Source organism: Nymphaea colorata, chromosome 12 (genome assembly GCF_008831285.2).
Source record: "Nymphaea colorata isolate Beijing-Zhang1983 chromosome 12, ASM883128v2, whole genome shotgun sequence".
NCBI classification, from domain to species: Eukaryota; Viridiplantae; Streptophyta; class Magnoliopsida; order Nymphaeales; family Nymphaeaceae; genus Nymphaea; species Nymphaea colorata.
In genome coordinates this window covers 16992122-17130992 of record NC_045149.1, presented here as the reverse complement: position 1 = coordinate 17130992, position 138871 = coordinate 16992122, and the positions used below count along the sequence as shown (strand labels likewise).

Below are 138871 nucleotides of genomic sequence, written 5' to 3'. Positions count from 1 at the left end.
CTGGTTTTCCGCTGTCATCCAATCATTTCCCATGTGTGGTAAGTCGTTCTGCTTGCTCACTGAGAAAGTATGCCCATGCTAGATAAAGTCTGATGTCCTTTTATTGATAAGACTGACATGAACATCTTTTTGGCTTCTAACAACAAATTTTGGCTTGATGGGTTGTGTAGAAGAATATTGAAAGGCCATGCTGTTTGTCATTCCAGTTTCTATAATCTGTGGGCAGTCAGTGGTAGAAGTTTCATTTTCCGAATCAATCCCAGTCTCAACATTGTTATTATGCTTTCTTCCATGAAAATGCCTCTTAGTTGAAGGCAGTGTGTTTCTATCCTTTGTATAGCATTTTTTTTTTTATCTTATTTTCATCAACTAAGCCGTGTGGTTTTTTGTCACAAGCTGACAACTTCAGTTCGTGCTGCAAGGCAAAAGCCTTATATCCTTATATCGTCAGTCTTAAAACAATCAAAAGAGGCACACTTACAAGTAAACAAACATAAAACATAAGTAACACTTACAAGTGAACAAGCATAAGCAAATGGTACCAATAAGCAAAAGAAAAGACTGTACAGACTTAGACGCAGAAAAACACCTTTCCTTTAACGGTTGACTCTAAAAGTACTCCCATGAATTAAGCACTCACCAGTAATTAGAAATGTTCAAATGCTCGACTCAACTATTAGAGCGATAGAGAGGCGTGGGATCCACAATAAATATTGCCAAGAACCGACGACATTGAATATGACAATGGACTACTTTCAAGTTGCAGAGCGGGGTCCCATTCCAAGTCAGCCTTGTATGGCTGCAGGGCTGAGACGTGATCTTGGGTGAGCAATGGGGACCAGAGAGTGTGTGGTTGATGATGTATATGACGGGCAGTCGGTGATATTGAGTGTGAAGTCGAGTTCCTCCACAGACGTCACGAGACTTTGCTAGTAAGAAATTTTGGATTACTAGCTAGAGCAATGTGGGCCCTTTAGTTTAATCCCTCTTTTGCTTCTTTCATCATTTCGACAGCATTTCTATTCATAATATTTGGATTGATACTAGCTAGAACGATGGAGGTCTTTAGTTCAGACTCTTTTCCCTTTTTTGCTTCTTTCACAATTCCAATATATAGCATTTTCACGTTGGTAATTTAGTAGACGATGTAAAAATCATACAAAAGCAAGCAACGGCATGAATCTCTCTCTCTCTCTCTCTCTCTCTCCTCTTGCTTTTGTTCTCGTTGGTTTTGTTATTGTTCTGTTCGCTAATTTTTCTCTTATGCCCCTCTTCTTTTTTTCTTCTTTTGTCTTTGTTTCTTGGTGACACCTTGCCAACCTAACTTGTTTTTGTCGGCTATCTCGCTCTCTCTTCGCTAGATACACAAGTGAAGACATAATGTTGAAGAGTAAATGTTTTTTCTTTGAAGAGAAGAGTCCAAAACTTCAAACGTTCTTTTATATAGACATCCACACGCTACCCAACCCACTTTTGGTGTTGGGCTACTTGGATCATAGAGTGTCTTGTTGCTCTCACGATCCAGAAGCAAACTAAGGTTTTAAAATTACAAAATTCACCTTCTTTGGGAGATACAACTACATTCATAAGTTGCGGTGTGGTATCTTCTTCTTCTCCCTTATGCATGGAAGCATTCCTCCAACTCTGTTGCGTTGTCAACCTTAAGGCCTGAGTTAGCCATCCTCTGATCTTTGTAGACATACCATTTTGCACAGATCAAGTAGAAAGCGAAATTCAGGACACAAAGAACAGCTAACAACCAGTAGAAATTATAGAGCTTCCCCATGTTCAGATTGTCAGTTATCCATCCTCCTGATCCATTGCTTGTGGTCATCTTGTCAACAATGGTGACAAGAGCACTGCTCACAAAGAACCCAAGAGACAGGGTGCTTAGGAACATCCCTGTGCTTATGGTCTTCATCCCCTTGGGGCACTCCCTCAGGAAGAAGTCAAGCTGTCCAATGTACGTGAAGGCCTCCCCTGATCCCACAAAGAAAAACTGGGGGACAAGCCAGAACACACTCATGGGCACAACTCCATTAGGGTTCTTGCTTGAGTGCGCCAACCTGAGCCTCTTTATCTCTGTGAGGGCTGCAAAGACCATGGCTAGGAGAGAGAAGATCAGTCCCACTGAAATCCTCTGCAGTGTGGTTATACCTTCTCGTCTGCCGGTGAATTTCCGAGCGATCGGGACAATTATACGGTCGTAAACCGGCACCGACAAGAGTATACTTCCGACGAAGAAGACGGTGAGTGATGCAGCAGGGATCTGAAAGGATTTCCCTATGTGCCTGTTCATGGTTGTGGCTTGCTGCACCGAGAATGTTGTCATTTGGGCATAGACGGTCCAAAACATTATGGTTGTAGCCCATATTGGCATCATGCTGACCACCATCTTCACTTCCTCAACTTGGGTAACTGAAGATAAGTGCCAGATGTTGATCTTCTCCGCTTCTATGTCTTGATCACCTCTAACAATGGCTGCCTTGTCAAGGAATCTGCAGGAATACAGATAAAAAAGAACAGAAGTGATTAAACACCCTATGTCCATATGATTACCAATTGCAAATTCATGCAAACCTCCAAAATATCTGTCAGATTCTCTTGGAATGACCAATGCCATGTTAAATAGTATATATATACATTGGGGTCACCAAAGTTTAGGCAAGTTTTATTATTATTTTAATTATGATTAAAGTTCAGTTAACTGGAATACCTGAATACACATAAAAAGTAGAGTGGTGTCATTGAGAATCTTTTTTGGGTAGAAACGATCACTTGTGGTTTTCAAATTCGGTGACGAAATACATCATGCTACCCCAAAAATGTGTTTAACCTTTTTCTCTATTGATATGCTTTTTGTAATTATTTTGGTCCTTTCAAACTTTTGATGACGAAGCAAATACCAACTTCTGCCTAGATTCCTTTCTTTTGGGTAAATTTTGAAAATGACAAACCCTTTCTTATTTTTCCCCTTTAGGTACGTGGGCCTGAATTTTCACTACTACAAGTAGGGAAAACTATGAAATTAATGACTTTTTGTCTTTGTTCTAATAAGCATGCGCTTAAAAAAAAATCATGAGACTTTTCACAGTCAAAGTATAAACTCTAAACTAAAGATTTTCCCACTATTTGCTTCAGTTTAGGCAGGGTTTGCTTTCACGTCCTTTTCCTTAAACCGAAGAAAGTCCTCTTTGACAAGAAGAAGGCAGCTCTCTCCCACATGAGGTGAAACAGAGCACAGGTGGGAAACATGTGGAACTACGTGTTAGAAAACAATCATAGATTCTCTTTCCTAGACCTTTCCCATGGGAAAGTGCTTCCTCCACGGACATCCATTTCACAGCTATCCATGGGTGAGGACCCGGCCTGGTTTCAGAAACTTCTGTTTTGAATTCTCATAACAGAAATTTGAATAAACACTTGGAATATTAGAAAAAAAACAGGACCGAATTAGAAAATCTGCCAATGATGCAGCTACTCTTCTCAAATGCCAACACACTCTCATGGAGCTACAGCTATTATCTATAAAAAATTTGAAGAACAGCAGCTTCATCAAAAGGAGAAACATGTAACTCTCCAGCAGACAATAATCCTATTTTGAAAGGAACCGACAGACAATCAGAAAGTTGATTCGTTTTATCTAATCTCAGAAGAACAATTAAAAGTTGGTAGGATAAAATTAAATATGGCCATCAACCATGTTTGCAGCTTTTTTTCAACATCAGTATCTCACCCTTCCATTTGTAAAATGAAGCCAGGATGTACTTCTATTCAGTAGATTAAGGCGCAGTTTCTCACGTTAGATTCTGGCAATGACAGTAAAGCATTAAATGAGTTGTTAATCAATACCTGAACTGCTTAGTGTGGTTCAGCATGGCCATCTTCTTTCCTGCAGAGTCCAAGTCGCCCTGATAAAGAAGAGAGGAATCCGAAGGCAGGTCTAGGCTTCTGTTCTTCCATGCTGCAAAGAAGACCCTAGCTATCTGGGTTATGGGGCTGCCCACCAGCTTCTTGAAGCGGTATCGTCTAGTCCCACTCAGGAACACAAGCAGCGCTGCAAGAATGGCACAGGCACATATGCCGTAGCCCCATTTCCGGCCAAGATTGTCTTGAATGTAGACCAGTATGGTGACTGCGGCCAGAGAGCCGATGCTGATGAAAAAGAAGAACCAGCTGAAGAAGGAGAGCATCTTGGACTTCTCCTTAGGGGACGCCTCATCAAACTGGTCGGAGCCGAAGCCGGAGACGCTGGATTTGAGGCCTCCGGTGCCCAAGGCAGTCAGGTAAAGAGCAAGATACAGAACAGATAGCTGAGTTCCGTTGGCCCGTATACAGACGCCATCTGCAGAGCAAGGTGGTGGCCTCAGGCCCGGCACTATGGTTGACACAGTTAGTATGGTCACCCCCTGCAGATGAGATTAGAGAAACGTGAGAAAGAGAGAGAGAGAGAGAGAGAGAGAGAGAGAGAGAGAGAGAGAGAGAGAGGGTTAAGCTAGGTACCATGGCCTGAACAGTAGCAAAGATGGAAATAGTGAGGTATCGGCCCAGGAAGGTGTCAGCAACGAAGCCACCAAGAAGACACAGCATGAAGGAGGTCCCCATGAAGTTCGTCACTGTGTTGGCAGACTGGGCACTGCCCAAGTGCATAAATCCGGTTAGGTATGTCACCAGGTTGACGGCAATCCCCAGCGTCGTCAGCCTTTCCGTCAGCTCCACCACTGTGGGAGGAAAAACAAAAGAACAACAGAAAAGCCACCGTCATCTTCATGTCCCCGACTCAAACCCCCCCCCCTGCATCACTTCAAGAACAAGAAAAATGCAAAAAAAGTTGATCCACTTCCATGGTGGCTTGCTCCTCTAGAAGCCAGCACACGTCCCTTTTTCGTTATTTCTTTCTGAAAAGTCGCTAGCAAGCTTTCACTCTGAGTGGTTTATAATTGAAAATGGCATTTCTGTCTGTTTCAGCAGTTTCATATCTCTTTCCCGGCTAATAATTTTTCATATGAACCAAGACAGGAGTGTTGCTTTATAATTGAAAAATGGCATGTCTATCCAGCTCACCATTGATTCTCCTTTTGGATAACAGTGGTTTTCTTTTGGCCCCATGGCATAGCCAAATACTGTACTTTCTTGGACACCCAAAAACTCATGAAAATGAAAAACAGAGAGACAGAGAGAGAGGGGCAACGACTGTACCAAGGATTGAAGCAGCACTAGTCCAACCACCGGACTCTAAAGCTTTGGCAGGACGGCCTTTGTAATCCCAGGCGTCACTCACCAACCCCTTGTTATCATCTTCCTCATAAGCAACAGCCATTTTTTCTTTTGTAATGAAAGAGAAACAAGGTTGCTTCTCCTTGGATTTATCGCAGGGAAGGGAGAGGAGGGGAGAGCTAGAGAGGCTGAGGGCGTGGAACTTTGGCGGTGATTGTTCTGTGGAGGAGTTCGGGGTGCGGCCTTTTATAGGCGCAGCTCCATCAATACCCTCATCCGATCAATCATTCACTAAAAAATATTAATAAATATAAGAACAAGGTTGACGTAAGCGCTGGTTTTGACCCACACCACACCTCACGATTATTATTTATCTCTCACTCTTCCCTTTTACGATTTCAAGAACATCGTCTTTGTTCATTGGTACTGCTCCCTTCGCAGCTACTGTGCAAGATCACCTCTGCGGTTTTTCTCCTCTGCGTTTTCACGCATACTTTTCACAGCATGGTTCAAAATCTTTCGCTATTTACCTACTCCTTTAGATTCATTTCATCCCGTTTTAGCTCTTTCTCTCTCTCAACTTGATTGAGTTTCTAATCTGATTAAGTGCAAGCTTCACAAGATTCATCTAAATGGGGCCCTTGTTCAGGAGATATGGGTCCCCTGTCATGCTTCCACTGGCTATCATATCATGATTCAATTTCTCTATCTTTCTTTGTGTGTGTGTGTGTGCGTGTGTCTCTCTCTGTCTTTTCATTAATGGTTTAAAAGTTGTCAGGATCAAAGGAGAGCCAGACGGGTATGGCAATTCTGGATGAGTGGGCCTTGCTTAGCTCACAACATAGGTTCTTGGTCCATCCTTTTACCTATGAACATTGAGGCATGTACAGTTCGTTTCGGAATCCTGGTCCGAATCCTGATCTTGGCAGCTAAAATAATAGCTATAACAACAACAACAACAACAGTAATATTAATAATAAGAACAAATATAATAACGATAATAATTCACAATAAAATAATGGCAATAATAGGGAGTGGTTTCATAGGGCCTTGAGTCCTGGTCCGAAATGTCATGTGAAGATTTAGTGGTTTTGTCTCGCCAATTCCATAAAGGCACGCCAAAGAAATATAATGGAATTTGATTGGGCTGCATTGTATATCCCCCAATTATTCTTGGTCAATTATTGGGCAGTGCCATCTGTCAACTATCATGCAGATAGAAACAGAACAGAACTCTAAGTCGCCGGCCACTTAAGCTCTAAAGGCCCAAAAAGGGTACCCATTAATCGACCTTTCTAAATCCCATATTTCTATGTACAATTGAATGACCTGTCACAAGGATTATTCACACCATTCAAGTTCCTGCACACAGACAATTACTTTTTGATGAATTTCCGGTGATATTTCTGCACATTCAAGTTCTAGTGTTCTATGCTCTGTCTGACACATTATTTCCATCCGCTATACAAGTTAAAATGATTTATAGCTGCGCTGATTTAACCTTAATGGTGATGTTTATGCCTTGGAGCTCCCAATTACCAAAAATAAAAGAAGGAATCTGAGAGAAACATTTAAAACTATAAAGGAAAAGAAGCAATCTGAGAGAAACATTTTAAAACTATAGTCATGTCAAAATTAAATACATTATGTTGATTGCATGCATGCATCATAGAACATAATGTGGTTAAACCTCCTGTTGATCAGTCTAATGGGTTGAAAGGCATACATGGACCTTTTGATGGATTTTGGCATTGAAATTCCTCGACCGAAGGTGGTGCTTGGGTCCCAAAGGCTTAGTGCTAGAGACCGTCCAACTACGGTTGGCCTTTGCTACAGGATCCAAGACTTGGGCCCAGTATCCCGGATCCATAATCGCCCAATGGGTGCAGCCTTAAGTGGGGAATTCTGTGGTGTGATTCATGCAATCAAGAGAGTGCTTTCTCCATGAAAGTTTTTCTTAGTGGGTGTTCTCTCTTTTTTGGGGATCCTCTCTTTGTTTTTCTTTCTCGTTCTTTTCTCAAAAATATGACGATTCTGAGAGAGAATTCAATTATTGCCTCCGAATTGGAAAGTTTGAAAAGATACCAAAGGCAGCACCACAATGGTCTGTGGTAGATGAATAAATTCAAAATGGCGCTTCTGTTTGATTTTGATTATCAGAGGTGCATCGAGCAATCACGATAAATCTACTTTGATAATCTGAATTTTCTGGACTTAAAAACAAGAGCATTTCGCATCGTCTAGGCCTTCATCGTTGTCATTTTCCTTGCAAGGAGTGCCACGGATTTACTTTCTCCGACTTTTTCGATGTGAAGATCAGCAGTTGCAGTGAATCCAAATGGGACTTGGTTTTGTGCCAAATATGTTTAGTCATCTTTAGAACCCTAAGGACGAGCGAGCAACTTTGCTCCAGCAGCTTCTGCTGGCATTGGGAAATTCAACATCATTTAAGAGAAACTAGTTTATCTGCTACGTAGATGCGACCTTTGAGGTGCCACCAAGGGAATCCTAAGGCCGCAATTGTCTGCGCCTTGCTGGGTAATCAGAAGTAGTGGCCGTTCTGCATCAATGAGCGCGTCACCGATTAGATGGTTTTCCTTCATCAACAAAAAAAGAACAGAGCAAGAAAGAAGGGGAAAAATGTTAAAAGCGGTGGAAAAATATTTCAAACAAAGTAGTTCAACAAATGCAATCCAACACGAAACTCGGTGAGGAACAGCTTGATGAAATTTCAAGTGGACATGAGAGATACCCATCTCAGAATGCGATCGACTGCATGCGCTCGCCATTGCTTTCAACAGTTGAAGTAGATGGCGCCATGACAATGACAAGAAGTCATAGGCTGATTGAGGGCCGATGGGTAGTCATAATACTTATCTCAGGCAACCAATTTTGGGTTTTTAGTGCATCACCAACCACATCTCAAGAAAAGATTATTCTCATTCCCACGTTGGCATCAAGCCTCTGTTCGACCGAATGGGATGGAGCATGTCTGGCACAGAAGGAACCCATTATAGAGGAACCCATTATTTCTTATCCTCAAAATTTTGCAGCCAATTTTAGAGCCCATTCTTTATGCGATTTCAGTCAAATCGAACCATATAGACTTGTTCATCGTGATGTTCAGTAACATCAGTGTTCTCTAATCGCAGGAATTTCATCATCAGTAATGCCAAGAAAGAAAGAAAGGATCGCACAATATGGATGTGGAGCTTATCATAGAAGGTCCTTTTTGCTTTTCCTTTTCTTCAATGAAAAATATGATTTAAGGGTAGATTGATATGAAATTGATCATGATGAATTCGTCTCACAGATCCAATTTGCTTGAAAACATAAAAAAAGAATGAGTGTTAGATTGGTGTAACTTAAGGATATGAGGGCAAAGGTCAAATTACTTTGATCATAAGCCACATCTTATCAAGCCAATAAGAAACGAGTCTGGGGGAACTTTTCCCGCTTTGCTTATCAGGAGAAGCAGAAAAAGCAAAAGCAAAAGCAAAGAAAGAAGCAAACACCCTTTCGGGCACATGTATCTTCACAAGAGCAAACTCTGCCTTGATATCTGTGGAAAGTGAAGGACATTCCCATTAAAAAATGCAAGAAAACGTTGGAACCTTTATGGTCCCCATGTGAAAAGAAGCCTTTTATGGAGTTTCAGACGTTTGCAAAACCACGCGAAGTGAGAAAGGAATTCCAAAGGTTCCTGTGAATTCCGTTCACAATGAAGGCCAAGGAAAACGTGTTTGAAGGAGCTAAGACGAAAATTAACTCACACAAGTAACAGGAGTCCCTAAGGTCTCTTCCTTCCCCACAGATTTTAGACCATAAAAAAGTAGTAACAGCACAGAGGCATTCAAATTCCAAACTCTGCACTCACCTTTTTAGGTTGCATTATGTTTCAGCAGTACTTGTCTTTGACACACGACGGTGATTTCATTGCTTAATTATGCGCTACAATTTATTGCAACTATTATCAATGGGTAAGGAAAAAATTAGAAAAGAAAAGGATCTGACAGCGAACAATGAAGAAAACAGATCAGATCAGCAGATCAGAGAAATAAGTAGGCAAAAGAATTGGGTAAGACCGCCGAAGCGGGTAGCCTTATGAATCTTTCCTGCCATTTGAAGATTAGAAAAGAAAGAAGGTCCGGCGTCGACCAAAAACAGATCAGTTAAAAAATATTTGGGTAAGATCCGCCTAAGCGGGTAGCCTTAACCATGTGTGGTCAGAGAAAGCCCGAAGGCTGTTCCCGTCCCTGTCAGGGGAGATGCCAACCGTCTCTCCTTTCAACGAACACAAGTAGCTTCTGCCACTTTGATTTTATAAGTTGCCAAATTTTAAACGACTCTTCGATACAGGACTATTTTTTTTTTCCCATTTCACTTGCTTCCCTCGAAAATTTTGAGCTAAAAAACCTGCATTGGTAAAAAACATTACGTATAATTTTCTTAGACATAATTAGCTTATTAAGAAAATTCTCCCTTGATTGAAAAGTCTATCAAGGCACTGTCCTTCACTTTAGACACATATATAAAAGGTGCAGGGATCAGTTTACAGATGATGTGAGGAGACTATTTCAGAATTTTGTTCATCTAAAAGATTCTGGTTCCGGAGGAATTTTAGTAACACGGGATAATATGGTTCGTTTCTATAGTGCCAACAAGAGAACCATGCACCTGACCAGGTGCACCACTTTAAAACTTTCAAATTGAAGGAAGACAAGACAATAGCTTCGCATGATCTGCAGTGCGGCTCTCTTGGAATAATTCTTTAAGGACTGCCCAATCCCAACTTGCAATGGAAAAGGAAAAGAGTTTTGTTGTTCAAGTTTCGAATCTGATCAGCATTTTATCTTATCATTTTCTCAATTTGTTTACGACAGAACCACTTACAGTGACAGATCTGCAGCGTTAGTTTAACTCTGCATACCTCTCATCTTCTGTCGACCTAAACAGTACAATCCAGAGAGGAAGACGCATTGAAACCAGGAAATATTGGCATGAAACTGCTCCGTGAGAAGCCACAATGAAGTTTAAGCCCATCTACCAGTTGCTTCAATGGACTTGTTTCTACTCAACATGGTACATTTTTCTTCTTCTCATCTCTGGACAAGAAGTGACATTTTGTGCCCCCACAGAGAAATATCCCAAGTCTGCAACTTTATGCTGTTTATGGCGATAAGAACGCACTACCAATAGCCACGCGGCAGCGACGTCTGGTTATGGAAGTCAATCACGCTCAAGATTCCTCGGGTAGAAGCTGTTCATGAAAGTCCGGATCGATCGCTTTTGAAGTTGATATTGAAACGTATTCTTCTGGACCATCCCTTTTTTCCAATTTGTCGTGAGAATTCTCTTTCGTAGGAATATCCATGTGAAACCTGCAAGTTGGGATTGGATTCCCACCGGGATTCGACTTTCTGCCATTGGACTTGTGGCATAGAATTTCTGCGGAAATACTCCCAAAAGTATTTTGTCTAGCCTCTTGGTGCTCGCAGTTTGGCCTTTTCCTTCATTGGCATTCTTCCTTTAGCCCCACTGATCACATTGTAGCTAAGATCTGTCAGAAGTTTCATCTCCCCTAGCATGATGAGTATAAAATCTTCCACTCTTTTCCTGAATCAAGACAACGCAAGGTTCGTCTGCGTTCTGAGATAAGCGGTCTTACCATTCGATATTATTGTACAGGAAATCCACATCCTTATCCAATGAAACTCTCTTCCACTTCGCATCACTTCCTCCATTAATCCCAAGGACAGTGCTTATATATTTCGAATTTGATTCCCCACTCTTAATTACTTCACGCATGTCCATTTCGCTGAAGTAGATGACTGCAAACAGGGGTAGGTAGATACATGGAACAGTAATATGCTGTTGCTGCTACCAAACGATCCCTCCGTATCAGTATCAAAGCCAGCGATTTACGTCAAGAGGCACATATATTGATTGATTTTTAATTGGAAGAAAACAAAAAAGACCATCTTCGCATACACACATGTAAAGTATTTTGGCAGGAACTGGAAAGAATTATGTAGAGGAAGAATTTGTGATGTGATAGTAGAATCTTTTTGATTAGACAGATGTACATGGTTTTCCAATCTTTTAATCAGAAAAAACAACGTTTTTGATGCTCTGATTCAAGAAATTATTTTATTTTAATTGATAACTAGACGTGAACGCATGCTTTTAACTTTTTAATTGACAGAAGCACACACTTTTGATGTTTTAGTGCATACAAGCGATCTCTTAAGGAATTGTCCCTAAAAGAAAGGGAAGCAGAGTAATAGAAAATGAAAACAATGAGGGAGTCTGTGTGGGTATTACTTAATCCATGAACAGCGTCATGATGCAACGAAAATTTCATGACTTTCTCTTTTCTTCTTCCTTTAAAAGCACAAAAAAGGGATCCCATTACTGCTTTAGTGCTCCAGAGTGTGAAAAATTTGAGGTTCTTCCTGCTCAATGGGCAGGAAAACTATCTTTAGCAACACCCAAATACAACTGAAGCCAACCAATTCAATCAGGATCCAATCAGCAAATGCTTCAGAATCAATTTTAAAATTTTGGATTCAAATGACCTTGGCATGATATGTCAGATAGTTTGAGTGCTCAAATGGTCAGGTAACTTTTACAGGGTTAAGTAAATGTGCATCATCCATTGTCAAAGATATCGTGAGATTTTCCAAAATTTCATGATACTTACGACAAAAACAAGTCAAACGAAGATATCAGCAAAATCTCGACAAAAATGAATACCTTGTGATTTTCTCGTCACCTTTTTACGATTTTTTTTTAAAACTTTGCAGAGATTTTTCCCAAAAACCTTCCGAGAAAACAACTTCGGCCAAAAAATACCGGAAAAGAATCTTGCTGATATATGTTCCTGAAAAACGACATCTACGACAATGGTATCGACTGCTTGGATGTACAAGTCAAGACGATGCAGGCATGGAGTTGGCACCTCCAGTTTATAGTTATAAAGCATGGACTGAAGAAATTAATCTTCATAATTGTTCGAACTTATGTTAAAAAAACCGAGTTGAATCTAGGCCTGCAAATGGAGTCAGACACAGGCTGGATATGATTCCAATTCTTAGGATCTGAATTCAAGTTCTGTGCAGCAGATCTGAACTGAAAGTTGTGGTCTTTCATTTCAATCCTGCACACACACACAGAGAATCTGATTAAAGAAAGGCCAGTGTTGGTGAGGAAAAGGAATAGATGGTCTTGGATTAGGTTTGAATCTGATGCAGATGTGGCTTAGCATACCAATCCAGTTGTGATCATGAGGATCTGATATCAATCAGAGTACAAGAATCCAAATCACATCTCCTCTAAGAATCCATACATGAAACAGGGAGTGGCAAAGTAAAGCAGCAAAGCCAGTACCGGTGGGCCAAGACCACGGTGTTTTACACTGTTGAGGCTCTCTTTTGAGGTCCTTGAATGAGATTTTGCTGCGTTCTTGTTTCCCAACATCCGTTTTCTGTAGTGAAGCAGTCCACCCCAACAAGCTGCATTATTTCCCAACATGTCAGTTCACTTTAATAATATGATTTCCCAACACATATTATTGGCAATCCGGTCCAGCAAGATCATCATTTGGCAAAGTAGTGGAAAGTGTGCATTCAACCCAAAGTAAGGCTTATGGCAATTAAGTCATGTCTGCAATGAAGAGAGAACTCTGGTAAGTCAAGTACCAATTAAGGCTGCACAATGACTTGGGCTCGACTCGAACTCACTCGAAAAAACTCCGTTCGTGCTTGACTCATTTATAAACGAATCTAATTTAGGCTTATAAAGATACTCAAAACGATAAATGAGTTGAATTCGAGTTTCAAGAACTCGACTCATTTATACTAAATTCGACTCACAAACTGATATTCTATATAATATTACCAAAACCGACTCTGGTTTTAACTTATAGGTTAAAAATAAAATTTCATAAGTTATACTAGTTAAACGAGTTAACACCAAAACGAGTTAAATGAGTCGAGTTCGAACTCAATTTTGAGTAGTAGAGTTGAGCTCGAGCTTGCCAAGTTGCCATAAGGAGCTCGACTCAAGTTTGATCTGAGCTCGAGTTAGAGTTGGCCAAGCTCGGGCTCGTCTCGGCTCTTGTGCAGCCCTACTGCCAATCTTCTAAAGCATCGTTGCTAGGAATGAAGAAAGTATTTAGATTTAGATTTTTGATTTTTTGGTGGGACCAAATCGAAGAATCCAATTTCTAATATATTGTCAAGTATACAATCCGACTTGGTTGATTATCGAGGACCAATCAATCAAGAATTATTGAGAAAAATTACACCAAAGCACCTAACGTTTTAGCCAATAATGAATCACCGACCGATTTTTACAAGTCAACAATAGGCGTCCTACTTTTAAGAGAACTTTTCAAGGAGCCATCTTCTAACAGCAAACTATAAAGTTTCGAATCAGATGACACAATGCCCTTTACAAAAATCGCCCCTAGTACCTAACTATCAAAAAAGTTAGGTGTCATTCTTTCTACTATTGCAAAATTCTTTGGTCAGTTTTTTTGAAATTTCCTAGTTTTCAAAAAAAAAAAATGATATTATGCAGCTAGAGACTTTTGCATAATTTTCACAAGATTGGGAATGGTTTGTATCCTCATTGCTCTTACAAAGTAAAAACGATCAGCAAGAAAGAGGTCATCTGCTCCTGTTGAACCTGTTGAAATTCAATATTTAACAGATTGGCTGGAGAGGATTCCCATATTTTTATATATCCGCATGCGGTCTGACCTCATTCGGATTAGGATCCAAATTTTCAACTGAAAACCTTTAGGTAGCGTTTGATGGCCAGAAATATGTTTTTAGAAAGAAGTTTCCAGAAATTTATTTTTGGAATTGGTTTTTGAGAAATAAAATTCTACATTTTCAAAACTATGTTTTGTTTGTTAACTTGGAATTATTTTTTCTGAAAACAAATTTCTGCGTTTGTGGCGAGGGAGGAAGAATAGGTGGAAATGGGAAAGCCTCCTTCCCTTCTTCCGCCTCCGCCTCCTTCCCTTTCTTCCTCCTCCCTCCTTCCCTTCTCCCTCCTCCCCTTTCTTCCTTCTCCCTCCTCCCTTCTTCCACCTCGGCCTCCTTCCCTCCTCCCTCCCATTCTCTGCCTCCGCCTTCTTCCCTTTCTTCGTCCTCTCTCATTCCTCTTTGCTCTTTCCTCCTTCCCTTCTTTCTCCTCCCCCCTTCCACGATGGTGCCCAACGGCTCCAAAAAAAATTCTGGAAATATGTTCCCGATTTTCAGGTTAATGGTAAAAAAAAAAAAAATCGTGTTTGATAAACCGGAAATCCTTGAAAATTTTGAATTTTATTTCCTGAGCTACAGGAAAATTCTTGGCCATCAAACACTAGCTTAGTTTTCCCTGTACCAGTTGAATTTGGTTAAACAATGGTTCCTTATCAGAATCTGATACGGGTTTTCTTGTGAAAGATTCAGTATGGAAAGATTTGCATAAGGACTTCCAACTGGATCTGGATCTGGACTACACATTTGAGTCTCATCCTTTGTCATGCTCCAAGAGCATGTGCACACACACACACACACATATTCAGAGGGTGGTTTTGAACTCTGAAACATTATGTTGGTGTGCACAATTATTTGTATGTTTATGTGCCCACTGGTTCAGATACCATATGTGCGGTGGAAGATCGGAATCAATAAGAGAAGAATCTTCAGCAATTTTTATTCATTACCATAACTTGGTCTAAGATTAGGTAGAAACTATGCATCTGATAACGCTTGGTCGGTGACATACGTGTAGTTAAATACATTTGAACTCATTTCTTATGAACAAAGGGTTGGATTCTCTGCATGCAATGTCATATCTACTCGATGAGTGAAGGCTACCTGTTAAAAGAGGATATTGCTTTTATATTCTCTGCTTCGTTCTGCTTGAAGCACACGCTGGTGAGCAGCAGGAGGGAAGATTAGACTAAAGTTAGGTATGAGCAACATTTTTCTATAGGACTATGTCACATTCATATTGAATCACGCTAGCTAGCTATCCAAGTTGGACAAAGAAATAAGATGTGCTTCCATTTTCTAAGGAAGAGGACATGCGAAGAGGGTCTCCCGGATCTTTCAATCAATAACAAGTTGCCGTTCTCTCTCTCTCTCTCTCTCTCTCTATATATATATATATATATATATATATATATATATATATATATATATATATATGCTGTTAGATCATTAAAATGAATGAAAAGAAAAATGTGATGAGCATTTTCATTATTTCGTATAGTTTTTTTTTTAAATTATTTATTATGATGGATTAGACGACCCTCATGAATAAATTGAGTGACTTTGGATAGTCAAAATCACTGTTCGGTCTATATATGTATTTGCCTACGTCAAAGAGAGAAAAACACCATATTATCAGTTAAATGGTGGATCAAATTTGAACTCCCAAGTAGTTTGAGTCTGGTAGGCCTTTTATGTCTGACTAGGTGTCTAGGCTAACACAATCGGCTAAATCAGGTCTATTCTAATTGAATTGGTTGCAAATAGATTCAAAAGTGCCACATCATACATTTTAATTTATTTTTTAATGTTTTTAATTGATATTTATATATTTTTTCAAAAATAATTTTTTATTTTTAACCGATTCACAACCAATTCTGCTGAATCAGTATAAGTTGATTTATCGAATCGGCCGAGTGAATGGTGCCACGTATTGTCTTTTAAATTTTTTTTTTATTGTTTTCATTTTTGTTAAAAATATATTCCTTTTAAATTAGTTTAGGCTGATGCATATGCATAACCAGTTCAGCTGAATTAGTATCGGCCGTTTCATTGAATCACAAGGCAGCTTGCCGATTCGGCTCAAGAACCGGTTTTTAAGATATTGGATTTTTATTGCCATATTGATGAATTTCGCGCAACATTTTGATAGTGAACAATCCAATATTCCTGCTTCTTCTATAGTTCATCTTTGTTTCCTTAAGACATGGAATATGAAAACTGGGGACCTAACCAAAGCTTCAAGAATTATGCTGTGACTTTCATATGATTGGAGTGGAGGGGAGACAAGAAATTTTTCATGAAAAGAATCAAATTATAGTTTTAAAATTTTGAGAGGGGCCTGATTATCATTTTGTTAAAAATTTTAAATAAAACAAATGATTTTTGTTTAACATTATATATATAAAATTCTAAAAAAGAGTCAGAGCCCTGCCGGCTCCCCCTTCGCTCCGCCACTGCATTTGCTACCGAATCGACATGCCAAAAAGGCGTTTGAATGGTGGAGAAGAACGTTCAATATCCACCGGACACGAGCAGTTCAAACATGGTAGGACAATGCGACAAAGAAGGAGCTTTCCCTTAGAAACTGCGTCCTCGCTTTTTTGGTGAAACTGACAAGGTGGAAGAAAACATTTCCGGTTCTCTGTTTGAGGCATTTCTTCACCACCCAAAAAGGAGCTTCTCCCTAGAAATTTCGTCCTGACTTTCAAAGAAAAAGGTGAAGAAAGGAAAAATTTCCGGTTTTCTGTTTGAGGCATGCAACTCCATTCGATCAACCGCGCCCTTAAGGTCAAAGCTGGTGATCTAGTGAAGATCCCTGTGGTAGCGCATCCACACACTTGTTCTTAAATGGGTCAAGGCGATCTTTGCATTAGTAGAGATGAGTCCATCTGTATCTGTATCTGTGTCATGACGATGACGACGGCGACGACGAGATGATGAGAGTGAAGATGACGACATTGAGATCTAAAATTTAGTCAAATGGTTACATATGCGCTTGCATGCTTGTTTATGTCCTTTCATGCTACACTGAACATTGTATCAAAAATTTAGTAACAACTCGATCTTGATTCGGCCAATCAGTTCGCCGCCTATTTGATTCGCAAGAAAAGTATTTCATCTTAACCTTCGGTAGAGAACAGAATTCTTTCGGTAGAGAACAGAATTCTCAAGGTATTAGGTCTGCTTTCAGTCTCATAGCAAAGTAGGAGGTGAGACCTTAAAATGGATCTAATTCGGATATGGCTTCTTCCATGTTTCATCAGACCCGAGCCCAAAACAAAAATACCTCAGTTCCCAAGTCTGGGTAACCTATGGGCTACCTCTGGATTTGGTATATATATTATGAGTTGGATATGCATGTCCAGGCCAAAAGTCGGATCAAATCATATTCTGGAGCTAAATTGGATCCAGATTGGGCCCGAGCATAGTATGCCCACTGTTGGGTTTCTCTAAACTTCGCCTTATATCATCTAGCCGAGTCCGAAAAGTCCAATCCCCTTATAACCAGGTAGGTGAAGCTCTTCGTTTCAACATTACACGCACAGTCATTTTGTTGGCCGCCGATTTGGAAGAAAAGAACCAACTTCTTCTTCTTCTTTTTCTTCTTGACAAGAAAGAAGAAAAAAGAAAGTAAATATGATCTTGTTGCGAGATAAGACTCCGTTCAAGATGCTTTTGAATGGTCTTCTAAGATTTGCTGATCATCTTTCCTCAGCGTCTTTTTTATAACTCTATGCAACCAGAATTTTGATTGGCATTTGGTTGTTGGTATATGAAACTTGATCCATACTGGACACTCATATGCAATACCGCGGGTTTGCCCTAATCCTTATGTTGTGAAGAGGGCTGTAGTTTCTTCTTTGGTCTTCTCTCTGAGAGTGTCTGTGTTCATCTAAGAGTGAATAATGAAAGATCTGTGCGATTGTGGACGTATGAGATTATTGCTCCGAACCACGTAAATCTTTGTCTTTTTCCTTATTGCTTCTATCCCCCTCTTGAGAATGCGAAAGGAGAGTTTTGTGTGTTGTTCCTAACATTGGTGCCATTAGTTGATCTAGATTAATTAAATTCTTTTAAGTTGAGCACCCCATACATCATAAATGGGTTCAATCTTATTTGAATTCTGACCTGACTGGCAGTTTGGCATGGGGAACAACTTGTTACTGTTATATGCATCAAATATTAAAATGAATCACTGTCATAAGGTTGTTTTATGAATCCGCCATCCTTTTCATAATAGACATAACAAAAATGTTATTGTTGCCAAGCAGCCCCTTAGCTGTCTTGTATGTTTCGGCCTGTTTGCGGACATAATTAGTTGACTATGTAGATTTTTGGAGTCGCTTGCAGTGACAATGACATCCATGGCGCCCCATCCCGACAAGGCTGCAAATGTCTGATATAAGGCCAGAAAATTTTGTCATTTTTGAATGCACAGAATCCAATGCCGATCACACCTGCATGCAAAGTTATCAGCAGACCTCGATCAGATTGATTGGCATTGGCCAACTTTGTACACCCTTCCAAGTAGATAATATCGTGTGAACAAAAACAATAGAAATAGACTTCCATGGATCTCACATTTGTGCGAGTTGATGTTATAATTGCCTACATGCTCTAATTGAAAACAATATTTCAGAATCAGTATAGGTAGTTGAGGGGACCTTTTTTTTGTTTTTTTTTGGTATTCAAACAAAGAATGATCTTGAGAAAGATCAAAGAACATTGTGCTCTTGAAACATTGTCTTTAAAACGCATGTTCTAAGAATCGGTATATTATTGTTCTAGGATTAGGTAATTATCTCTGGTTGTTGGAACTAAGAACAACAACTGCGATCATATCACATGTCCTGGAAGAAGATGAACATAAAGTTTATCTTCTTTACGATCCATTCCTGCTAGTATGTTCCAAAAATATAATATCATATGTGCAAGTTGAAGCATGTGGAGACCTTCTCTCCCCCTCGAGGTACAAGTGCAGTACCCTATAGATAATAAGAAGAAGAGAGATCAGCCCTTGGTGAAACAGTAGGATTAATCCTTCTGCTCACTCGACTCATACTTCTTGAACTACCGAGTGTTTGTGTTCACATTCTGCTTTACATGGAAGCTCCAGCAAATATTCAGCATTTATCTAGATTCATTCGCTTGTTTTATTCGGGCGATTCTTTTGTGACTGGTTCTTTTCTTCTAAAAGTGAAAACTTCGATAAACCTTTAAAAGAGAGTTTTCTTAAATGCCTCAATGCATGACTATGCTTAAGGGGCACATGTAAATGAAAACAAATTATAGCATATTTACGTTATCCAGAATTTCAGCCGATCCTGATGAATATCCTTTGTCATAATTGGCATAGGCATCTATGGTAGCGGGAACATGAATGTAAATGAAGGCAAAATTGTAGTATATTTATGTTATCCATAATTCATAGCTGGTACTCTTTTTACCTATAAAAAATTTATTGATTTTTCAGTTCCTTTATATATGAGTAGCCTTAAAGTTTGAAAATTAAACTTACACTACTCCTCAGCCAGAAATTTCTAACTCTGGCCAGTATTGTTGTTTCATTTGTATAATTTGTTAACTTAGTTTATCTCGCCAAACTGAGGTTAATAAGGTCCGACAGGTATCGAACCCTTCAGCATATTCTTAAGTACGAATACCAAGGCAGGTTGACGAAAATCAGATGAGTTTATATATAGGTGTGCCTCAAACGGGAAATGCATAAACCGTGAGAAGAAACTGTGGAGTTATTATCTAATAGGATACATGATAACTGATAATTAGTTTAACATTGAAAAAGTGATTTTGCATATGACAGTATGTGAAGCATGCATTAACTAAGTAGATTAGATGACGTGATTAATTCACAGTCTACAAAATTTACTTACTTCATATATATATATATATATAATCAAATTCTGTGATATGAGAAAGTTTGGACTATTAATTTTGAAGACTTAAAATTCAATCTGTTCATCGAATTTTAATTATTTTTAATCCTATAGATTTAAGAGAGGATTTAGGATTTTTTCATGAGGAAGACCAAATTATAGTTTCAAAATTTTAACAATATTCAAAATATAATTTTTCAATTTTTTATACAGAAAAATGACATTTTTTAAAATTTACATATAAATATTAAAAAAATTGAGGGGGGCCAAGGCCCCTCTTTGCTCCATCAGTAATAAGTAGTTTTTTTTGTAATGACCATATATATATCTATATATATTCATACTGTTATTTAATGAAACTTCATCTTCTGGAGTTCAGTTCACTCTCTTCCTACTGGCTAACGACCTTCAAGTTCCATACACAAGAAAACAGGGAAAAGGAAAAAAAAAAAACAGAGCAAATTAGCTAGAATATTGAGAATATATAGTTCGGCTCATAAGTTTATTCAGGCTATGTTAATAACCGAGTTATCTAGTTGACTTTATCTTGGTGAAATTGCGATCAACATTAATGGATGGGCCACTGAAAAAAAAAATGAGTTAACAAGAAGAGGCGTGATACTCCCATCTTCTGGGACAATACGTTGCTTGGAAGGAAAGTTTCTTTGTATTTTTTTTAGTAACATGATCAGGCTTATAACATTCATGAAACAACTCATAAAGGTAACAAGGACAAAATTTCCTATTCATCTGTTGCATCTTTATTCTTTTATACTCTCATGTTCATATAACTTTTTCTTATGTACTGACATACTTTTCTACTTTAAAGCTCTAAGATGGATGAAGGGCGCCCTTGTCTTCCTCCCATTGATAATTTATTCTGACACTGAAGAAGCCTGAACTAGAAATAACTCAGGATCAAGGAAAAGAGCCTCCTTGTCTTGTCTTTATTATTTTTGCAGTAACGTAGATTCTGTGCAATTCATTGATTGTCGCAAGTTCGTCTCTAACAAAAGAATTATCGCCGTTAGCTCCTCACAAGAAACCAAGATGCAATAAAAATACTGCTAAATTCTTTATGAAACAAGAAACGATGTCACAGACTCACAGTAAAAAAGAACTAGTGATTGTCGAAACCTTATAACACATTTTTTTTCTTATTCATCACCAGTTGTTGTAAAGACCCATACATCCCCGAATTCAAATCCGCAAGCTCAAACTTCGAACAAGGAATTGCATTTATCGGTAAGTACATTGCTCTTTTATCCCATCATTGGAACAAGGAACGACACTTTATGGTTGTTTATATTCAACAGCATAGAATGCTTGATTGATCATCAAGATAATATATAGTACTAGTGCTTGTGTGGTTATAAGATAAATTCAAAAAATTTGGCGGGTTTTGGCCTCTTCCGATCAAATTTATATAAGTGACAATTTCTAAGTCTTGCATAAACATTGAAACCTGTTATGTGGACTACACGATAGGTTCAGGAGAATGAGAATGTTTAGGTCAAAGGCCATAAAAAGGAAAATACTACATTTACCTGAGACACATGCTTCTTGATCAACACACGTAGCAGAAGTGTATATATGCAATATTTTATGAATTCATTGTCAGAAACAGCTTACTATTTGAGGCTTCGACTTATTAGTATATAGTTTAGATCTTTTATAAAGGAAAAAGGATCAAAATGTTTCTCAATCTATTGGACTGTCAGGTTAACTTTAGTCTTTAGCACTTTTTCTAGTATATAGAAAGCAAAAACTTTTTAAAGAGATTTTGAACTTTTAACCGTTACACAAGAGAGTAAAGTAATTGTAATGACAGTGACGAGTGCAAGTTCACGGACATGCATGAGCAGAAAACATGCATGTGGACACACACAGAGGGAGTCATTTGGTGAAATTTATGCCCTTCAGCGTTTATATCTAATCCAGACTGGAGGCTGGAGAATATTTTTACTGTATGCTTTAATTAACCTCAATGACAACACTTTCAAGATATAGCATATGTAATAATGCAGATTTAAACCCATTCAAGTTTCTAATCTCTAGTTAACAACATTACTTGCAGAAGTGCCTGCATTATTTGATGGAAAACAATTATCTGTCACAAAATCAAAGTGAACAATTTGTAAATCATCAATGGCGGTGCATGAAATGAAGAATACTTGCTTCACGTCAACCATTTGCACCATCAAAGTTTCTACCAATGGTAAATCAGTAAACATACGTTTTATGTCTGTGACATGCCCAAAAATGGAGTATACCATATGAAAAATGATATTAATCATCTGCTGCAGTTTTATACCATGGCTTCTATTTGTTGATATCCATGACTGATATTATAAGAAGAAGAATACTGCTTCAGTAGAAAAAGGAAAAAAAAAAAAAGGAGATGAAAAGGGAACTGGAGGAAGGACCTGTTCCTAACTTTGCTCCTATTGCCTGTTCGGGGAGCTTCCCGTTACAAACCATTCTAGTCACAAACACACGTTAACCGAAAACAATAACTTTTTGCTTTTTTCTTCGATCTGGTTTCCTTTTTTCTCTGCCAAAGTTTTCAGTAAGACAGTACAACAATGGCTTACTGATTTTCGCATTCTTTTGTCAGTGACCGGTTGCTTTTTCATTGTCTATACGTATGCTATCTAAACAACTGCAACAAAGCAACAAAAAACAACAGCAACAGCACACTGATGGTGAAGACGATCACGATCCTGATGAGAGGACATGGATGCATGGTCGCTGTGAGAGATGCTGAAGACAGTGATTCTTGTAATGTTAACAGAGAAACAACATTGAAACAGGTAAAACGCTAGAAGTAACGATGGTAAGGAAGCAACTGCTGTTGTTTCACGAGTCTCATAACAAGATTAACCCTATTATTTAGAATGTCAGTACGCTAGCTAGATGTAGCATGAGAAATGCGGAGCCCTAAGTTCTAATGAGTAGAGATCGAAGGTCAACCGTTTCAAAAAAAAAAAAAAAGCAACACATGGCTAGAAACTCATTGGCGGGGAGATATAGAGAGAGAGAGAGAGAGAGAGAGAGAGAGAGAGAGCGAGAGAGTGAGAGAGAGCCAAATGGGAATGGAAGCAAAGGTTTGCTTCTGATTGATTTCAACGACGCAAAGCTAAATGCACGTAAACAGAGAACGGCTCAACATGACTAGATTGTGCATGTCTTTCAAGCTTAACATGAGAGAGAGAGAGAGAGAGAGAGATTAGTAGGGAGTGACTCCCATATTGGCAGTGCCGAAGAAGCCATCTGAGAGTATCATGTCATCTCCTTCCTGCGAGCATAAAGAACGGAAACGCCATTAAGCTAAGCTCCAATATGAACGATGAAAAAATGTTCTTAAAACTAAAGTAGAATAACAGAAGGCGCACATGTTGAAGCAATGGTCTGCAACTACCTGCTGGCGTAGGTTGGTTTTCTTCATGTTCTGATCAGCCATGAGACCGAAGTGGATATGGGGGAAGTGTGCCCACTGCCAAGCACAAATTAACAAAATCTCAGGCTGAGATAGAGAGGCAAAGAGAGAGAGAGAAAGAGAGAGAGAGGCTTACATTCTTGGCAGCTGTGCTGAATGCTTCCCGGTGGGTGATATCTGGGTTTCCTGCCTTGATTCGTTGGATCTCGTCTCTGATGTTCAATATATTTTAGTATTTCAAAAATTCCAATGGCAGATAATCGAATATTCGGGTAAGAAAATCAGAAGAATGGCGTGGAAGAAGGGAGAAATTTAAAAGTAAACGGAATGATCAGGAAACCCAAAAAAGAAAGAAAGATGAGAGAGAGATGGAGCCAGGAGGAGGTGGTGGGGAGGGAGGGCGAGTGTGGGTTTGCATTATGACTCACTTGATGAACCTGTTGTACGCAGAAGGCACCCTCTGCCTCTTCTCGGGCGCTGCAACACCAACGACAACAACAATGCAGGCAATAAATTACAAAGCAAGCTTCTGAGCTTCCTTTTCAACCTCACCCATTATTCATCAATTATTACCGAATCATGCCTCACCTCTTTCCATGATCAGGCATCGCAGATGAGAGAGATAGAAGGAGAGAGAGAGAGAGGAGAAAGCTTACGCCTATTGACAGTCGGCGTCCTCGTAGTCGTCGTCATGTTGGTGTGATCTGCCACACGGCTCACCGACGATGCAGCCGAATCCTTCATGATCGAATGCTCGAGAATCATGCTCTCAGCGGCTGGGATTTCCCCCTACAGTTCTCATAATTTACAGCTTCCAGTTAATTCAACCATAATACGTAATATAAAGATCGAAAGAGAGAGAGGAAGAAAGAGAACGGAACCTGTGGATCATGACGAACAACAGGCAGATTAAGAGAGGGAGGGAATAATTGATGGCTAGAGAGAGATGGTGGTGTCGGTGGCGGGGGTGGCAGAGGTGGTGGTGGTGGCTGGAGAAGGGCCCGCATGTTAACGGAGAGGAGGTTGGTGCAATGGCCACATCTCACGGTGACGATCTTGAACAGGCTGCTGCAGGGAACGCTCACCTGAGAGAAAGAAAGAGAGAGAGAGAGAGAGACCTCAATTTAGTTAAGCAATCAGCAGGCAGCAGAAAGCAACTACAGCCCAACTTCACATAAAGGGAGAAGAAGATAGAGGGATGCATAGAGGGGATTTGCTTCCCTCTTCATCATCATCTTCTTCCTCCTCCCTTTCTTTTCTCCCCAAATCAACCATGGTACTTACCGCCAGGACGGTATTGCAAAAGTTGCAATGGACATAACACAACTGCTCAGGTTGCAGGTGGTCTAGCCCAAACATGGAGGACGACGACATCCCCACCTTGTGATTTGATTGATTGATTGACCGATCGATCGATCGATCTATTTTATCTTTTCACACAGATCCTAGATGTGTGAGAGTGAGGTCGAGAGAGAGAGAGAGAGTGAAACTGTGTGTATATGTGCGTGTGCTGCCTGTAGAGAGAGATGATATGATAGAATGTATGTCTGTTATGAGTTTTTAAATTTTCTCCTTATTTTAGTGGCGATGAGAGGGTGTCAGGTAGGTGAAAGCAGAGAGTGTGTGGTTGGCATTCCCAAAGAGAGAGAGAGAGAGAGGGACAGAGTAAAAAAAAACAACAAAGAAAAGAAAGCAAGAAGGAAAGAGGGAGAGGGAGAGCAATGAAAGAAAAGATGGGGAGCTGGAGAAGAAGGGGAGAGAGTAAAGGCAAAGTTGATTGCAGGGAGGGGAGGGGGCGGCAGAGGTGGGGGAGAGGAGCAAGAAAGGGACGTTTGCATGGGTGTGTTTAGGGCACGGCCTGCCTTTCCCTCATTCAGCTGTTGCTGTCGCAGTAATGAGCCCTTGGCAACTTTAGTGCTTTCCAAATCTGTGTCCCGCCTCTAACTCCCGGGTAATAGGGAAAATTGCTGGCCCCGCCTCCTTAGGGGAATGCAAAAGTTTTTTTACTTTTACCGATTTGACCCATCACCTCTCTCTTTACATCTCTCTCTCTCTCTTTACATCTTTCTCTCTCTCTAAATCTCCCCCTCTCTCTCTCTTCCTCGCAACATCACTACCACCATCATGCAAATACAAATTCTCACCCCCTTTGATGCACAAGTGGACTACTACTACTACTGCTACTATTACTACTATCACTACACTGCTTCTTCTAGTACCACTACCCTTTGTCTCTTTTCCTCTTCTTTTATTTTCCCTCTTCATCTCTCCCCCTCTCTCCTGAGGTTATCCATCCACATGGGCAGGCCAAAATGGATTAACTACGCTTCCCACTTGAAGGATTGGATGCATTCATTGCCGCAATATTGCCATTCAATGTTGTAAAATATGGAAACCATGTCGTTCATTATATGGAGTTAGAGAAGGATACGATCCTGCAGCTTCTAGATATTCCCGCGATTCTATTTTGTTTTGTTATGTTTTTTTTTTTTTTTCTTTTGCTTTCGTCTGAAGATTGGTGTAATTAGGCGACCCCATAGGTTTTGTAGATGCGTGGTCTGTCAGACTTTATCTTCTTTAATGGCTAAAAAGGCTACATGGTGGAAATATTTGAGCAGCACCAACAGCAACAGAAGCAGCAGCAGCAGCAGCTAGCTACTGTCGTGGATATGCATATATTTCTGAATTCTGTAGGCTTCTGATCTGGTCAAGGCATTCCTTCGCTCGAGCATCTTCTTAATGACTTTGGTGTATTATCCTATCCGAAACAAGAGGAGATTGGACGATAAAGATAAAGATTCTAGCTCAGACAAGTGATAGGCGATCATATTATGAGGACTAGTAGTTACAGCAAACAAGTGAACACTAGCATGTGGTTAAGAGGACCTATTAGGAAAGCAACGTTGACATGTAAGTTCTTTATGGCCTTGGATAACTAGCTAGGCCTATTGTGCTACAATACAAACACTAGAATTCTGTCTTCGCTTGCTAGCCTATGGATCTAGACGCCTGGGCCGATACTTTCATCTTTAGGGGGACAGTACATCCTGTGATGGCTCTTTCTTGGTGAAACCTAACATTATCTTTCATGGTTTATAGCATGATAAACATGTTAGTTGATAACGAGAACGCAGTATATATCCAAATGAGGGACACCCATGTACCCCAGATCTTGGACAACTTTGTATTTCCCTAGTAACAGAGTCGCAATCTGCAGAGAAAGTCCAAGCGACTCCAGACTATATTGGAAGATTATCATCAGAATGGCAGCTCCCTTTTTGAATGTTAATTAGACCTTGATATAAAACTTGTCTTTTGCACCCGAACAATTTTGTTTTTCTTTCAAACTTTGCTTATTGCCTGACCTCAAGCTAAATTGTTGTGAAAGGACTACTGCAGATAGGCCTTATGAACATTTATGCTACAGTGCCACATTTATTTGCTCGTACATATATTTGCTTGTAGGAGTGAATACACTTTGAAGTTATTGGAATTATAGTACCTGCCACAATCATGTGAGGGAGTTATTGTGGAGAAATTGCATGGAACTTGATTAAATGCATGTTGGTCATGAAACAGTACTCGATTTTCCACGAAGAGTGTGACGTTGAACAGGAAAGTGCGTAATGAAATTGAAGATTACTGTAACAATAGAGCGGTTCCAGGAATTAGGTGTGTCTTGGAGAAAATACTTTATGACCAAGCTACCGACTGTCCGTTTCAGAATTCCATTAGGCAGTAGGGAGTCTGCAAATTTACAACGATCTTGAGGAGAAACGTCTGATTTATTGATCATTGGGAGGAAATTCACATTTACTGCACCTTTCCTGGATCTTTGATGTACTATCCTGTCGTCCCCTTTTGGGATCATTGCAACATCGATCACCACCAGCCTGAAGAATGTAGAGTAGGCAGTCCTCGCTTCAGTTCAACGGCATGAGTCCCCACCACAGTTTTCGGACACAGGAAGACGACTACAATCACCTTTAGCCAGGGGAACAAGCCGGTGGGTCATGGTAAATTGCACTAGCTAGAACGTAAATATTTTCATATTCTCTGTGTTCTTGTTCTTTCTCTAATGGAAATTAGTTGGGGTAAGGCAGACTCTAGTCAGACATGAATCTCTTAAGCTAATAACAGACAATCGATTCAAGCTTGAGGACTAACGGGAGATCATGGAGAACTAGAAGTACCATTTCCATCTTCCTGCTCAAGGAAGGATTCCTCTCGCCCGACATGCATATAGAAATGCAATAAAAGTAACAAATCTGCTTTTGATCTTTTGCTACTGAACGAATTGTGAATATACGTTTTCTTCTTGTCAAAGATAAACAGGCGGTTCTGATTTTTCAAGTGAGGCGACGGATTTCCATGTGGCGTTCACTGTCTCATTGCCCTATATATGATCAGATGCTGGATATGGCTTTTTGGTTTGATCCGAGATCACATGCTAGAAAGGCTGCAGAATAAAGTCATACTGGCCCTTCTGCAAACCTCTCAGTTTCAAAGATACCGAGTTGTTGGATTACTTAGTTGCACAAGGAAACAAAAGTTACAGCGTCAGAGAGGGAGTCACCATCTGTTGGGCATGTACTGCACCACTGCCAATGTTTGCTGAAAGTTGCGCTCATACATTTACTTGCCAGAGCGCCCTGGTTTAGAGAGAGAGAGAGAGAGAGAGAGAGAGAGAGAGAGAGAAAAGAGTTCTGCATACTAGAAAAAACCTTTACAAAAACCTACCATATTATTTGCACATAATTTCTCTGACAGTTTTTTCCTTTAAACCAATCAAGTTAGTTATATATGTTTAGAATTTGTGTTCTTTTATGTTGTTTTCATTAGATGGCAGTTCTTTTAAAACTATTAGAACAAGTCGACTTCTCATTAGTTTCTTTCAAATTTATTAATCAAGATCATCGACATTCAGTAATTAGCATTATGTAGTGAAGTTGTAATTAATCTTTTTATCGTAAGTGTCTCTAGTCTCCACAATATCCACTTATGTTTTGGGAATGTTTCATAAATATGTCATGTCCATCACATATTTAATAACATATATTAAAGTCATTAAGAGTGAGTAGCACTGCCATTTCTTTTTTCAAGGATGCGAGTGAATTGACCACGAAAACTTACAAGAGATAGCAAAGATGCTGCAGTAAAGCTTAGGCAACAAAGTAGTAGGGCGCAGAACTCGACATTTTTTTCATACCATTCTTACAACTGATTTAGATTATTTAAAGCATTTTTTCCAAAAATTCTAGCGCACAAATGGATGGATCAAGTTCAAAAAAGGCTAGGCAAATTAAATGTAAGATCAATGAAATTTGATCTACAGTTACATCGAATTTCCAGTCTATATTTTGTTCTCAAACAAACATATAGCTTGAATATTATTTAATTTGCATCTATTCATATGGTTACATCTGCAAAATTCAAGGGCTCTGGAAATTTCTTGTCAGTTTTACCACCCAAGGTTCGGTTACTTACTAATTTGTTTATATTTTTCTCTCAGCCATTCATCTTGAAAAAATCACACCTACAACAATTCCTTATTAGTCTAGCACCTAAAAGTTTGGTGCCTACCAATCCCTTTCTCTCTTTCTCTCTTTTATTATATATATATATATATATAATCACATTCTTGAAAATGGACTTGCATGGAATAATTAGAAAAGAATCATAAAGCTCTAGATGAATTATTGAAAAGGATCGTCTAACTCTAGCAAGAGCGCGAAAAATGTTTCTTTTCACAACCCTAATTCATAGCGAAGTATTTACTGGTTCTCTAGGCTCTTTTTAATATATATATATATATATTCCAAGATAGACTTGCATGGAATAATTAGAAAAGAATCAGAAAGTTCTCTCTTTCTCTTTCTCTCTTCATTACATGGTTGGTTTACTGATCAGCGCAGGATATCTGACAGAGAAGGAGGAATCGAGAAAGGCATGCACTGCTCCCACTCCTTCTCTGCTTATGGGCAGATCAGCGTGCGAGTCATCAATACCATGAATTAAATGGCTGCGACCGTTGGCAAATGAGGCAGAGAAGACAGAAGGAAGATGCAGTGCATCAAACAAGTGCCAACAAATAGAAAAACAAAAAGAGAATTAAAAGGATTTGCATCCTTTTTTTTCGTTCTTCCTCTGAGGAGTGAAATTCATATGCAGTTCTATAATCTCAACGCATAACATTCGAGCACATGAAGTATTCTTCTTCTTTTTTCTGATGCTTTTGAGAAATCTTTTCTCTTTTTCTGTTATTTGCCATTTTGAAATATTTCTAGATTCCCATGCATGTCACATGCACAGTGAGTCTGAGCCATGCCCATCACTCTCTCTCTCTCTCTCTCTCTTCTCTCTCTGGTTTGGAGCCCCTTCTTCAGAATCGTACACCTTTCAGCTTTAAGAGTAAAGTGTTTTAAATTGGAGGAGGCGAAGGGTTGAAAAATTAGGTGCATTGGCTCGACATGTTAAAGGACTGTACAGAGAGAGAGAGAGAGAGAGTCACTCATTAAATGCAAAATCTTTCTTTTCTTATGAAAATATTGTCATACTTCCTAGTTGGGGTTCAACCAGATTTGACGCTTAAAAGATCTTAATAGGATCATCTGATCCCCAGTCTGAAGCATTGATATTCAATTCCGATTCGATCGTGCAGTTGAATCCCGATTCACGAATGAATATATATGGCAGGAATATTGGATTAAAAAAAAGGCCAAAACATAATTTCTTGTAAAATATTGATCAGGATCTTATATAAATCCAAGTAGTACTCCTAAAGCTTGATTATTAACCTGTATGCATATTCAGATCTTAATGTAGTTTCTGGAATCCAAGAATGACAGGAGGATTTTGATTGAACATATGAATACACGAAAATTGAATAATAACTCTGGTTTTTTTTAAATCATCAAGTTATCTAATTATGGTAGTTTGATCTAACACGGTTAAAAAGAAAAACAAAGAAAAAAGTGATGGTTATTTTCATCAACTAGTAATAATTTACACTTTATTCGCCTTATTTTTCTTTCAACTATTCATTTGCTTTTAGATGGATCAACTGGTTAAGTGACTCTGTAACTCTTGATAGCCAAAATCATCATACGTATATATAAACAACATTTTAGAGCTACTTGATCAATTCAGCCACATTCTAGTTGATCTTTTACAGTTTGATTTCAAACATTAAATAACAAGGCATAAATTTATTTGTCTCCAGAAAAACTCAAGGCCAATTCGTGTATAAGTAAAAGTTTATAAATAGTTTAAACTTTAAAAAGTACTCCTAGGTCTACAATTGTCTGTTCACATTAGATATAATTACGAAAAACCACCTTATTTGTAGAGGCTGTACGAGCTCAACTCGCTTAATTCTTTTTAACTCATTTTTTTAATCTGCTTCATTTTTTTTTCATCAACTCGTTTAACACGTTAACTCGTTTAACTAATTCATCTATGATGAATCGGTTTTACATAGTCAAGCTGAGCCGAGGAGTATAGACAGAGTGCATGTATTGCTTTGAGTCTTGTAAGTTTTGTAGTTGAGAGAATACTAAGTTGTCGAGTTGAGGTAAAGCCGGTTGTTCCTTGCTCATTTGAGTTATTTGGTTGGTAAGTCTAAAGTACAAACTTACGCCGTGCAGGTTGAAAACGAAAGAAAAATTTGTTCCAGGCCAAATCAGATGGGTCATCCCTGGCCATGGGCAAAGGCGAGGTCTTACAAGCCTCTCCACCTCACGATCGAGGCTAAGTATTCTTGCACCTTGTCTTCAAATTGCCATAAATTAGCGTCCCTCTAATGGAGTTTAGTATTTAAATCTTGACTCGACTTTTGTGCAGCCCTACTAAGTCGCAACTAATTGATATAAAGTGAGAGTGTTAGTGTTGAGTGTTTTATTTTTTATTTTTTATTTTTTGTTTTTTCTCTAGTACTAAAGATCACTTTTTTTTTTCCCTCGTATCCTGAGTTGGGATGTCCGTTCCATTTATATATTTTTCTTTCAATGTGTAGTTATGTCATCTAAACAAGAGTACAAACTGATCTCGACAACGGGATCGGTTAGATTAATTCACCGAACTAAAGCAATCAGGGCAATTTTAAGTTTTAACTTTTTTTTTTTTGTTTTTGTAATTAGTGAATGTTTTTTTACTTTTTCGAACTCACCGGTAGAAAATTTAATTAACCGCCCATTGGTGGGATTTCTTTATAAGTGCAACAAAAAAAAAATCATATTCAAGGTGAATTATGATTTTTTTTTCCACTTCATTTAAGAGAGCGCTATTATTTTAGTCATTAATACGGGATAGGGCTTTTATTGGATCCCAATATTAAAGTAACCTAATACGAAAAATATTTACCATTATGAGGTCCTAGATAGGTCAAAATCTTATCCCAGGAAACTAAATTTTTCAATAAATGTCAATGACTCTGTTTTTTATATTAAATGTTTACGTGTGGATACTCAAAATTTTTGAAAAAACAAGAGAATAACTTTTCTTTTGAATCTTTTCACAAAAATGAACCGACAAAGGTCAAAATTTTGAGTCTCATTTTTCACGTATGAAAAGGGGGGCACAAAATGATGATTTATTAAAAATATTTCATTTTTCTACAATTAGGAAAAGTTCTAACTGTGGTGGTAATATATCTGGGAGTCTATTTGGACAATAAAACTGTTTAAAACTATTTTTTTTGGAAGATTCGAATCGCTTGGACGTCGGATTTTACGGAATGGCTAAAAATTTAAACTCAATCATTGGAAGCGTCACAAACAGTTCTTAAAAGAACTATGAACTGTTGCTGCATCTGCATCATTGCATGTTTTCATTAATGCTTCTACGATGATCCTATTTCAGCAATAAATTATTAATTTTTAATCATTCAAAAGCATTTGACATCTTTTTTTTTTTTATCTCTTTTATGTTGATATTTATAGTGTCAAAGTCAAAACTTCTTGAAGGTAATCCTTTATTTTAAAAAAGAAAAAAGTTGTGTGCCAAAACGATTTGAAAAAAGAAAGTGATATCCTTGCAACTAGTTCTGTGTTATTATTATTTTTTTTTTGTTTTGTAATTATTGGATGCTATTAATATCTAAAAAGTAAATCCAAGATAGGCCCATTTATTTCATTCGATACGGCTGAATCAGATCAAACAAAGTGTGAGATTTGGTTGTTTTCAGATCTGAGTCCGTTTTATAGATATGAGATCTGGTCAAGCTTATGTTCCGTCCTAAAAAGATAGATCCAGATTAACACCAATCCAATTAGATGAGATCCAATTAGGTCGGACTCTGATAAAGCCCAAAGGAGTCCGGACCGTTAGGTTCGGATCCGGATCCGAACTTTTACTACCAACACTATTTCCCGATTCCTTCCCGTTCCCGGTCGCTCGCGCCACCAGGAAAAGGCGGGAAGAGTGGTGCGGCCGGAGCGAATTCTTCGAATCTCGATGATGGCGTTGTCGACGGCAGAAGGCGAGGAGCGGTGGAACAGAGAGATCGTGCCGCGGGTCTTCGTCGTAGTGAGCGGCAGGCTCGCCCAAGCGACGGTTTGCCGTCTCCTGCTCGTCAGCCCTTGGTGCTATCGAGCCCTTCTCTCCCACCGTCCGCTTTGGGAGGTCGAATTCTCTTCTCTCTCTCTCTGCACCTTCCTGCTTTACCATTGTCGTTACCATGTTCGGTACAACTGAGAGAATAAGAAAGTATGGTTTTCAGTAGGAGTTCTTCCTTAAGGACAGATTTGGGTGCGCATGGCAAAACCCAATTTGTTCGAAACCAATTCCTTGCGCTCTAGACCAGAATATGGGGTCTCTATTTTTCCTTTTCTGGCATCTAAAATCGTTGAATTCCTAGTTCGAGACTAATTTCTTTCACTGTCGACCGGAATTGTATGCTTACGAGTCTTCCCGATTCTTGCGTCCGTGCTTCTTCAGACCCTAATTGGATCTTCTAGAATTGGTGGCAGCGGTGATTCGACGTTTGTTAGCGATTTCGAGTTTAGGTTCTTGTTATGTTTGAACATCTTCACCATTGATGCTTATTGAATATCTTGGTTGTTCATTAGTCATTGATTTAGACTTCTTGGTGGGGGGAACTTCGTACTAGTGGATAAAATGTTGTTTTGGTTTAAGTATCTACAATGTTGATTGCAGGTTCTTGATTTTCGTGAAACTAATGATGCTGGTAATCGACTTTTCGCTGCCCTCGCTTTGGTTAGTAAGATTCTTTTCTTTCATTGGAATAAATTTGTGCAGTTTTTTCAAGACGTTATGGCATCTCTGCCTAAAGGGCATAAGGTCTCTGTTTTGCTTGCATGGTGCTTTTATTTCTCCCTGCTCATTTTCCTATGAAAAATCTCTTATGAAATTTGTTTTGCTGCTTAATGGGTTTACAATTAGTTCAACTGGATGCAGAGCTTCTTCTTGGGCATGCCCTGTATGCTCTATTATGAAATCACAGATACTGGTGTAAAGTGTTTCTGAACCATATGTCTAGAACTGCTATGGAGATATGTACTTCTTGTGCATAACATTTACAAAGTAGTTTCGTGGTTATGGGCACCTGGGCACCTAATGTTCATAGTTATACTTGTATAGTTGTATGGGGTGTGGGTGGGTGTGTGTGGATGTTTGTTATGCATTTGAAATTCTTAATCTATTATCTCATCAATGGAAGATATATTTACCAAAGCTTACATTTCCAAATTGTTCCTGAATACTGTAGTTCATGTTGGAGAAATGCCTCATGAGAATAACATGCTTGGTCTATGTCTTTCTTTCTTATTTTTCTTTGTGAACATCCACTGCGATTTCATGAGATGACTTGTCACCTATGCAGCCAAGGTACAAGCACATCAAGCACATAAACCTTGAATTTGCTCAAGATATTGAAGACAAACATCTTGCTCTTCTTAAAGGCAAGGTTCGCCTGTTGCTTTTTTGAGTTTAGCCCATTAAATCAACTGTCATGTTTTATATGCAGTCATAAGGATAACTTTGGTTTCTTCTTCTTTTCACCATCCATGCAGCTGCTTGAAGACTTGCAGTGTCTTAACCTAAATGGCTGCCAAAAGATTTCTGATGATGGGGTCGAAGCTATAACTAGTGTTTGCCCAAAGCTCCAAGCATTCTTTATCTATTGGAATATGAGGTGCCAACTTTCATGCCTTTAATTTTTCACATCTTATCTGGTTATCTATGCGATTCACATAATTTTATCCAATTTGTAAGGCTTTCCTGATGAGACTTTCAAATTGTGGAACTTGGACTTGCCACTGGTGTGTCCACTTCATCCTGTGGTTCTGATTTTGATCTTAAGATCCCTTGTTGAGTTCTAGTTCACAATCAATCAGGTAGTGCTTTTGTGGGTCATGATTCATGAAGTGGATACTGTGCTAAAAACCAAGCCTTCCTTTCTATGAATACTCCTAGTTCTTCAGAATTTTCGTTTAGACTTTGGGTTTTCACTCCCATTAGTTCGGATGAGGTGCTTATTGACCTGACCATGTTATTAGGTGAAATTGGCAGGTCTAGACCTGGTCCCTTTTTATGGAGTTGATCTCATTGTGGTAAGGCCTGAATTGCCTGTCCTAAGGTGGCCAAATCTTCTTCCCTGGTTTCACCTAGTTAAAGATGATATAAGATATCTTTTCTTCATGTATAATTTTATACATTTCTCCATCTCAGGCTTGTAGTGGCCTTTCCCTCACTGATTGCTCCTTTTAATGCAGGGTTACAGATGTGGGAATTAAGTACCTTACCAATAATTGTAAGGAGATAGTTGATTTGAACCTGAGTGGCTGTAAGGTGTTTGTCATATCCTTGCTTAGTGGCATACAATATCAGCTGTGTTGCTTAGATGGGATGTACTGGCAATAACATTTTACTATAGTGCTCTATTTCGTTGCCTTTCCATGGCCTAACTTGGTGTGCATGCACTATGCAGAATGTGACTGACAAGAGCTTGCAACTAATTGCAAATACTTACCAAGAGATGAAAGCTTTAAATTTGACAAGGTAGAGAAATAACTGCTATTTACTGTTCTTTTGCTAATAATAGAAAACTCTTGACCACCTTGTTTCTTTATTGCTCATTGTTCTTTTTTGGTGGAGATATTTGGAGTTTGATATATGAAATTTGGTGTATAAGTGATATCTTTCCTATCGTTTTCTCAAATTGTAAAGGGGATCTCAAGAGGCAAAAGTTTAGAGAACCATCAGGTGAACAGGCAGAAGAACATACTTCATCCAGCTGGGCGGCTATACAGTTTTTATAGTTATACCTCATTCCTTTGTCATTGATGCCTATATTCCTATTTATTGACATAATAGCTTGGTAATTACGTGTATCATAGTGTTTCTTCACTTCGGGTCATTGATGGCTAGGGATGAAATGGGTTGTACTTGGTATGGGTGTTTGTCATTTTTCAGTTATATTGGATCCAGTTCCTGTGTTCTCCAGCAGTTGATGATTGGTAGTGCATGCATCCCTCCTGCTGCCGTCATATCCAATCTCATACAAAGGGCCCTGTTCATTCACAAAGAGATACTTCAAATGGGAAATCATTTTTTCTGGATTTCCACATATGTCTGCCTGAAGAAGTTGCTTACAATAATTTGTGAATATATTTGCCATTTGCAAACCTCTGTTGCTTAAGAACTTTGAAAATTAAGAGGCTCAACATGAAGTTTGAAAACTGAAACTCTCATTTTTACTGTGAGAATTTCAAATCTAATATCAGTTTCTCTGAGGTTTCTGTAAATTGATCGTGCTAGTTTATTCTTTTTTCCTTTTTTCTGAAACAAGAATCTCTTAACTTGGATCACATTTATATGCATGTCTTGAATGTTGTGATAATTATGGATCTTGTTCATAGGTGCACCAAGATCACCGATCAAGGGTTGCAGCAAATATCGTTGAAATGTTCTAGCTTAGAGAGCTTGAACCTTTATGCACTTTCGAGGTATGTGCTTTTATCTATAAATTGCAGGAAATATCTTATTTCCTTGTTGCTTAGGTCATATGATGTTGCTGCAAAGTTGCTGTGTAGACCATGTTTTGTGCCTCTGAAAGCTACTTAATTATTGCAGCTTGACGGACAGGGCATACAAAAAGTTTGCATTGCTTTCTCAGTTACGGTGCTTGGATCTTTGTGGCGCACAGGTAGATAGAGCCCACGGCTTTGTATGCTTTCTATGTTTTCTACAAGCTTTAGGTTGGCCTAATTCTGGTAATCCTTGTTGTAGAACTTGTCCGATGAAGGTCTTTGCTCAATAGCTGAGTGCAGAGGTCTCGTTTCTCTGAATTTAACATGGTATTCTGTAATCTGTAACTGAAAAACGACTTCGTGTTTCTTTCTTGGTGCAACAAGTTCAGAATTGATTGTGTTACATGCATCTGTGCCCTGTGACAGGTGCGTGCGTATTACTGACATTGGCGTCCTAACCCTTGCACGGAGTTGCACTTCTCTTGAGTTTCTTAGGTAATGTGGTACAAACTACAAAGATTTCTCTATGCTAAAAAGCTATGAACGATGCCTATGCTACTGCAAAGCAGTAAATATGTTGCAATGGTGCAGCGTATTTGGGGTTCTTGGCGTCACGGATCTAAGCTTAGAGGCACTCTCAAAGTCTTGTTCATGCACCCTTACGACACTCGACGTCAATGGTTGTGTGGGCATAAAGGTTGGTTGGTGCTGATTGAATATTCCGTCTTCTCAACTTTTCTCATCCCTGCTATTCATTTTGTGTCTTCCCTTTCCAGAGACGTAGCAAGGAGGAACTTTTGCAATTATTTCCCAACCTCCGATGTTTCAAGGTGCACAGTTGAGTGTAAAATATCCACCGCGTTGTTGTTCGGCACGGAACGTGCACTTGAGCATTCCAACAGTTGTATTATTGGCACGAAGCATTTCGTTCTAAGACAACCCCTTTTCTGGTAATTCTAGGTATAACGTCGCAATCTCTCTCTGGGTACGTTTTTCTCTAAATTTGGAGTGACGAATGAATAAGAAAAACTTGCTAGGATAATTATTATAAACAAGATAGGTGCTTTGCAGTATTGGTCTTCACATCCTAAAATTCGTCTCTTAACAATCATGATGGAGTACTTTATGACAGCTTACGTTACCGAAGCCTTCACTCTTCAGGCACTTCATTGTTTGGATTGTGCGTCTTCTCGCCACTCTTTGATGTGCTGACAATATTCATAATGTAGACGATTCTACATAAAAGCGTAAGGAATTTAGATGGTGGATTTTTTTTGTTTCCCTTCTCCACAAGCAGATTCACGGAATGTCCTTCAAAAAACTGTCTTTGCTTATGAAGGTTCTGCAATTTTAAGCATCAGTTTCGTCTTTCCCTCAATCGCCATGGATAAAATCCTAGTCTGGATTATCGGGCGTGTGATGATAAGAAAAAATAAGCATAGCCACAAGTGATCTGGCCGTTCTGTTCTTCTGAAATCGCCTAGCGACGCCTGTTAAGGCTGGTTACGGGGATGAATGGATTCTGGAAATTATTGATCACCTCCTCTCACCGAGAATCCAGAGTTCGGTACTTCCTCGGAATGGCTAAAGAAGATTTCTATGGGCGGCAACGTGAACCTTAAGTACATAAAATAGAGAAGAAATTAAAATCCGCAAAATGCCTTTCAACCAGACATAATCTCAGGTAGAAATTATGTACTGAAGTCCCAATAAACCGAAAAAAGGAAGAAGGAACCAAGATATTTTGGAACCAGAGATCCTTCCGCTAAGAAACCTGGTTTTGAACGGATTTTTGACTCGAAATTTTGTGATTGTTTGTGAAGGTAATGAACTCCAGAGTTTAAAATTACCTGTACGTTTTTGGATGGTTGTCCATTAACCTGATCATAAACAACCACAACGTGCTTGTGCTAACTTGTAGCAGATACTGATCACTCGCTTTGGATGAACGTGGTTGGTTGCTCAAAGAACATACGTCTAAAATACATACTTTGTGAATATGATAATAGCAATGTGGATTATTTTCCTCAATGAAAGACTTCCCCTCATTTGCCCTTTGTTGGCACCAAGCCTTCCAACATAAGCCCGAAACCGTGGGCAGTAACATCTGGGGCGGAGGCAGTCAAGAAAAATGTTATCATGCAAAATTGCAAATCACTCAAAAGAGCGTTGCTTGCTACTTCAGTGATTTTCTTCCTTTTTTTGTTTTTTTTTGAAATCCACGACAATTTTTCAAGGTAATTATTTAAGATAGTTTGTATGTCCCATCACCGTGATAATTCTTTTACCGGAGTATCTTCTGTGTGAAAAGAAAAAGAAGAAAAACGAGATATCTACTGTAGAGTGATTCGAGCTGATATAAAAAACAACCATTTTCAAGCGTGTACCTAGTCTTAGTGCTTTCGAAAAGGTCCATTGAACAAGCTCCCCCGGATGAATAAGATATCAATTTGTGCTTGCAAAGAAGAACTGGTGGGAAGCCAAAAGATGGGAAAGCTAATCAAAGAGTAAATATCCAAAACAGTCAACCAGTTTTCTGAAAAAGTGCAACTAAAAACCTCTGTCAAGTGAACCACATATCAGTTTGTACTCGTGAAGATGAACTGGTGGGACGCCACCGTTTCTCACCTGGTCTTGTGGTATCACTTTATAACGGTAATAATTAAAAGGTCCAAGATCCGAACTGGTAAAGCCAGAGAGAACCAAGAACTGGCGGGAAGCCAAAAGATCGGAAAGCTAAAGTGTAAGTATTCAAACGTTGACTAGTTTTCTGAAAAAGTGCAACTAACAAACTCTCTCAAACCACAGATTGGTTTGTGTTTGTGAAGATGAACTGATGGAAAGACAAAATATGGGAAAGCAAACATACAACGCCCAATGTTCAAACGGTTACTGAACATGAATAGACACAAACAGATAAAAAAAAGAGAGAAAAAAAGCCATCCTCTGCACATAACACTTTACATGAAATCTCTGTTGTATGAATTATCATGTTGGACTCATACACTATTCTGTACGAAGAAATTTAGACGCTGTTAACTTTTTTAACAGGAAAATGAGATTACCTTGCTGCCTCGGCTGTCAATTACTTTGAAGATTCGAGAAAAACTTGCATGAGCTAGTACAAAGTTCAATTATTTCTCACAAGTATTGTAGCTACAGACCTTTCAGTGTCGTCTGCAAGAGTGCATAAGTGTTAGACCACAGTAGAATTTTCAGCAGAAATGGTCGCATCGAAAGCGAGACGTATTTCAGGTCTCACAGGTCCTAGTCATCTAGCTTGCTGAACTCCCTGGCACACTAATCATGGCATACAAAGCAGTATCGTTCATAGCTGAAAAAGACAATGGAATGGAATCCAATGAATCAGATGCCATATCAAGCAGCAACTAGACCTTCAACATCACATCTCGGCTCAGTAAGAAAAAAATTGAAATGCTGTGGATGAGATGACACCTCAGAGCAAGATTTTCAGATACTAAATGGCAAGTACAGAAACAATATTGAGCAACAAGTAACAATTGTTGAATCAAAATGCTTTTCCTTTCAAGAACAAAGCAATCATCTCTTTCAAGACAGTCTAAAGAAGCAGTCTCTGAAGGGATAAACCCCAAGCTGAGACTGCAGCTGCAGCTTGCTTAAGGAGGAAATAACTTGAACCAGGAAACCATGCCACACCCAAAAATGGCAGTTTTCCAGAGCATGTAGTAAAACTCAAAGAAGTCGTTCGAATATAAAATAAAATTGATCATAGATTGCTCATCAATTTTCAAATGTGAAACCATAATGTACATTAGCAGACTCAATGATACTGAAGATTTCAGCATCAGATGGTACAAATATAATCATACAAGTTGAGCAGATGACAGGCATTATTTGCGTGATCTTGCCCCTTATTTGGCTCCTTCGGGGACAAGATAAAATCATCCAATAAAAATGTAAAACGTCTGCGTAGACTCTCCGATCAACAGAAAACTGGAAACTGTACAAGATATGGTTGGTGCAAGATCACCTCCCTCATGGAGCTCATTCATCAATTGGTCGAACCAGCATGCTGAGGAAATGAATGAAGATATCCAATATGATTCACGAACTGGTCAACTAATTCTTCCGTCATTCTATATATATCATCCCGTTCAGATACACTTGACATTGTATAATCGTCTTACCGACCCTGAACCCAGGAACGACAGTAAACCCCACTCTTGCTCGGGACCCATCAGCACCTGAACCAGACAAAACTGAACCCTGAACAACATCTTCCATGAAAACCATACAGAACTCATCACCACTCTTGACCTGAAAAATCTCAATCACAGGGTCAAATGCAAAGGCCAATACATGCAGTAACCATATTGAATATGCCATCTTCACGAAGCTCTCAAACAAAGGATTGTCCAAAGGCCATTTAGTGCAGTCATGATTCACTACCATGTCTCTCTGCTCTAAATTCTCAAAGAACGAAGCTTCCATCTTAGGATGCAGCAGCTGCAAGTACTTTTTCCGGCAGAATTTAGAGAACCCGCATTCTGAGTTTCTCCTTAGAACCTCGACCGCATTGAGTGATCTACACTGAACGAATCGTTGCAAGCAATCCTTCTTCCCAAGAATCGATACATTTATTTCTGAAAAAGTTTCACTATCAAACTCACTAAACATCTCAAGACAAACATACGAAAGAAGTGCATATTTGTTATGCCCCTTCTTCGCATAACAGGTTCCCGGATAAAGAGAATCTGTAGCGTAATCTAAGTTCCACTTTGCTTGCTTCATGTGTTCAATGAGAGTCTTAGCGAAACTATGGGACAACTTGGTAGCTTTCTGCAACGCCGAATCGAAAATACTCAAAGAGGGAGCTACTTGCCTAGAGTTTAACTCGTCCAATCTCTTCATCCACCTCGAATTCGTCCGACCCAACTTCTTGATTTGCTCCTTAAGCGTTGAGGCCTCCGCATCCATCCGATCAATCTCTGCTTGAAGCCTATTAACAGTCATCTCGTACGTCCTGAGCATACTCTGCCGCTCCTGAACCTGCGCTTCAAGAATCCACTCCGAGGACGGCAATTCGCCGCAATTGCGACCCAAATGCTTGATCTCAGAGAGTTTCCGAAGCTGAGCGATGGCTGCCCGGTCGGCGGTCTTCACGTTTTCGACATCAAACGGCGCGTGCGCAGTTTGCAACTGAACATATGCCGACTCGAAGGCCGAAACGCTGGCTAAAATGCAAGAGACTAAAGAATCGAGAGGCGGGGAGCTGATAATTTTGGGGGCTTCAGATGGGCAGTTGCGGAGATGGTCGGGTTTGATAACGACCACCTTCTGGTCCGTGATGATCTCCTCCTTGGATTCGAAATCGTCATTACCCATCGTCGGAATCTGCTCGTAGTCTTCTTCTTCAGCGAAGAACTCCATCGTTTTCGACTTGCAGACGCTAGCGAACCTCTGGAACAATTGCGAGATCTGGGGAGCTTTCACTGCGCCCTCTTCCCTCTCCATTTCCGTCATCTTCACCCTAGAATTTGAAGCGAAAGTAAAATCGAGAAAAGGAAAGACCAACTAAACCAAACCACTTCCTTTTCCTTTCCTTTCTTCTTTTCTCTGTTCTTGGTAGTGACTCACTGTGTGTTGCGCTATACCCATCAATAGAAACCCCAAATTTACTCTTTCTATCATGAAGAGGAGTGGGCAATAGGAAGAATGTGGGGGTTTTTCTTCCCTTTTTCTTCAACCGGAATGGGTAGAAGAAATTTTTGTCGAGTAGTGGGAGTAAGGGAAGATGGGAGGGAAAGGGAGGGCCGAGAAATTTCCGAGCCTGAAGACCTCCGGGTGACAGACTCTATAGGCTTCTTCATCACCACCCTTTTCTTGTGGCACCGCCTCTTTTTCTTTGGTGCCTTGCATCAGTAAGCCATCGTCTTTATTCATTTTTCGCGTTTTGTATTCCTTGTCCAGATTGTTTTTCCTTTCATTTTTAATGGTTTTATGCTCTGAGTGCCTGAATATGGAGTTCTTGTTCTTTTGTGAGATATTTAAGGTGAAAAGTTTATTGATAAATCAAAAGAAATATTAGACAATATGGTACAGTTAAAAAATAAACCAACAGCAAAGAGTATGACATTTGTATTTAGTGATTACAATCAAGAAAGTAACAACATCAGAGCATTAAACTCCTTGAATTCTTCAGTTTCATTACTAACTGAACTGCTCTTATCAGTTGTCACTAAATCCTGCAGATTATGTTAACTTTACAGATTTACAACTCAAAAGTAGAGGTAATTAGATTGGATAAACCACCGCACTGTGCTTGCTAGTTGGTAGGGGTTTAAGAATGAGAACGGATTTTTTTTTTGTTGGCAGAAGACGCCGAAAGAATGAAAGAAAACAGATGGGCCAACAAAATAATGAAGCCAACCCGTCCTACCAACGCCACCACAGACCTCTCTATGCTCCCTGATTGAGAATCAATTTCCGCTACTTGAGACATCGAGTACGGACACGGTGCTGGTGGATTTAAAACTCAATCGGCTTGAACTCTTCTACGCCCTTGCGTTTTATTAATTCTAGTTGGTTTTTTTTAATCTTTAATCATCATTGACATCAATATCATCATGGAAGCGACGTACCCTTGCTGAATATTGTTAATAAAATATTTTTTATTAATAATTATTTTAAAGAGAAAGAGATATAGGCTGAAATTCGGTGTTCTTGTCGGTGCATTCATCATTTGCGAAGGGCACAACTTTGTGCTTGTTGGCTGTATTGGAGGGTACTCATCAAAGCATGGGGCTGATGTGGTTTAGATTACTGGCTACTGAACTATTTACGCCTTTAGTTGGTAGAACATGTGTACATATATATAAAAGCGGAAAAAATATATATTCTTAATTTATTAAATATTTTAAAATATTTACTCAGTAAACTTTTCATAAAGAAATGAAAAAATAGCCTGTATGGTTATGTCAACAAGTATGCCATACCATTCAGCAGAACAATACAACCACATTATATTTTATTATTTTGGGATTGGTTTTTGATTTTATCTTTGTCTTTCACAATTTGACCTATTTTTTTCTATTTTTCTCTCTCATTTTATTTTTTTTATTCATGATTGACCCTGGAAATATGTTTAACCAGTCGCATCTTGAGACTAGTTATTTCAATTCTTTTTTTCTCTCTCACCTGCCTTTTCTATTTTTTCTTCCTCCTCGTGGGATGACTTTTCTCATCCAATCTTGGGAAGGAAAATGGACTTAAAAACCTAGTCCCTTTCAGTCCGATTTTATGCCTTTTTCATATATATTGATTTCATAAAAACTACAAAAAAAAAAAAAAAATCCACGAACATTTTCTTTAAGGGCTCAAAGTGGGGCCTAACAAAATTCCTTGCGTGTCTGTGTTAAGGATGTCATACCGTAGTTATAAAGAAAGAAACCAGCTTCGCATCATGAAATGGAATTCACTGACTGCAACAAAGAACAGAATTTTGAACACCTTTTACCAAATTCATACAGAAAACATGAAGAAGTTTGCACCATCGATCGTCATCCTAGAACTAATATTGAGTACAATATAGAGCAGCCCAATCAGTACGCTACACTTAAGTGTCTCAGACCAATTTAGCTATTTCAATGCAAGTTTTAATGGCGGTTCCCTTCCAATTGTAAGCTATATTATCTCCACCAAGGTTAAATGTCCTGTGCACTAAAAATAAAGAAGAAGAAGAAGAAGAAGAAGAAGAAGAAGAATTCATTGGCGTTCCTATCAGTTAGGATCGTTTTTTCCCTTATACAGAGACGCTTATCAGTTTAAGAACACAAGTTTTGTAGATGTTCCCAATTAAACTGTCTTGAAATGGCTGAAGAACTCAACATGTGAAATTCGAAATAAACAAGAATTTGTGGGGACGCCTTACCGGACATTTTACTTTTTCGTTTCTCAAGTTAGAAAGCTTCTGCAGAAAGTTTATCTGCGCATGATTGAGAGTCATTGATACGTGGCGTGGAAGTTAACTCCGCTCTTTTTCTCCCTCTCTCCCTTTTCCCTGTGGGAGGGCGAAGAGAGTGAAGTTCCTCTCTCTTTTATTATGAAGCTTCTCCTGCCCACGAAAATTGCATTGCAGATCCTGGAAGAGTTCTTTTCCGCTGTCCCACGTTAACCACAGGTAGTTTCTGAACATGGGCAGACTTCTTCACTGTGAACGTTCAGAAACTTTTTTAGGATTTTAATTTTCTGTTCTATTTAGTAACATATAGCTGCAAGTTTAAAAATTCATTCTATATTTTTAGAAGGGAAAAAAATGATATCAGCTGTCTTCAAGCATGTTAATGGAAATACGTTTTAATTGATTTATTTGCATGTATTTTATCGTCATTAACACAATCAACCTTGACGTTTGTACTTTTGATAATTTTTTTTTCTTTTTTAAGTTCCACATGGTTAGCAGTTTATAATAGTGTCATAAACCCTTGGGGCTAAACAAAGTTTGATGGTCCAAGAGTGCTTTCACTTCACTCTTGCGATCAACTAATGCATTTCTATATTCTTTGAGGGAGCCTGAGCCATTTTTATGAAAGAAAAATACTTGTATTTGACAAACTAATATGGAAAATTATTTTCCACTAAAAACTCGAAATGGGAGTATCTTATATATTTTATTATTTGTAAAAGAAATGCACAAGGTTCTGAACGTTTAGTTAGGCAGAATATCAACTACTGCTGGATCTTACAAACATCCAATCAGCCTCCCCAGTTTTCAAAAGATCATATCCGTTGACTGCATGGTTTCAAGTTTTACCTCATTTCAGGGATAGATCGGTTCATAATCCTTCGCCTTCTCAATAGATGGCTTGGACTGAATGCTCTATTGGGCAACATTTTACCTCACTGGTTTATATTTCTTTGTTGCTGCCTGTCCAGAAGTCTCGGGTCAAGGTTCCCCTCCCAGGATGTGATTAATTTGTCTGGTTCATGCTTCAAGATAACGTTCAAACACAATGCAATTTGAAATGATGGGGTTTATGTAATTATATTTGGGTAGTTGGTGCGTCCTATGTGGTAAAGAGGAAGAAAACTCGTATGATCTATTTTGGAGCTGTGAGGAAGTTCAGAAACTATATCACGCATCATGGCATCATTCTTCGTCAGTGGTATCATATCCTTCACTTGCACATGATCTATTCTTCGGTCTGGTAAATCTTTGGAAATCAAAGTGATGGTGTTTTCTGTGGCGAACTTTGCTATGTTGTTTTTAGTGGCAGATTTGGATTAGGGTGAATAATGTATCCTTTCGAGGGGAGGTTTATAATTCTCAGGTTTACTCTTTAGTCTACACTGTACAGGCTGAGGTCACTTTCATCGTAAAAGTAGTTTGAACTGTTTCCCTAAGCTGACTTTGGACGTGTCTGCTTGCCTGAAGCAAAACTCTCCCCTTATCAGAACCAATATAAGTAAAGTGATATTTTTTCATCTCTTTACGTTGAAAAGTTACAGATTTTGATATCGATATTCGGTACTCAGATTGCCAGGGTCTGGAAAAATTTTGATCGAAACAATTTTTAGACAATATGATGATTATCGAGAGTCAGCAGATTGTTGATTAAGGATTGGGTCTGTTATCCTCGTCAGTACTCAACTGGCATCTAATGATATATTTGTCTAGTTTCCTGCATTATGTATGTCCATTGCAAACAAAATCTGAAATGCAAGGCACATTTTTAACATTAGAGGCAAAATGTTGGACACAAATGCAAATTTCCTTGAGCGAGTGTTTGTTGGAGCTGCCCGTCTAAGACTCTCTCTCTGAAATTAATATTATGTAAAACATGTTAAGCTTTTATATTTGCGTGATACATTAATGTTTAAGAACAATCTAATGGAATTTATATAATATATATATAAATTCTTGTGTATGCATGTGCTACTCTATGCATAAAATTTGCTCTTATCCTTGAGAACTGTGGGCTTGTGTTTAGACTAACAAAATATTTGATACATCACAGTTATGATGTAAACAATTGAGTTTTGCTCTGATGTTCGTTTTGATCTTGAATTTGCATGACTCTTGTTGGTTGAATTGCGGAGAACTGCCTGATCATTGACTAGCTTGATTAAACTACAAAGTTTTCTGCAGTTGCAGATATACAAAAGTTTTGAGAAATAAATAATTCCTCTAGTAGACAGAAAGGCTGATTCATATCTAATAAATGAAAATGGGAGTTGGCAACGCTACATGCGCATTTCTTTCCAATGTAATGCCGACGAATGCCAGACGGGGGAAGCTTGACAACTTACATTTGCATGTAAAATTTTTGTCAAAGGTCGCATAAGTGAATCCTGATAGCAAGTAATTGCACTCAATGCTTCTGACAAGAACAACAGAAGCACAAGAAACTGACAGCCACTTGGCATTGGAGACAGGTCATTAGTAAAAGTTGCTACTCTACTAAGAGCAAATCAGCGATGGAAGCAGCAGCAGAAGCACAACCGTCAAAAGAGCATGAGTCAGATGAAACTGCCATGAGCAGCAATTACAACCAAAAGATTAAGTCGTCATCAACAACAAAAGAGCATCACAAGTTGCAAAATGAGCACCTGCATCCTAATGATCAAAGCCTGCAAAAGCATGATACCACGGAAACAAGAACTAAAACTGCTTTGTGGCAACTACTAAAAATACTAATGGAAAGAAAGAAAAGGTTCAGAGAGTAGAAGAAACACGTTAAGATCATATAAACACACAATCAGAGTCGGACAAAATTCACATTCCTCCCACACCCTTGCTCACCCCTACCCAACAATCAGAATCAGAAAAAGAAAGAAAAAATAAAGGCAAAAAAATAACAATCAAACACTCCTCTGATGTTCTTTGTTTACACAAGGAGAAAAATGTAGCTGACAATAACCAGAAGAGAAGACAACAGCGCACCGCCACGTCCAGCAATAAGGGCAGTTGCCGCTGATTTGTGCTTTTGTGGCCTAAACAGACAAAAAGAATAGGTAATGTAAGTCTAAAGATCCAAAACATGCATGCAAGTTTGTCCAATTTCATGAACGTACTTTTGTAGATGAGCCAGAGCACCACAATAGAGAACATTAGAAGGCATTGGAAGCTCAGTTTTGTTAGTAATTTCTGGGTTCACGACCCTTATGTACACTTCCTGGCCACGATACCACGAGTCCAAATTTTCTGATCGAAGGTTCCAAAAGCCCACATTATCCAGTGAAATCAAAATTGCAGTCCATGCTCCAGGAAAGACCTGACACAGTACAACGTTAACAAACTGCTAAAACGACACGCATGGTAGATGAATTGATTCATTTCATAAGAACTAGCTACCTGTATAGTGGAGCGTGCGACCCCATCCCATTTGTTATAAGTTCCTCTGCTATTCTCCGTCCACTCTCCGTAATCCATACTGCAGCATGATTTACATTCATGGATTTACTATATGGTATGTTTAACAACGATTAGCATTTCAAAGAGGAGATGAAAAAAAATATTACCCAACCACGAAGAAGGCATATCCATCCAAATGGTAACTTTGAACTGATGTAACATTGTTTTGCAATACAATTTCCATGAATCCCCTGAAAGTACCATCGATGACAGATGTTGCCATAACGGGTGGCCCATCCTTTGGCTTTGTTGGGAAGTCAAGAGTGTATATTCCTTTTAGCTTGTACTGGTCAGCTAGCCTCAAAGGAGTTGCTGGATTAACATATGAGATGCCATTGAGGGCAGTACGGAGCTTTCCATGTACAAGTGATGGCGGTTTATTTTGCACAAGATACTTTTGGGTAACATTGATTGAGCCATATCTAAATGAGCCCTGAGGATTTGGACGAGCACCACTAGCTGAAACATTCCACCTATCCATCACATGAGGACATCCGATATGAGAGAGAGGCACAACACAAAAATAACCATGGGGAGCCAAGAACAGAGCACCACTAGTAAGCATTGCGCTTGTAAGCATACCTGATTGATCTTGCTTGGTTCATTGAGAAGTATTTGTCATAAAAGTCATCAGGGGAGCTTGGTAAAGGACCCTTTGCAGGACCTTTGGAGTTGGAGTATTGCAAAATTGCAACGCCAGTTACCCTTTGCCAGATTGTCGTGTTTACAAACCGAGCACTTGCTACAATATAGTAATCAGTGCTGGCATTTTGATCCATGGACACCAAAAATGTATAAGACTGGCCTACATGGATGTCTAAGCTTGTATAGTTTTGTTGAGTAGTGTATGATCCTTCCACCTCCGCAAGGTTCAAGTTGTGGTTCTGGATTCTGAAGTTTAGGCTAGTTGATATGCCAACATGATGAACTCGAATACGATAAGTTTTGCCTGTGAAATCAACCAAAGGCAGATGCCATCCATAAAGGAAATATTAAACGTCAAGGGTGTGGATGTCTGTCAGAGGCTGAACACTACCATGAAGTTAAACTTTTGAAGTCATTACCTGGATGAACCTTAACAGTCTCATAGTCAATGCCATCAGGAACAAGAGTATCATTGTAACGGTAAGGTCCTTTCCCATTGATTAACACCCCATCTGGCATTCCCAGCTCTTTTCCATCATCAAGGATTTTTCTCAGGTCCTTAGAATCACAAGAAAGACATTGACAACAAACTCAGGATTCAAGCAAAAAATTTTGAGAGATCTTCACTTCAGTGGCTAGTCTCTTACCGTATGGTTTTTGTTATACCAGTCAGCTATGAAAATATCTATGTCACCCTCAGGCGTGCCAAAAGGCAGAGGGATAAACACTCTATTGTTAATGGCAAAACCTCCATATCCACCAGCAGCTCTCTGAAAGTTTGTACTAGGAAAGTAGAAAAAGCTTCCTATTTGATCCTTAACCTGGAATTGATAAGTCCAATTCCAAGATGGGGGAATTGGACAGTTTGTGCCCAAGACACCATCATTCCACGAATTTCTTCGTTGTTGTACCCCAGGCCTATACAAATACAAGTAGATGCAAGAATGAGAACTATTAGTTCAATGCCTGAATCAACATGTAATTGAAAAATGTGACCCAAAATGAAGTTGATCTTCAGAGAAAACTTACCAAGTCATGAGCAAAGGCTCGTCCAAGTTATTCTGGACATTGATTACAACGTTGTTGTTTGTAGTCACATTGACAAGAGGGCCAGGAAACTGTCCATTAATTGCAATCACCTGTAATCCATTTACTAATCCTCGTGAAATCAAAGCAGCACATAATTCACATCTAAGAAGAAGTGTAAGCGCTTATACATGTGCAAGTCTAAGTGCAAGTGAAGATGTGCACACACAGGTGCTTGCAAGGATGTCGGTGCAAAACAAGTTGGGATCCAGCAAAGAGACCATAGTACATTGACTTGTTTTAGGATGAAGATAATAGTAATAATAGGGACAAGTCAACTGCTCAGCCTGTTTCCTTCGATCAACCAATGAAAGCAACTTGGAGTCTCTTACAGCTGTGCTCAATAGAAGTGGAAGACACCTAAGTGATTCTCATAAGCATGTTTCACGCATTCTGTACAATCCTAAAAAGGTAATACCATGAAGACCAAAAAAAGTTGATAGTTAATCTATTGTATAATACCGACCAATCAAAATTTAAAAAGAAAGGTAAACAAGCCAAAGCGAAATGTTGCTTAACAATAGCACTGGTTTGCCATACTTAACAGACTCATCCTATTTTTTTCCATTTAAGCCTAAACATCACACTGGAACAAGAGAAGATCCAACAGTAAACTGTACTGTGTAACAGAATAACCTGATTTCAGCGTCCACTGACAATACATTAATTTCAATAACGAATGGGGAAATACGGCTTAGTTTTCATTCCCATGAGAACCATGAAGAGCAAAACAACCACTTACGATCACAAGAACTTTATAAAAGGATGTTCTAAACAAACGACCTATTCCCGAAGCCAGTAAATCTTTCTATCTAATAAGGTTGAAATGAACTCCTGTACAGATAAGCCAGCAATCCAGAGGTATTTCACTTAGGTATGCCACACGATTTCCCAACTTTCTTAATAAACGGATGCATTCGAGATCCTCGAAAGCTTCAACCTAGTTGAATTGAAGGTGTGTCCACGAGGAAGCTCAGACAACAGGCAAGGTTGGAACTTAATCCGGGGTCTTCAATTAGACACCTTTCACATCCTCTGTTAGCACCGGCACACCGTCTACGGTGATAACCTAACAAAATCTCTGCAAGTGGATGAAAAGCCGGAGTACCATATCAGGTACTACAAGGTAAAGAAGCTTCACTATAGACCTTTCAAAAGCTGGAAAACATTTTGCGGCAGACTATAAAGAGAGCCCGAAACAGAGGATAAAAAAATCTCAAGACAAAAAAGGACCCCAAGCAAAGCAGTGTATCTCTCACATTAGAGGGAAAAAAAAAATCATGAACCCTGTGTAAATTGTGAACGTTCAGAGTCTTCTGAAGATGAGCTTACTGAAGCCAAGTGGTTAGTACAAAGAGCAATGTAGGCATAAAACACTTATCAAAAATATCTCCAACGCTTGACTCGACACAAGTAAGTAAGGAACCACATAAAAGTGAACCTACTGAACGCACAGAAACTTCCTGTTCTGATCACTATTCACTACCCATCAAACCTCCCTGCATTTCGTGAGTTACCATCATCTGATAAGTAACATCCAAGCACATTACATGAGCAAACCCTGGAGAGAGAGAGAGAGAGAGAGAGAGAGAGAGAGAGAGAGAGAGAGCTAACCTGTTGTTTGACACCAAGAGGTGACGCGGTAGTGTAAGAGACTACCCAGTCATAGAAAACAAACGGGTCTTCGGCCTGGCAAACACCAGCCAGCAGCAGCAGCAGCTGAGCCAACAGGAGAGGGAACACCCACAAATGCCTAAAAACAGTCACTACCATCTTCTCAAATCCAAGTAAAAACTGCCACTTTTGAAAGCACCACTGATCTTGGGGGGGCAACGCCACTACGCAGAGGATCACAAACCCACTTCACTACATTATCATGCAACAATGTCCGCCACAATGAGGAAGACAGAGAGGGCTGTGTAGTTATGTTTCCTTGACCTAAACACAGAGCAGAGAAGGAAAGAAAAGCAGTGGTGGGGGAGAGGATCCAGGAAAGAAGAAGGGAAGGGAAAAGAAGGAAGGTGGTTGTGGGGGCCACCAGGTGTTGGTGTTCATAGCTGTCAGTCATATGCGGCGATTTAGGCGATGAGAGCGTAAGATGAGGTCGGCTTTTTGCCAACCAATTGCCAGTCCATTGCACTAATTTCGGCGCGCTCTTCTGCCCCCACAAGCACACACCCCTACCCTCCTTCTTCTCCCCTGCCCTGCAGTCTTTCTTCCTTCTCCCAACGTTCCATTTTCTCTTCCTCCCTTTCTGTTCTCAGAGGACGCACATGCTCACCACCTCATCTGGGCCCCGTTCCCTCCCATTCTCTCTCTACCACACACACTCTCTCTCTCCCTCTGGCCGCTGCCACTTGCGTTTTTTGTCTTTCCCTGACGAAAGAGCCGTTGGTTGGCTTTGTTTTTTGAATTATGCAGCTGCTCCGCCTGTGCCCACCTCTCATAAGTATCGTAGAGATTCTATATTAAAAGGTGGTCGGGTTCTCGTTGATTGAGAAAGAAAAAGAAAAGCTCTGTTCGTAAGAGTTTCGAATTTTAAAATGTTTGAAGTTGGTGAGTTTTGATCGATGGCACTCTTTTCTCTGGGGGGTTTCCCTCCCCCTAGCTACCATCTTTCTTTCTGATCCTCGCAATCTTAAAGCCTCCGGAACCGATGATACCCTGTGAATATCTTTTGCACATTTCTTGAAGAAAGAACTGTTTTTCTGGTTGCTATTTCTTTGATTTTAAAGTTTACGCCCACCTGCAAAACCAGCTGTGTTTATGAAGAATTAGTTGAGGAAAAAACGTTACAATTGACTCTGGGGCTCTGGAACAATTGTTGGGGAAATTAACCGATGATACCCTGTGAATATCTTTTGCACATTTCTTGAAGAAAGAACTGTTTTTCTGGTTGCTATTTCTTTGATTTTAAAATTTACGCCCACCGGCAAAACCAGCTGTGTTTATGAAGAATTAGTTGAGGAAAAAATGTCACAATTGACTCTGGGGCTCTGGAACAATTGTTGGGGAAATTATTGAGTTCACATTTCCTTTTTCTTTAATTTAGTAGTCCTTAGACGTTGGTTGATGACTATTTTATGGCGTCTCTCCTCCTCTATCTTCACATGGTCAGTACGTGGAGGATTAAAAAAATGGCATTATAAAATTTGGGAGAAGTGCATTGAGCCATTGATTTCATGTGGAAGGTGAAGCCTCCTGTCTCCCTGCAACATGGGGATTGAAACAACTATCAACGGTCGGGTAAATCCTGCATTAATTTCGAGTCCAACTGTTGATCCCAGACGGATCACCGTTGCAACTTGGCCGTCTGTCACTATGCTTTGCATCCTTCCATTAGATTGAGCGGCGGATGAATTGGGTTGCAGAGATAAGTGGCGTTGTTGGGTCAACTTTTCCAAGGGATTTAGCTGTCTCAGATCTGAACAACCCTGCGTGTGAAAGAGGCCGCGCCTCCGACACTTGAAGCCTGACTCAGATTTTACAGGGAATAATACTTAATAAACGAGTTGAGCTTCATCAGGAGCTGAGTTCAAACTGGTTAGAACCAATCAAATACCATACCCTTAAAAAAAAGGCAAATGGTAGCTTATTTATTTCCACTTTTTCTCTCTCCTTCTTTGAGAGATATTTTGGTGGCCTAAGAAAACAGTTTTGCTTTCATATTTGATTTGAAACTTAATTTCCACCGCCTGATCTACTTAGAATTGTCGGTCCAAATGATTGCCATTGGATCAAGTCTCAATCCAGCTGCTTTATTTATCACACTTTTGATGTGGGATACCACTTGACGACTTCTTCTCAAGATCATTAGCTCACTGAGTGATTTATGGGGATGCAAATGATATGGGTTCAGTTTGAATCTAACGTCTACCACATTCAGACTGTTCAGAAATTTAGACTTGGATTGTTAGAACAAAATCCAAACCTGAAAAGGTTAAGATCTGAAGTTTTGCAAGTAAACTGGTGGAATATTCCTTACCGAATGAGAAGGATCGAGATTTATTCACCTAAATGGTACACTGGTTCAATTCTGAATAAACATTGGATCTGCTCTGAGGTCACATCTAGTCTGTCTTCCCGAGTAATCCGGATCTTTCCTCAAAAAACATAAAGGACAAAACCTCATGGTAAATGGAGGTTGATCATAGATGGGTTCATTTTGGCCTTTTCTCGTGCATGCAGTTTGACCTGCCAATCTAGCGAATCCAATTATAATCTAAAGAAATATCATAATTTATGCAAGGTAGATAGAGTGGGCCATGCAGCTCCAACCTGATCGGGACACTTTACAGTTCAGATGTTATATGAAGGAAGGGAAGAGATGAGTGGCTGATAATGCAGCTAGAAGAACCAAGACAAAAAGGCCTTTAGGAGTCGCGTGTTTTACAGAGAGATTACCATGACACAGAAATAAATGAAACAAGTCCAACCGCCAGATTACAGATAGTGAGGCAGCAACACAGTCCATTCTCTCTGGTTGTTTCTTCTTATTCAAAAGTTAGTTTAATTTTGATGCCTCCCTTTGGCAAAAAGCAAAACGAGAGAGTGAGATCAGAGAGGAAGGAAGGGAAAACGAGAGAGAGGGAGGGAGAGAGAGAAGGGGAGATTAGAGGGAGAGGCTTGGGCAAAACGAGAGAGAGAGAGAGAGAGAGAGATTAAAGAGGGGAAGATAGAATGGGAGAGTAGAGGGATAAGAGAGGCCGAGAGTAGAAGGATGTACCTTAGCATTGAAGAATCGGTCGCCGGTGGGGGGGGGGGGGGGGGGGGAGGGGGGGGTTGAAAGCGGGGTGAAAGCCGGTGAAGAGAGATGCAAAGAATGAGAAAGTGATGACGATGGGGGTTCATGAGAACGAAGAATGAAGAGAAAGCCGATGAAGAAAGATAGAAAAGAAAGGTAAAGTGACGTTGCCGACGCATCGACGGAAGAATTACTCAACTCGAGCTAACGAGCCAAGTTAAGCGAGCTTCGTTAAACGAACTCGAGCTTGACTCGTTAAATAAACGAGCTGAACCATCAAGTCGAGCTCGACTCATCGAGTGAAAAAGCTGGCTCGAACTCGAGTTCGAGCCGAGCTTTAACGAGCCGAGTTTGAAGTTACTCGACTCGTTGTTCACTCCTAATCTCGAGGGGCTTATCATAACTGATTGGATGTATTATTGTAACATCTTAGAAATTTAGTCCTGTATTGAATATTGTGAGAGATCTTCAATGACTTATAAAAGTAGTGATTAATGAGATGATTGTCCTAGTTCCTAGTCTTTTTGAAATTGAAGTTGAAATTGCTAGGCAGGTTGGGATTCACCGAACCAGAAGCCCGAGCTCAAAAATGGGTTGGGTTGTTACAATTCTAGTGAGACTCTGCATCACTAGCTCGATTCAAGTAGGCATATAGACTAATGGAATAGAGTGTAACATACCAGGTTAATGGTATTCCGATTTTGTTTTAGCCTCGACATAGCCTTGGACTTTGAGGGAAACAATTTGCTTTTTGGCCTCCTTTGGGGCGGTGGAGTTACCTCTGCTCACTTTGAAAGGCCAAATACTGACTCATCAAGAATCATTCATTAATGTCTGTGAGTAAAGTAGTAATGAAGCTACTGTGCTGGTGTCATTGGCTTTCACCAAAAAGTCCAGAAGTCCAGATGCTAGTAAATATTTTCATAACTTCTAAAGATAAGGTAAGGTAGGATGATGAGACTTCAATATGTCCAAATGAAGGACACCTAAACTCTTTTGTTTTGAGGAAGAACAGCAGGTAGTGGCAACTGTGGGAAGTAAAGGCAGATGCAATCCACATATATAAAAGAATGTAAGTGCAATATTCAAAGAGAAGCATATTATTTTGCCGTAATCACGGATGCCAAAATCCTTAATTGAAGACGGACTTTTTTGGGTTATGCCAACAACCCAGATGTGGTCTTGATAGGTTCAGAATTAATGCATGATTAGGACTGCAAACTGACTGCATTAATCCAGACAACAAAATGGATCATAAATAGAACCAAATTGAAAAAACACATAAATCTCATTTATTTCTAAAGTTATTGAGCTTTGGGAATCGTGTCCACCTATGGTGTGAAGATGCACTAACGATTTCCCGGCCGGTACTATGGGTAGGGGTGGGCATTCGCTCGGACCGACTCGGTTTCATAAAACTTGGTCCAATCGGCCCAACCAGCTTGAAATTTGGGCTTTGACTCGTTCTGGCTCATTTATAAATAAAAAATATTCTTTTAAATTATAAAATATTTTTTAAGATCAAATGTATTTTTTAATAATAAAATATATATTATTAAATTAAAAATTAAAAAAGAAAATTTTTTAAATGTTAACGAGCCGGACGGGGCCGGACCCAGGCCGACCTGTCGCCTCCCTGTCCATTTGTCTCGTTTTGTGCACCTGCTCAGCAGCAGCTGACGACAAGCGAACTGCACCTTGGCTTTACTTTTGGAGGACGACAGTTTGATCCCTCTCTTCTGCTGCGTCTTCTTTCTTCCCCTCCGACTCCAGAGTTGGAGGTGGGGAGAAAATAAGAGAAAACCAGAAACACTCTATATCAGATATATTAGATCTGTTTGTATCTTTAGTTAGCTTTCTCCTGCATCTCACTGGTTTTTCTATTTCATGGAATTGGTGGCGAACCGATTCTCTCGTCTCATTCTGTTGGTATGTATTTTCCGTCTGCGTTTTCTCTTTCCGATATAGGAATGTAGCTAATAATATACAGAAGTTTGGGGTTCTTTCTTTAGCATGCCATATGGTAGAATTGCCAACTTGCTTGTTTTTGTCTTTGCGATGGTGATTTTTAGTTTATCTGATTCGATGGAGTGATGACGTTCATGGTGATTGTAGGAAACAGATCTGATGGGATGAGCCATGAATATAGGCTTCTAATTTAGATTGTGATCTAGAAACTCAACGCCCTTTTTACCATGCTAAGAAGATGGAACCGGTGCTAGCGTATCAAGAATTGAAACTGCCTGGTGTCCTTCTCTTTTCTCTTTTCTTTTTCTTGGCATTGCCAAGAAGTTACGGAATACACAGAAACAGATTCATGTCTGTTTCTTGTATAATAATTTCAGTAAGTGAACTTTCAAGAAACATTTAAAAAATGTCCTTCTCAGGCCGACCTGTTAATTAAAACAGTCTTAAAAATAATTAGAACCTATTTACAACGATTGGAAAGGGCAAAAAAAAAAAAAGAAAAAAACTTTTTTTGAGAAAAAAAAAAAACTGGTACAGTCCCAAGATTTATTGGGCCAAGTAACCAATAGGATAGGCATATCGGATAAAGGTGGGTGCGTGGAAGCATGATGATGGCGGAACGCATGTGACCTCATGGGACAGCTTTTTGCCTTTTTCTCACCGCCCAACTGTATTTGTCGCCGGACCAACAGCCTGAATGGGGTCCGCATGTTGCATTGATCCGAGTCCGGACCTCATCACAGGTGAGGAGTTCCATGGCGAAAGGAGTAAAGTGGCGGATCTGAACCTTTCGCTCGAGCTGCAGCTTGTTACATCTGAATCTTGGACCAGCGTTCGGGTTTCATTCATGATATCAGGTCACAAGTATCCTAGATCCATCTCACTAAGTTAGGCCTTTGGAAGAGGTCACAGTGAAATTTGAAACCATGATCCAATCTTTCCAAGCTGTTCTCCTTTGGATCCGATTGTTAGCTGTTTTCTTTATCCCAAATAAAAAAAAAAGATTTTTTCTAATGTTTTTCTATAAATACAAAAACTCTCATGTCAAAATGCACATCTTTGAGACCATTATTTGTTGACCAATATGATTGACTTATTTGTGTTTTCCATTATTCGGGAAATAAATACTGTAAGATCTTCCATTAGTCTGAGTATGCTTCTGTAGAAGGCTAGAAGCTATAAGATCCTCCGTCGTTCCTCTATCACTTTAACCGACTTTGAACTGCAGTGCCCCAATATACCATGGTTCCTATATTCTTTACTTTGGGGATTACATACTTTCAGGGGTTCTCCTTTGATCTGAAACAATGTTTTTGTGCTTTGGCTGCATAACTTAAAATTCCGGGACTGCTCCTTTTGTCATATAGTGCAGCTGAGTCTGCAAATTTATGCTCTTCAAAATATCATGTTTGCTTGCAAAAGATTAAATTGTAATTAGGGATGGCAGTTCAAGCATGTCTATAAATTTGAAAGCATATTTGCTTCTTACTTTGATTCTGACTACTGTTTTACGTTGATTGAGTAGGAGTTGCTGAGGAAGGAACACAGTGGTGGTCATCAAGGCTTCTCATTTTTGTTCGTGGTATTAGTTGGTATATTAGGCATTCTTGTGGGCTACCTTGTTAAGACATAGGACATTTTGCAGTACTGGTCGTAACAACATGGTGTCGTAATGTGTTCATGATAAACTGGTTTGCAGGATAAGTGAAGCAGGACTGTGCATGTCGGGGAAATGCTGTGCCCATTTGTTCTATGATTCTTGAATGTATTTTGGTCTCAGTGCTGTATCTCTTTATCCTGAACTCGTGCCATTTGATAGTATCTTCTCGCCGTTAAAAGAAGAAAAAGGAAGAGATCTTTTGTCTCCTCTGTTGCCAAAAAGGGCAATTGAAATATAACCGGATGATTAAAAAAATTAAAAATCATTGTTAAAATAATGTTGAAACAAGGGTATTAGTGAGAGCTTATAGTATAGTAATACTTTATAGCTTTTTTAGTGACGATGGTTAAGGCTTTGGCCATCTGGTAACATGCAGCTGGCACATTTTAATTTTCTAAGTAACCAGAATCAAATACTCTTAGTTTTGTCGATGGTTTAACAAATGCACATGAGAGAGAGGCACACACGCGGAGAGAGTCGTAGAAACTGCACGCATTGGGATCAGTACATTTTATTCACCGTTTCTATTTTGTGTGCGTTTGGTATAAATAATAGGAAGTCTGAATGCTATCTGGATTTGGATTCAATATGCAGTCTGTAACTGCATTTAGATCTGAGTCCGACATTCGTCTGAGATCTGATAACAGACCTGATTACGCATGAATGTTGAGTCTTACATTTGGTGGGATTTGAAATTAGTTTAGAAAAAATAATGTTTGAAATCAATTCTGACGGGGTAAGATCCGACTAAATCAAATTTGGTGAAAGGTGGAGCCGAATTCAGTTTAGGCCTTACAACAATAAGATGATGAAATGATTCTCTTCGTCCACATAACGAGTCTCCCTGCGAAAAGAATCCATGTATTCAATCTTGCTATATGTCCTATTAAAAAGCAAATTTTCATTCTCAGTCCATATTCTTATGCATATGATTTAGGAAAATCAATAAAAGCCCTTGAACTGTTTATCCCTAGTGCATCCCATGGTAAATACAAGAAACTCGATGGCCAAGCGGTGATGGAGATGCCAATATTTTGGTTCAAGTAATTGGATTTCGCTAGGAAATTTGTGTCCAATTAGGAATCTGAGGTGGTCAGTTTATGAAGTAGTGCTTGCTTGCGATGGATACCAGATGTTCAAATGCGACTACATGAAAAGTTCAGCCACTTGATACAAACTAAGCAACACCCAAATAGTTAGCTATATATGATTCATTGACATCGCTGTTAAATGTGCCAGGCCCTGACTGTTTCTTCCCCAGCAACCCATCTCCGGACCGTTCCGTGAAGATTGGCAACTCCAATTTGAGTTTGTTCTTCGATATGTTCAGCTTGATTATGAAGATGCGGGTGCACACTACTTCGCAATGACAGGTGTCTGGATTGGCCCAGGCAAATGTCTCCACCATCAGCTGCGTGTAGGCGATGACGATCTCCACCATCAACCATCCTTGAGAAAGCTTCAAAGCGGAACTTTGGGTTTGATCATTGATGTGAAAAGCAGTGAAACATGAAAGAGCCAAATCGGTAAATGAAGCCTGTTCATTCCGCCGCACACCAACAGAAACGAAGATCCTGAGTGGCCTGCACCACTGTTTACTTAAAGCCAGAATCGTCGTGTCCCATCCTTGGCGTTTCAGAGACTGAACACAAATATCCAAGCAGGAGACTCAGAGGCGAGCATCCTCTCCGTTAAGTACGGCGTGCCCCATCTGGTAGGTCCCTCCTTGAAGTTATGGCTTTCCTTCCTCTTACGCGTCTCCTACTTCATCTCTTTTACGGTGCTTGTGAAAACATCCGTCTCCCTTTCCACATCCCCTTCTCTGTCTCGATATAATACACTCGCACGAGAAGGTGAAGAAGAAGGAACAATGGCGTGCTTGTTTACCAACCTGATTCATCCTTCTCTTGCTAATTCCCACAACCTCTACGGTTACCGTCTGCAGGCCCTTCCTTCTCACACGTGAAGATCATCATCCACCATAGCATGCCATACGACAACAGGAACCTCCATCATTAATAAAAGTGTTCTTCTCCTCAGAATGAGCAATCTCTTTCTCTCTCGTTTAGTCCAGTTTTCTTTTCTTTTTTTAAATAACTCGAAGACCTTGTCCTAAAAAAGAAATCACTTGCTTAGACAAAAAGAAAAGCTTCTGATTTCCGAGCGTTTCCGTCTCATTAAGTGGCATCCTGAGTGGACAACACAACACAACACAACACGTTTGGGGACAGAAACCACGATGTTGTTGCTGAAGCAAGTGGGAATGAAGCTTGCAAGTCAAAAACCTTTTTGCTTACACATTAGAAATGGCACCTTTACTCCTCAAAGTTGGCAATAATTCAACCACCAATTGTCACAATGTGCATGCACGCGTTCCACAAGATCAGAATTGAACAGTAGCCAAATGCACCGTCTCCTCATCCTCCAAAACTACTTTTGACGGGAACTGCTCCATGACAGTTCCTGTGGAAAAGCATGAACTGCATGCTTTTCCAGATAATACGTCACCCCTAAATGGAAAAAGGGAGAAGAAATGATCTTTCTCTTCTCCCTTTTACCATTTAAGGGTGACTTAAGGGCACAAAAGCGGGCTATAAACTTTGCTTGAAAGGTTTCTCTTAGAAAAATTCCTGAACTTGAGTCAGCGGAACCAAATTGAGCAGCTGATCCTATGCCACATTCACCACGAACGTCAGCCTCATATTTATTCAGATCAGCCTGAGCGCTCATTCAAGAGCTCACAATTACAGTAGCTAATACTGCCGTCAGAGAAGCCTGCCATCGTTTATTATCTGCATTACCGATGAGTACCCGCAACAAAAGTTACTATCAAAAAATCCATTACAATGAATCACAAGTAGTAATGTCTCAATAATCAGTTCTTTAATCCAAAAGACCAGAATTTTTACAACGTTCTGTACCACTTAAATAAAGGTATGTCGATGTTTACCTAACTGAAAATGCAGCCACCGCAAAAACCAGCAGTAAATCCATCACCCAAGACCTCCACTTATATCAAATCAAAGGAATCCGAATTATAGTTTCAAATTTTTAATAAGGTTGAAATATAATTTCTTCAAAATTTTATATATATATTAAATAAATTATAAATTGCAGCAGCAAAAACTGATAACTAATAATAACAATAATTGTATGAGGAAAAAGTGTAAAAAAGAATGAAAGGAGAGGAAATCCATGGACCCACGGAAAACAAAGAGAAGCCCAAAGTGGCATTTTTGTTCCCTAAAAATGTAGTGTAAAAAGGTTTGAAAAAAGAAATCCTAAGAGTAAAAGGTCAAACGCATAAATAAAAATATCAAAAAAATGGAAGAGAAGAAAGGAATGATGTTAAGGAAGGCAGGGGCGATGGTTACTGGTAGCGAATCGAGAAATTAGCTAGATCCAAGTTTGGTATAAAATCCAATCATTTGTATGAATTTACTTGCATGCAAAAAATGGAGATTCAGTTTTCGGTTATCTATAGTAATACTTGGTTACAAATATAATTGTAGTTATATATATTCAATTCAAGCCAAATATTGGCCTCTCCAGATTATAGCCATGTCTTCACCTCTGCAAAGAATGGAGATTAAATTTCTATATATATATATATATATATATAACATTTATATTTATATACCCGATCATAAATATGTTTGAAGTTATACTAAATAGAAATATAGTAGTCTCTTCCAAATTATTTTGTGGCTATTTACGCATTAAAGCTTCTATGTAGTCCCTGGTTGGAACTACTTCGCTTTTCAATCTGGGTCGCGCAAAAAATTCAGATATTTAACAAATGCACATTTTATAAATATGATGGTTTATTTATACTAAACGCACTCAAAATAGAAACGGTGAATAAAATGTACTCATCCCAATGCGTGCAGTTTGTAGGCCTCTCTCCGCGTGTGTGCCTCTCTTACATCAGGGTAACCTACTGTACATCTTTCAACTCGGGTATCGTGTTTACCATCATTTACTAACTCAGAAAAATAATACATCGCCACCATTTATAGCTCACTGTGAGCTGCTTAGCTGTCTCGTTGCACTACGCTCCTTAGTACGACTTCGAGAAAAAGTTAGGAAGCATTCATAGAGACTACAACAATGGTCTTGGTCTCTCTTCACATGATGGCTTTGTTGTTTTGGTGGCATTCAGTCAAATGCCAGAGCTCAGCCACCATAGGCAACAATGAATTGAGCATGTTCAGTGATCTGCATAACACCATAGGCAACAATTTTTTCAGATAGAGATCACCACTAATCAGGGGTATAGCCAAGGGACGCGGAGTGGCCTTGCCCACCCCCCCCCCCCCCCCCCCCCCACCCCCCCTAAAAAAATTTAATGTACATATAAATTAAAAAAAAATTATCTTTTATAAATATTTTGAAAAAAAATTATATTTTGACTCCGTTGGAATTTTGAAACTATAATTCAGCCTCTCGTAAAAAAATCATTGTTCTGCCCCTGCCAGTAATGCTGGTAATTTCTTGTGATCACTGTTAAGCATGTCTCCATTTTCAAAAGTAACTGGTTCATGCATTATCCTTTTGCATTATCAAACTGTTACACAGGAGCTTTAAATTCAACAAATATCAAACTACCACGTAAAAAACACTATCATCTTGTTTGCAATAAATAATATGGGTGGTGTGTAGGGTGTTCAAGAAAAGGACCACCACACTGAAAAGGGCAAGTGACCTTGAGTCACCATGTTGGTATGATGACCAAGTTTCCTTTATCCATGAAATTGGCTCAAGCCCCAGAAAGATACTTCAACAGGAGATTCTACATCAACCCTCTTTTCCTTGCAAGCAAGAGTTGGACAATCACTACAGTTTACCTCAAGAACCTTTTTTGCAGCTTCCCCAGCTACAGAGCCCTACATTGCCTCATTCAGGAAGTTCTAACACAAGTGGTCTTGGCTTTGGTTTTGATATCAACCAGGGGCTAGTCCTCAAATGGTTTCTCATGAGCACCAGCAACAATCTCATATGAGCTTACTCTATGACGACAGTGCAAACCAAGCTGTTTACCTAGTGACAGATTGGAGAGTGATTGATAAATTTGTGGCTTCTCAGCTCAGCCAAGAAGATGCTTCTAAAGGAACCAGCTTCACTAATGCAGCAGGATTTCACCTCCCTGACATGAATCTGCTACAGCAGGCAAATGACCAAGAGTGCCCCCTACCTGGCACCCCAAAATTTTTATATAAGATAAACAAAGTTTATCAGTAGTTTGTTACATGATAAAACCCTTTGCTAATTGGAATTCTCATCAGTAGTTTTTTTTAGTTGGAGCAGCTAGCTATACCAGTCGCCCAAATCAATTTTGAGCCAAGTATACGGCAGAAAATGGTTTGATTATTTTCCTCGCTTTGGATCTCGTTTCAATATAAATTAATCCAAATCTTGAATTTTTTTTGTTTTGTTTTTCACATGTAAAGAAAGCATTCTGTAGGATATTGCTATGGGATTCAGTGCCATGATCCTGATCACAAGTATCCTAGATCCATCTCACTTAGTTGGGTGTTGGAAGAGGTCACAATGAAATTTGAAACCATGATCCAATCTTTCCAAGTTGTTCAACCTCGGATCCAATTGTTGATGGTTTTCTCTATCCCAAAAACATCAAAAAAAAAATTTTTTTAAGGTCTACTTATGAAATTAAACTGTCTACCACATAAAACTTCCAAGGTGAGAAATAATACATCGGAGCATGATAGTGACCATGAAATGTGAACCTCAAGCTTTTTAAGTGTGAGCTGCTTTGCTGTCTCCTTGCACGTTGCTCCTTAATACGACCTCGAGAAAGAGTTAGGAAGCATTCTATAAAAATTACGGCAGTGGTCTTGTCTCTCTTCATATGATGGTTTTGTTGTTTTGGTGGCATGCAGTCAAATGCTAGAGCTCAGCCACCATAGGCAATAATGAATTGTGCATGTTTCATGATCTCATAACACAATAGGGAACAATTTTTTCATGTAGAGATCACCACTAATCAGGGGCAGAGACAAGGGAGGTGGAGAGGCCTTGGCTCCCCCTAAAAAAATTTAATGTACATGTAAATTAAAAAAAAATTATTTGTCCTATATAAATATTTTAAAAAAGTTATTTTTTGACTCTTGTTCATATTTTGAAACTATAATTCGATCTCGTATATAAAAAAAATTATTGCTCTGCCCCTGCCACCAATGCTGGTAATTTCTTGTGATCACTGTTAAGCAAGTCTCCGTAACCCTTCATGCATTATTCTTTTGCACACACACTTACACATAGACTTATGACTTTTTACTAGGAAGAGAGGGAAAGAGAGTCTGTTCAAGAATTCAGGCCCATACAGTATTATAAGATAAGTGTCACAGTTTCCAACGCAAGAACACGAGCATGCGGGTAACCATTATTTTATTCGTTCAGTTTATTAGTGGAGGAGAAAAAGGTAGTGCATGCTGAGAAGCACATCATAATTCCCCCAGCTTTCCTGTGTCAGATTCGTGAATTCTTAATTTGGCCTTAGTCCTAATCTTCTTCCCCTCCCTCTCTTTCTCTTTCGTATCCTTCGCTTTTAAAGGGCGCGTGTATAACACCACCAGCTTTGAGTTGCTTCAGCAATGGTCCTCACAAGAGGGGGCAAACAACAAATGAGAGAGAGAGAGAGAGAGAGAGAGAGAGAGAGAGAGAGAGAGTCGTTCAATTTGTCTTTGAGGCAACTGAGAGCTTTCCAGAGAGAAGTCGCCACTTTTTCTGTTAGTCCACGCGCTGTTCCTGTACAATTTGTTATCTTTCAGAAATATTCGTCTCTGCCTGTCTGTCTCTCTCTAGCATGTTGATATGGCGGCCTCCATGCCTCATGATCATATTTCCAAACAATGAGGCCTTGACACCGAGCGCTTCTTCTACTTCATGCTGGACCCAGCACGCACCAAACACTGTTGCTTACCATGTCGTCTCTGTGAATAGACCTGATCTACATCTCACAGTAGTCCTGCTGGGAGACGGCATCAAGCAGTATAAAGCTGAGCAACATGATGATCAGCAAGCTAGGGCATTAGGATGATCAGTAAAGTGATGACGATCATATTTCCTTAGTGTTATATGATCGAAGTTTTTCTCCTTTTTCTTGTCTTTCAGCATGAATTCTCCTTTGGGTGCAAGCTCCAAATGCGGGACAATTCTTCATGCAGTTTCTGTTGCTACTGGCCTTCCCCTCACCAACAAACGTGAGACCCTGTCTATCGATACTTATCATGTTTTGTCTTTTCAATCTAAATTTCCTAGAGTCCTCCCCAGAACAAAGAAGAAAGAAAAAGGCAAGAAAACATGGCCCATTTCTTGTCATACATGAAAATACGTAAAAGTGCCACCAAAAGCAATATGAAAAACAAGAACAGGAATTAGCATTAAGCCACAGCTTCAACAGCAAGCATTTCATAATAGAAACGTCAACAATTATTTTATTACGAGTAATTGCTTACACCCAAGTAATCTTTTGAGACGATTGGTGTTACATGTGAAGTAACAGTTACTTGATGATTCTTTTTCTTCTGTTTACTTGCTTAATTTGGTACTGTTATGTACATGACTTGTAATGAAGCACCAGGAACAATCTGCTGGAAGTAGCCAACTTCTTTCCTGCCATCCGTACTACATTTGCTGTTTCCACAGTTCCACTTGGCAGCTTGAGGTACCAGGCAGGGGGCACTCTTGGGCCTCTGGGTCGTTTGCCTGCTGGAGCAGATTCATGTCAGGGAGATGAAAACCAGCTGCATCAGTGAAGTTGGTTCCTTCGGAAGCATCTTCTTGGCTGAGCTGAGAAGCCACAAATTTATCAAGCACTCTCCAATCTGTCACTTGGTCAACAGCTTGGTTTGCACCGTTGTCATAAAGTAAGCTCATATGAGATTGTTGCTGGTGCTCATAAGAAACCATTTGAGGACTAGCCCTCTGGTTGATATCAAAACCAAAGCCAAGACCACTTGTGTTAGAACTTCCTGAATGAGGCAATGTAGGGCTCTGTAGCTGGGGAAGCTGCAAAAAAGGTTCTTGAGGTAAACTGTAGTGATTGTCCAACTCTTGCTTGCAAGGAAAAGGGGGTTGATATAGAATCTCCTGTTGGAGTATCCTTCTGGGGCTTGAGCCAATTTCATGGATAAAGGAAACTTGGTCATCATACCAACATGGTGACTCAAGGTCACTTGCCCTTTTCACCGTGGTGGTTCTTTTCTTGAACACCCTACAAACCACCCATCCTTCTTCCTGCAAATGAAAAGAAACGCCTTTGGATTACTCAGTAAAAGCACTTGATTAAATGAGCAAATTGGCTGGGATATATGTAGTTTCAAGAGCATGGTTCTATGGACAACTTGCCTGTGGAGGACCAAGTTCATTTGTCTCAAGTCGATACTCATGCATGATCCAGTCAGATTTCTGCCCATTTGGGGCTCTGCCCATATAAAAAACTAGGGTCTTCCTCATCCCAATCAAGTTATGCTTGGAGTATATTGCCTTGTCCCTTCCAGTTGCCTTCCAAAATCCAGCAGTTGTAGCCCTGTTTGTACGTGTTCCAGTGGGATACTTCTTGTCTTTGTGGCTAAAAAAGTACCACTCACTTTGCTCCTCAGTCCCAATTCTACATTTCTCTGTTCAAGTTGTACCAACAAAAGCTAGAACAAGTTATTCTAAGATGCATTTAGAATTGAGCTAACTCCTGTTTTAATCGTTACTTTCTTTAATTCTTTTTCAAAATATTTTAATGTTTGTTAAATACCTTGAAGATCCCATGGTTCAATCTTGTATAGATCAACGTCCTTGACGACATCAAAGTCTATCGTTTTTGAAGCAACTTTTCTCCGAAGATAATAATCCACAAGTTCTTCGTCCGTTGGGTGGAAGCGAAAACCTGGGGGAACATGCAATAAAGTGTCCATCCTCTTACAACCAAGGAAACTACTAACACCTGCAATACAGACACAGTTTTATATTAGCTAGGCAACTAGTCCGATCCTTAATCAAAGAAATAAGTAAAGCGCATATCTATGGTTACACGGTTCAAAAATACTTGTTCAGTATCAAATTGCGTCGGTAATGGTGCATAGTACGTATCAACTTAACAAGCTTCTGACATAGTGAGACCATGTTCTTATTAATGCAAGTATTTACCGACATATCTTCGTGCATAGCCATTTACAACTACATGCTATAAAGAAAATGCACCAAGCCTGGAGACAGAGAGAAAGAGGTATAACTAATGCACATTTAACAGTTTCTCAAAGAGTTAATTTCATCCTCTTCATACCCCACGATTGTGTTATGGACAGAAAGGCGATCTTAATTTTGAAATTCTCTTATGTCATTCTCTTATCAGCAAATATATCCAAGTTCAGTTGATCTTGTAACTTCTGCCTTATTGGTTATCTTCGGTAAGTATTATAAATATGATATTTAACTATCCTCTGCTAAAGGGAATGCAAAGAGAACGAGAGGATTATACTGGAACTCAGTAATATCTTGCTTTGATCTTACACGAAGGTTTAGTGGGTGGAAGAATTGAAGTTTTGGGGGACATTATGCTCATCAACTAAGGTAATTCACATCCCAAATTTTAACTGATGCATGTTGCAAGCGTTTCTCCATTTTGCGGGGCACACTCTGATAGCATGCAGGTCTCCCTGATCTACTGAGATTACAAATACAACATTCCGAAGAACTAATCTATTCAATGATTTCTAAAGCTAATTACCAACGGTTGCTAACGGACCTAACAGTGATTTAAAGATGGGATCATTACCTGCATTAGTGGCAGATCTCCTGTGAATTTAGCCATTGAAATTCACTAGGAATGTACGTAGTAATATATAGTAAGGCGTCAGCAGTGATTTCACATGCCACTTGGTATCTTTTTTCAAAACCTCAAAATGTTTTTAGCTTAGGTATTTCTATGCCGTTTTTTTTTTTTTAATTTCATGAAAATGAAGCTGGCCATACTTGTATTTAAACAAAAACTGAACAAACTACGTCTTATCACTAAGCCCTTCTTGAGTATGAAAAACACAATTATATTTTCTGGTCAACCATATAAGCTTTTAATTGCTTCCTTCATAGGAAAGTGTAAAGACTTTTACTCCAATTACGTGAAAATATGAAGAATGCAAGTCAATATGTGTTATTCATCAATACGAATCATTTAGCAGGCATCCAGACCATCCATTACTAGCTCAAATACCATGATCAGAAGCGAAGCCAAGGGGTCGGCTCCACCTCAAAAAAAAAAAAAGTATTTATATGTAAATTTAAAAAAAAATTATTTATCCCATATAGAAATTTCAAAAATTATATTTCAACATCTGTTAAAATTTTGAAACTATAATTCAGCCCTCCTCATGAAAAAATCTTAGCTTTACCCCTCGCCCATGATGCTTATATACGACATATTTCATTCAAATCCCAGCATGCAAAACCCCAAATAGCAAGAAATGGCATTCAAATATAAACCATCTTGTCTGAAAAATTTAACAAGTTTGTCCAAAGGAACTTCAAGGTAAAGAATTCATTCTTGAAGAAGTCATTATCTGTAAGCGTGCTGCAGTTAATTGAAATAGGTGATTTTTGTAGCCAAATTGTTGGAATTACAGATACAAAAATTGCATGAAAGGAATAAATTAAGCTTCTTAAGATGACGAAAGCCAAAACTTTATGAGAATAAACTACCCTTGTCAGGTCGCGATTTCTTTGACCTGACCGTAGACAACCAGTATTCAGAAAACGTGAATCCACTTTCCTAGTCATGAATTATGAGATCGCAAAAATGACAATACTGATTAATTACATGTAGAGTTTTCGTAGTTGGTGGAATCAATATCTTCGTCAAATTATATTCAATTAAAACTTACTGCAGTACCAAATTATTGACAAGGCCATTCCTTTATAATAGCCGTTATAGAACTGTCTCAAGGCAACTACCAACCGATAAAGGTTACACGGCTGCACACGTTAAGTTGAACTGTTGGGCACATAGATCTGGTTGGAATCTTCAACAATCTGTGTTGATTTTGCATCTACATAGTTGTTCGTTCACATCCAGATGTTGCCAAATGAATACATCCAAGAGTTAAGGTTTATAACTAGTTGATGACAAGAGAAACAAAGAAACTAAACACTTATGTGCGTCGCGCTTCTTGAAACTTCACTTACCGAAATTATTATACAAGAAACAGACATGAATCTGTTTCTGTGTATTTCGTAACTTCTTGGCAATGCCAAGAAAAATGAAAGAGGAAAGAAAAAGACACCAGGCAGGTTCAACTCTTGATACGCTAGTATCGCTTCCATCTTCTTAGCATGGTAAAGGACGTTGAGTTCTTAGATCACAATCTAAATTAGAAGCCTAGGTTCATGGCCCATCAGATCTGTTTCCTACAATCACCATGAACATCATCACTCCATCGAATCGCACAGGAGCGACTGACGACCAAGCAGAAATGTATATTTTCATTGTTCAAAGGAATGTGGAAGTAGGTTCTCCGACAACTTGTTCACTCCACTAGAGAACCAGAGATAAACTAAAAACTAAACAGCGCAATATAGTGCTGCTTGGCCACTTCACCATCGAAAAGACAAAAACAAGCAAGTTGGCGATTCTATCATATAGCATGGTAAAGAAAGAACCCTAAACTTCTGTATATTAGCTACATTACTATATCGGAAAGAGAAAACACACAAGGAAAATACATACCAACAGAATCGGTTAGCCACCAATTACATGAAATAGAAAAAACAGTGAGATGCAGGAGAAAGCTAACTAAAGATACAAACCGATCTAATATATCTGATATAGTGTTTCTGGTTTTCTCTTATTTTCTCCCCCCTCCAACTCTGGAATCGGAGGGGAAGAAAGAAGACGCAGAAGAAGAGAGGGATCAAACTGTCGTCCACCAAAAGTAAAACCAAGGTGCAGTTCGGTTGTCGTCAGCTGCTGCTGCGCAGGTGCACAAAACGAGACAAAAGGACAGGGAGGCGACAGTTAGCCTCGGAATTCGAACTCTTGAAACCACCTTGTTTCAGAGAGGGAGAGAGAGAGAGGTGTGGTGGTGGGGATATTGGGTGTTAAAAGGGAGGGTGGTTGATGATAGGGAAAGGGACTTTCACGCGCGTTAATTATTCCTTTTGATGCTGCTGGATTGCAGCAAAAGTTTTGGGCGGGGGCGGTGAAGGATGAGGAGATGGTGGTTTATAGAGAGAGAGATTGGCGGCGACCGCCACCACCAGCACCTAGGGTGAGCGAGGAGTTGAGTGGCGGAGGACCGGAGGCCACCTCACCTTCTCTCACAAGTGCACGCTTTTCCGGATAATGCGGGCGGCTGAAAAAATTAATAAACACCATGTATTTATCTATATATATATATATATATATATATATATATATATATATATATTCACTTCTTTATACGAAAGGTGGGTTAAGTGAAGATGAAGAGAACTGGAAAAACAGAAGAGAAGGTGGATTCCTCTTTCTCTTTGTTTTCTTTTCTCTTTTACCATTTAGGGGTGACGTAAAAAAATGATAAGATGGATTTTAGCGAACTACAACCATGCATGCGATTTTGCAGAGATACAGCTAACTCATAAAAAAATGATAGATAATATGCCAATCTCGAGATTGAATTCCCTCTAGTTTCTTTAATTTCTTGACGAAGCTGAAAAAGGAAGAGAGTAGTACATTGATCTGATCCTCCTATCCACGAACATACATGCCTCTTGTTAAACAATGCATTCGTGCGTAAAGCCAAGCTTTCTGCCGGCTCTTTCTTTGTTTCTTTTCCTGCAAACTTTGCTTACTCTCCACCTACGAGAGTTGTTTATTGAAGTGCTTAATCACCTTCAACAGATTTGAATATTAGTTTCAGCAAGCCTTTTGCTTTTTCGCCGGAGCCCACTTTGGTTGGTGAGCAGTAAGCCCTTTTCCTTTTCAAATCGACACTAAGCTAGACTGGCAATAGCGACGAGGACCAGCAGCTCCTTGGGGACCTCTGCGGTTTCCCTTTTCATCTTCTCTTATCGTTTCTTCATCTTTTTCTTGATCCTGTGTGATTCTTCTGAATGGAGAGATCTGCACTATGTAACATAAATATTTACTTCTTTTTCTCTCTCACTCTCTCTTTCTGAGATCCCCAACCGACCTTATGATACGTAGAAAATGACCTTCCTCCTAATGGAAATCCCAAACACCAGGATGAATCTGAGAGGGAGAAGAAAGAGGACCCACCGGTTTCTGAGGAATCATTTCGGCTGCACTGTACGTGGCGGCTCCCGGTCCGGCGTGGGCTTCCGGCCGATCATTAGGCCCGCGGTGTGGGTGCCGGGATTCTGTCGGCCCTCGTTGCGGGGCCCACCCTCCCTCCACCCCTAAGAAACAATCATAATCGAGGGTGGACCAACGGGCCCCACCTCTCCTCCTTTAATCCAGTGCTTTTGGGACACGTCAGTCCGGTGGGGTTTAGGTTCTTTGTCTTCTCTCATTTCCAATGCCCATGCGACACGTGTACGTCACGAGGCCAAGAACCAACTTGCAGAGGACCTTCTTGGACCGTCCATCGGTTTCCTCCTTCTCTTCTCACGCCGTTGATTTGATTGCCAGGCCAATAAGAATGATAGAATATATTTTTTTTTTAAAAAAAAAAAAGATCACAGCCCCCTTCAATGCAATTTGATTGTTTCGTCTCTTTGGTGGTGAAGTGAACCGAAAGATTTCCACGCGATCCCGTGCCAACGCCACTATTGTTGAGACCCTAAATGGAATTTTGGAGATTTGAGAAATTTTTTCAAAAAAAAGTTTTTTTTTTTTTTTTTGGAGAGCGAGAGGGAGCTTACTACCGTTCAAGTTCGCCTACCTCCAGTATCCAGAGCTATTTTGAGATTAGTTAAGGATGACCAACTATACTATGCTTCTTGAAATGCATAATTTGTTTGAATTTTCATTTAAATGAATATTAACCAAATTAATCGAATTGCTCATAGCATTTCATCAATTCACATATTTACATATAAAGCGCACCAAGAAAGGACGCAAACTATTTTCATTCATGTTTCATGGAACGTTTTGACTTTCTATAGTCATTATCTGTTGAAATCATTGAGCACCAAAGTGGTCTCAAGAGAGAAAGAGAGAGAGAAACATGGACCATTAGATCAAATATCGAGGATGGTCCATAATCCATATCCATCAATGACTGACCGCTCATCAACTCCAAATTAAAATCCGACGGCCTGGATGACTTGACGTTTTCTCAATCATTAGAACTACAAATTCATACACAATGGACAAAGCCAATTATGGTTATGTAACTCTTCTTCTTCTTCCTGCCAACCGAGTTAGATATGAATTATGATCATGCTAAGAAAGGAACTCTCGAAATTGAAACAGGAAGCTCTTTTGATGATGTGATTTTGTGCCAATTACTCAAAAGATCGATGGAGATTGGTCCCCTTCTAGAAGGCAAGGCAAGCTGATAGCCATATGAGTCTGGTTGAAGCCCCCGTCCTCCTCATCATCATCATCATCCACTTGGCATTTGCAACACAGAGTAAGCTTTCCAATGCCGTTTCTCTAATTCTTCTAGGGTCCCGCCATCCACTCTCTCTCTCTCTTTCTCTCTCTCTTTCTCAGCTATATATATATATATATATATATTGCCAACCGGCCTGTAGCATAACTGGTTAGACCTGCGGTGCATGGACAATGCATCTCAAGTTCCATTACCGTGGACGCGGCGTATTGGACAGACCTGTACACAATTTGTTTCTGGTTCAATTCCCGTGAGCGTTACATATTGTGGGCACTACATATTAGATATTGAAGTAAAGAGGCTAAGATGATCTGCTGTACAAACTGCCATCCACTTGAACTACCACTGTTGATGTCGATGCTTTTAGCTGAGCTCCTTTCAAGGGTTGGCACGCTTTGTTTTCCGTAGATGTGAAAATAACGTCTCTCTTGTGTGTTGTATTTTTTTTTCATTTTAATGTAAAAAATAACGTTTCTTTTATGTGTGCTTCTGTGTGCGTGTATAATTAAGAACAGATCAACCTTCTTGAAGCTTCTCTATAGTCCCTGGTTGGAACTACTTCGCTTTTCAATCTGGGTCGCGGAAAAAATACAAGGCCAAGTTCAAAGTAACATAGGTCATATTAAGGCCAAGTTCAAAGTAATTTGACATATATAAATCGTCCTTCTTTCTCAGTTTAAAATTACTGTTTATATTATAAAGCATGCTGTTTATGTAATAAATTTTTTTTAGTTGTAGTTTTATACTCGTACACGGGTTCATTTAGGGGAGGGCGTCTTTTTGTATTCAAGTTAGGATCATGGTCGTTCAATCATCTAAACCTTTTCTTTTTGTCATATTCTTTCAAGGATATTTTCAAAAAAGCTCGTCTAATGACTTGAAACTGGACTAAGTCCTTCCCAGCATTCCTGAAACCCACCCAAACTTTTCATGGCTGCGCAAAAAAATACTCTTTTGGCCTTAAAAATGATCTGAGAAAAGCACCGAGGTTTTTATTAATTTTGAAAAACTGGACTGGACTTTTTGAACTTATACTCAAGTGTTGGTGATGGTCAAAAGCCAGTTTCGCACTTTTATAACTTCATTCAAAAAGCATCTAATTATTTTGCATATATATATAGTTAAGAGAGAAACAAGTGAACTAAGTCTGATATGGCTAAAAGATGCAGGAGATAATATATATGTAATATGGCAATTGAACCTTGTATTTGCATTTTTCAGGGTTCTTTCGTTTATATCGCCAAACTTCGGATGTATTCATAAAATTCTCACATTTTTATAATGCGCAGTTTTATTCGGAGATTTTTTTTTTCTTTTTTAATTCTGAAGATGAAGTAACCGTGAAAGGAAATTGTTTATGTAAGACCAATTATGAGAGCCGAGCACCATGCATTTCGATTTTTCCCATCTAGTTCCTCAATGTGATGATAACATTTATAATGGCATTAATAGTACGCACAAGAACAAAAGAGATGCAAATGATAAGAGAAAGAGAGTGGGAATGGAATGATTTTGTGGGAAGCGACAATGGTTGGTGGAACTACTAAGTCAACTGTTGGTTTCGCATTATTGTAGGATATTATCATTGTTGTTTGCTCAAGATCCCATTACAGATGTGGAAGGTTATATCCAAATAATGAAAGGGTGGCTTTTCAGGTCTCCAAGTAAGATTATCCGTTAATTGAACAATCTAAACTGCTGATGCATGCAAGAAAATTGATGAACAAGTGTATTTTCTTATAAGATTATCACCAATCTATTAATGAATATAGCTTTCAAACTCTTCAAAGATTCGAGTTTGCTGGAATCGGTTCAGTTGGTTGTAGCTTGGTTAGGTCTGGTTCCCACATAATTCTCAATTTGCAGCTCAACAAACCTGGAGATCACAAATAGCTCTTATGGTCGTGCTTCCATTGTAAAAACCTTACCAGACTTGCCACAATCAAGATGGATGCCGAAAATATACATTTAATTGACAATTTCGATTTTATGAATATACAAGAATTACAAAGCTGGAAGCTCGAACTAGTTGGCATCACAGAGTCCTGTGGAAGAATCACAGAAGCCATCACGATTGAGCAGCTTTTGAGGCGGTGCGCTAAGCAATGGGGAAGAGGGTGACCCATATGCATTTCTCCGGCTGTTTCCACATCCCAAACTCAACCTGGTGCTCACTCCTGTAGTGGGGTTTTTCCCACTTGCATACTTGCATAATGCCTGCATGAACAATGGTCAACTTTCATCATAAACAACGTACAGATAACAGACTAGTGGGAAGCCATGCAACCAAAACTCATAATGGTTGTTTCATTTCCTCATCTTTTTTATGCCATTTAGTACAATTCAAGAATAATGCATCTAAGATTATGTCGGCAACCAGGTAGCAGACTAATAATCCCAATTAGGTGGGTGAAGTTAGTTTCAAGCCTAATCAAGTATCATCCCATTACTTTCTGCAAGCTACATGATGCGTTAGAAATCCCAAGTATCTCTCAATCTAGGTCAGAATCAACTAAACTTATCATCAATAGGCTTTCAGATCTTTTTAAACAAGCTTGAAGCCTTGAACAGAGATCCCAGACCTGAACCCACTTGGGAGCTGCTGTAGCTCTCTCTGCTCATATCTCCTCAACCCCCAGGTTGTAACACCCTAGCCTTCAGCTTGCACAATAAGGATTTGAATCATGACAGCCAAAGGCCACCGACTATGCCAACCCCTTGGTCTGACCATTTTAAAAACTAATAAGCAAATCAAATGAATTAGGTGGCTTCGGGTCCATTAAGAGTCAATTCAGGCTCAGGCCTAAGACAGGAATAGCTGAAATTGCATAAAAGTTGTATACAGAATGATACCACAGACACAAGCACTGCTAGAGAAAACCTCAGATGTAACATGAAAAATGGACTGCCGTAGCTTTGATCAGGGAGCATAATGCAATCCAATTTTGTGACATGATAGTTTTTCTCCCCCATGACTAGTAATTAGTAAACTGATGGGTCACATGCCAGTCACACTATCTTGGCGCTGTTATGTTAGTGTCTGTGTCTCTAATCCCATCTATTGGTAGGAGCTCTCTGTGGAAAAGATCTATGCTGACCACCCATGAATGGACGAGTGTCAGCACTCAGCAGGAAGCATAAGCAAGACCAATGTGAGGGCCAGTACAACAGCCACATGTGTATGGTGTTGTTAGGAGGTGAGAGACACCATGCCCAGCATTTATGCTGGGAATAGGAGCATAACCGTCCCATATTCCATGGATTCTTATCCAGCGGCACTCACCACCATTTAGGCTCCTGTGACTTGTGAGGCAGTGGATATTATCATGTGCAAACAGCCTTGACCATGCAAGAATATCAGTACGCCACAAGAATGACTGCAGATACATCCCCATGCACATGTATGCATTAGATACCATCCCAAAACTCACGAGCTGCTAAAGCAGTACATAAGCATGCATGAATTGCAGACATACTCCACTCCTGGCCAGCCAGTTTCTACCAGACTTGTGTAATGTAACTTCTCATGGAAACCATAGTACAGTAAATGCCTCAACTGTATGCCAACATTTAGAACCAGCTGTTGCAGCTCAACTGATTGCCTGACTTCCAGGCAGACTTGCACCAAAGTTTGCCACTACCTGCTTGCACACATCCACTAAATGGTTGTTGAACCTAAATGACTGGTTTGGAAGTAACACAATCACAAGAAAAGTAATCATAATTATCTGGATAAATATTTGCAAATTGCCAAATTTTAAATGGTAATCTGGACAGTTTTACCTGTTTCTGGGGAAGGTCTAGTACAGCATCACTGAAGTCAGCACCTTCAATAATTGCACCTCCCAGATCACTTCTTGTGAGCACGGATCTCACAAGAATAGCATTTGTCAGATTAGCTTCATTAAGAACCTGAAACAGGAACTTTACCAATTTAGAAAATTGGACGCAAAATTTTTTTGCAATGCATTGTATCCACATAAAGTTCATGTTGTATTATACTCCTTGATGCCAGACAACATGAGTCATCTTCCAAACGATAAATTTACCTTTTTACCTCATACATGGAAGAAGACAAGAAAAAAATTGAGGCAATTTGTCAAGTTGGTGACTTGAAAATTGGGATTCTAAAACTCTTAACAAGAAAATGCACATTGGTTGACAATGTTAAAAGCCCCACAATGTGTTTCCCAACGTTAGAAACCAATCTCATTTTTAAAACACTGAGATATAACACCAGGCTGCTTTTCTTCTATAATCTCCCTATGATCAAGGATAGTTCTCATAAAAAGTTCAACCTTTCAAAGTGTATGTGTGATGCCTGTCCTTAGTTTTATATTGGGCACAAACACACTTTATCTACCAAGTCCAGCAATGAGACCATTCAAAAATGTACGAGATCATTTGACAGCAGGAACACTTTGTGTTGTCCCATGAATCTGCCCAACAATTGAGGCAGATTTATGGAACACTTGAACTATTGTTGCGTGAACTTGTCCCAATCTTTGAGGCAGATTTAGGGGAAACTCATAAAGTGTCTTTGCTGCCAAATGACCCCTACAAGTGGCATCTCAGCCGTGACAAGGACAAATAGCAGACACTCACAACTACTTACCAATTTAAGTATATTTCAGTGACACAAAGGCAAGATGAAATCTAAGCATGACAATTTGCAGCATGCAGGACTATGTAGGCAACTGTGTAGTTGGGTAAGATCACACGATAACGATGACGAAGACAATGAGAATAACCAATTTAAGGGCAACTTTGAAACATTATTTGGATATATTGGTCAAAATAAAAAGACATGTACATCCCACTGAAACTGTTCAGACATGGTACTTGAAAGTTTTGGAGATGCAACCTGCATCCTCCTACTCAAGTTTCTAAACCACTATTTTCTTTTGCAAAGTCCATTAAAATCCAAGAGCTTCCTAGCAGTAATGCCAGACTGGATAAGGCTCCTAAGGCAAAGATTATGACTCGCTTTACCATCCGATCCATCAGCGTGTCGCTCAAGTCAGCACCTAGAGAAATATCACAAGCAAAAAAATCAGGACTCCTATCTCTCAGTTTGACAAGGAAAAAGGAGTTAAACACTGTGACATAATCAATCAATGAAAAAGGAAACAAGGAAAGTATTCTCAGTTCACAAGACTAAACAGTAAACATGAGGAAAAATACCAAACAAGAAAAGAAAAACATAAAGCATTAAGGGTTCTAGAATAAGTTTAGCTATCAAACTAAATTATAACTTATCTATTCTCATCATGAGGTGATTCAGGTCTAATGCTAGACTCCTATTTTCTTTCATTCTGAACTATTGTACTTCTTTCCTGCTAAGGAATCTGCATATTTTGGGACCAGATGGGTTTTAGATTTGCCTCAGAAAACTGCACATGCTACATGCAAACAAATACAGTCAACAAAGTCAGGTTAAAAAAAATCTAAATACATGAGAGGAAATCAGTTGACTTGGATTGTGTACTTTTGGTATTGCAAAAATTATCCAATAATGTCCCAGCATGTACAAACGCTATGTAACATATGACATGCATTTGAGGTGTTCCCTCATTTTTAGTAGACCTTGTCCAAAAGCTTGGACATATGTTGCATATTTATTCTTTAATTTCTGAGGAAGAATTTTCCTAGGCAACTGAAGGCATTTACCAGAAATTGTGTACTTTTTGGATAGCTCTGAGTTGATGAAGGAATTTCTAGTAACATATGTAAAGGACAATACCTGGCTCTACAATACTTCTGAATTCACACCACATAGTAGACACAGCATTAGGCTACAAATAGATAATGAACTTTAGCTTCACTTTAGAACAAGAACTATGTTCAGATTTAACATTTATACATAATGAAACCATTTTGTTCCAATGAAATGACAGCATCAGAGTAATTCAGCATTTGATCTCTTTCAAACAAATGACTCCGACTGGCATCTGTTAACAATTTTCTGATGATTAAACAATGTTTTTTTGGCTCTAGTTTTCCTTAGCATCTAACAAATCCATAATTCAACCTGTTTATCAAGAAGCTAGACAGTAGATATCGAACCCCATTCTCTTCCTGACAATGAATAAAATAAATATCCAGGATATGGCTCAACCTGCTAGTCCTGGCACTGGCGTCTGCCTTGGCCATGGGAAAAGGATACCTCTTGAGTGGAACAAAATTCAAAAGCCAGTAACTCGTTAATCAATTTCACATGACTTATCATTCAATTCATTTGCTTATAGCATCCCTTCTTTGTTAAATAATCTCTTGTTTTTTAGTAGTCAAAAGACTCAAAATCAAATCAGAACTTAAACAAAAGCAAGTGGGAGCATGGGACCAAAGAAGAAGTAACCAAGGGATCATGTGCCCATAACATAAACAAAAAAATATATCTATTTACTCGTGTGATTTCCTAATTATTTACTTTTCATAATTGTGCTATTTGTGTTTGACCATATCACTTGTTCATCCAACTATAAAAGTACTTATGTTTGCTATTTCCGTTTTACAGTAGCAGCATGGACAATTTAAACCAGCGCTACTCTTTGGTATCTACAGAAGCAGTATTATGTTTTATTTTTTTCAAATTTATCTAGTAAAATACGCGCACGTGCAAAAATTAGTCACGACTCACGAGCCATGATAAACATCCACTTGGATTCTTAATATTTTGGTCGGAAGAAAGAACAATAAAAGAAACTGTAGAGTGGTGAATGAATATTTTGGAGTCTGCATTTGCAACATTATTACATAATTGCAAAACTGAAAAAAAAAAGTGTTGCATAATCACATAATCTAGCCAAAACTGAACAAAATTTCTCATCAGTCAGTTCCACATTGCATTAAATAAGAAAGTCGGCCAGCTTCTAAAGATGCGTACCAGTGAAGTCAGCTCTGTATGCAACAGCTTTCTCAAGATAAGCACCATTGAATGTAGAACCACTAAAATTGGATTCCCTCATGTCTGCTGCAGTGAAGTTGGCTCGTCTACATCAAGCATGTGTCAGTTGCAATTACAAGAACAAATATAATTAGAGGAACTCAGTTCAGAACTAAACAACATAAAAGATTTATTACAAAGAAGGATAGAGCTTAATCACATACAAAGCATATACATATATGGAAATCAGTGTAACCTTAGAGTAGAAAAATAATTGCATGCATGTGCAGAACAATTTATAGTTTTTCAGTTACTACGATCTTAAGCAGACAAACACATAAATATAAATCACTAAACAAAAAATGTCAAAATAGACGAAGGAAATATAAAAATTGAATTTGCTTGGTCCTGGACCTATGTCCAGCATGCCTACGAGAGTGCAGTGCCTTTCCAGTTTCCAGGCATGTCTATGTGATTAATAGCTTTTGTTTTTAAAGAAAAGTACAAATGGTAGCAGAATATTTTTCAATTTTTCAAAAAAGATTAACAAAACCTGCTTCATGATTTTGATAAAGGAACAGCACTCATTTCTTGCACACGAAGACTACGTATAGCAAACATGATTAAAAAGCGGCATATAATTCCCAGAATATATTTCCAACAACGGAATGCCATATGGTAATTGTCCACAACACAAAAGGCTAAAGCAGCCCTGGTAAAACTTCATCAAATTAATCACCTGAAATTCTCGTTAATATGGACAGCCTTCCTGCACAAAAATAAAAATATTAAGACGGTCAATTGTGGAGAATCCGTACAATAAGCGACGAATTACTTGGTGAATTTCTCAAAAGCACATCTTTGAAAACAAAAACAATCAATATGCCATACTTGAGGTCAGCAGAACCAAATTGAGCAGCAGATCCTATGCCAAATTCACCACGAACGTCAGCCTCATATTTATTCAGATCAGCCTGAGCGCTCATTCCAGAGCTCACAATTACAGTAGCTAATACTGCCGTTAGAGAAGCCTGCCATCGTTGATTATCTGCATTACCGATGAGTACCCGTAACAAAGTTACTATCAAGAAATCCATTACAATGAATCACAAGTAGTAATGTCTCAATAATCAGTTCTTTAATTAAAAAGACCAGAATTTTTACAACGTTCTGTACCACTTAAAGGTGTCGATGTTAACCAACAGAAGTAACTGAAAATGCAACCACCGCAAAAACCAGCGGTAAATCCATCACCCAGGACCTCCATTTATATCAAGGCAACAAAAATTTGTAGAAATGCGTAGCCAGAAATTAGCAATTGCTCAAACTTATCATTCAAGAAAGTTTTACGTCTACTATTTGTTCGTATAGGTGAAAGTAATGCTCGCAGCTATAGCTTGTGAGACTCATAGCACGAGAGGGGAAGAGAGAGAGAGATTACCTTGTGGAGGTTCCTGTTGGGGGCTTGTAGTATGGCATGCTATGGTGGATGACGATCGTCTTCTTCCCAACGTGTGAGAAGGAAGGGCCTGCAGACGGTAACCGTAGAGGTTGTGGGAATTAGCAAGAGAAGGATGAATCAGGTTGGTAAACAAACACGCCATTGTTCCTTCTTCTTCACCTTCTCGTGCGAGTGTATTATATTGAGAAAGAGAGAGAGAGAGAGAGTGTGTGAGGGGGGGTGTGGAAAGGGAGACGGATATTTTCACAAGCACCGTAAAAGAGATGAAGTCGGAGACACGTAAGAGGAAGGGAAGCCATAACTTCGAAGAGGGACCTACCAGATGGGGCACGCCGTACCTAACGGAGAGGATGCTCGCCTCTAAGTCTCCTGCTTGGATATTTGTGTTCTGTCTCTGAAACGCCAAGGATAAGACACGACGATTCTGGCGTATAGTAAACTGTGGTGCACGCCACACACAAGGTTGGTTTCTGTTCGTGTGCGGCGGAATGAACAGGCTTCATTTACCGATTTGGCTCTTTCATGTTTCACTGCTTTCACATCAATGATCAAACACAAAGTTCCGCTTTGAGGCGTTCTCAAGGATAGTTGATGGTGGAGATCGTCATCGCCTACGCGTGGTGATGGTGGAGACATAAGACATTCGCCTGGCCCAATCCAGACACCTGTCATTGCCAAGTAGTGTGCGCCCGCATCTTCAGAATCAATCTGAACATATCGAAGAACAAACTCAAATCGGAGTTGTCAATCTTCACGAAACGGTCCGGAGAACGGTTGCTAGGGGATGGACCCCCTCAATCTTCAGGAAACAGTCAGGGCCTGGCACATTTAACAGCGACGTCAATGAATCATATATAGCTAACTATTTGGGTGTTGCGTAGTTTGTATCAAGTGGCTGAACTTTGCATGTAGTCGCATTTGAATGTATTTGAACATCTAATATCCATCGCAAGCAAGTACTACTTCATAAACTGACCATCTCAGATTGCTAATTGGACACAAATTTCCTAGCGAAATCCAATTTCTTGAACCAAAATATTGGCATCTCCATCACCGCTTGGCCATTGAGTTTCTTGTATTTACCATTGGATGCACTAGGGATAAACAGTTCAAGGGCTTTTATTGATTTTCCTAAATCATATGCATAAGAATATGGACTGAGAATGAAAATTTGCTTTTTAATAGGACATATAGCAAGATTGAATACATGGATTCTTTTCGCAGGGAGACTCGTTATATGGACGAAGAGAATCATTTCATCATCTTATTGTTGTAAGGCCTAATCTGAATTCGGCTCCACCTTTCACCAAATTTGATTTAGTCGGATCTTACCCCGTCAGAATTGATTTCAAACATTATTTTTTCTAAACTAATTTCAAATCCCACCAAATGTAAGACTCAACATTCATGCGTAATCAGGTCTGTTATCAGATCTCAGACGAATGTCGGACTCAGATCTAAATGCAGTTACAGACTGCATATTGAATCCAAATCCAGATAGCATTCAGACTTCTATTATTTATACTAAACGCACACAAAATAGAAACGGTGAATAAAATGTACTGATCCCAATGCGTGCAGTTTGTACGACTCTCTCCGTGTGTGTGTGCCTCTCTCTCGTGCATTTGTTAAACCATCGACAAAACTAAGCGTATTTGATTCTGGTAACTTAGAAAATTAAAATGTGCCAGCTGCATGTTACCAGATAGCCAAAGCCTTAACCATCGTCACTAAAAAAGCTATAAACTATTACTATACTATAAGCTCTCACTAATACCCTTGTTTCAACACTATTTTAACAATGATTTTTAATTTTTTTAATCATTCGGCAACAGCCATCATATTTCAATTGCCCTTTTTGGCAACTAAGGAGACAAAAGTTCTCTTCCTTTTTCTTCTTTTAACGGCAAGAAGATACTATCAAGTGGCAGAAGTTCAGGATAAAGAGATACAGCACTGAGAACCAAAATACATTCAAGAAACATAGAACAAATGGGCACAGCATTTCCCCGACATACACAGTCCTGCTTCACTTATCCTGCAAACCAGTTTATCATGAACACATTACCACACCATGTTGTTGCGACCAGAGCTGCAAAATGTCCTATGTCTTAACAAGGTAGCCCACAAGAATGCCTAATATACCAACTAATACCACGAACAAAAATGAGAAGCCTTGATGACCACCACTGTGTTCCTTCCTTAGCAACTCCTACTCAATCAACATAGAACAGCAGTCAGAATCAAAATAAGAAGCAAATATGCTTTCAAATTTATAGACATGCTTGAACTGCCATCCCTAATTACAATTTAATCTTTTGCAGCAAACATGATATTTTAAAGAGCATAAATTTGCAGACTCAGCTGCACTATATGACAAAAGGAGCAGTCCAAGAATTTTAAGTTATGCAGCCAAAGCACAAAAACATTGTTTCAGATCAAAGGAGAACCCCTGAAAGTATGTAATCCCCAAAGTAAAGAATATAGGAACCATGGTATATTGGGGCACTGCAGTTCAAAGTCGGTTAAAGTGATAGAGGAACGCCAGAGGATCTTATAGCTTCTAGCCTTCTACAGAAGCATACTCAGACTAATGGAAGATCTTACAGTATTTATTTCTCGATTAATGGAAAGCACAAATAAGTCAATCATATTGGTCAACAAATAATGGTCTCAAAGATGTGCATTTTGACATGAGAGTTTTTGTATTTATAGTTATATTTCTTTCCGCCGCAAAGCCTGCTGGGGCGAGCCCCAAAGTTTTATTAACAAAAAAATGACATGTACAAAATGGAAGACAAAAACGAATAATGGGTACAAGAAAGTTCATCAGGGTATATTTATATTTCTTTATTTTTATTAGGTGTCTACTATGGTCCTTTTTATATGTAACTGTCCCCTTTTATGGTCATTTTTTATTTCACCGTTACATGTAGGTGCGAGTAATCATGAGCATCAAATAGTAACCCATACGAATCCATTCTCGCTCACCGACTGGTCAAACGATAGCTAGTCTGTTAATCATTGTTAGAATATGTTTTGGGCGCCCATCAAACAGTACATATGAACCTCACTCCATTCTATTGTGTCCTTGTCAATAAGGAAATTTTTTCATTTTGACACACATATCCATCATTAGATAAGTCCCAGAAATATGGCCACAAGAAGATACAACTTAATCAGAGATAAGGTCGAATATTTATGTGATAAAGGATCAGGTATCCTCTGTTGACCGTGATACAGGTGCCTTTTGCTTAATCAGCAGCATTAACTGCTACGTGTCTGTGTGCTGCTCAGTAGTTAGTGACAATTGTAAAAGAATGTGGATAAGCAAATGGAGAAAGATACCAAGAGACAGAAAATCTTCCAATCCAACAATTTCCACAGACAAAAAAAAAACCATGTGATTGGCAAAAGAATACCAGTTCCTGTTGCAACTTTTGGTTTAGTTGAATGGCAGATAGTTTCTCTGTGTTCAGCGTTGAAATTACATTCAAAACCTGAAGAATCATCAAATGGCCCACGTCACAAGTCTAGCTAAAGATAAACCAATAAAAATTGAAGCAACCAATAGAAAGTGAAAAGTAAAGGATAAAAGAATTCATCCAAAGAGCAGCTCACAAGAATAAAGACAGCATTAACTACATAACATTGCAGACTAAAAAAGAAAACTAGCATCAGGGAATGGGCCCAACCAACAAGATGTTACGCTAGGAAAATCCTTACTAAAAGAAGAATTTGACAAACGATAACATTGCAAACTTGGAAAGAAAACTAGCATCAGGGAATGACCACAAATGGCTGACCAATCTGTAAATACCTTCAAACTATTTTCTGGACATACAAACAATTTGTGCTTAAGGGCCAGTCTGTTAGATATTGAACCCAGGTCACTGGGTTCAAGACAGTGACTTAATCCAGGTACCATACAGGATACCAAAAAAAATAGCTATAGAAACTATACCTAAAACGACAAAGAAGAGAAATTATGGGTAAAGAACTTCATGCTTTTGTACTTAACGAGAATTATTTTCGTATGACAGTATTATGAGAAAAAGCAGTATAAGGTATAAAGGACAAGATCACACAATTCAAAGTAAAACTGGCAAGAGGACTCGGTCATTGACAACAAAAGCATAGGCTAGGATATAAACCAACACAAAAAGAAATATGAAATAATGGCTCTAAATCACCATCAATCTCTGAAACAGATTCACTTATAATGGCCAGACAACTGTAAATTACAACCAACGTTTCCAATATAGCCCTTTGAATCAATTACAGTAAGTGGAACCCCAAGTACTAGGAACTAGAATCCTGATTCCTGAATCTGAACGCAACTCCCAGTCACCAGAATCTCAAATCTCATGTGATTTTAGTTTACCTTTTAAAGGTTTTACTTGTATACGTAAATGTATTGGTATTACTTGTGAACAAGTATATAAATCCTACCACAGTTCACCATGTGACTTCCAACTTTCTTAATCTTCTAACTTCCCAATAGGACTATTTTCTAGTGCTGATTCACATTTTTCTTCCCGTTTTTATTCCTGATCTGCAACTATTGTCCACAAAAAACAGAAGTTGGAAGGAAGCTAAGCTACAATGGCTATTTTGGTGAAGAATGGACAGGAAGAACACAGTAGTGTGAAAAAAAAAAGAATGAAGACAACCTCAACAAAATGTAAAGAGAACCCAGAAAAAAATAGGAAATTGAAAATATATATAATATATCCTCGACAGAAAATAATCACATATAGATGGACAAGAAAGAATTGAAGCTTCCTCCATGCCTTTGCTCCATGAAAGCTTTCATGAGGAGATCTTAAAATGGAGGCAACTGTTGAGATTTCTGGAAAACGAGAAAATTGAAACTAACTTTCAGAAGTCATAAAACTATCCAGTATCCACGTCATCCATTTTCAATGTCAACAGGATTGTCCCACCAGGGAGTCAAGCTCCAAAAGCAATTTCACCACCTAATCTTAACAATGTATAAGCAACTTCTTTGTTGATACATATAAAATAATGTTTTCAAACCCTCAAAAATCAAGCCAAGTTGACCCTAAATATCGTCAGCAAAATAGTTTGCCCAGACTCTTAAACCCATCAAGTCAAGTCAAACGTTATGCCATGAAACCCAAACACACACATATATACATATTTACTTGCAAACTATGTATATATGTATATATGTATATCAGTAACTCTCTAGCTCACCCTACACATGCACACAACACACATAGGTATCAGGAATTTGAGCCACATCAGCATCTCAAAGAGCAACAGTTTTGAAGGCACGTCACAAAGGAGTGCAGGAAACAGGTTAAACATGATACAGGAATAGGCAATAGGCAAACTGTAAATTCCATAGAAAAATATAAGCACATCTCAAAGAGCAACAATTTTGAAGACGCATGTCACAGAGGAGTACAGAGAACAGGTTACATATGATACAGGAATAGGTTATAGTCAAGCTGTAATTCCACAGAAAACCACAAGCTAAAGATATTTTTTTCAATTCTATGGGTCTACAAATACTAGTCAAATAAAGTAAAGGATATTACAAGACAGTTAATCTCCTGAGAGGTACCACAGCATGAATGGACAAACTGAAAGTCTGAAACCAAAATCATGTGAGAATAGTATCTAGGTGTCCAAATCCTAGAGTAGGTGAGCATATATCAGTAAGACCAAAATCCTAGTATGAGCAAAATCATGCCCATGCATAACCATAGGCAATAACCCCCATTATCCCTGTATCTTGTAAAAGCTGTTAAGTGCCCATTGCATTATTCACAGAACTGTTGGCCTTAGTAGCACGAAAGAGGCCTTAGATGGGATGAATATAATTTCAAACTTGAAAGCATAAAATCTATGCGCTCAACCAAGAAAGGTCAGAAGAGGAATGATTAACTACTCCAGTTAATCAAGAAGTATCAAATGCCCTTTTACAATGTAAAGTTTTATTCCCAACATTAATTTTTTACGACTTTATTCTCCTTCAGTTAATCCACATTATTGACTTCCTTCAAGGGCATAAATTGTATAAACAGAACATTCTTTTTTATGGTATATGGATAGGTCAGTAAATAAAGCCAGTTGATTATTGTTTCCCTTCTTCAGAGAAATATAATGAAAATATTCTCCAGTTTTTTCTTTTTCTCCGCAGATGGCTGCAGACTAAGTCTGTTAGCAACACTGCAATCAGCCAATATCATTTCAATGGAAAAGAAACAAGAAGAGGCCTGAAACGTCCCTTTCCAACATTCAGCCAATATGAGGCTGTTTTGGCCTTATACAAGGCTGCATTGGCCAACATATAAATAGAAAAATATTTCAATTATTTTCATTTTTAATAATTAAAGTTACCAATAAGGACCAACAATGTGGGCCTATGGCCCTATAGGTGCCGAAACCAGTATTTACAACATTGCTGCCAACAGGGTAAAAAGGTTTGACAGGTTTCCAGTGAGCTTAAGTAGACAACTAAAAGAAAAAAGAGGACACTATTTGGGCACAGAAGTTGCTATTATCCAAACAATGTATCATCAGCAGCACCATGCAAGTCCCAAATCCATGTAATTTTTTGTGCTATCTCCTTGCATGTAGATCGTAACTGAACATCAAACAAGGAGAGCATTAAATTAGGAAAAAAAGTTGAAAAAGACAAGGAATAATCCCAAGCAAAAGGATCGATCTCAAAATATATGAGCAAGCAACAAACAACTATAACTAACAGTTTCAACGTTCACCAAATGATTATGCACTTATAGGACAATTTAAAATGCAAATATTTATAAGATAAATGGAACAAAACCACAGGCACCTCTGAATTTTTCGTGTCCGGCTCATCTGCTTCCTTTGATACCTGAATAGTTAATCACTTAGAATTAGTTTGTGCTGTTGAAAAGTAAAAGTATTCTAAGAACACTTCTTGATATCACAAAAATAATAAAATTCATATCGAAGTAATATAAAAGAAAATTACGAAGAAGTAAATCAACAGCTATGAGCTTACAGCATCATATAAATATGAACGAAGGTTTCTGTTATCTGACTGATAAGACGCTTGTGGTGAGGAACCTTCTTCTGAAACTGATGATGGAGTTTGGAGTGGGGGCACATAAACCACCTCCATTTTGCACTCCTCGACAATCTTTCCATCTCCTTTAGTAAACTAAATGTTAAAGGATAGGGGGTCAGTTCCATTAAGCATCAGAATTCCCCTAAAAGGTAATCGATTAAAGCACAACAAAGGCATCGCACCGTTTCTGCATTTATATCCTTAGAGGTTGCACCCTGACTTGTTACGACACTTTGAATGAGGAACCTGTCTTTGCACCGCATGTCCGGCGGTGCCTCACTTTGTGCTTGCATTGTAACTATGACAAACAAGTGTCCATAAGATAAAATGTTCCCATTCCTAGGGCAGAACCCCAAAGAGTTCCCGCCAGAATACAGGAAAAGAGAGAAACTTGTACCAGTGACATCGCAGGCGCTTCTGGGAGCAACAACGCCAGTGTTTGGCCGCACGCAGTATTTCTTTGGATTCGTTGTTTTAACCTTAGCAAATGAAAGGTAAGTTCAAGCAGTTATTACCGACATCATCAAGAAGAAAAAACCAATGACATGCGAAAAATAGTGAAACAACATATAGATTACGAAAAGGACATACCTTGAAAGCTACATAATCACTGGTTTTATTGACCAAATGCAAGGAACACGAGCTCTGCTTCTTCGATTCGACTTAGGGACCAGTTCACAAGTAGCAAAAAACTAATCAGAAGATTATACAGAACGAGGAATTACCTTACCACCCAAACTGAAAAATAAAAAAAGTCAGACCAAAATGCTTCGTTTTGATGTGTAAATCGGCCCTCGAATGGTCGACCGATGGAGAAGCTAACCCTGAATGGTTTCTATGGATGAAACAGCAATGATCCGATGGCGCAGAAAAGAATAAAAGAGACATGTAAGGCTAGCAGAAGTGAAATCCATCGTGAAAATTGACGATCCCCTCCCAAACATGACCGAAACAGATGAGAACAAACACATGGGTAGCCATAAATTCTGCTCACAACAATGAGACACAATATAAAAAGCGGATGATCTTGAGATGATATGATTAAAAATGGGAACCCATTTGATTTTTTCGACTTTTAGAGGAAGAAACACCTGGAGAACATGGAGAAAACTTACATGTAAACTTGAGCTCTGAAGGCTGGATGTCAAGAAGCCCCTCGGAACTCATGTTTTTCTGCAAGTAGAACAAGAACCCTAACACTTCGATCACTGGCCGGTGCTCCCAGAGAAGTGATCAGCTCGACTACAGTGCCATCACCGACATCTTCCCTTCCCCTGAACGGAGAAATACAAGTATAGCAGCCTCAGGAGTCAAGGAGGAAAACAGTGAATGGCCACCTGGGAGTAAGTAGATGTCAAAAACAGAGATATGAATCAATATGTCACATTTGGCAGCCCCAGCCTAAGTCGGCTTTCGCAGTGGAAAACCAGATTTGATGCTAGATTGGGCCCATCAACAAATCTCGTACGGTCGAGTTGGCCCCAATACCACCACCCATCGTTCAGCTTGAGCTCGCCGAGCTGTGTGTTCGTCCAGACGCAACCGTGTCCAACACAGGCTTGTTCTTGCTAGATCAGGATCTAAATCCAAGACGCATAGAGTAGTTGTGAATTGTATCCTATATTAAATAAAAGTTGAAATTGGATCTGAAATGAACAAGTCAACTCCAACAAACAAAGACTGAAAAAAGGCTCCTCACACGTAAAAGAATGCAAAATATTCAGAGTTCAAGTGAATTTCGACACGGATGCACACCGAAGCAGCTGTAAGCCGATTCAAATGAATTTAAGGTCAAACAGGCCAAGGGCAAAAAAAAAGGCAACCAGTTTGCCCTTTGAGATCCATATTTGGACCATGGCCACATTATGTTTCCTGCAAAGGACCTGTTTAACTTGGTCGGCTGTGGCTTAAGGCTAGGTGCAATCAGGAATCTGGACAATTTTCCAAGGAAAGTTGGTTCGGTTTCCCAAGTCACTAGGTCATCTTTACCATTTCAGAAGAGACAAGGCCAATCCAATACGGTTGCTGCTGTCTCCTACATGATTGTGGAGTGCAGAGACGCATTTCACCAAACATGCTGCCACACTGCAGACTCTGGCCAACACACCCTATCATTTGAGGCAATGGGACGCCAAGATCAAAATATGTTGCAATCTTGGACAGAACATAGCGTGAAAGAAATGGCATACGTTTCGTCTTAAACATCAGCTTTGATCTCAAATCCAACCTAACCTAGAATTTGATATCGTCCAACATACCCACTCGGGCTCATTCTGATAACAGTGGTTATGAAAGGCTTCCTATAAACCCAAAATCGGAATGAGAGCTTTGGTTGGATCTGCTCTGTGATCCGCAAGTTTAAGATGATCATCAGCGAGTAGAGCCGGAGAAAGGATAGACCTCCTCTATATTGCTCACCTGCTCCAAAAAAATCACAAGATCATTTAACACCCACCGAAATTTTAGGTCGTCATCTGACCTGCACACTAAGTAAAAACATGGGGGCACGCATTTCTGCAGGACCACAACCCAACGCCTGCAAGTTGCAAGGCTACCTTCTCTGCCGAAGGTATACTTGGGGCAGAGGCAGGTGTGGGCACTGTGCGGGCAATTGTCCATACTGACCCATAAAAAAATTCTATTTCATATTGATATTGCCATGGAAGGAAAACAGAGACATCATGCACAACTTTGGAAGCATTCTGATGGATTGGTAGTAGACACGAATGTTGGTAAGGGATAACCAGTTTTAATGTCTTTGAAGTGGTGATGTGCGAGAAAGCCACATGCACATTGAGAGAAAGCAAAATATGTGGACAAGAAAGAAGTTTGGAATTTTGTAGTTGGAGAAACCTGCTGCGGTGAGTGGGTGCACAGTTTGGTTTCTTAGCGGGACAGAAATATAAGAGCGTATCTGGTGACCCACCAAAAAAAAAAAAAAACTTTTTACCTAATGAAGGACCAAAAGCATTGCACTGGTTGTGAGTTGCGGCAACTCAACTTGGGCAACCAAGAGTTTAAATTCTAACCACTTTCTTGTTTGATGAATTAGCTATCTTGAGCCCAACTGCTCTTTTAAAAAAAGGAATCATCCAGTGATACAACACTCATATACCAACAAAATGCTGTAAGACTTAATGTTGAAGCCATAAATGTTTTGCATTGTCCGTCATAATTATCCATCTCCTTGTCAATGAAACCAAGAATACTAGATGAAGCAGCATTGGAAATGCTCAAATCCAGGAGACAAACATAGAATATCCCACAGAAACAAACACTGCATCTCAATTAGCAGAATTGACTTGCAGACGAGCAACCAATTTGGCTGACCCACATCCACATGGATGGCAATCCAGCAACCAACAAAGGCCTCATGATCGCCGCTCATTACTGCCTTGATTGATCCACGCTGCCATCACATGTGCCCTGAGGGAGGAGTCATTATCACATTGGACCCTACAGCTCGAACCAAAAGATGGAGTGTTCTTTTTCATAAGCATGTTACAACGAACCCTTCGGCTTGGTCAAAAGAAACATCTACTCGGTTCCCTGTAATTTCAAATTTTCAACCCAAATAGGTTATTACATATTCATTCTAAAATTAGCAAGGCTGTGGCTTTGTATAGGAAATTACTGCAAGAAAAGCAGGCATACTGTGCAAAAGGCTTACTTTTTCCTCAGACATCTTTATGAACAAATAATTTAGATATCCCATGGGCTTCATTTCCTAGCTGCATTTCTTTCACACTTGCCGATATAGACTTTTAGAGTGTGAAAGAAAGTTCGTCAAGACCAATTTAAACTGGTAGCACCGCGGGGGCTTGAATTGAATATTATGTGAAGTCCATTTAATTAGTCATTGACCACTATCAGTTACAGAAGCAAGAAAAAGATTTTCTTGAAGAACAAGGAAGCGATTCCTTTCATATGCCCACATTCACACTATCAAAAAGAACCATTGACAACGGCGCTATTTAATGACCCCAAGTTTCAAGCATGTACTATGAAAATAAAAGTAGTCATGAGAATAGTAGTAGTAGGAGAAAACTATTGTTGGACGTTGTGGAGGTCATGAAAAAGGATTGGAGTAGGATAATTATGACCCAACCACAATTGTTTCTATATTGATAAGATCTAACCTGGGGATACCTTGTTAGCAGTAACAATTTGCAGCAGATATACCTTGTAAAACTGTTCGTCCAAACAGATACTCAGGGTAGCATCAAGATAGAACCGCAAAAACATACAGGTCGGAGGGGCGCTATTACTTTGCTAGTGCATGACAACGAAATTGTAGAAGGACAAGCAAAATAGACACAGTAAACCCTTCAAATTGCGCTTTCTTAGCAGGATGAAGTGTCCCAGTAAGGTAGCACATATGGTTGGCGTGGGCAACTGCCTACACCAGCCCCTCAATATTTCTTTATGTTCATAGTAACATCTTCAAATATTTGCCTTGTTATATATAGGACTGCCCCTTTGGATACGGAAATCTGTAAATGAATGGTCCTCCAGAAAATTTTTCTGGCACCGCCACTGTGTGTCACGTTAGAAATTTGTCTTCTAAGGTTTTGTTATTTTTCCCCAAGCTAATTATATGTCCTGCCATTGTAAGCTTACATTGATGAAAAGTACATACAAAACGAACGTACTAGTGGTCTTTACTGCCCAAGAACAAGAGACAAGAAACCGATCCAAATCTTGAAGACCATTAGGAAGAAAGGGCACTTGGCACAAGATCACAAGAACAAATACATGATCTCCAGTGCGTGTACAGAAATGACAGTGATACCAAAAGAAAAGATCAAACCCAGAACATGGTTTAATGCACTATGAACAGTTTATGGTGTCATTTGACCAAAAAGACGGAAGCGCGCATGGTGGGCGCGTGTGGCAAAAGGCAAAAAGAAACAAAATTCTATCCGATATTTATGAAAAGGAAGCATGTAACAAAAAACCAAGAAACATTCAGTGTGGCCATTGAAAATGTGAAAGTGAAACAGTGATGACAGATGAAAATAAGTAACAAGCATTAAAATCTAATACATGCTAGAGAAAAAGGAGAGCTTGGAATAGTTGCCTAATTTAACCAGTAATGAGAAATAATATCTGCCTGTTCAAATCCATCCTCCCAAGCACATGCATCGGAAAAAGGTTTGCTGCCATCGAAAGATGCATCTCTGGGTTCATGTCATATGTGTTTTCCACCCAAGTGCGCCTTCCTATCTGATTTGTCGTCTTGTGACTGTTGTACGTCGTGAGACCAATCAGCAGGTCAGGGGTCATCAAATCTGTATGTAGAAGCTTCCCTTTATTGCATGATTAAACATTTGAGAAAACGAGGAATGCCAAAAAAGGAGTTTTTCTAGTGATCTGGCTCACCAATTTCACTTACAAGAGCACATAACCAGTTGGCTTTTGTGATACTTACCTTCAAATGTTCGATTATAACAAAAAATGTGGTTACAACGTGATGTTTTGCACCATATGGAGAAGGAATTCAAACCAACTACCCAATATTGCATGCTTCGGTGGCTCCTTCCCAAATGCACATTAATTGGCTACACCCGTACATCGAGCTACCAAATGGATAGAGAGAAAGAGTGAGGGAACGAACTCGGGATCACACTCTCTCGTCCAAGATTTCCTGTGACTAAATTAATTCGCTCCCCACAAGAAATCTCCGTCTCCCCTTCTTGGAAAGTGATGGCTTCTCTCCATCGCCCATCGGATGCATGAATGCCCACCCACTGCACCCACATATCAACTTGCTCCATCGGACCTCCGGTTCCTCCTCTTGCTCCCCGATCCGCCTTCCCTATCAAAGCCTCCCTCTCCCTGGTGCCGAAGACGAGCATCGGCAGTCTAGTGTCCTCGCAGGCAGGGATTTGGAGATGGAGATGGAGGAAAAAGAAGGCCGACCTCGCGGTGGTAGTGTCGTCGTGTGGAGAACGGATTCCAGGGTTTCCAACAGATCGAAGCAAGAAGGAAGGCTGTCGAGGCTCTCTTTGGAGGATCGATGTCGATCGAAACTCGGAAGTCATGAGATCTGAAACCTAACAACACGGATCGCTTCCTTGGACACCGTGCTAGGGCAAGTGGCGGGAAAGGAAGGACGGAGGAAAGAAAGCCGTTGCGAGGAGCTAGGTTTGGGCGGGAAATAAGAGGCGGTGAAAGCTGAATTTTCTCTAAATAAGTAATGGATGAGAAATACATCAGGTAGTTTTAATATTACCCAAAGAGTCTCCAGCTTTATCTTTATTTGCGAGACCATACCAAAATGCGCCTGAGAACCAAAAATTGTGAACTTTAAAGAATTTTAATTTTTTAAGGAGCATCAATATATAAAAATGAACAAATTATTCAAAGCTTCAATATGTAAATTAAAAATTTGAACGCCAAAAAAATCATAATAATCATAATTGTATGCTATTAGCACTAACTATACCAAAAAAAGTCAAAACACAATCGTTCCTTGTGATGCTATTGATCAGCCCGATAGTTATGCTTATTTTCAAGCAGTCTTAAAGTCTTAAACCCTACAATCATGAAAAAAAACGAAAAAAAGGCTCTTGAGATTTTTTTCAGGTGTAATCAGGCTAATTAGAAAAAAACAAAAAAAAATATAGTGAAAATTTTAAATAAAACCAAAAATCTAAAAATAAATGAAAAAATATAATAAGTGAAAAACTGATAATACAAACATAAAAATAAATAAGTAGAATTACAAAAAAAATAAAATTAAAATATAACAAAAAAAACAATTTCAGATGAGCCAAGTAAAAGAACACCGGTTCAAGCTTGGGATGAACCAAATCAAGAATGACTGACCGATTAAGATCCTGAGTCAACGAAACAAAAAAAACTTCGGCTCTTTTTTGAATGGTTGTGGTCGCCCCGCCCCCTAACCCCCAAGTAAGCTGAAGTCTCTATCATCTAATTAATCACAAATAATATCACTTGTCCTTCACGGTCCCACGACAGGGTTTTATTAGGACCAGATCTGTAAAACCCCATTAATGTTGTAACTATCAATTTCAATTTCGGTTACCTTTACAAATGCTTGCTCATGAATGCCCAATATATTTTAAAATTAAAAAATATTGTAGTTATTATTTTGATGAAACATTGGATGATATCACAGTGACAACGTGACCGAAATCGGCACACGTCTGATTGAGAAATTGAATTGGAACTGTATTTTAAAAAAGACATCTGATTGGATTTGGATCTGAATTTTGGTTTAAATTAAAAAAAAAAAAGTCAGATTTGGGTTCAGTTTTAAATTCAAATTCATTTTAAATAAGTATCATATATCCACTAATCATACATTTTGAAAGTTGGTTCTCAAACACACCACAATGTAGTCTAGATTCAGTTGTGTATTTAAATAACGTGGACTCTTATATTATATATGGTGAATTTAAGACCAAAGTTAGACATGGTATTAACTTCTCTCATTCACGTTCGAGTCGTTTTGGAATTTAAATATGTGAACATCTGATGAATGGGATATGGCAAAGACTGGAACCAATTGGAATCCAATCCATGATGCTGAATATAACAAGTCGATGCAATAAATAACAACTGATATGGGTTGGTCACTAAATGATTGTAACAAACACATTTAAAAGGATGAAGCGTGCCAATGGCTGTGCCTATTAACCGCTCTCCGCAGTGAGCAATAACAGTAGAGCAGGGAAGAGGACAAGCCCAGCTGCCTGTGAGCTCGAGGATGAAGGTGGAGCCTAAAGAACAGACTGGGCACTGGAAAACGCAGACAATTTGCCCTCATGGACACTTAAATCTCTAGAGAGAGAAAATGATGCTCCCACCTACCTTCTTAAGATTCGGATTTTGGAATTCAATACTCATAGCCCTATTTATATTTTGGTACTGAATCTTAAATTGTTCCCAATCGAAAATTTAAGGACTGGAGACAAGATCTGGTATTGTGGATCAGGCGGCAGGAAGAGACAGTGAAACCGGTTTTCTGAGACTCGACTCCATCATAAATGAACCCTCATATATATATATATAAATAGAGAGAGAGCCGATAAAATGGAAATGTATATCAAAATTGTGGAACAAGACGTCTCCTATATATATATATATATATATATATAGAGAGAGAGAGAGAGAGAGACATACACACAGATTAGTCGGAGAAAATCTAGATCCTTCATACTATTTCTCTAAAATCCTTCTACATAATATGAACAGCGTGGTATTGTTATAAATGTTGATATAAGATAAAGCATGCTTTAGTTCAGTTCAAGTTATGTTGTGAAAAATATTGCTTTTTCTCTTAATAAATTTTCGAGTTATTGGAGCTGTTGATTTTTTTATTATTAAAAACACATTAATTTAAATAAAAAAATCATTTACATAACATATATTTTCCACCAAATTATTTTTGACATTATATGTGTAAGATTAGATTTATGTGTAGGATTAGATTACGTAAAAAGCATGTAGACAATGCAATTTAAGTATCCCTTTTTTTCCCTGACCTAGTGGCTTGGTGCGGTATTTGTCGCTATTGGTTCATCGTGTATGCCGACGCTTAATGTGTTCCCATGGGCCGAGAGGTGCACTGCTCTCTTCGCCAAGATTGAAGTCCAAATTTACTTCAACCTGGTTGAAATTGTTAACTAGAACATGGTAAATTTGAACCAAGTTGATGGGTCGTGCCTAGTTAAGCCTGACCTACCAACCGTTTTTTTAAGCTTAAGTTTGGTTTAGTGTTGTAATATCTCAAAAGTTATGGTAGATTGTAATACCTAAAAAAATTAATTTTATAACTAAAATTATCAGGAATCCTTGGGGGATATCAAAAGTATGTTGTTAAGTGACCAGTTATCTTGGTTTCTAATCTTTTTTGGGCTGAAACTGAAGCTATTAAGGAATAGTTTGAGATTCGTCAAATCAAGAGCCCTAGTTTGATTGAAAAGAAGGTAGATTGTTACAGAACATGATTCAATACTTGGACTTGTAGTCTCACACATAGACTTGTGTGTCTTAAGGAGGATAGATTATAACACACAAAAAGTTTAATCTCACATTTAAAATTATAAGAGATCGTGGGAGGCTTATAAAGTCAGTTGTCAAACGCTCAATTGTCTTAATTTCTAACCTTTTTTGTTTTGGAATTGAAGCTGATAAGGGTCGAGTTGGGATCGGTTGAACCAGAAGCTTGAGTCCAATGAAAAAATGGGTTAAGTCGTTACAAGTGTGCACCCAATGATGAAACTCGGCTCATACACCAGGCTGAGTGACTAATAAGTAGGTGATCGACTTGTGACCCGAAGCTGTCGATCTTTTTTATAGTAAGAATAACAATATTGTTTGATGTATATGCCCTGATCTTTTGACTTGATACATAAAGTTGCGTTACTATTTTCCATTTCCAACTACTCAAAAAGTCAAAATTTCATGGCTAAGCTAAAATTTCCTTCTCTCCTTGGGAGGATGCTCAGTGAGTCCTCATATATTTTTTTTTACTTATTCAGGTCACTCACTCTGAACTGCTTAAGTACGTATCAGAGGACTCATATCCATGTTCTCTTTGACTGCTGGAAGAAAAGAAAAACTAAGGGAAGAAACCAAACCGCATCGGGAATTGTATTGAAAGAAAATGAGGAAACTATCAAAGTCAAGTGCAAAGTTAACAAATTAATACTTTGTCTGCAGTCCCAACAAGGCCAGCCTGCCCGCCCTTCACCTTCTCCCTGTCATGTCTCCTCTGCATCAACTTCATGACTCCGCGGGCCTTCTACGTTCCAAGTCCATAACTCCAGCATGGGAATTCGCAACAAGCCGTAATATGTCTTCATCCAAGCCAGAATTTCATGATCGGTTCCCTCGCCACTGACTTAATTGCTCGTGACCACATGGGCTCGGTGTAAAGACCATCCTGAGCCTACTTCCGACGACGAGTCTGACTCTGCTGAGGCTCGAACCGGGGTGGGAGTCAGGAAAACATGAGATGAGACTATTCCGGTTGGTGTTCTTGGACTGGTCACCGGTGTCAGCTGGGGGTAGGTTAGGCTGGCCACTGGTGTCAGGACAGTTGATAATGGAGGTTTCTCCCCAGCCACATCATTCATCAAGTTCATGCACGATTCTTCTTTCTGGGTTTTAAAAATTGGGAGCAGTTCAGAAGCTTTTTATGACGCCGGGTTGGCAGAATATTCTGGGAGTCATTCATGGTGACCGGAGTTAAAGGCGGTGGATGCAGCAGCCGATGCATGAACTTAAACAGCACGGGACTGCCTGGATGTGCGTCGAGAAGGAAGCTTCTTTAGAGGGAACGAAGCAGGAGGGCAAGGAAAAGATGAAGTGAAAATACAGGAAAAAGGAATGTTAATAATGATCGAGCCGTGGCCGCGCTGCTTTTTGGAAAGAATTTCAATTTCAAAGCGGAAAAGGATAATAATTTTTCCCATTTTCTTGTTAACCGAGACAAGTTTTGCATCGTTTTCTTTTCTAAAAGGGAAGATTCTGACTGAGAACCGAATTTAATCATCTAGAAACAAGCTGACTGATTAAAAAGCTTCTCTGCTCAAGACTTCAAGTTGAAAGAAGTCAAGAGTTCAACAGTAGCTGCTGTTGTTGACAGATTAGTTTATGCAATCCCATGAGTGAAGGCTCCTGCTGAAATTGAAATGGAGGAGGGAAGAAAAGTTCAGAGCCTGGCTGCTTTTGAAAACCCAACTTGCAGAAGGCCACCTCAACCCTAAGAGGCTGAGTTAATGAGCCCATTTAAACCAAGAGTGGCCCAATGAACTTTTGTCTCACTAGTGGACCATGACTCCCCACCTCCCCCACTCCACAGCTCCAGTCATTAAAAGTCTGCTCCTTTGTTGCATCCATGGCAGGCACTACCCTTCTAGCACGCTAGGAAGCGCGTGCACAGTCCCATTAATGAAAAAGGTGGCATTTTTGGGCCTAAAAACTCTCTCTCTCTCTCTCTCTCTCTCTCTCTCTCTATATATATATATATATATATATATATATATATATATATTCAACGCTCACTCCGGGGCTCAAGTGACAAGATTCTTACAGCGTGAACGCAAAGGCTGGTGACCACATGGGTAGATGTGATGCAATTAAATTCCAAAACCATGCTTTAATTTCATAGCTCATTCTCTGCGCCAATTTTTTATTGCATCTGTTCCTCATTGCCAAGCATTATAAAATTCACTGTGAGACTCTGTTTTGCCATTTCCCAGCTGACGCTTTTATCGTTCTTATGGGTATTTTATTGAGTCCGCCCATGATAAAAATTTCAGTGACACTTTCCATTCTTCTTCTATTCTTCCTTCCTTCTCCTCCTCCCACGTTCTCATGGCTCCTCGTCCCTACCTGCTCGAGATTCTATGCGGTTAAAATACTGGGAGTGGAATAGAATACTCTTCCTAAGAACAACGAGATCTGGTTAATTTAACTGGCGAGTGCCCCATTGCACTTGCCATATTGACCAAACTAGAGAGATTACTGCATATATATTTATGCTGCGGCCATCTGATCTGAGAGAGATTTACTACATGGATCAGGACAGGTATTATTAACTAAATATTTGCTGTACAGGGAGTTCATGAAGGATCTAGACGTGGTTAGATATCTTCATGCACATATATGATTAGATAGGTTATAACCTATAAAATAGACGCCTATTTATGCTTATATCTTACAGCTTATGCTGTTATGCATGTGAGAAAACATATGTGCTTTACATAATTGTGGTGTACGTTACATTTATGCATGCAACTATTCTTGATTAGATTTATTAGTATTAGTAGCTTGCAATCAAATTATTCTTCTTCTTGGAAAAGCAATGTGCATGACAACTCTCCCTAGTCTGATCAGCTTGTGAAATTTGCAGTTGGGATTTGCTTGTTAGTGATCATGTTCATCATGATTCATGAGACGTTCATAAACACTTTCCATTCTTCTTAAGAAACAAGCTGCGATCAGGTCAGCTCGGCTCGTTTAGCAGCCCTATAGCGGGGATCTGATCTGGGTCCAAGAACTCAAGTGGGTTAACTCAAGTTTCTATAAAGTATGGTGCTTATTAGTGTGTTTCGCTGTCAAAAGTAATGTAATTTTTCACATAATAAACTTTAGCCTAAATATTTCAAGCTTCCTTTTTCCTTTTTCCACATTATGTAAAGATTGTTCTGCCAATGTTCCTGCTATGCTATCGAGAATAAACAGGGTTCAAACTCAAGATTCAATAAAGTTGGATGCTTTTTAGTATTCTTCTCCGAAAAAGCAATTAATCGAACACAGATTGCAATTCGCTGTGCTTTTTACAGAAATACCGATTGTATTGCCTTTCTAAGAAAGCCGAAATGTTTTTCTTCTTCTTTCCGTTTTCCAAAGTTTTATTTGAAACAAAAAAAACCCGCTTTCTAGTAATCTTTCTGCAGTCATTCTCTGAGGATTCGCATTTAAACTCAAAAAGACTTACAAAGTATAGAATTTTTTTTGACGAATAAAGTCGATCAAACTCAACATTGTTTCCTATAAAATAAGAAAAGAATCCACATAATGTTAGGAAAAGAAGACAGTGACTCGACAGATTAATGCTAATAAAAACAACATTCAAACGGAGTACCACGTTGCATAAACTTTCTCATCTTTTAAAAAAAAACTTCCCCGTTTCCAATCCAAGATTCAAAGGGCCACTTCCAAAACCATCATGACCAGTTTCAGTAGGACGGTTTCCAAGAACAATTCATACGCGAAATCATTGCTGTCGGTTCTTAAAGCCAAAGGTTACACTGATTTTATATATATATATATATATATATATACAGAGAGAGAGAGAGAGAGAGAGAGAGAGAGAGAGAGAGAGAGGAGGTTCATAATGTCATCAGCATTGCTGAAAATTAAGATGGCGCCATAATCACAAATTTTTATCGTGAGCAGAATTTGTATGACTGCGAAGAGCTGGTGAAAGACTGTGCATCATCTCCGCGTTCTCTCATATTTTACGCCAAAAAAGACGACGTAGAAGCGAAGCATCCCCATTCTGGATCGCCGTTATTATGGTCGTTAATGGCGGGCGCCTGGGACTCCCTTCTCAGATCGCTGCAGTGCAAGTCCCAAGCCGTCTCAGACGTCTGCCATCCTCCTCCTCTGAAGCCCCTGAAGCCCTCGAACTTGCCGAACTCCGGGTGCTCCAAGAGCGTGCGAAATCTCAAGGACGTCGTCCTCGTTAACCCCTCGGCCATCCCCCATCACCACCTCCACCACCCTCACCATCGCCATGATGACCAGCACCATCATTATCACGAAGATGGCAGCAGCGATACCAGCTTCGGTAGTAACAAGAAGAAGAAAAAGAAGGCAAAGAAGAACAGAGGAGGGGAAGGGGAGGAAGATGGGGATGATGGAGACTTGTCAACGAATGGCGGGTACCAAAAGCTCGCTCGAATCAGGGCGCTGCCGGGCGGGCGGGGTCCAGTGCTAACCGAGCTGCCGGAGGGGCATTCCTCGAGAAACATTGTGGAGATCATATTCAAGACGGGGTGGCCGGCGGCCGGGGGCGGGGCCGGCGGAGGGTGCGCCATCGAGCGGGCGTTCAAGGTGACGAACCCGCCTGAGAGGGTGGCTAGGTTCGAGGAGTACAGGGAGTGGGTTCGGTCACGGGCTGGCGGGAGCGCTCGGTGCGTGGCGGACGGCAACGAGGTGCTGCGGTTCTACTCGGCGAGGCTGGCGTGCGGGCTCGCGCGCGGGCGGACTTGCGGAGGAGGGTGCGCGGCGTGCGGACTGCTGGACCGGGGTTTCAGGGGAACGGCCATCAGGATGGCGCCAAGCAGCGGGAGGGCGCACCAGATGAGGGCGAGGTGGGCGGCGGGGAGGAGGGCGATGCTGGTGTGCAGGGTCATCGCCGGGCGGTCCATGGAGGAGGAGCGGCCCAAGATGGCGGTGGTGGGGAAGAAGGGAAAGCCAACGTCGCCGTCACTTCCCGTGCCGAGGGAGGAGGGAGCAGTGTTCGGCATCCCAGTCGGATACGACTCCGTCGCCGGCGTATCCGGCGAGCTCGTCGTCTTCGACCCCCGCGCCCTCCTCCCGTGCTTCCTCATCGTCTACCGGGTGACGATGTCTCGGGAGTGAATGGGATCGAGCTCGAACCTCACTGGTGGGTTCTCACAGGAGTCGAGCAGTGGGCTCGAGCTTCCAGTTGGGTCCGACTACAACTGCCATGTTCTGTCTCTGTCTGACCTACATAACAAGGAGCCTGAGGTGGGTCGGAAGTTACTAGCTGAAGGTTCTAGTTCAGTGCCAACCCGGACCGGCTGTGTTCTATGAGTCCGTGTTTTATGAAACGGAGGCGAACTTACCAGAGCATTTTTTGGTCGTCTCTCTTACTTTCTAGTTCTGTAAGATTTTACCCTGTTTTCACATGGCAGATGTAAATGCTAATGGCAACACTCTTTCTCTTTCTCTGTCTCTCTCTAGATTCCTTCTGAAACGAAGCAAGATTAATTTATGATATTGGTTATCGTGAATCTATGATGGCAACCAAGGTTTTGCTGAAATTTCAAAATTTGTAGACATGGGTGCACGCGCGCACTTGCCTTAAAGGAGAAGACCACTTAGAGCGAGCATGCGAACTCTCTTTTTTCTTGGCAATTACAAATTTGATGCAACGTAATTTTGTAGAATTGTGCTATTCTTTTGATGTTCTTAGCAGGTTTTGACCATACGACCATACTAATGCTATAACCTAATGTTTAGCTTGGCCATCTTGTTTACATCATACAAATAATAAGATTCTTTTGCTTTGAAAGACCAAGGTGCAACGAGCCTTACATGTAGATTCAATAAAATCGAAACGAATGTAAAGTGATTCATGAGCTATGTAATCACCTAGTCTGATAACTTACTTTGTCCCACATTTGTAGTTGTTATTTTGTCAACTAATGTCTGCTTGGTCTGCACTTATTTTAGTCTCGTAAAAGGCATTTCACATTCGCATTTGTTCAGTTCATTTTAGTCTTCAAACTTTCTGCATTTTGTTGCAGAGCAGATACTCATCATATTAACCTCCTCCATTGCTGTTGTGCAACACCTCCTCCATTGCTGTTGTGCAACACCTCCTAAGGCTGCGTTTCTGCAATCGCTTTCACACTGTTGGAGCCTAGATGGACCATCAAGGTTTCCTTAAAGCACTGCACTTTTTTTATGGCTGGTTTCGTCATTGAAATTCACATATTTGTGAGCAAAAAAGCATATGATTTCTACAAGACAGAGATGACTGATAAACAATCACTTATATGACTCTGATCTCTTATTATTATTAGTGCAAATGACAAAGGCAAAAGAAGAGATTGGACTACCTAAATATGACGGACTCTTTCATTCTTTAATGAGTCGTCTCTTCTTACACCCGCTCCTAATTAACGAGTCAAGCAAGTAATAGCGCTTTCGAGCTTCCACATATCACCATCAGCAATGAAAGCAACTGCAAGAGAAATTGCTGCCATGGCCTACCAGCTTACATTTTTGCAGATTTTCACTGAAATGGAAAACTTCAGGCAGGCAAATTCCAGGTACAGTATCTCCTGCTAAATATGAGCTCTGTCCATGCACTAACTCTTGTATATTGCGATTGTAGCATTGCCAAAAGATGGCTTGAAATCCAACATTCTTGAGGTCTAGGGTTCATTTTCTCCAAGATATCTAGGGCTTCTACTCTTAGAATGGTGACTTCTCTGATCGGTTTGGAAGAACAGAAAAGTATGGTATGAAAATAAAGTTGCCAAAAACGTTCTCAGCAGTATCCAATGGGACTGCTCATCTGGCTGGACCCAAGTCCCAAGTCCATTCCCCATTTAGAACCCATAGGCCCATGTGGGCATTTGCCCACACGAACCTATTCATAGATTCATCACTGCTTACATGGGCTCACTTATTAAAAACAAAAGTAAAGAAAACCCAGCTACATCACAGTGACACCATATTTTAGCAGGGTGTTTCGATGGCACGAGCAACACAAACACCAACTCGTCGCCTTTAGCTGTCTTTGTTTTGATATCAATCGATAGAGTTGGACATGATCCAAGACACTGAACGACACAGAGAAGTTTTCAAAACTCTACTCAACCTCTTATGAAACTGCACCAGTTTAGGGTTTGGAGTTTTTGATCCAGCCAGCACTATAAAACCCCATACAGAGCTGGTAACTTGCTTGGAATAAGCGAGTCCTTTGGCAGCATGGACACCATGTGAGTGTCCCATAAATCTGCCCAAAAGACTGGGGTGGGCGGAGAGGCACGTGTCTTTGCTCACATGAGAACATATTTATATTTTTGAGCAATTGTTTTCATTTACATACTAATGCTCCTTAAAATTTTAAAATTTTATACTTAGTGCCCTTTAAAAAGAATTTTTTTGACTCGGCCTGCCTCTGAACAGATTATTAAAACAATAGAACTAGTTTTCCATTAATCTGCTCCAATCTTTGGTTAGATTCATCGAGCACTCACATAGTGTCTGATATCAAAACGATTCTAGCTGTTCCCATCTTTACTTAATTGGAGGTATTGGATTTGCCTATGACCATCAACTTTTTTCTCCTTGTAAATAACTATTTGCAGGTTATATGCTTTGCCAAAACACATTTTTCAGTATATCTAAATTCTGGGCTGCCCTTTTCAGTGGTAGACAGTAACATTTCTGTCCTGAGTGTGAATACCCTTTTTCAACTATCTATGCATGAGGCCCGCAGCTTTAGGCCTCTAAAAAGAGATCAAGCACGTTAGCTACATAAAGAGTGAGTGGAATGTGTACACCTCCCACTTCAAAGCCATCTCCTAAAGAAAGTAACTTCTGTAAAAGTAACAACAAGAGAGACAAAGAGGAAGCGAGAAAGAGAGAGAGCGCAGAAGAGATTACGTGGTTCGGTCAAACAGGACCTACATTCACGAAGCCTTTCCTTCTCTACAATTCTGAAAAAATGGGAATACTCTCTTACAACCACTAAATTTAAGAGAGGAAAGAATACTAAATAGAAATTTTTATGCTGGTCTGTCAAGATCCAAAAATCTTGGATTTTGATTACAAATTTGAATTTTTTTTCCTTTGGAATAGATTTTGGCATCTTCATGTGTTGGAGCATTTGTTGCTTTTTTCTTTTCAGCGTCAATTGCATTTCTTCTATATATGGCTTGAAATTCAAAATTTGATTTACCTTGCAATATTGATAAAGACGTTGGATCGGCAACCTTATCTCTAACAACTTCATCGTCAACCAAAAACTATAGTCAATTTAACAAAAACAAAACTTGAATCACATGATTCGAATATCAAAGATGTAAAGAAAAGAAATGGCTCATAATGCTTTCAAAAGATTTGTAATTAGTCATGATTTTATTGAAAGATGAAATCCTAGTTTAAAGTTGCTTCCACGATAAATTATGAATGTTGCTTTCAAGTGGTTGCTTTCCTAAGTAATGCAATGGTCCAAAAATAGGGTTGTCAGCCTGCAAATGCTTTTGTCATCTTGGAAAAAACTTGTGCTTGTGATGGAAGTTGAGAAGTAGGCCGATCATTTGGCATACTAAACCTTGGAGTCCAGCCACTGGTAGGGGCAGAGTCAAAAATTTTTCATGAGGATGACTGAATTAAAGTTTCTAAATTTTGACTATGGTTGAAATATTACTTTTTTAATTTTATATAAAACAAGTAAAATTTTCTAAAATTTACATGTAATTATTTTTTTTTTTTTGAGGTGCCATATGCCCAAACAGACATTGGTTTATATCGCACCATGCCAATCAAGGTCCAAAGATTGGGATGGGGAGGCATGATGAAAAGGACCACTGATCTTTGTGAGAATGATCATTCCTCACGGCCAGCTGTCAATACAAAGGCTTACGAGCAACACATGTCGGCTCATGTTCGCGGCCAAGTCTTGTCCAAGGCAAGTGGAGCTAGGAACATAGAGTGTAGACTCTTGTCCCAGGGGGCTCAAGTCCATAACAAATGATTTGCTTGTGGGCTAGTTCGCCTAGAACAAGAGTCTAAGCAACCCATCATAGCAAGAGCCTTTAGAGTACGACTTTGCTAAAGAATGTTGGCTTATGCTAAACCTATAAAGAAAACAAAACAAGAACATAAAAAGAAAGAAAGGAACTTGTGCATGCATCTTTAACTAAAGTACAATGCTTTTAACAAAAAAATGCATAATGGCATGCATACTTACCCACACAATTTGATGTGCACTTCGCCTACCAGCTGGTTAGGAAGATCAAGAGTCAAATGCCTAGACTACATAACTAAACTTATTGAACTCCGACTTGGGCTCTCAAAATACAATGTTTATATACATATAAAGGTGCATGTGCTCAAGGGTTTGCTTGTTCCTAGTAATTAGAATGTAAATAATTTGAACCCGGGACAGCTAAATGTATCGGAGTTTCGACTAGAACCGAGTCGAATATTCTCGAGAAAGACTACTCTAATACGAGATCCGACCCATTTGCAACCCTAATGCTTAGTGGGGCATCACGGTCTGAACGTGAGCAAAAGGCTCTTGTTTTATGTGAACCAAGCCAGAATTTGCTAGCTGGGCAGAAGACTTACATGAGTGAGAATGGACAAGAGAAGATTTAGAGCATCGAGTTGCATGTGCTGATAGATATCCCTGCATGTTCCTCTACAGGACGCCAAAGATCGTGACCTCATCCCACCACTGTGGATTACAACCAAGATCCCAAAATCATATCATACTTATCGCTAATCAATTCAACATGTATAAGTGTTTTGATATCAAATGATTTAGCAAAAAAATAAACTTGCAACTCTGGTCAATATTTGAGATATATATGGAAAACAATGTTGTAAGATTAGAATTGGTCTCCAACTCCGCCAATGAACTGAATCAATTTCAATCAAATAAAGAGGAGGTCTCGTTTGGATGGTAAGTTTATATATTGTATGCGTTGTATGAAAGGGATCAAGGCTACTTGACACCAATGGTTCGAGGACACTGATTCACAAGTTTTTATATCTGAATAAGCATTTACATGTATAACAAAGTAAATATTAAACAATTTTAATGTAAAAAATAAAAGAAAATTGAGAAACCGATGTGGGCAATTGCCCACACAAACACTTATATGTGGCTCCGCCACTGCTTGACACAAACATCACCCTAAAACCAAAACTGTTGGTCACTAGGACGGAGGTTGAAGCTATGCACATGTCATGTTCGCGGTGGGGCGACTCGACTCAACTCAACAAAGAACCGTCAATTTCATCGGTTTTGGACTTAACAAAGACACCAAATTCCTGGCTTCTTTCTTTAAAGCAACTCCACAATTACGTCACCTTCACTCACGATATGCCAATCTACCATATACAATAATATATGTACATTATGTGATATCCTTATATGGACAAAATCTCAGATAATCTCGTTTTGTCAAACTCAATGTCCAGCTAACTTAATCACTCTGTCGTCTAAAGTTACCCTTTCTTCTTCTCCTGTGGCCGAGTGGATGCCCATCAGGATCGTCACAAAATATCGGCATTTTATCGTTTTCAAAGAAACGAGATTTTCGTGCCACTTAATGCAAGCTTGTTAAGGGCTTCCTCTAATTGGATTCGATAAATTCAAGAGGAGTTTGAAATTTGTTTTTTGTCGCGACACCCGGAGACGGCTCTCCTGGTGTGGTGGCCCACGGCTTTTGGTGATAGATTTCGTTTCTGTCTGCATCTCCTTCCTCCCCATCGACCAACGTTAACCGCTGAGCTTTTTCTCTTCTCTTTTCTGTATGGCTTTAAAATTTCTGAAATCCTTTAATTGATAAAAGCCGGCAGCTGTTCATTGGCTTTCATGGGTAGAATAAATATCGCAGTTATTGCAATCCTAAAAATGAGGGAAGAGAAGAAAATTTTAGAGGAAAGACGGGAAAAGAAGAAGCTCATTTGCCTTCTGTCTGTGGAGTTTGAGAGCAGAAAAAGGAAGAGAGACAGAGCGAGGGGAAAGAGATTTGCTGCAGAGATTGCGAAGGGAGAAATATTTTTTTGTTGTTGGTCGATTCGCTTTCGCGCTTTTGCCCTCGGTTTTAACCAATACGCTGGATCCTTTTACTTCTCGAGACGATTTGCTCTCGCCTCGTGCAGAGAGCTCTCTCTCTCCTCTGTTTCTAAATTTGTTGCCGAAGCTCGACCTCGAGGGTGCAGAAGCGCGCGCGAGAGAGATAGAGAGAGAGAGAACCGAGAGCTCTGAGTTGTTGTCTTGTTGAGGAGGGGAGCTCCCCTGTTTCTGTATGTCGAAGATGGTGGAGGCGGAGGAAGTCCAGATGAAGAAGGAGGATGATGATCCCAGAATCCTTGCCATCTCCTCCTCCATCCGTGTTGTTCCCAATTTCCCCAAGCCTGGTCTGTACTCTCTCCCTCTCTTTTTTTCTTACACTGCATGAGTTGTATCCCTACCTATGATTCCTAGTGCTTGTGAGTTTGGTTACTGATTGTTAATGGTGGTGGTTAGGCATAATGTTTCAGGACATTACCACTCTGCTTCTGGAACCAAAAGCTTTCAGAGACACCGTCGACCTCTTCGTCCAAAGATACAAGGATAAGAACATCTCCGTCGTCGCTGGTATCTCTTTTCTTCCTTCTCCTTTCCACTTCTTTGTGTATGGTGTTCTGCATGGAGGAACGAGTTTCCGCTTCTTTTGAACGGGATCCGCTCCTGTTTGTATTATTTAGCAGATTTTTTTTCTTCCATTTTCCTCTTCGTTTCTGTTTTTCCTGGTGGGCGGGAGGGGTTATTTTGTCGTCTCCTTTTTTCACTGAGCGAGTTTTATGAGGTGAACCGGGCGAGACGCACTCCCGATTCGGGGTTTGAAGGTTGGTTCTGGAATCGGATCCCGAGTCTGCAGGATCCTGCGAGGATTCGATCTTTGGATTCTGCAGTATTCCCTCCACTTGTATGATCTCTCTGATTCTTCGTTTCCCGCAGTACCCACGTTTTGTATACCCCAAAAAGACAAATTTCTGTACCACGATTCTTGTGCACCATCTCACACTCTCTCCCCCTCTCTTATATATGTATATATATATACACACACACATACACACACACACACATGGTCCTCTTGTTTCTTTAAACCTGTTTAAAAAGAAATGTTGCAGAGCCGTGGAAATATTTGTTGACCACGTTCTAGATCATCACGTAAACGAATGACAACAAGTTACCCATGTGGTCTTGCTTTGAGAAAAGTGCGGACATGATAAAATTGCAGAAGTTAACATGGTCCTTATCTGCCTGCCCTTTGAATCAGGAATATGCACTTCGATCGATAAGCTGTTATTCTAGGTTGGCAGGACTCCTAGAGGGATTCATTTCCTAGAAAACGCAGGACTCGTTTAGTTTCTTCTGGACATTTATCTGAGTGTTTTCTATATGAAGTTTGTTTAGAGTTTGATTTCGTTGCTGCAAAGAGAAAAATAGTGTACCAATTCTTTACAACATTATGACATTTCACAGTGTAGAAAATATATATTTGTTAACAATTATTGCTAATAGTCGATTGATGTGCTAAATCTTTTTGGTTTATTTCTTCTGTAGGCATTGAGGCTCGAGGATTTATATTTGGCCCCCCTATTGCTTTGGAGATTGGTGCAAAGTTTGTGCCTCTAAGAAAACCAAAGAAGTTGCCTGGTACGGTCTGTTTCTTGTTTGGACTGTGGATCCTCTGATTGTATTTTATGGCACTGTGTTCATTTATATGCTTCTTGTTTTTTCCTTAATGAAAAGACCTTTACTGGTATACTGGTTTGTCCTTTAATTTAACTTGTTTTTGTAATTGGATATATGAAAAAGGAACCAACGATAAATCAAGTCATCTAACATAGTAAATGATGGGAATGGGATTTCTCTGAAAGAGTTAGTGGTTATCCTTTTCCAAGTCCTGTTTGTGTTACAACATAACCTTACCACTTGCAAAGGATTTTTTCCTGCATGGGGTTCACTGCTTTAGCCTTTATCTTCCTGTCTAGAGTCAGAAGTTCGCTTCGTCTTGGATTCATGTTCTCCACCGGTAATTTTTCTAGTTAATTTTGTTATAAAATATTCTGAAAATTTTCTAGGACGCGGCTGAAACCCATATCTATTTTCAATTTGACAAGTTTCTTTGCTCGAAGTCTGATGGTTCTTTTGTGATCTTTAGGGGAAGTCATTTCTGAAGCATATGACTTAGAGTATGGGTCAGATTGTCTTCAAATGCATGTTGGGGCTGTTGAACCTGGAGATGTTGCCTTGGTTGTTGATGATCTAATTGCTACTGGAGGAACTCTCTGTGCAGCTATGAATCTTCTCGGTTAGTGTTTGGTGTTTGCTTCTTTGATCTGAATGGAAATGCTGAGGTCTATATGAATCATCATTATATTATCTGCAATGGCAGATTGCTACCAACTTTTCTGGCCTAGTTTAGGTATCTTCCTTAATGTCTGTAGACCATTTCTTTGTTCTGTTAAATGAAACTTATGCCAGTAGCTCGTATTCCATTAAAAATTCTCTTCATTTTTACCATTTCACGGACCAAATATTTTTTTTTTGTACAGTGGTGTAATTTCTGGTATTCGTTCGCTGCTGTATTCACTTCTTTTATCTGCTATTCTTGAACGCTTATATACTTTTGCTGTTTCTCAAGAACATATGTTGTTATGTATGGTGAATGGTGGGTTTGACATGTTCTCTTGCATTTGTACCTGTTCATTTTGACATCAATTATTTGTTTATATGATCTTCTGTTGCAGAGCGAGCTGGTGCTGAAGTGCTTGAATGTGCTTGTGTAATTGAGCTGCCTGAATTGAAGGTATGTTTTATTTATCCCCATTAACTTCTAATCTCGCGCACATTTTTGTCTCTAATAATATCGTGAATAAAAAATGTATTATACGTCTCATCTGTTTTCATTTCACAAATATAAACTTTTTCTGTTCTCTCAAGAAGAAATAGACAATCGCTATTGAAATTGTTGCTGGATTTTTTCTTTTTTCATTATATCCCAAATCTGGTGCATTGGCGATTGTCAGGTAAATGATATGGATGGTCCGGTGTGTTCCTTTAATCGAAATGCATATCTTCAACTGTCTGGTTTTGTTCGAATCGAAGTCTTTATGTATTTACACAGAAGTGCTTGATCGGGATGTTGACCACAAGACCTTGGTGGTGTTGCTTTTTATGCTGTTAAATTTGCAGGGACGTGCAAGGTTGAAGGGGAAGCCTCTTTTCGTGCTTATTGAGTCGCGTTGATGCCAAAGAAGTGAAGATTATACAATTTTTCATTGAAGAAGCTGTGTTTTACTCCGACTGGAGCATTTTTGCTTCGTTTAGTTGTTTCACGACCGCTTTCCATTTTTGTTCCGAGTTTGATATCGCAGAAAGGTGCACAATGTTGTTGCATGTGATCATTTTCACCCGACTCATTATTTATTCAATTTTCTGCTTGCAACTTTGCACCGGGAAGACGTTTAGATTTTAAGAACTTCTACTTCCTGAATGCGTACAGGTAGTAATAAATTAGAAATGCAAAGCAGATCACAGTTTGTTACTCTCGTAGATATTTTGTTCTGGAGTGTGTTGCAGTATCCAAACTAGCCATCTGACCCAATATGGCGTTTTGTCATAGACTGTAAAAGTTTACAGTTGCCACTTTCTCACAAAGAGAGCCTTCTCCATTACTTGAAAACCTGTTTGCCACAAGCTCTAAGAAAGGAAGAAAAAGCCAGATTAAGTTGGGAGCAGCAAAAACTAATCCATGGAAAATTGGGAGTACCAAGAATCGATTTCCTGTGAAAGTTTTGGAAGAGTTACAAAAATTCATTTCTTGAATTTTCTTCGTGCCAGTCTTTATTTCGGTAAAGAAACACAACCCACCAAGCAAAAAGTTTCGCATTATCGATCAACTTGGGCATGAGCGATGCAATAATTTCAATGCTCTCAAATTTTAGGAGGCGACTGTAGGGAAACAGTAACATAATAACATTACCGTCCTACGGATTTAACTCAAAAATTGGTGATTTAACTCAAAAATTAGTTTTCTTTGGACATTTTAAAAGAGTTTTAGGTCTTAATCTGTAACAATTACTGTTCTCGAACTGCCCGTAGACCCTATACGTTATCGAATCAATCTATGTTTGTGGTGAATTGTTTAGGCATTTGTTTAAATAGGGCAACAATTTGAATTGCGGAATTAAAAGTGAAAAGAATCACATAAAGTGCGTTTTACAAAAGAAATAATAATTCAATGTTACGTGAATAGAAAGGAGTGTTTTATGAATATGCCTTAATTTTTGAGACATTTAACATCAAAAAAATAAAAAGTTCCCTTATTCTACACAGGCTTCATATTGGCTGATATCTATCTAGAAGGAAGGAGCCTTTGGATCATATTACAAATTAACTCCATGTCGGTTTCAGTACTTGGGTTGAAGTATTTCGCAAACTGATAGAAAGATCAGGCAGTAGAACCGGTACCAAACCAGGTTGACCTCCCTTCTTCAATTAGAAACAAATGAATTATTAAATTAATTAAAAATGTAAAAAACAACAAAAATTATTGTCTTTGCCATTTCGGCTAGAGTAGGTAATCTGCCTAAAATTCCGCTAGGGGAAGCACAGATTTTGTCCCCGCACCCGGTATCGAAATTTTCTTGATTTTCAACAGTGAAGATCATGAGAATCAGTGGGCTGAAGGAGACGCATTCGTGATCAGCATGGAAGGGCCAAAGAAATAAGGTGATGAGGACGGACGTTTGCCGGCTAGACCTCATAGAGGATGCAAGTCAACTCGCTTGCGATGTGATCACTCTTTTGTCACTATCCCTTTGAGTTGCAGGCTGACATCTGCAGTCGTAGTTGAAGGCTCACGAAACAAAGAAATTTTGGAACTTCTGTGGTCGTTGTACCAACTAATGTACGTGGTTCGTCAGTGGTAGATGATCAAGCCAAGTCATGGTTGAAGGCTCCGCAAGGATTAGAAGATGACTTTGCACCGGATATTCTTTTGTGGTTAAGAATGGACGTAGTACGGGTTAGTTTTAAGAGAAACTTGAACAAGATAACGTCTACTTTATGTAAAAAATCTCAAAGATTAATGGTGGACGAACGAACGAAGCAGAATGATGCTATGGAGCGAATTAGTCTCCCTTGTTTGTGGAATTGTGTGTGTGTGTGTGTTTGTGTATATGTCCAGGAATTTGTAGTTGGAAAGCAAAGAAGCTCGAAAAACTTTCGTTTCTGTTCTTCCGCAGTTTCTCACTGCGGTTGGCCAAGAATTTGCGGCCTAAATTAAGAAATGTGAAGAGGAAGACTGGGTCTTACGCATGCACTCCCAACCAACTGTGCGTATCTTTTTTGACATCCGTTCCCTTCCTTTTCCTTCAGTGTGGCAGCTACCCATTTGACCCTTTTCATCATGTCCATCTCATCCACCTTACTTTTGGAATTTGGTTTCAGTTTTCTTTTCATGCATCGTGCCCGGAAAGAGACGGATTCTTTGATCCTTGAGGAAGCAAGGTATGCCTTTATCGAAAAATGGCCTTTAAAGCTTGGCTTGGTTGATAGACCTTAAATGAGATTGAGAGGCTGGGAACCTTTGTTGGTGGTCTGCTGCTTTTGGTATTTAAATAACTTGCCTCGTTTGAATTGCTGGGATCGTATCAACTACATTGAAGGTTTCAGTCTCTTCACCATGGGCACATTAGATTTACGCGCTTCCACTTCACCGGATTACAATTCGGACATATTTGAAGTTGCTCAGAGTGGAATCAGGCTCACCAATGTGTTGATCACCTGTATATCTTCCCAAGGAGGTGTGGAGAATTTGGGTGCCGTTGCTGAAGATGCAGTCACAAAATTCAGGGAATTAATCTCACTTCTTGACATGTTGGCCTGCAAGCACATTAAGAAGGGCCCTTTGCTGAACCAAAGACATGTCAATCCGAGCATATTCCTTGATCGCCAAGAGTTCAGCACACCTGCTCAGCCTCTTCCTGCGAATCTCACCTCCTCCTCAACAACAGCTCCACAGTTTAGAGTGTCTGCCTTCTCTCATGACACCCATCCTCTGCATCTTGGATTCAGTTCGTGGCAATTGAGGCATGGTTCTGTTGGCGGTGCAAAAACGCTTGATGCCGTTGGGTCTGTCATTTCCTCAATGGTTGCAAATGGTGCTCCTGCAGTTCGCAGAAAGTTCTTTCAATATGATCAAATTGGTACATCTCATAGTGGTTTTCCTTTGTATTCTTCCATGGGAAAGTTTGTAGAGAAGGTGGGCGAAGTAGGAGGAAAATGTGCACCAACTCCAGGAGCTTGTCACTGCTCAAGAAGAAAGTAAAGCCCTGTCTTGGTATTCCTTTATGCCTACTCTTATTAGGCGAGCCACCGTGTGGTTTTATTCTTCATATATGATTGTCTATTTTGGACGCAAAAGCTTTGTTTTCATCATGATCACAATGTCTTCAAGTTGGTGCATTCTGGAAGATATTATTCACATAAATTCACTTGGTGTATTTTCTTGCAGAAGACTCAGAAAGAAAAGGGTCATTAGAGTTCCTGCTGTTAGTAGCAGACTAGCTGACATTCCTGCAGATGACTATACATGGAGGAAATATGGACAGAAACCGATCAAGGGATCTTCTCATCCGAGGTACCACTAACGCATCTTTTGTGCAGTTCATGTTATCCAGAATTTTGGCTTACAAAGAAGGCAATTCATTTTGAAAGATACCCAGACTAGGTTGCTTGTATGCTGTACATGTGGCTGATGGGTTTTAGTTGGTTTACAAATTAATAATGTTACTCCAAATTGACAGAGGAATAGAATTCATTACCCAAGATAGGCATCCTTTTTCATGAGGCCAAAGCAAAGCAACTCACAATCTGCAAAAAAGCTATGCAGATAAGACAACAAGCTAACATTCGCTGCTGGACACCACATCACCAACAAAGAGCGCATTCATTTCAGGATGAAAAGAAAGCGAAGTCCTTTACTAGAAAAAAACTGGTGGTGGGGGAGTATCTAAGAGATGACTCGGCTAGAAAATTGATATAGCAGGGACTATCAAAATTTTATGAGGGAAAAATATCAGTTTATTTCCAAAATTTTGTGGCAGGCCAGTGTCCTCCCTGGTCTCTTGGTTTGACCTTGATATACCTGACAGCTCTGTGGGACGGAAGCATCTAAAACACCCAGTAGTTTTTCCTCGCTATCTAATCCAAAAAGGAACAGAAGACAGTGCTCTAGTTAGATGTGAAATTTTTAGTCTGCTTGAACTTTTTGGGGCTGTACCAGATTCTATCAGGAGCAGACCGCCAATGCACTTAAATGTCGTGGATCCGACCCTCTTGCAACCTTCTTCAAACCTTCTGCTTCAATTAGTTTATTTCTCTACCGAACTGTGCAGTGTATTGTGTTGCCATGTTATGACGTGTGTAAGCTTCTTTCTACTTGTAGGAGCTACTACAAGTGCAGCAGCTTGAGGGGATGCCCGGCCAGGAAGCACGTAGAAAGATGTTCACAAGATCCAACCATGCTGATCATCACTTACGAAGGCGATCACAGCCATGCAATACTTTAACAGTCAGTCTACCTTCAATACCAGACGCAAGCATTCCGCTCTCAACATTTTGGAAACAGTAGCAGAAGAAATGTACACAAGCACAACTAGCTGGTCTGACATAGCTTTTGAAAATGATTCCTGTAACATGTGCAGCACATTGTCATTGTAATGTTCATTTCCTTACTGGAATGGAAAACGCCTTACTTTTAGTTGTGATCGGTACAACTTTGTCTATAATTCTTTCATTGCCGCATATGGTTTTCTACTGCTTGAGATGTGCATGTATCTGGGAACCTACCATTACAGCAGTAAGGGCAGATGGCACAATGCAAGTTGAAGGAATGAGAAAAAGAAGACGACTGTTGATAACTTGGAAGAAATAGAGTTGATATGAAGAAGCACAAAGTAACCAAAGGTATTTCTCTGAAAAGAAGATGGAAAAGAATGGGCAACTGGGACTGGCAAAAGTATGTAGTCGACATAAAGGTTGACGATGATGGCCATTAGCCCAAAAAGGAAATGTTTGCAGATCCTTTCTTCCTAAATAAGTGTGATTTCTGTGACTGTAATTGTCCTTACTGCTTACAACATTGTGAAGTTTTATCTTCGCAAGGCACTCAAATTGTCATGCACCATAAAGTTGGGCTGGTTTCTGCTCCAGACAAATTTGCTGCCTTAATGTGGTATTGCCTGTGGCAGGCTTCCATTCTGTTACATTTTTTTGTAATTGTTGGGTGCCTCCGGTCTTTTATACTTGCCTCCCTATTTTTTCCTCAGCACGTGAGTATCACTCTGCTACATCTATGCCATTCCAGATGCTGTTGTCTGACTCTGCCAGAATCTTAAAGATCTATAGGCATGAGCATCATCAACATCCTCTATATGATGAAAACGCATGTTGGTATTGCAGAGGATTCTTCAGTTCATTTCATATGTATCATCTCCATTTCACTTTACAGTTGAGCAGGGGATATTCTTGCAAACGCAAAAGTATTATCTGCGAGCATATGACTGAAATGGGGGCTATTTATTGCAGTTGCATTATATCCTGATTTTAGCATGTTTGATTTCACAATCTTTCGTGGGGATGAACACGAAGGTACGTGTCGCCATGGTCATTGCACAATTGCTGTGTGAGCTGTATGGGCTGGTAACTGGTGTAACCTATCATCGATCTCTGTTCAAATTGTGGGCTCACTGGGCTGTAGTCTTTGGTGGTGGCTTGGCATTGCTTTTCGATATACATGATTTCCCCTCAATCTATATCGAACATGTCGGTGTGGTAGGTCTCAAAATCCGACCACGTATGCTTCGAGTTGGCTCGACCTGTTGTGCAGCCCGGAAAAATGTGGTGGGGGAGAGTATTCGGCCCTCGCTCACAATTGGATTGATTCTCCTTCTCACCCGAAATGATGAAGCTACCTGTATTTGACTATCATTTAGTTTTCTAAATTTTTGTAGCGAATGGAGTGAGAATAAACATCAGTTACTATCATAGTAAAACTCTTTTAGAAAAAACATTCATTAACAAGTAAACTCTGTGTGGCCTCGGCCACCAAGCCGTGCAAAGACAGCGGCATGACAAATCTTGGAGAATAGAATTACGGTCTTATTTGGAGTTATTGTCTCCCTTAGCGCAGTTTCCAAGTGATTTAATAGGCACCCCGAGTAGCTCATTAACATCTCAACCTACATTTGACGAGCTCAAAACTCACGTTTCTCAATCTTGATCTTTCCTCACCACCTGGACAAACTTATCTCCAAAATTTGCAATTAAATTTAGAACCAATCCCTTAACATCCATAAAATTAAGTAACAAGTCGTCACTAATTTTCCAAATTTTGACAGCGGACTCAAGTCAATAATCATTTACAAACTCAAGCATAGTTGATTGGGCATGCAGACAAATAAAAAATGCATAATCTGTTCGATTCTTGTGGTGTTAATCCTTTAAACTGTAAAGTTGAGAGCGAGACATTCTAATTAATAGATATGTATCGTACCCACCCAACATGGGTTGAAGCAAGAAGGCCGGTAGGGTTCATGACCAGTCTTAGACTTTTAGAAAATCAAAATTTTGTTTGTAAATTTCAAAAATTTTAGTTCAACTTATACAAAATTTGAAAAGTTATATTTCAACTCCAATAAAATTTTTGAAATTATAATATGGTTTATCAAAAAAATTCTAATTTCGCTCCTGCCACCCAGGTTTTGACGATGGGTGGGTGGGGATGTGGGGTTGGGTAGGTGGTTTTCTTTTAATGGTAGAGGATTTTTTTTGGGAGGTGGTTGTGTATATATAGATATATATATAATTTAAAAGTGAATGGTTCATTTCATTGTCTTTTAAGAGAGACCACTAACTCTCATTGTAATCTTTTTTTTGGGTTTAAGGATCATGGGGAACTTTTACAATTCAAAGGTAAAACACAATAGTGACCCTTTTAAAATTAAGTCCTAAAAAAAGGTACCACTCATTCAATTAAAATATCCAATTATCACTTGTAAAACATCTAAGATGATCATCCCTTAGATGTATCATTGCCATGCAATTCTTCTCCTTCTCTCCCTCCGCCCCTTCTTTCTCCGCCATGAGAGATGTATCACCTTTTCCCCGTCTTCCGCCACAGACTAGCGAAGACTGTATCCATTTCCTTTGAGCCTGATGCGTAAATGAGCGGAGGTCAAGCCAAACAGCAAAAACAGGGGAAAAGGAAAAATTAATGCCATTTTGGAGCATTAACCGATCAGAATTGGGCTACCATTGAAAGCAGAGCAGCTCACTGTTTGATTCCACTAGAAAAAGTGAAACACCAAACCAGCCAGTCATATATTTGCTTGCCAGCTGACCTGATAACATCACATAGAAAGTTTCGTCCATCGGCAGATCAGCCCATATATTCGCTTGACAGGACCATTTGCGTAGTTCATTGGTGGGTGTGTGGAGCCACCTGATCTCAATTCCGCTGCCATCAGGGCTAAAGTCGTCGGTTACATGATCGGTAACATGTCAATACCGAACAATCAGAGCCTGACAGGGATGGAAGTGGCAGTAATCGGCGCTGGAGCAGCAGGACTGGTGGCGGCGAGGGAGATGAGGAGGGAGGGCCACAGCGTTATCGTCTACGAGCGGAGTCACGCCCTTGGCGGCAACTGGGTATACACACCTGAAGTCGAGTCCGACGACCTCCTCGGCCTCAACCCCAAGCGGAAGGTCGTCCACTCCAGCCTCTACAGGTCGCTTCGCACCAACCTCCCCAGGGAAGCCATGGGCTTCCTCGACTACCCATTCACCGCGCTGGCCGGCGGCGACTCCCGGAGGTTCCCCGGCTACGGGGAGGTCGCCGCCTACCTCGCTGACTTCGCCAGGGACTTCGACCTCGAGAAGTGGATCCGTTTCGGAACCAACGTCGTCCACGTGGTGAGGGTCGGAGACGGAAGATGGCTGGTTCGAGCCAGAAGGGTCTCCGACGACAGCGAGCCAGCAGCCGACGAGAGTCAACTCTTCGATGCCGTCGTTATCTGCAGCGGCCATTTCACCGAACCCCGGATCGCTGATGTCCCCGGTAATTGGTCGCCTCCGTGCTTCCGGCGTTCCCCCGTCTCTCCTCCCTCGTGCTTGGTGTTCTTATTTCCCGGTTCTTCTGGTTTCTTCATATTTTCTTCATTTTTAACCGTAATTTCGCCTTTCCTGAATGCGAAGTCGTAACTCGTTGGTCTCAAGATCCATGTGGCTCCTTCTGGTTGAAAGCTTTACGTTGTCAGGACAAACAAGTTGAGATGTTGGATATATATCAATCTTCGAATGGTCACCCTGTTCTTCAAAGAAGGGTGCAAATAAAACCAAAATTAAGCGAATTATGTGCAAAACTAATTATTTTAAAGTAGCCAGAATAAACCATGTTCCATCAAAATAGATTTTAAACTGGTTTTAATCCATGGTGGACCATCACGTGTACCATTTCGGGGTCGAGTATGTACCTGATTATGGTTGATGATTGATTGCAACTGCCAACTGTTTTATAGTTCACGTATAATCACCTAAATGATGACAATTGTTCGGACTTCACATCTAAATGATAACCGTTGTTTTAGGTCCTTCCAGTAAAAGTGTAGGATTTGTCGACTTAAGTCAAGTTTTCATCAAGTTGTCAAGTCAAATTTGATTTCATCCTGACAATTTACGTGAATTCGTGTTCGCTTTAGTTTACTGTTCTGTTGCCAATTAAAATCTGAACCCTGTTCCTTTTCCTTTTGAATTTAAAGCAAATTCAGAGAAAGATGAGAGCCTTTTTTAATGTATTATTAGGTAGGATATGTTCGTAGTACTGGTTACCGGAGATGAAAGATTGTATTTGTATGCATGATATTAGATTTGACGCTAGATGTTCTTGCAGTAGTTTCCAACTTTCACAACAAACTCCTTTTAAAGCCCAAAGAGATTGGTGCTGTGGGTTGAGATTTGGCTGTGAGGAAATCAAGCTCTCTTCAGAGCCCATGGGCACCACCACTGTTCAAGCCTAAGCAGGCATAAGCCCTGGGCTTGATAATACTCGCCACTACATTTTACTTTGCTAGGAATGAAACTAAGTCTCATCTCCCAAGTGCGGTTCCATTCATGTTAGAAACAAAAGAACAGATTTTCCTGTGAAAGTAATAGTGGATGTCTAATCAATGTAGCTATTCAGCTTAAGAGTCTTATTGTGCTTGTGCTTCTAGCTTTGTCAAGGAGCCACAATGGACTTTGTATTCTCAGGCTTGTGGACGTTGAGAAGGTTACCTCTTCAAGACGCCGTTTTATGCTATACCAAATGCAGATACGCATGCTTGTGTTTCTTCCCTAGGTAAAGTAGCGATAGACTCTGAATTTGTTCATTATGGGTATAACTCCCTACTGAGTCTTGTGATTTCATGTTGGTTATTGCATTTGTTCATTGACATACAAGAAGTGCAGGATTAAATCTGTGAATCGTATCGACTCCATTTAATCTAGGAAGTTTTTTTTTTTTTTCTCCCCCTCAAGATCGCTTGATGCTTGTACATGAGATGCAATACATTGGTGCTGCTGGTTATGCTGTCTTCGGTTGCAGGTTGTGGTTTTGATAGGCGGCGCAGCCAGAGGCTTAGATATTTCCAGAGACATTGCTCCAGTAGCTAAGGAAGTTCATCTTTCTTCAAGGTTTATATCAGATGAAGAGTCGAAGAGGCTTCCAGTCTTTGACAACTTTTGGGTTCATTCCCCGGTAATACAAGCCATCTCAGAGATTGCTTATAAATAAGTCTATCTGAAAGAATTTTCAAGGGAAGGGAGAAAGTAATGGAATGTCAGTGAATGAACAAGAAGCTAATATTTGCAGATTAAAAGCACCTATGAAGATGGTACAGTGCTATTCAACGATGGAAGTTCAGTTGCGGCTGATGTGATTGTGCACTGCACGGGGTAATGTATATGCATCTCTACAACTGCAATGTTTGGGGGTTTTAAACTAAAATGACTGTTTAATAAGTGTGGAGGTTTGATCCTTTTCATATTCTCGTTTTGGGTTTAAGAAATTTAAGCATAAAGGGCATCAAATACTGCAGTACGAACAGCAGAGCAATTGAAAGGTTTTGATGAGATTGTAATCAACATGCATCTTTCAGACAATGTCTTCTACCATTTTGACTTGTTTCATCTTGTTGACACTGTTTGCCTTATTACCTCTGCATGGTCACACCGGCATGAGAAGCTTTTCCATCGTAAATGCATTCCTGCAACCGAACCTAGCTTTCTGTGTTCCAAAATCTAACTGCTAATTCCTTTTCCTTCAAATCCCATACACTGAACATTTTCTGCAAAGTTAAGCTCCCAATTTTCCAACAGAGAGGTTTCCTACATGAATTAATGTTTGCAACTGCTGACCTAGTTTTATGTCTCTCTTTGACTATCTTTTGTTTGGTAACACAGTTCTATTCATTAAGCTCTGCCTTTTTGTTTTCTTGTTTCTTTTGCAGCTATAAATTTCATTACCCATTTCTGGATACAAATGGTGCTGTAACGATAGAGGACAACCGCGTTGGACCACTGTATAAGCATGTTTTCCCACCATCATTGGCTCCATCTCTTTCAGTCATTGGAATACCCTTTAGGGTTTGTTTTCATACGCATTAGAAATTTAGAACACTGGTGGCGGTATCAGTGGAGGACTCAGAAATTTTCCTTTCGTGATGACAGGTTCTCCCTTTTCCATTATTTGAACTGCAAAGCAAGTGGGTGGCAGGAGTTCTCTCAGGACGTATTTCGCTTCCATCTGTGCAGGAAATGGTGGAAGATGTAAAAGCTTTTTACTTGCAGATTGAAGCTGCTGGATATCCTAAGCGTTACACTCATGATGTTTCAAAGTACCAAGTAAGTCTAAACTTTCCTGTAATGGAGAAGCCTCTGTCATGACTTGATTCGGATGGTAATGCATCGTCAGAATTTATCAATGGTAGACTCTTAAGCCTACTTTTTGTGTTGTCAAGTAGCTGCAGTTATATTTCAAACTATTGTTAGCATGAAATCTGCTTTCTCTTCTGCAAAATTTGCTTCCTGCTTCTCCCATGCTAATGAAACCTATTTCAAGACATTGAATTCTCCACTCAATTTGGCCTGCGTCCTTTTATAATTTACTAAGTTTTCCTCAAACAGTCCCCCGCTGATACTTGGAAAAACTGTGTTGTCCTTTTGACAGGCTGAATATGATGGTTGGCTTTCAACACAATGTGGCTGCGGGAAGGTGGAAGAATGGAGATTTGAGATGTTTGCTGCAACTGTCCAGAATCTTCTAGATAGACCGGAGAGTTACCGTGATCAATGGAACGACGATCATTTGGTTGCGCAGGCCCAGAAACACTTTCTCTCTCCTGAGGCATTAACAAGATGATGAAACTCTGTTCCTCTTGTTACCTATTTGTATTGCTTCTCTTGCTCCAACGAGTCATTGTCTCCAACGAGTCATTGTCTGCCTGAAGAGATACGTAAACTCGCAATAAATTCGATGAGAGCAGCATCTTTCTTTCTGCAGAAACAGTCTCAGAACTACCCATCAACCGAAGCGTGTTCCATTAAAGATTAAAAAGAAACCGAAAGTTTTGGTCGAAGAAGTGATTCTTATATAATATGGGTAGGTTCGTATCAAAGGTTATCTAGATTAATGGACCACCAACTCTGATCAAGAAACCCGTGCCATTGTAGTTGATGGGCTTAGATAACAATATTTGAGTTGATAGAAAGAGTGACCTTGTTTTTATTGCCTCGAGCTTGGGTTCACGCCTACCTTGAATCCAAATATGATTGTAATTAGTGGTTCTCAAGAAGAACCGCTCGACTCGAGGCAGGTCTGGTTGGATCTGACCCGGTTGTCTCAGACCCGAGTCCGACCTGTCAGTCAAGACAGACGAAGAAGATTCTAGCTCAGCGACGTGACAAGAGTTCCGCAGTAAATACGTACTGTACCTCCGCAGTGATCAGCCTCGGCCAAAGCTTCCTTCACTTCTCCCTCCGGCAAGTACGGCTGCACTACCACCGGACCATGGCCTCGTTCACCACGCTTCCGGCGATGGTGATAGAAGCGCTCGTGCCGGCAGCCAGGAAACGGGCGGGGAAGGAGGTGGCGGTGATCGGGGCCGGTGCAGCGGGGCTGGCGGCGGGGAGGGAGCTGAGGAGGGAAGGCCATAGAGTCGTCGTCTTCGAGCGGGGAAACACTGTTGGCGGCACCTGGGTGTACACGCCGGAGGTCGAGTCCCCCGACCTCCTCGGCGTCGATCCCAACCGGACTTTGGTCCACAGCAGCGTCTACGAATCGCTGCGCACCAACCTCCCGAGGGAGGTCATGGGCTTCCTCGACTACCCTTTCTCAGTCCGTCCTGGCTGCGATGGCCGGAGGTTTCCCAGCCACCAGGAGGTCGCCGCCTACCTAGCGGACTTTGCCGCGGACTTCGATCTTGTGAGGTGGATTCGGTTGGAGACGGAAGTCGTGAATGTGGTACAGCACCCTGATGGAAGGTGGCTGGTCCGGTCCAGGCGGGCCTTGCTCAACAGGGAATGCACGCCCCCTTCCGCCGCGGTGATCGAGGAAGTCTTCGACGCCGTCGTTGTGTGCAATGGCCATTACACGGAGCCTCGACTCGCCGTCATCCCCGGTATAACTGTATAAGCTTTTCTTTCAAACCTGCGAGTAGATTATACAATTACATTGCATTAGTCTATTAAGCTGGCAACTTATATTCTCTAGCCCTACAGCTAAAATCTCTTCCATTTGTTCTTGTGATGAACGATTATCATTATGAGCGTCAATGGTCTATATTTTCTGCGTAACATTATCTATTTTTTCAATTTGAGATTGAACACCATTACTGCCAGAAACACGTGAATATGCATGACTACCCGCAGACTGGTGGTGACCCACCGGCGAGTGGGTCGAAAAGACTACTCGCAGACTGGTGGTGACCCACCGGCAAGTGGGTCGGAAAGACTACTCGCAGACTGGTGGTGACCCACCGGCAAGTGGGTCGGAAAGAGGGGGCCACCGGCAAGTGGGTCGGAAAGAGGACGCCTAAAGGCTCAATGAGATGCAGCTTCTGCTCCCCAAATCGATACTTGCGTATTCAATTTCAAAACTTGTGATATATTTAAGTTCTTAGGAGTTAGGACATGAAATTCATGGATTTTTCAATAGGGAATATTATAGATCAGTCGGGCCTTCTCCCCGCTTAACTATAAATTAATCATATGTCTGACTCAGGAGGAGTAGAGGATGAAAAGAAAGAAAAAAATCAGTCGCAATTTGAGTTTATTGGTTAGTTTGTTTCATTTAGATTCAATTATAGTATTTTTAGGTATTATTCATTGTTTTTTCATTCGGATCTAGATCCAGGGATCCGTTTTTACTCTATTTAAAGGCATTTAATCCTCATTTGTAATCAGTTTTTTGAGTTAATGAATAACCCTACTAGTTGTTTTGCATTATCTCTCTATTTTTTGTCCCCTTTTGCATCTCTTTCGATTCTCCTTTCATTCACTGCATGTCGAATGCATTTACGGGATCCAATTTGATCAAAACGTATATAGGAGGAGGAAATGAATCTCATTATCATCTGGCTAACTTCGATTAATGCATGAAGACGGAGAAAATTTTGCAATTATTCATACGCGACCGTGTATTTTTTCAAAGGTGGTGTACATAACAAAATAAAGCAATCGAAATCTAAGTTTAGTGTACTGCTTCGCCAACTGGAATGAGTTAAGTTAAATGTTATGTCACACTGACTCTTTTTTTTTTAAAAAGGGCCGCACCTGTGTCGAAACTGGTGCTGGTGCTGGTGTTGCTCCAACACGCACCCCAAAAGTGTTATTTCTTGTGTAAATTCAAAATATTTTTTTCTTTTTCCTGCCCATATTTCTTTATATATAGTGGACTGCAGTAAAAAGAAAAGACAAATTAAACTAAAAAACAAACTAAAATTATATATATTATGAATACATATATTTATATATATATATAATTATAATAAATATATTATATATATGGTTCCAATAGATTGTCAATGGATTATATATATATATATATATATATATATATATATATATATATATATATATATATATAAAAGACTAAGTGTCATGTTTACTGAGTCCATTGATATACGCTGTTTTACAGGCATTGAAAAGTGGCGGGGGAAACAAATGCATAGTCACAACTATCGCGTTCCTGGACCATTTGCAGATAAGGTATTTAACTCTTTTCGGGGTTGTGATCATCTGTTAAATCATATCTTTTGAATGCTCATCATATGTAATGGCTCACTCTTACATTGGGTTCAGGCCCGTTCGCCAAATCGTCCTCTAGCAGCTTCTGTTCTAACCCAAAATGGTTATGAATTAAGATAACCAATCACTTACAACCCTTGTGATAAGTCTTTTAAAATTCTTTGTAATTTTAATTTGAATATGATAGTAAGCTTTTGAAAGTGAGGAGTTACGTCACATCTACCGTTTATCGTTTTAATTTTTTCTGGTTTCTCATGCTAACACAAGTTTACTTGATGTCTTGTGTTTTCTTTTATAAAAATGATAAAGGATATGTCCAAAAATATAAATTTTCTAAAAAAGTAATTATCGAGCAGCCACTCAATACTAAAATGCCTACTTCTTTACGAAAGTTTTCAAAAATGCACCAGCCCCCTTGTTTGTTGGGTGCATACCTCCAACCTCTCTCATATATATATATAAGATATTAAATCTTACCCGCACTATATACAGTCTTGTGACTACGTGTTTGTAAACTGACTTGAAGGTGTTCAGTGCAGCAACATAAATTTCTATGGAGCTGTGCGTCACAAAAGGAAAGATCATCCCTTGTCCTTCTGTTTACAGGTTGTAGTTCTGATAGGCGGTTATGCGAGTGCAAAGGATATTTCCAGAGACATTGCTCCAGTAGCTAAAGAAGTTCATGTTTCGTCGAGAACTGAATCAGGTGAACTACCAAGGATGCAACCGGGATATGCTAACATGTGGCTTCATTCCTTGGTAAATGAACAGTGTATTTTCTTTAGATTCTTCTAGCTAAAAATTGTTCAGAGATGATGTCAAGCAAGATGCTTTAAGAAAACAAATAATTCAAGAAAACATTTGTTGGTGACTTATAAGAAAAAGCTAATCTCAGCGAGAACCCATGCAGATCAAGAGCACCCATGAAGATGGTGGCGTGGTATTCAGTGATGGAAGTTCAGTAATTGCTGATATCATTATACACTGCACAGGGTAGTATAAGCGTCTGGTCTTCAGCGTGATCGTGTGGGTCTTCTATTTTTCGCCTCAATTGACAGAGATTACCTCCCTGTATCTTTTGATGGCTTATTCATTGCAATGAATATGCAGCTCCTGTTCATTCAAGCAGATTTTTAGTCTCCATTAATGGTGGCCTCTCTTTGTCACAGGTACAAATTTCGTTTTCCTTTTCTGGACTCGAATGGTGCAGTAACTGTGGACGACAACCGTGTTGGCCCGCTGTATAAGCACGTTTTTCCGCCGTCGTTGGCTCCATCGCTTTCATTCATTGGGATTCCCTGGAAGGTTTCTCTCTAATGAATCAGTAACACTGGAAGTCGTTCTCTTGCGGCACATACTGTAAAAGTTTTCGTTTGGTGATGACAGGTATATCCGTTTCCATTGTTCGAACTGCAAAGCAAGTGGGTGGCAGGAGTTCTCTCAGGGCGGATTTCGCTTCCATCTGAACGAGAGATGCTGGAAGATGTAGAAGCCTTTTACTTGCAGATTGAAGCAGCTGGATATCCTAAGCGTTACACCCATAACATTTCAAGTTACCAGGTAAGTTCAGGCTTGTAATTTGAATGTCTTTAGGTTGTGTTGATCTCCACGTCAGTGTTTCCAACGCCCTCATGATTAGATAGTTTCTCTAGAAATTGACTGTCTGCGATTGCCTTTGTCAAGATGGAAGCAATAAAGCTTGTCCAGACCATACTTTCTGTACACAGATTTATATGAGGGATTCATTGTTAGGATTGAGCACCCCGAATAGGAGTTTTACTTCATGATTATCATGTCGCAGAGAAGCCCAATTTTCGTGGTTTGGACTTTGTTCTGAAAGGGGTAAAACTGTTTACCGTTTTGACAGTCTGAGTATGATGATTGGCTGTCGATGCAATGCGGGTGCATGAAGGTGGAGGAATGGAGGAAGGAGATGTTTGCTGCAACTTACAAGAATCGAATTGCTAGGCCGGAAAATTATCGAGATGAATGGGATGACCATGATTTGGTTCTGCAAGCTCAGGAACACTTTCTCACAATTGAGTAACTATTTCCGTAGTGAAAATTTTTCTTCAGTTGGTCATGTATTTCTGTTGTGTCTTTTTGTGATGACAATGTTTTTGTTTTGCTACACACATCCTTCATCAAGGGCATCGATTCGCCTACTACAGAACCATTGTCTTTGCATGAAGCAGGAACTTCTAGCAAATTGATGGAAGCATCGAAATCCATTTCTTCTGATACACCTTGGCTGAAGGTTGATCAAGATAACTATGCACAGCGACTAAATACAAATTAAGTATTTAAGGCGAATGGAATCGGTTGTCCATTTTGTTATAACTGAGCAGCTCATATCAGATTAGACCTTAAGGTCTTCTGATCTTCATATACTTGGATTTATACTCCAAATCACCATGATTGGGCCTTCAGATCAGACCATTTAACGATGTAAAATAGCTAGTAAATTGAGGGTCTTAAGCCTGCATCATAGTTGTGGCTGGACATCCCTAGTTTGATAAGCCCTAAAGTTTGTCTGGCTTCTTGCCACATTCAGTAACACTGTGCCACATCAAATCCACGGATTTAACCAGAGCCACATGACTACTAACATCCAATTCATGGAGCATATCTTTTCATAAATCTTTCTTCAAGCACACGGACAACATATTTTATAATATTGTATGTTGACTGTGGCACCACAATACAGAACACAAAAATAGACCAACATCCCAAGATCTCATCCGATCAGCTTCATAATGGGAACTGCAGAAAGAAGCAATTGCTACTAAACCAGGGTTAAAATGGAGCAGGAAAGGAATAAAAAGAAGGCCCTTAAACCAGAAAGAAGAAATCGCTGCCGAAGGGATAAACTAGAGCAGGGAAATAGAAAAACTATGCTCCTTCTACAAGGAAACCTCCTGTAACTCTTCCTTGATGCCTTCTTGGTCGAGAAAGTGGACTACCTCAGCTACGCCCCGGGCCATCTCCTTCAGTTCAGCGTTGCCGGATTGCCCTGGAAGATCAAGCTTTCTACTGAATGGCGACATCTTCCCTGGAGGTTGCGGATTGACAGCATCAAGCATCGCTTCCAGCTCCACGATCATGGTCCTCCGCGCTTCCCTAATCATCGAACCCGAACCCTGGCAAGCGAAATGAGACCAGACAATGGCCATTCAGATGGTTGTCGCTTATTTAACATGTCAAGCAGATGGTAGAGACGGTTGCATGGAGCGATTCAGATTATCAACAAGCTGTAGAAATGATTCAGTAAGTACCACGATGGCTTCAACGGTCAAGATGAGGACGATGATCCTCTCGGAGAACCTCTGGCGTTCTCCAGTTTCGACGGTCAGACGACGGCGGTAAGAGAAGCTGTTGAAGAGGGACCTTAAGTCGTTCAATTTGGCCTTCGCAACCGCAAGATCTTTAAGGCCTCGGATAGTTTGTGAGCGGCGAATTAGGTGGGCTCGAAATTTCGTTTGAAGGAGAAGGGCAGCATCTAGAGGAGAGAGTTCCTTCTTCTTGCCTTTACTTACTCTACCCTTAACGGTCACGTCTTTTCTCTTCCCGACCACCCCCTGCATTCAGGGAGGCATCATCCCCAATCGTATCGTTTCATAATCACATTTAAAAAAAATCATGACCATTTACCAGTCATCAGCAAATCATCGTAACCAACTTCATAAGAAATTGTTAACACCGTCGCTATTTGTTGGATTCATTCATTCATTGGTTGGCAAGATGATGAAGATGAAGGAGCCCACCTGGTTGACGGGATTGCGCTCGGGCTCCTCAATCTCCACAATGCGAACTGTTCGTGGGTTTTCCTTCTTCGGCTCATCCTTCTTCCCAGAAGACGTCTCGACCTTGTACTTGGCGGCGCTCTTCGAACGTTGGCCGTCCAGCCCTCTGATCTCCGCCTCCCATCTGCGCTTGCTCTCGGATCCCGTCCAGCCCTCCGACTCCAGCTTGTGACCGTAGGAGACGTTTCGCTTTTGCCCCTTGAGTAGCAACCTCCGATCGAAGGCAAGCAACTCTTCAAGTCCCAGCTCGAGGGCAGAGACACGATCATTCAAGTACCTCAGCAACGGCTCCGTCTCGATCCCATAAGAGCAGGGGAAGGACGAAGAAACATGAGATGGTAATGGCGATGAGAGATTGTGCTCTATAGTGAACCCCCTGACGGAAGCATAGAAGTCAGTTCTGCTGAACTCGATTGCATCGGGCAAGAGGCGGGGAATTGGGTGGAGATAGTGGAGGAGGGACAAGGCCAGGGGCTCCTCCAATGGGAATGGCGGGAGGAGGAGGTGGTGGTGGGATCTGAGGAAAGCGCTGGAGAATGGAGAGAAGGGAAGATGGTGGTGGTGCTCAAGCAAGGGATCACAGAAGAACTGGGTGTTGCTGAAGAAACTCATTCCTGCGATGACCAAAACGAGCCAGAGAGGCGCAGAAGAGGAGAAGAAACAAAAAGAAGATCCTTCTCTGTTTATTTAGCTCATCCGGAAAAAGGTCACATCCATATAGATTATGGTTTTCTTTTATGGCTAGCATTCATGGCTGCCCACCAACGATCACGTAAGCCTGAAATCTGTATTTTATAATTGATTCCTGAGGTGGTGGACTGTTCATGATCCGACTCCACCGCCACACACAATGCTTGCTAATGAATTGATATTTTATGTTATTATTACTTCTAAGATTACTACAAGTCATTAAAATATACTGTTTAGCAGATTCGGTATCTCCACCACAAGTTCTATTGAAGAACCGTCATCGATTGGACGATAGTAATTGATGCTCCAGATGTCAAATACTTTACAATCTATTTTTTGGAGCCAATAGTATTGTATCTTTAAAGCATGTGTTATATGAACATAATATTCTTCCACTCAAACTTCTCGATGGTCAATTAATTGGTCATGACAATTTCATTCTTTCATTCATGAAAAATTCGTTCTGAAATTTAAATTTTTACGACAAACGGACCATATGTTTTGGGTGAGCATAAGAATTTGAGTAAAAACCAAATCCTCTTCTCCTTTCCCTCACGCCCTAAGGTTCAAGATTGATTTTAATGCCTTGGGGTGGCTAGTGGTGTGAACGAATTGGATTCAATTTGGATATATTTTTGATTGTATCTGCTTTTTCAAATATTCACATATTCAGATTTAAATACAAATAAAAAAAATTATGCGAATTTGAAGTTGGATTTCACATTTTGAATCTGATTTTACATTGATATTTGAATCTTAATGTGAATTTTGTGACGAATTTGGTCATTTTTTCAAATATAAGAGCATTAGATACACAATTTTTGTTTTAAAAGTAAAGCTGATCCAAACCTATATCCATTGGATATTTATGTATGTTCGAATCTAAATTTGATCCCATGTCATTTCTTAAATTTGAATCCCATCTCGTTTCTTAATCAAAATATTATTTTTTTTATATTCGATTTTTAAAAAAATGTTTGGTCGAATATGCAATACAAATCCGATATATTGACATTATTCTTCTATAGTTGTAGAAACACTCGCTCAAATATATTTTTGCCTCTTCCGAAAAACACCGAGATTGCTTCCTCTCCTTTTTTTTTTGCCCTTTAAAAGGTTACGTTGGTCTTTTCGATTAAAAAAAAAGTTTTGATGGACAAATTGGAAGGCGCCATTGTTTTCCAATACCGGAGCAAAAAGCGGGGATATGGATACGTCGTACTCTGCAGTAAATACGCGAAAATAAATTTAAATTTCCAAATATTAAAACACAATGTAAACGTCGCCGGGTTTTTTTTTTTTTTTTTTCAATTAAAAACGCTCACAATTGATTCCAAACCAATTTCAATTTCTTAGATTTTCTAAGAAATTTGTGTTACAATTTTTCTTCTAGGACGTCCGATTTTTTCCACCGAATCCTTTTCAACAAAGCCCAAATGAAATCTTATTTTCAGGAAGATGCCAATTGGGAAATAATTTTGTATTTGTTGTATTGAAATTTGAATGCACATTCATTGACATTCGAGCGCCCCGCGATGAATGAAGCATGGAAGAAGGAGCTGCTTCATAATTGCAGAGGCATCAACCGTCGTGTTTGTCAAACGCTCTTCAATCAGCGGCCATTCATGTCCTTCGCCCCAAACCAAGTTATTTAAATCAATCAATCATCATGATCCGAATTCAAAGATCCAATCCAGCTCCATTCATAATTCAGTACCTCTACAAACAATTATTTATATAACTCAATTATTAATAGCATATAACTTGATGCGCTTGTTCGTTGCGTGAGAAAAATAATCCGGTTTGAATTTATGGAGACCGAAGAAAAATAAATTACAATTCGAAGCCGCCATTTCTGCATAATTTTGAAAAGCGGCGAACGCCTTCCATATTTTCCAACACCGATCTTGCTTTTGCTAACGAAAAGCGTTCTTTCCCAACTATAGTTGAAAATATGAGCTAGGTTGACTGAAATGACAATGATGCCCTCCTCGTAAAAATGCCAAAAACTGCTTTCCTTCACTTTGAAAGGAATAACGTGAAAAGAGCTTGAAGTGAACGATTAAAGGAAGTTTTTTGCAAACCTTTTTTCATTTTTGGGTGGGGGGTCAAAGTTATTTGATTGTTCATTATATTGAAAAAAAACTGATAATAGCAAATTTATATGGTCGCTGTCACATTTCAGTGCGCTACGATGATGTAAAACGTGTAAATAATGCAAGTGAAGCAGCTCTATATGACGTCTCGCTTGAGCAGTATAAAAAATTATGGAACTATTTATCTTTTCTATAGGGACTAAGTTTGGACGATTTGCCCTAAGCTTTAGGGGCTCAATTATTCATCAATATGCTATTCTAACTAGTAGCTTCCTATATAAATGTGTATGTTACTGAAATTTGATGCTCTGTAATCTAATAAAAGTGGCGGGACACTGCAGATTATTAATATAGTTTTGCATCCGTTTCATCAGATTCAATAAGAAATTTGGATTCAATTGGTAATCGGGTCCAGAATCGGTAAGCGGTTTCACAATTGAATTCGAATTAGTGTCCGGCAGTCATTAAAATCATTTGTGGAAGCCATGAACCAATGTTGGATCTCATGTTAGGTGGATCAAAACATGCTAAACCCTTTCAGAGCCCATCAATGCTTAATTATTTCTCATATAAGACACAATTACTAGTTCCCAATTTTGGTACCATTCAACATTAAAAGTATTTGGCTATCGATATTTCGACATCTTTCTAATATGGAAAGGCACATCGACTCTATAACGATATAAATTCTAAGCACATATTTTTCCCTTTATTCGGATGATTAATTAATTCGATTAATCTGCTTTACAAAAATATAAGTAACCTGTAACCCTTCCGGGTAAATCTGGTCGTGCATGTGAAGGAAAAGCGATTGCCATTTACCCGCGGTTAAAAATTGTATGCTGTCGTCGTGGGGGTGGGAACAACCGAAAAGAGGAAAAAAAGGGGGAGGAGGAAAAGATTATCCCCGTGGTTAAAAAGGTAAAAAAAAAAAATTGTGTAGGTTAAAAGAAAAAAAATTTGAAGATTATCTCGAAGCAAGAGGGAAAAAAAAAAGATGCCCTCGCCCCATTAAAAGGGTGTCTGACACGTGTATTAAAGATGTGCGCGTGCAGTGCCTGAGATACTCACAGGAGGCCTTGGAGTAGAGAGAGAAAGAGAGGGCGAGCGTGTAGAGAGAGAAAGGGGCGCGGGCCCCACCGGCGGGAGGTGGTCGTAGTGCCGAGTCCGTACGCATGTCCGGGTTTTCGCGGCAAAACAATCGCGCTTTCAAAAGGGGGAGGAAAAAAAAAAAGAGAGAGAGAGAGAGAGAGAGAGAGAAAAGGAGGGGCAGGTTATTTTCAAAAAGCGCGGGAAAGAGGTTGATTGGAGCAGCTTGACCGCCTTTTTGACTCCCGGGGGCATTCCCGTCATTTCGCCGCTAGATCGGAGGAGGAAAGGACGGACGGTCAGGAGGAGGGGGGAAAGCAGTAACGGCTCTCGCGGTGGATGGCCGATGCGTGCTCCCGGGCTACGTGGCGGCTCCCCATTGGCCGACTCGCTGAAAAAAAATTACCACACGCCAGCGTGCCGCTTTCTCTCTCTAGCGCGTTAGCTGTCTTCCGCTTTACCGTGCCGGAGAAGTTAACCGTGGTTGAGCGAACCTAACCCGACCCGAACACCAAAAAGGAAAAATAAGAGAAGAATCATTTAACCGAAACCTTTTCTCCTCCCCTCTTTTTTTTTTCTTCCCGATTTTTCTCGAAAATCTCGCCCCGATTTGCATACGCAGCCGGGGATGAGATAGCGAGCTTATCGGCAGCGCAGCGGAAAAACTCGCCGCGTTTTACGAAGAATTAACGAAAAGCGCCACTGGAAAACGCCGAGGACGAGACTGCCCCTTGCGTTCGACGGAGCTCGAAAACGGAACGGCATTTAATCGAAAAGGGCGCGCGGGCGGTTCGAGGAGTGGTGGCCGACTGGGACTCCGGCGTCATTATTTGAAAAGAACTGCCCCTCTGCGGCTAACCTTTTCTTTTCCCTTTTTTTTTTTTTTGAAACCCGATTTTTTCGAAGAAGAAGAAATAGGGGGCGAAATTGACGTGAGTAGAGAGGATGACAAAGATGGAAATCCAGCGAAAATCAAAGATCTCGGTCAAATCCACATAAATGAGGAAAATGACGGATACGCCCCTCAGGCCCCGCGTCTGCCGTCCGATCGCTGGCGACGGCCCCGTCGGAGCCGTCCATCTCGGAGTACGACTATGACGTTCTGACGAGGGGCTCAGTTTTTGGGCGAAGCTCTTCATGTGAATTTAATTTTTTAGGCATTTTTTGCATCAATTCGTCCACAGATTTTTGTCCTGTGTTTGGCGTTTGGGGGAGGAGAGGTCAGGTCCCTGTCACTTTTCCTAAACTAGCCCTATTCAATTTTTTATTGACGACTCTGAGAAAATTTGTCAGTTATCTGCTTGTGGGGAGGGTCCGTTGGCCCACGCATAAGATTATGGGGGAGCGCTACTTCCTTCTCGACCGTTGGCTCGTTGAGATGGGCGGTGGAAATTTGTGCGCTCACGGGAGGTAATATGAGGGCCGGCCTCGTGTAACGACGACTCGGGATATAAAGTTTACAAAATAATGACGCCGGGACTAGATTCTTCCCCTTTCACTTCTACGACTTTATTGTTTTTGACTCGCAGAAGATGGGCTAATTTCATGCTTCTTTTTATATGATTTCGGGGCTAATTCGTAATTTCGGTTCAAGAGAAAGATCTCAGAGAGAGAGGCGTCACCGTCTGCAGATTTGTCATATGGCCAGAGAGCCTGCCATTCCCTGGGATCCATGTGGTTAGGGTTTAGGGTTTTAGAGTGGGAGAAAAAATTAGCAGAAATTTCCTCTCTCTCTCTCATGGGCAGTGGGCTTGTTAAATGAATGTGAGCACACTCTGTTTGGGCAATCACTGTTTCCTCCTCACCAAACCAGTAGAGCACCAATTCTCTTTTCAGACAAGGGAAGGGCAGAGCACACTCCCTCCTCCCCTTTAATTTCTTCTCTTCCTCTTTCCTCTTTCTCTGCCTTTTCTTTTCAGAGAGAAGAGAGAGAGAGTGAGTCCCAACAATTTCCCTTTACTGCACCACTCAGGCCCCTCCGTCTGAGCATCGCCTTTGCCTCTTTCTTCTTCTTTTTGCCGTTTCTTTTTCATTTGATTCCCCATAGGAGACCATACCCACCCTTCCTCGCTTATTTAAGTTTCACGTATAAATAAGGCCCCTCCGGACAAACGGAACTCATGAGAATTTCTTATGCTTCTGCTCGCTGATCCCTCAAAGGAGAGAAGCAAGAAAATGGTGGGTGGTGTTGTCCCTCTTTTCTTTTTCTCCTTCCTTTTTGTGTTTGAAGAATAAACAAAACCTTGAATCCCTGCTGGTTTTGAATCTTCTTCCTCTGATTTCTAGTTAATTGTATTTTGGTTTCTACTTTTTTGTTTTTCATGTTTCTTTTGCTTTTGTAATCATTAGGTGGGTTATGCGTCTGGGAATTCATCTCCCAATCCCCTGTGGTTGGACACTCTCCTCTCGGAGAAGTTCTTTGTCCCCTGCCCTCTTCACGAGGCAGCAAAGAAGAATGAGAAGAACATCTTCTGCTTGGATTGCTGCACTAGCATCTGCCCTCACTGCCTGTCTCCTCACCGATGCCATCGCCTTCTCCAGGTTTCCGTTTCTTCTCTTACATTTTCTCGTTATGTTCGTCTACCACATATTTTTTCTTCGTGCTTTTGGTCGAATTCTGGATTTCTCTTCACGCTTTTTTGGTTTTCTGCACGACAGGTTCGCCGGTACGTTTATCATGATGTTATTCGGCTGGACGATTTGGAGAAGCTCATCGATTGCGCCTATGTTCAGGTTGGTTCCTCACAGAAATTTGGTTTCGTTTCCTTCGAGTTGTAAATACTATTTTGTGTCGTGTTTTCTCTTGGCATGTAAATTATCGTTGGTTGATGAAGATTTACGCCAAATTGGTTGTTTCTTTTTCGGTGCTCTTTCCGGCTTTTCGTTAATTACCGTAAAAGATCGCGCTTCTTTTACTGTAATTGTCTCTGCTTTCTCCTTTTTACTTTTTCGTTGAAACTTCTTTTCTGATCAATTCTCTTTGCTGAAATTCCTTCCGTTCTTAAGGCTTACACCACCAACAGCGCCAAGGTTGTGTTCTTGAACCAGAGGCCTCAATCCCGACCGTTCAGGGGCTCCGGTAACATGTGTAGTACGTGCGATCGGAGCCTGCAAGAGCCCTTCCTGTTTTGCTCCCTAGCATGCAAGGTACATATGTTTTTCCTTTCCTCAAATTTCTCTCTCTTGTTCGTCGTCCAATTGTGGGCAGTCTTTAAATCGACTAATTCGGTGGATTTCATTCGGCTTAATTGTCTTCTATTCGATTTCTTGCCAAAATTAGGTGCACCATCTTCTGAGGAGCGAAGGCTCGTTGTCGAAGTATCTGTACGACTGCGATTACCTGCCTCTGCAGGAAGGTTTCAGGGGCGAGGGTGATGACCTTGACGACGGCCAGATGACGCCGGACTCGGTGCTTGACACGCCGGTTTCCTTCCAGATGCCGCCGGCCTTCGTTTGCGAGTCGGAACTCGTGAGGAAAAAGAGGACCAGCGTGTCTGTCTCCCGGCCGTACCGTACCTGCTCCCCGGCAACGGAGATGGTCGCCAGCATAATCAATAATCGGAGGAAGGGCGTCCCACAGAGATCCCCACTCTACTGATCGCCCTCTCTCTCTTCCTTTCCATTCTTTTTTGCTCAAGCTCGCCGGATTTCTTCGCCCTTTAGACTTCGCTGTTTTGGCGGGCCCTCGTTTTCTCTCTACCAACTCTCTCTTCCTCCCCCCTCTCTCTCTGCGGCGTATATTTTTTTATTTTTACTTTTTACCGTTTCACTGTGAATTATGGACGATGGTGTTGATGTATGGGATCGTTTAGGGGGTTATGGTGCGGCTGAAAACCGCCCAATTTTGTAGAGAAATTATTGTTATTGTTTGTTAAGATGTTCCAAAAACTAAATTCCTAATTTTATCTGCAATGTTTTTTTTTTCTTTTGGTTGAATTCCAAGATCGTCTTGTCTTTTCAGTCTTCCGTTTTCATGAACACAAAGGTCTATGAAATATATCTTTCCTTTTCCCGACGTGCTAATTTATTGAAATTTCTGTTAATATCTTTTTCGTGAGTTGGGGGAGGAGGGGCATATTCTTCTGTGGCTGCTGTTTGGCGGAAGAAGGTTGGCTTTGATTAGACATCACTGACATCTCTTCATGGGCGCGGTAGGGAAGGAGATCCAATGCCAGCTTTCCTGTGCTCCTACTGCAAGATGGTCTTCGCAATTTTGAGATTTACGACAATGTTCGCCGGCCGGATTATAGGAAAGACAAGACGGCGTTAACCGTTAGATTTTCTGCCTGAGATTTCCGATCGTCGAGCGATGGTGGCATCTTTTGGTTTTGAATTTGATTTCACAACTTCAATCGAATGTGTTATTTTAATGGCAATTGACACGAGAGAGATGGTAATGGAACTTTTCTTGAACAGTGACTAACAGCGGTAAGACTGTAAGAGGGAGGGGGAGGCTGTAGCAAGGAGTGTAAGGAGTTTGGTCCTCATCCGCAATGGGGACGCAGTTGGACATTCCTTTTAACGCAGAGAGGCATGTGGGCTCTGATGAAAAGTAATAAAACGATTTGACTTTTCTTTTTTGATGGTGGATATATGTGATAGACGGAGACGACGGTACATTTTTAACCTATCCCCTCTCTTTCTCTCTCTTGCTTTCTTATCGAGAAAAGTTTCTTGAAACTCACCCCTAGCCGTTGTCTCTCTCTTTCTCTCTCATGCATTTTCCTTCTGCCACTAACCAAACCCCCTTTCCTCCACTTCCGTCTCTCTCTCCTTTTTTACATCGTCCTGCATCTGCTACTGTTAAAAAGAAGTCTCATTCCAAAGTTTGAGGGTCTCCACAGGTAAAAAATAAAATTTTACATTCAGTGAGAACTTGAGAAAGTTTTTGCTGTTCTAACATAGGTTTTAAATTCCCTAACTTTAATGATCGTCTAATAGTTGGTTAACTTATATCCTTTTTCTTCATGAAATCAACTATGTAGTTTGATTTCTTGGGCATCTAAAGAAAACGAACAAAGTCACAATTTGCAGGCGGGAAGTTTTAATTCAACCAGGATTTGAAAAGCAATAATCTGATCTGACATGCAAAAAGATCGATCGGGACTCTCCAAGTCGGTAACCTCTTTTGCACTAGAAGAAGATAAAATTGCCATGGCGGCAAAAGATAACAATCCTTGGATGATTCAGCATCAGATCTATAAAACTTATTGCAGGATACACAGTTCTGTCTCTTGGTTACTGTCATAATGTTTCCGTTACTTCCAACACAAGTAAGATAGACATGGGAATTAGTCATTTGCCAATCTTATACTCTAATGATATGCGAGGTTGTTAATTTTGACAATGGTATAAAGCCTAGTACTTAACAGATGACATCTACTGCAATGTTCTATGTGATAGTTAGAACTCATATTTCCGTTAGAAAGCATGAATAGAAGCTTGGCACATTCTACCCCTGCTGCTTCCAATATGATCAAGACTCAAGAGTGTCATTCTTTACATATAAATTAACACCATATCATTTGATGATCATCGTAATCTAACATTCTAGTAATTGGGCTTGGTACTAAGCATGTTTGTCTCTTAACAAAAAAAATCTGATAAGGAAAACCTAGATATTTGTCGAGGCAAGATTGGAAGAAAGAAAACTTTCTAGATCCCAATTACGTTGAGGGAACCTCAAATTTGAACGGTCCACTTGCACTGTCTCTAACCCAAAAGGCCGTGTGATGCATTGGGAGATGCCTTATTATTGCACTGCCAATGTGGGGCCGAAATTGATCTTAGAAAGAAAAATACGATAGGGCTGTCCTTCCATCCAATGTACTCACACATACCGTCCCCATTAAAGGGAACTGTCCTACAAATGAATATAAGAATTCAAATGGAAAAGGCATCTGGTTAACCAGTAAATGGATCACTTTGACCGCCCCCTCTTCTTTATTGCATCTCGGATGCTACAACTTTGATTGCATTGCATGCATTAGACAAGG

General features: G+C 39.9%; 15 protein-coding genes, 2 long non-coding RNA genes and 1 other non-coding gene across 21 annotated transcripts; 9 read left to right on the top strand and 9 right to left on the bottom strand.

Moving 5' to 3' along the window:
• Positions 1 to 1418: 1418 nt before the first annotated feature.
• Positions 1419 to 5446, bottom strand: LOC116265925 (protein NRT1/ PTR FAMILY 6.3-like). Its single transcript, XM_031646927.2, has 4 exons — positions 5200 to 5446; positions 4504 to 4721; positions 3853 to 4409; positions 1419 to 2498 (listed from the first exon to the last, which is right to left on the bottom strand). Exons 1-4 carry the CDS (start codon positions 5318 to 5320, stop codon positions 1619 to 1621), a joined length of 1776 nt encoding a protein of 591 aa, XP_031502787.1. The 5' UTR covers positions 5321 to 5446; the 3' UTR covers positions 1419 to 1618.
• A 3946-nt stretch (positions 5447 to 9392) lies between these two features.
• On the bottom strand, positions 9393 to 9515 carry LOC116266495 (U6atac minor spliceosomal RNA). Its single transcript, XR_004175392.1, has one exon. It is a non-coding gene; the product is annotated as a U6atac minor spliceosomal RNA (small nuclear RNA).
• Positions 9516 to 22977: 13462 nt separating this feature from the next.
• On the bottom strand, positions 22978 to 25037 carry LOC116265906 (axial regulator YABBY 5). 2 transcript variants are annotated; one of them, XM_031646900.2, is made up of 7 exons: positions 24609 to 25037; positions 24206 to 24409; positions 23981 to 24113; positions 23753 to 23801; positions 23461 to 23536; positions 23281 to 23381; positions 22978 to 23183 (listed from the first exon to the last, which is right to left on the bottom strand). In XM_031646900.2, exons 1-7 carry the CDS (start codon positions 24696 to 24698, stop codon positions 23168 to 23170), a joined length of 669 nt encoding a protein of 222 aa, XP_031502760.1. In that variant the 5' UTR covers positions 24699 to 25037; the 3' UTR covers positions 22978 to 23167. The 2 variants fall into 2 exon arrangements, with proteins under 2 accessions (XP_031502760.1, XP_031502759.1); XM_031646899.2 differs by having other exon boundaries at positions 23307 to 23381; positions 24609 to 25036.
• Positions 25038 to 32722: 7685 nt separating this feature from the next.
• LOC116266204 (F-box protein At3g58530) lies at positions 32723 to 37383 on the top strand. Its single transcript, XM_031647319.2, has 12 exons — positions 32723 to 32945; positions 33480 to 33539; positions 34165 to 34248; positions 34355 to 34476; positions 35057 to 35132; positions 35272 to 35342; positions 36203 to 36289; positions 36417 to 36489; positions 36573 to 36640; positions 36740 to 36808; positions 36905 to 37010; positions 37090 to 37383. Exons 1-12 carry the CDS (start codon positions 32778 to 32780, stop codon positions 37153 to 37155), a joined length of 1050 nt encoding a protein of 349 aa, XP_031503179.1. The 5' UTR covers positions 32723 to 32777; the 3' UTR covers positions 37156 to 37383.
• Positions 37384 to 40047: 2664 nt separating this feature from the next.
• LOC116266202 (protein GRAVITROPIC IN THE LIGHT 1-like) lies at positions 40048 to 42227 on the bottom strand. The gene has a single exon (XM_031647318.2). It carries the CDS (start codon positions 41816 to 41818, stop codon positions 40427 to 40429), a length of 1392 nt encoding a protein of 463 aa, XP_031503178.1. The 5' UTR covers positions 41819 to 42227; the 3' UTR covers positions 40048 to 40426.
• Positions 42228 to 44363: 2136 nt separating this feature from the next.
• On the top strand, positions 44364 to 45641 carry LOC126410629 (uncharacterized). Its single transcript, XR_007575048.1, has 2 exons — positions 44364 to 44474; positions 45230 to 45641. It is a non-coding gene; the product is annotated as an uncharacterized LOC126410629 (long non-coding RNA).
• Positions 45642 to 47017: 1376 nt separating this feature from the next.
• On the bottom strand, positions 47018 to 51636 carry LOC116266347 (monocopper oxidase-like protein SKU5). Its single transcript, XM_031647517.2, has 9 exons — positions 51054 to 51636; positions 49383 to 49492; positions 49001 to 49271; positions 48773 to 48911; positions 48291 to 48657; positions 47816 to 48181; positions 47649 to 47727; positions 47369 to 47568; positions 47018 to 47287 (listed from the first exon to the last, which is right to left on the bottom strand). The coding sequence occupies exons 1-9, from the start codon at positions 51210 to 51212 to the stop codon at positions 47182 to 47184; spliced, it is 1797 nt and encodes a 598-aa protein (XP_031503377.1). The 5' UTR covers positions 51213 to 51636; the 3' UTR covers positions 47018 to 47181.
• A 4360-nt stretch (positions 51637 to 55996) lies between these two features.
• LOC126410642 (uncharacterized) lies at positions 55997 to 58016 on the top strand. The gene is made up of 2 exons (XR_007575081.1): positions 55997 to 56112; positions 57677 to 58016. It is a non-coding gene; the product is annotated as an uncharacterized LOC126410642 (long non-coding RNA).
• A 7317-nt stretch (positions 58017 to 65333) lies between these two features.
• On the bottom strand, positions 65334 to 69868 carry LOC116265930 (NAC domain-containing protein 7). The gene is made up of 4 exons (XM_050080953.1): positions 69626 to 69868; positions 66582 to 66770; positions 66178 to 66453; positions 65334 to 66066 (listed from the first exon to the last, which is right to left on the bottom strand). The coding sequence occupies exons 2-4, from the start codon at positions 66739 to 66741 to the stop codon at positions 65459 to 65461; spliced, it is 1044 nt and encodes a 347-aa protein (XP_049936910.1). The 5' UTR covers positions 66742 to 66770; positions 69626 to 69868; the 3' UTR covers positions 65334 to 65458.
• A 4386-nt stretch (positions 69869 to 74254) lies between these two features.
• Positions 74255 to 80974, bottom strand: LOC116265931 (thylakoid lumenal protein TL20.3, chloroplastic). Its single transcript, XM_031646940.2, has 7 exons — positions 80703 to 80974; positions 80153 to 80309; positions 80001 to 80030; positions 79262 to 79368; positions 77368 to 77402; positions 76159 to 76287; positions 74255 to 74592 (listed from the first exon to the last, which is right to left on the bottom strand). The coding sequence occupies exons 1-7, from the start codon at positions 80863 to 80865 to the stop codon at positions 74401 to 74403; spliced, it is 813 nt and encodes a 270-aa protein (XP_031502800.1). The 5' UTR covers positions 80866 to 80974; the 3' UTR covers positions 74255 to 74400.
• Positions 80975 to 82594: 1620 nt separating this feature from the next.
• On the bottom strand, positions 82595 to 89309 carry LOC116266277 (vesicle-associated protein 1-3-like). The gene is made up of 8 exons (XM_031647424.2): positions 88926 to 89309; positions 88402 to 88472; positions 88208 to 88289; positions 87993 to 88108; positions 87745 to 87903; positions 87553 to 87594; positions 84146 to 84223; positions 82595 to 82935 (listed from the first exon to the last, which is right to left on the bottom strand). The coding sequence occupies exons 1-8, from the start codon at positions 88975 to 88977 to the stop codon at positions 82828 to 82830; spliced, it is 708 nt and encodes a 235-aa protein (XP_031503284.1). The 5' UTR covers positions 88978 to 89309; the 3' UTR covers positions 82595 to 82827.
• An 11357-nt stretch (positions 89310 to 100666) lies between these two features.
• On the top strand, positions 100667 to 102349 carry LOC116266002 (uncharacterized). The gene has a single exon (XM_031647039.2). The coding sequence runs from the start codon at positions 100879 to 100881 to the stop codon at positions 101938 to 101940; it is 1062 nt and encodes a 353-aa protein (XP_031502899.1). The 5' UTR covers positions 100667 to 100878; the 3' UTR covers positions 101941 to 102349.
• Positions 102350 to 107583: 5234 nt separating this feature from the next.
• On the top strand, positions 107584 to 111403 carry LOC116265380 (adenine phosphoribosyltransferase 3). The gene is made up of 6 exons (XM_031645954.2): positions 107584 to 108216; positions 108326 to 108436; positions 109409 to 109501; positions 110010 to 110159; positions 110599 to 110657; positions 111044 to 111403. The coding sequence occupies exons 1-6, from the start codon at positions 108105 to 108107 to the stop codon at positions 111095 to 111097; spliced, it is 579 nt and encodes a 192-aa protein (XP_031501814.1). The 5' UTR covers positions 107584 to 108104; the 3' UTR covers positions 111098 to 111403.
• Positions 111404 to 112951: 1548 nt separating this feature from the next.
• Positions 112952 to 115778, top strand: LOC116266109 (probable WRKY transcription factor 15). 3 transcript variants are annotated; one of them, XM_050080968.1, is made up of 4 exons: positions 112952 to 113187; positions 113303 to 114178; positions 114369 to 114494; positions 115302 to 115778. In XM_050080968.1, the coding sequence occupies exons 2-4, from the start codon at positions 113418 to 113420 to the stop codon at positions 115423 to 115425; spliced, it is 1011 nt and encodes a 336-aa protein (XP_049936925.1). In that variant the 5' UTR covers positions 112952 to 113187; positions 113303 to 113417; the 3' UTR covers positions 115426 to 115778. The 3 variants fall into 3 exon arrangements, with proteins under 3 accessions (XP_049936925.1, XP_031503060.1, XP_049936926.1); XM_031647200.2 differs by having other exon boundaries at positions 112952 to 114178; XM_050080969.1 differs by lacking the exon at positions 115302 to 115778 and adding an exon at positions 114661 to 115259 and having other exon boundaries at positions 112952 to 114178.
• Positions 115779 to 117969: 2191 nt separating this feature from the next.
• On the top strand, positions 117970 to 122450 carry LOC116265824 (flavin-containing monooxygenase FMO GS-OX-like 4). The gene is made up of 6 exons (XM_031646770.2): positions 117970 to 119104; positions 120495 to 120650; positions 120765 to 120847; positions 121402 to 121537; positions 121622 to 121795; positions 122121 to 122450. The coding sequence occupies exons 1-6, from the start codon at positions 118403 to 118405 to the stop codon at positions 122310 to 122312; spliced, it is 1443 nt and encodes a 480-aa protein (XP_031502630.1). The 5' UTR covers positions 117970 to 118402; the 3' UTR covers positions 122313 to 122450.
• Positions 122451 to 122755: 305 nt separating this feature from the next.
• On the top strand, positions 122756 to 127362 carry LOC116265823 (flavin-containing monooxygenase FMO GS-OX-like 5). Its single transcript, XM_031646768.2, has 7 exons — positions 122756 to 123570; positions 125088 to 125158; positions 125804 to 125956; positions 126108 to 126190; positions 126367 to 126502; positions 126584 to 126757; positions 127065 to 127362. The coding sequence occupies exons 1-7, from the start codon at positions 122961 to 122963 to the stop codon at positions 127242 to 127244; spliced, it is 1407 nt and encodes a 468-aa protein (XP_031502628.1). The 5' UTR covers positions 122756 to 122960; the 3' UTR covers positions 127245 to 127362.
• A 454-nt stretch (positions 127363 to 127816) lies between these two features.
• On the bottom strand, positions 127817 to 129744 carry LOC116265283 (BAG family molecular chaperone regulator 7-like). Its single transcript, XM_031645838.2, has 3 exons — positions 128962 to 129744; positions 128473 to 128775; positions 127817 to 128337 (listed from the first exon to the last, which is right to left on the bottom strand). Exons 1-3 carry the CDS (start codon positions 129610 to 129612, stop codon positions 128101 to 128103), a joined length of 1191 nt encoding a protein of 396 aa, XP_031501698.2. The 5' UTR covers positions 129613 to 129744; the 3' UTR covers positions 127817 to 128100.
• A 4796-nt stretch (positions 129745 to 134540) lies between these two features.
• Positions 134541 to 136787, top strand: LOC116266024 (protein RGF1 INDUCIBLE TRANSCRIPTION FACTOR 1-like). Its single transcript, XM_031647081.2, has 5 exons — positions 134541 to 135053; positions 135225 to 135416; positions 135534 to 135608; positions 135882 to 136022; positions 136156 to 136787. The coding sequence occupies exons 1-5, from the start codon at positions 135009 to 135011 to the stop codon at positions 136471 to 136473; spliced, it is 771 nt and encodes a 256-aa protein (XP_031502941.1). The 5' UTR covers positions 134541 to 135008; the 3' UTR covers positions 136474 to 136787.
• The last annotated feature ends 2084 nt before the right edge of the window (positions 136788 to 138871 follow it).

Bases quoted from the DNA above. Each gene is read 5' to 3' on its own strand.
- LOC116265925 (XM_031646927.2), bottom strand. From the start codon at position 5,320: ATGGCTGTTGCTTATGAGGAAGATGATAACAAGGGGTTGGTGAGTGAC. The intron at 4,722-5,199 runs GTACAGTCGTTG...TTCCTCCCACAG, and splicing joins TAGTGCTGCTTCAATCCTTG to TGGTGGAGCTGACGGAAAGG. The intron at 4,410-4,503 runs GTACCTAGCTTA...TCTCATCTGCAG, and splicing joins TTGCTACTGTTCAGGCCATG to GGGGTGACCATACTAACTGT.
- LOC116265906 (XM_031646899.2), bottom strand. From the start codon at position 24,698: ATGTCGTCGTCCTCCATGTTTGGGCTAGACCACCTGCAACCTGAGCAG. The intron at 24,410-24,608 runs GTAAGTACCATG...TCTTTCTCTCAG, and splicing joins TTTGCAATACCGTCCTGGCG to GTGAGCGTTCCCTGCAGCAG. The intron at 23,184-23,306 runs GTAGTTGCAGAC...TTATGCTCGCAG, and splicing joins AAACCAACCTACGCCAGCAG to GAAGGAGATGACATGATACT.
- LOC116266204 (XM_031647319.2), top strand. From the start codon at position 32,778: ATGATGGCGTTGTCGACGGCAGAAGGCGAGGAGCGGTGGAACAGAGAG. The intron at 32,946-33,479 runs GTCGAATTCTCT...TGTTGATTGCAG, and splicing joins CCCACCGTCCGCTTTGGGAG to GTTCTTGATTTTCGTGAAAC. The intron at 35,343-36,202 runs GTAGAGAAATAA...TCTTGTTCATAG, and splicing joins AAAGCTTTAAATTTGACAAG to GTGCACCAAGATCACCGATC.
- LOC116266202 (XM_031647318.2), bottom strand. From the start codon at position 41,818: ATGACGGAAATGGAGAGGGAAGAGGGCGCAGTGAAAGCTCCCCAGATC.
- LOC116266347 (XM_031647517.2), bottom strand. From the start codon at position 51,212: ATGGTAGTGACTGTTTTTAGGCATTTGTGGGTGTTCCCTCTCCTGTTG. The intron at 49,493-51,053 runs GTTAGCTCTCTC...AATGGATTACAG, and splicing joins CTCTTGGTGTCAAACAACAG to GTGATTGCAATTAATGGACA. The intron at 47,569-47,648 runs GTAGCTAGTTCT...GTACTGTGTCAG, and splicing joins TCGCACGCTCCACTATACAG to GTCTTTCCTGGAGCATGGAC.
- LOC116265930 (XM_050080953.1), bottom strand. From the start codon at position 66,741: ATGGACACTTTATTGCATGTTCCCCCAGGTTTTCGCTTCCACCCAACG. The intron at 66,454-66,581 runs GTATTTAACAAA...CAACTTGAACAG, and splicing joins TGAACCATGGGATCTTCAAG to AGAAATGTAGAATTGGGACT. The intron at 66,067-66,177 runs GTTGTCCATAGA...ATTTGCAGGAAG, and splicing joins ACTTGGTCCTCCACAGGCAA to AAGGATGGGTGGTTTGTAGG.
- LOC116265931 (XM_031646940.2), bottom strand. From the start codon at position 80,865: ATGGCGTGTTTGTTTACCAACCTGATTCATCCTTCTCTTGCTAATTCC. The intron at 80,310-80,702 runs GTAATCTCTCTC...TCGGTAATGCAG, and splicing joins CCAACAGGAACCTCCACAAG to ATAATCAACGATGGCAGGCT. The intron at 80,031-80,152 runs GTATGGCATATT...ATTTTTGTGCAG, and splicing joins TTTGGTTCTGCTGACCTCAA to GAAGGCTGTCCATATTAACG.
- LOC116266277 (XM_031647424.2), bottom strand. From the start codon at position 88,977: ATGAGTTCCGAGGGGCTTCTTGACATCCAGCCTTCAGAGCTCAAGTTT. The intron at 84,224-87,552 runs GTGCCTGTGGTT...ATGATTCTTCAG, and splicing joins CGGACACGAAAAATTCAGAG to GTTTTGAATGTAATTTCAAC. The intron at 82,936-84,145 runs GTATTCTTTTGC...TTGATTGAGTAG, and splicing joins AAAAGTTGCAACAGGAACTG to GAGTTGCTAAGGAAGGAACA.
- LOC116266002 (XM_031647039.2), top strand. From the start codon at position 100,879: ATGGCGGGCGCCTGGGACTCCCTTCTCAGATCGCTGCAGTGCAAGTCC.
- LOC116265380 (XM_031645954.2), top strand. From the start codon at position 108,105: ATGTCGAAGATGGTGGAGGCGGAGGAAGTCCAGATGAAGAAGGAGGAT. The intron at 108,217-108,325 runs GTCTGTACTCTC...GGTGGTGGTTAG, and splicing joins TCCCAATTTCCCCAAGCCTG to GCATAATGTTTCAGGACATT. The intron at 109,502-110,009 runs GTACGGTCTGTT...TGTGATCTTTAG, and splicing joins AAAACCAAAGAAGTTGCCTG to GGGAAGTCATTTCTGAAGCA.
- LOC116266109 (XM_050080968.1), top strand. From the start codon at position 113,418: ATGAGATTGAGAGGCTGGGAACCTTTGTTGGTGGTCTGCTGCTTTTGG. The intron at 114,179-114,368 runs GTAAAGCCCTGT...ATTTTCTTGCAG, and splicing joins TGTCACTGCTCAAGAAGAAA to AAGACTCAGAAAGAAAAGGG. The intron at 114,495-115,301 runs GTACCACTAACG...TTCTACTTGTAG, and splicing joins AAGGGATCTTCTCATCCGAG to GAGCTACTACAAGTGCAGCA.
- LOC116265824 (XM_031646770.2), top strand. From the start codon at position 118,403: ATGATCGGTAACATGTCAATACCGAACAATCAGAGCCTGACAGGGATG. The intron at 119,105-120,494 runs GCGAAGTCGTAA...TGTCTTCGGTTG, and splicing joins TAATTTCGCCTTTCCTGAAT to CAGGTTGTGGTTTTGATAGG. The intron at 121,538-121,621 runs GTTTGTTTTCAT...TCGTGATGACAG, and splicing joins TCATTGGAATACCCTTTAGG to GTTCTCCCTTTTCCATTATT.
- LOC116265823 (XM_031646768.2), top strand. From the start codon at position 122,961: ATGGCCTCGTTCACCACGCTTCCGGCGATGGTGATAGAAGCGCTCGTG. The intron at 123,571-125,087 runs GTATAACTGTAT...GCTGTTTTACAG, and splicing joins TCGACTCGCCGTCATCCCCG to GCATTGAAAAGTGGCGGGGG. The intron at 126,503-126,583 runs GTTTCTCTCTAA...TGGTGATGACAG, and splicing joins TCATTGGGATTCCCTGGAAG to GTATATCCGTTTCCATTGTT.
- LOC116265283 (XM_031645838.2), bottom strand. From the start codon at position 129,612: ATGAGTTTCTTCAGCAACACCCAGTTCTTCTGTGATCCCTTGCTTGAG. The intron at 128,776-128,961 runs GTGGGCTCCTTC...CCCTGAATGCAG, and splicing joins AGCGCAATCCCGTCAACCAG to GGGGTGGTCGGGAAGAGAAA. The intron at 128,338-128,472 runs GTACTTACTGAA...TTCGCTTGCCAG, and splicing joins TGACCGTTGAAGCCATCGTG to GGTTCGGGTTCGATGATTAG.
- LOC116266024 (XM_031647081.2), top strand. From the start codon at position 135,009: ATGCTTCTGCTCGCTGATCCCTCAAAGGAGAGAAGCAAGAAAATG. The intron at 135,417-135,533 runs GTTTCCGTTTCT...TCTGCACGACAG, and splicing joins GATGCCATCGCCTTCTCCAG to GTTCGCCGGTACGTTTATCA. The intron at 136,023-136,155 runs GTACATATGTTT...TGCCAAAATTAG, and splicing joins TTTGCTCCCTAGCATGCAAG to GTGCACCATCTTCTGAGGAG.